Source organism: Mirounga leonina, unplaced genomic scaffold (assembly GCF_011800145.1).
Source record: "Mirounga leonina isolate KUSES-001 unplaced genomic scaffold, KU_Mleo_1.0 Mir_150, whole genome shotgun sequence".
Taxonomy (NCBI): Eukaryota; Metazoa; Chordata; class Mammalia; order Carnivora; family Phocidae; genus Mirounga; species Mirounga leonina.
Genome location: NW_023270374.1, coordinates 27,100,526 through 27,239,010, shown reverse-complemented (window position 1 = coordinate 27,239,010; position 138,485 = coordinate 27,100,526). Strand labels below are relative to the sequence as shown.

Sequence of the window (138,485 nt, the reverse complement as noted above, 5' to 3'; positions counted from 1 at the left end):
GTATTTTACCTGCTGCTCAGCATTCCATTGTTTTAATGTACCATAATTTACTTAGTACCCAATAGATAGACCTTTAAGTGTTCTCAGGTGTTTTACTGGTTTCAGCAATAATGAAATGAACATTCTTCGTTTGTTTCTGTTCTGTGCAAACACTGCCTCAGAGAACATGTGAAGTGAGAAGCATGGAGTCAGATTGTGACTTGGGGAAGTTGTGGTCCCACTCCTTTGGGAGTATGTGTTTTTCTCTGGATCTGTTCGTAGGGAACTTCCAAAGGGGGGATGGTCAGGCAGGTCAGAGTCTACAAGCCACATTCTAGGGGCAACATTGAAAAGAACTGGGGCTCTTTGTCCAGATTTTAGCTGGGGATTTCACTGCTTCCAAGTATCAGATGGGTTCTCAGAGGGAGATGGAATAAGGCTTTCCTTGTGGAAGATTAGACTGGGGAGAAATAGGACAAATGTGTAGAAATGAGAATTCCAACAGACTTGAGTTGGTTTGGGTAGGACTTTATGGAGCAGGACTATATAAATGGATTAGAAGAGTGGTGGATTTTCCATCATTGGATGCTTTCAAGCAGAGACTGAGGTGCTAAGAACAGGCAGTATGTGAAGCAAGCCAAAGTTTAAGAGTCATTCCAATGTTGGTTGATAATAGCACTCCAGATGGAGACCATGAGGCGCCAAGATGGGAGCAGCACTAACTGTGGGCTAGGTTGGGGGAAGGATTGACTGAGGGTCAGTTTAGGGGAGGCTAAGGCTGGAGGCATCCTGGGGTATAGCGCTGGGAAACCTGGAGTGCTGAGTGAAGCTGGGTGAGAGATCTGACGTCGTCTGCACTTTTGGTACAGTCTGCAGGTGTATGGGTCAGCGGGACGCAGGGATAGTAAGGAGTCTGAGGGTAATTGTTATGGGGACTGTAGGAGGAGGGTTTACATGGGAGTTATGGTGATCCATGCAAGAAGATAGTGTTTCAGCCGAGGAGATGAGTAAATTGGAAAAGTTGGTGCTCCTTGATTGCCAGTTTGGAGATGGCTGGGCTGGGAGCTGAGGCTGCAGATGGCCTTTTGGATTTCATTCAGCAAATATTATCTAGGTGCTTGGGATAGAGCAATAAACAAAACAGACAAATATCCCTTCCCTCATGTTTACATTCCTTCAGTTTACATTCTAGTGGGGAAGAGAGGTTATATATTAGACAATCAATGATAAATGCTAAAAAGAAAAAGCAGGAAAACGGGTATGTGATGCTCAGTAGTAGTAAGGTTGAAATGTTAAGTACCTAGAAAAGGAGAGCCTTTTCTTCATAATAAGAAGATGAATTTGAATAAAGACTTAGAAGGAGTGAGGAAACAGCAAGCCATGTGGATAATATGAGGGAAGAAACAAGCTTCTTTGAGGAATGGCAGGCAAGCAGACCTGTGTGTTCAGAATGGAGTGAGCAAGAGAGGTGTTAGGAAATCAGGTTAGAGAGATCTAGATCTTTCAAAACCTTGGAGACCATGGTAGAGTTTGCATTTTTTCTAAGTAATGGGAAATCATTATAGGGTTTGGGCAGATGTGTAGCATACCCTGACCTACGTTTTAACAGGATCACCCTGGTTGCTGTATTGGGAATAGTCTGTTGGTGTGAGGATGGAGGTGGAGGTGGGGATGGCGTAGGATAAGGGAGACCAGTTAAAGAGGCTAATGCGATAAGCCCGGTGGCTTGGACTGGGTAGTGGCAGTGAGACTAGTGAGTTGGCCATGAGTAGCTGATTACCCACTAGGAGAATCAGTTGGGATCCTAACACTACCTCAAGATGCAGGGCCTGAGAGTTAGTGAGAAATCATTGGAGGAAGAAACTTTTTTGGGGAGTTGGATCTGGATCATGGTCATGTTGGGATTAGAATTTTGATTAGGGTCTGATCTGGGGCCAGTAAAGGGTCAGAGTGAGATTCATTGGTCTCAGAAGATCAGGGTTGGATTCTGGGTCTTGGGAACATTATAGGGATTTTTGGGGTGAGGACCAGTTTGGGCTCAAAGTTGTTGATGAAGACCAATATACTTTTTCTGCATCTTATCAGGGTTGATTGTACTCACCATATCCTGTCCCACTGAGCTCACCTGAGGGGATTAGAGGAATATGGAGGCTCTAAGGCCTTCTCTTCCTTCGGTGTCATGGAGCTGGATACAGGCTCAGCCCTGCCTGGGGGAAGCCTGCTGGCCTTCCCAAGCTGGGACATATAGTCAGGGAAGGGTAGAGAAGGGTCCTCAATGCTTGACTCAGGTCCTTTCTTTCCCAGATGGCCCACTGTGTGACCTTGGTTCAGCTATCCATTTCCTGTGACCACCTCATTGACAAGGACATCGGCTCCAAGTCTGACCCACTCTGCGTCCTTTTACAGGATGTGGGAGGGGGCAGCTGGGCTGAGGTGAGAAGGGCCTTGGGGGTTAAAGTTGTGGAGGACGGTTAGACTGTTCTGAGGGTAGAGGGTGGGTGACTGTGATGGTACTGGCCTCTGCCCACAGCTTGGCCGAACTGAGCGAGTACGGAACTGCTCGAGCCCCGAGTTCTCCAAGACCCTGCAGCTTGAGTACCACTTTGAAACAGTCCAGAAGCTCCGATTTGGCATTTATGACATAGACAACAAGACACCTGACCTGGGGGATGATGACTTCCTAGGAGGGGCTGAGTGTTCCCTAGGACAGGTATGTAGGGCTAGGGATTAAAATACTTTAGACATATGTTCAGTAAGAGCCCTAACAGCCCAGACTGTCTGGAATGTGGAGGTGGGGGCCAAGCAAGATCTAACCCTGCCTGAGATTTTGCTCCCCCACCCACCCCTGCTTTGCCCCAGATTGTGTCCAGCCATATAATAACTCTACCTTTGATGCTGAAGCCTGGAAAACCTGCTGGGCGGGGGACCATCACGGTAAGGAAGAACTCTGTGGGGGAGGAGGGTTACATCAATGAGGAATTCATGAGGGGATACAGTCTCCTGCCTCCCCTTCCTAGGTATCTGCTCAAGAGATGAAGGATAATCGTATAGTGACCATGGAGGTGGAGGCCAGAAACCTAGATAAGAAGGTGTGTCTGGAAGGAAGCCCTGGGGGTTTAAGAATTAAGGGGCAGGAATGGTGTTCCTGGGGGTTTAGAACTAAGGGGGGTGGGGCTGGGGACTGGCAAAATGGTTATCTCTCCCTGAGTCTTACACTGGGGTCTCTGTGGCATTGACAGGACTTCCTGGGGAAATCGGACCCGTTCTTGGAGTTCTTCTGTCAGGGTGATGGGAAATGGCACCTGGCATACAGATCTGAGGTGTGAGACCCCTGGGATTGGGTGGAGTGGGGTAGGAGAGACTCTCCTGGGGCTTGTGATTACCAAGGTTTGGAACAGGGAGAAAGAGACTGCATATGGATAGAGAAGGATGACAGCTCCCCATATGCCAGCCCAGAGCTTACTAGAGGCCTTGCTCTCCACCTTCAGGTAATCAAGAACAACTTGAACCCTACATGGAAGCGCTTCTCTGTTCCCCTTCAGCATTTCTGTGGGGGAGACCCCAGCACACCCATCCAGGTGAGGAGTTTGCCTCCTGACTGGACATGGGGAGGGATTTATTCTCACCTGCCCCCTACCCCTGGTCTCTGTATACACATACACACCTTCCCCCACTCCCCCCCCACACACAGGTGCGATGCTCAGACTATGACAGTGATGGTTCACATGATCTCATTGGTACCTTCTACACCAGCTTGGCCCAGCTGCAAGCAGTTCCGGTGAGTGCCAGCCCTGCTCAGGGGTATTAAGGTGGGCCTAAAGGACTGCAGCCCCAGGGGGAGAGGGAGGGCAGGCCAGTTCCAGCTGATGCTCTGGGAGTTTCCTACCCTAATTTTTCTTTCCTCACCAGGCTGAGTTTGAATGTATCCACCCTGAGAAACAGCAGAAAAAGAAAAGCTACAAGAACTCTGGGACTGTTTGTGTCAAGATTTGCCAGGTGAGGCAATAGCCCATGTGACCCAGGCTCTGACCCCTGTGCTCCATGGCCCCAACCCCTTCACCCCAGCCATGATCCTGGTTTCATCTGCAGGTAGAAACACAGTATTCATTCCTGGACTATGTGATGGGAGGCTGTCAAATCAACTTCACTGTAAGTTGCTTTATCAGGGATAAGAGAACAGATCTGGGTCTCAGAGTGGTCTTCAGCTCCCCACCTCCCCTCCTAGGTAGGCATTGACTTCACGGGCTCCAATGGAGATCCTTCCTCCCCGGACTCCCTGCACTACCTGAGCCCAACAGGGGTCAACGAGTACCTGACAGCACTGTGGAGTGTGGGCAGTGTGATTCAGGACTATGACTCGTGAGTAACTTTTCTCTTGCCCATCCCCCTCCCTGCAGATGCTTAAGCCTCTGGGCTCACAGTCCCCTCCTGTCTCTTCTCCAACTCACTGTCTTCCCACAGGGACAAGCTATTCCCAGCATTTGGATTTGGGGCCCAGGTACCCCCCGATTGGCAGGTGAGCACTCTTTTTGCCTCCCCAACTCCTATTTTCAGTGTCAGGGTCCTGATTTGGGGGGATGTGGTCGACTTGCTGTGTGGCACCCAACTTTATGTGGAGATGCAGGGATGCATCCCTACAGGCATGTGTATAATAAATGTTCAGGACTACATAGCTCCTATACAATGCTTGGAATATACCATAGTGTCCTTTTTCTTTGCACATAGATGGTCATGGAGAAAGAACCTCATATTCATTCTTGCCCTCAGGTCTCCCATGAATTTGCCTTGAACTTCAACCCCAGTAACCCCTACTGCCCAGGTAAGTTCCTTCAACCTCCACCGTAAGGCAGATCTGTCCACACCTAGAAGGCCAAGCCTATGCAGACAAGGGAGTGTGGGGGTAATGGGGCAGATACCTGACTCCGTTGTCCAGAGGAGTGGATTTTATTTTATTTTATTTTATTTATTTTATTTTATTATTTTAATTTTATTTTAAAGGTTTTAATTATTTGACAGAGAGAAAGACAGCCAGAGAGGGAACACAGGCAGGGGGAGTGGGAGAGGGAGAAGCAGGCTTCCCATGGAGCAGGACCCTGGGATCATGACCTGAGCCGAAGGCAGACACTTAACGACTGAGCCACCCAGGCGCCCCCAGAGGAGTGGATTTTAGAGCTAGGTCTCTGGACTCAAATCTAGGTCTCAAATCTTTTTCTTGCCTCTTTCTAAAACCATGTGACTTGGGACCAGAGTGCTTTGGCTTCATAAAAACGATAAATACTGTAGGATATTGAATATTTAATATAAACTTTGAAGCAGTAAGCCTGGCACATACTAAGCACTCTCTAAAAAATGGTAGCTGTTATCTTTGCCTGGAAGCTCACTGGTACCGGTCTGGGCATCAGTGGAAGCCTTGGTGCAGCTCTTTTCAGGGTGCTTTTTGCCCAAGCCCTTTTGTTTAGAGATGGCCAAACCTCATGATTCCCCAGGACCCCCACGTGGGCAACAAACTAAAGGGGAAAACTTGACCTGATGTGACCTGGGTTTTTGACCTGAGTTCAGACTTAGAGAAAAGTTGTGATAGTAGTTATAGGGGATTTAGGTCATTGGAGCTCAGGGGTCAGGGCCTGGGTCACAGGGGCTATTGTTTACCTTCTTCTCTGTCACTCAGATTCTCCATCTCCCTTCCTCTTCCTCCCTCCACCAACTTTGCACCCTTCATCCCTTAAATATTTCAGTGTATGTTTCCTAAAATCAAAGACATTCTCTTATGTAACTGCAGTACGGTTCTCAAAATCAGGAGATTAACATCAATACCATTATCCAATCTAGGATTTATTCATTTTGCCAGTTGTCTTTTACAGTAAAAGAAAATCTCAGATCACATAATGCATTTGGTTGTTTTGTCTTCCAGAGTTGTTCTTGTCTTTCATGATATTGACATTTTTTAAGATTACAGGCTAGATAATTTGTAGAATGTCCTGCAGTTTGGGTTTACCTGATATTTCTTTATAATTAGATTCAGATTATGCACTTTTGGTGGGCATATTACAGAAGCGATGCTACGTGTTCTCTCAGTACCCCATGTCAGGAGGCCCTGATGTTGATTTATCCTATTACCAGTCATGTTAACTTCGATCACTTGGTTAAGGTAGAGTCTACCAGGTTTGTCCGCATTTGTAATTAATAAGTATCTTTGGGGAAGATAGCATGAGGCTATATCCATATCTAGTTACTCAGGGGCGCCTGGGTGGCTCAGTCGTTAAGCGTCTGCCTTCGGCTCAGGTCATGATCCCAGGGTCCTGGGATTGAGCCCCGCATCTGGCTCCCTGCTCCGCGGGAAGCCTTCTTCTCTCTCTCCCACTCCCCCTGCTTGTGTTCCCTCTCTCATTGTGTCTCTCTGTGTCAAATAAATCTTTAAAAAAAAAAAATCCAATTACTCATTAACTAGTACCCTATAGTTTTAGCACCTATTGATGATCTTTGCAATCGGTGATTGTCAAAGATTTTGTAATTCCTCCTACATTTATTAAGAGTTTCCTCTTTCCCATTAATTAATTATCTAGAGATTCTTATTAAATGGATTATAATTCATTATTTTATTAAGTGGGTTATAATCTGATGCTTAACTATCTTAGATTTGTTCAGGGGACCCCCTTAATCAAATTTAACTCAAGTTGTGATTTAGGGCAAGTGCCCTTCTCTTTGTTCTTAGTTCTCCCATCTGTAGGATAAAGTTAAGTACCTTGGGTTATAGGGGTGATTGAATGAAATGCACCCAGGTTCCCAAATCTCCTCGGCCAGGGTGGGTTGATGTCAGGATTGGTATTTTACAGTTTTTTTTGCCTTCGTTTGCTAGGCATCCAGGGCATTGTGGATGCTTACCGCCAGGCCCTGCCCCAAGTTCGCCTCTATGGCCCCACCAACTTTGCACCCATCATCAACCATGTGGCCAGGTTGGCAACCCAGGCTGCACATCAGAGGACTGCCTCGGTGAGGATCATGGGAGGTAGTGGTGGTGGTGTGCTGTCTTGGTCAAGGGTTCCCTTCAGGGATATGTAACAAGAGACTTCTTATCAGTATGGGAATGTGTGGCTGGGGTGTTTAGGTCTGCCTCAGTTTGTGAATGGACTTATCCCCAGCAATACTTGGTGCTGTTGCTGCTGACTGACGGCGCTGTGACAGATGTGGAGGCTACACGTGAGGCTGTGGTGCGTGCCTCCCACCTGCCCATGTCAGTGATCATCGTGGGTGTGGGTGGTGCTGACTTCGAGGCCATGGAGCAGCTGGATGCTGATGATGGGCCCCTGCGTGCACGCTCCGGGGAGGCAGCTGCCCGTGACATAGTGCAGTTCGTGCCCTACCGCCGCTTCCAGAATGTGAGTGGGGACAAGCCTGGGGGCAGACCAGAGCTGGGAGTTTATCCCTCCACCTCTCTCAAGTGGGGATACTCACCCTTGCATTGGGGCAGGGTTGGGTGTTGGGGTTTATATCCTTTGTATCCTTTTTTGGGTATGAAATGTAAACTTTGGGAAGCTATTATGGATCACCACTGACCTTGCCCTTTTTCTTCTGGCAGGCCCCTCGGGAGACACTGGCACAGACTGTGCTCGCAGAAATACCCACACAACTGGTCTCCTACTTCAAGGCCCAAGGTTGGGCCCCATTCAAGCCACTTCCACCCCCAGCCAAGAGCCCTGCACAGGCTCCTCAGGCCTAGATTCCCTTAGAGGGTGGGCTATGGCTCGTCCTCAGCCTTGTGTACCCAAGGTCCCTGTGGGCATGGCTCAATCCTGCACACATTGCCCAGTGCTGCACTTTACATTTTATACTTTTATATTTGCTCTTGCTGTTGCTCTTGATCCCTCCTGCTTGCCCCTGGAATCCTTCATTTAATAAAGATCAGTGAAAACCACTGCTTTGCCACCACTCTGTGTTTTTGAGTGGGAGTTTACTATTAGCCATGTTTATTTTCCCTGAGTCTCAGTTTATCCCCCTTAGAGGTTGCTGAGTGAAGGATACCTCTGACATCATAGCCCTAGGCAAAGAAACTGGGTATTCCAGGCCAGAAGCCTAGAGACACTTCTGTAGGATTGAATGTGAGCCAAACACCCAGCCTGCCCTGCCTTAGGACAAGGCTGAGCTGGGAACAGAGACAAGGAGGGAGCAGTGGTGTTTCTGATCCTAAAGATAGGCTGCAAGCCTGAATCTTGTTAACAGCTAATTTTTTTCTTACTAGAAAATTAATATGTATTTTCATATAAAAGAAAAAATACAGAAAAAATAATATCCAAACTCCCATGTGCCAAAAAAATATTCGGTGCATATTTTTTAGTCCATCATGCAAAACTATATACATGTTTTTTTATTTTATAAAAATGGGATATTATACATACTTTTTTTTTTTCAAGATTTTATTTATTTGACAGAGAGAGACACAGTGAGAGAGGGAACACAAGCAAGGGGGAGTGGGAGAGGGAGAAGCAGACTTCCCGCGGAGCAGGGAGCCCGATGTGGGGCTCGATCCCAGGACCCCGGGATCATGACCCGAGCCGAAGGCAGACGCTTAACGACTGAGCCACCCAGGCGCCCCCTATACATATTATTTTAAGATGCTTTAAAATGTATGCTAGTTAGTACAAAATTATTTCAAATATAAATACTGTATAATAGAGCAGGTGAGGGTTCCTTTCTTTCCTAGGTCTGACATTTTTTTTTTCCTAAGGATATTATACATACTCTTTGCACCTTGTTTTTATAATATTTTGGGTGTCTTACCCATTAGAACTTACTGGTGACCTTATTCTTTTTAATGCATATATATTATTCTGTGTATGAGTATCTTATAGCTTATTTAGCCAATCCCTTATTTACTGAGATTTGGGTCCCCTCCAATTTTACAATATTACAAAGTGCTGTAATGAATATCCTTGTACATTTACCACTATTTCTGAAGGATGTTCCTAGAAGTAGAAATGCTAGGAATATGAATATTTAAACTTTTAATAGATACTGTAAATTGCCCTCCATAACAACAGTCTTTTGTCCCTTTATCTGTTAACATGACAGGCAAAAAATACTTTCATTTTTAGCTTGAATTTATTTAATTTTGAAGGTGAGGTACCATTTCATGTGTTTGTGAGTTATATTTCTCCTGAATAGCCTATTTATAGGTATTTTTGTTGTTTAAGCCTTTATTCTTATACATGTTGAAAATATTTCCTCCCAAGTTATTGCCTTTTCATTTATAGTATCTTCTGATCCATAGAACTCTTTTGATATGGAAGTTTATTATATATAACAATCTAGGTTGCTTTTTAAGAAATTATCCATATATCATTAATTTCCATGATATTAAACATTCCCTTAAATGTTACCATTTTTTTTTTTTTAAGATTTTATTTATTTATTTGAGAGAGAGAATGAGACAGAGCATGAGAGAGGGGAGGGCCAGAGGGAGAAGCAGACTCCCCGCTGAGCAGGGAGCCCGATGCGGGACTCGATCCCGGGACTCCAGGATCATGACCTGAGCCGAAGGCAGTCGCTTAACCAACTGAGCCACCCAGGCGCCCTAAATGTTACCATTTCTTTTGGACACATTTTTGTAGCATAAATTATCTTCTTGTATGGGGTGCCTGGGTGGCTCAGTTGGTTAAGCGTCTGCCTTCAGCTCGGGTCATGATCCTGGGGTCCTGGGATTGAGTCCCATTTCAAGCTCCCTGCTCGGTGGGGAGACTGCTTCTCCCTCTTCCTCTACCCCTCCCTCTGCTCGTGTTGTCTCTGTCTCTGTCTCTGTCTCTCTTTCAAATGAAACCTTTTTTAAAAAATTGGTTTATCTTCTTATATACTATTTCCAGTTTTCTCTTTATAAACAACAGTGTGATGAATATCCTTAAAAGTATTATCTTTGATTACATTGATATATCCTTCGGCTCCATTCTTAGAAATGGAATTACTATGATTAAAGAATGTAAAAAATTTTAAGGCTTTTGGTTCCTCTTGTGAAACTGTCCTCCAGAAAAGCTGTATTAGTTCATATTTCTAAACTTAGGCTTTGAGAGCATTCAGTAATTTATTTAGTTAATTTTATTTAATTTTATTTTTTTAATCTTGTATTTATTTATTTGACAGAGAGTACAAGCGGGGGGGGGGGGCAGCAGGCAGAGGGAGAGGGAGAAGCAGGAGGGAGATCCCAGGATGCTGGGATCATAACCTGAGCTGAAGGCAGACGTTCAACCAACTGAACCACCCAGGCACCCCTCAGTAGAGTAAATTACAAAAGTAATATCCTGAAAATTTAAACGAATGGATATGTGCTTCACCCTAACACATACTCATGCATTCCACTTCCTAGAGATGTAACCGCTGTTCATAATCTATATGTATATTCTTCCAATGCATGAACACACTGGGAAGGATCCTAAGAGGCAAGATGGTGCATGTTCCTTTGCTCAAGCTGGTCCCCCTTTTCTATTCTCTGCCCAGGTAGAACTCCTTAATCTTTTGATGCCTGTCTCCTCCATCTTTTATTCTTCCAATTCTACTTTGATCCTTAGAGTAAAGAATTCTTGGATCAATAAAGAAATTGTTTGCTGGAGCATCCTCCCTCCCGTCAGCCTCCCTGATGGCAAGGACTGATGAACACTACACCACTTGTACTGGGCCTTGCAGTAAAGACAGCTGAGATGGGGCTACCAGGCCTGCATCAACTCTGACTCTGATGCTTCCTAGAGGTTCTCAAGACTCCTTAGTTTTTGAGTGTTTACTTCAAGAAAAGGGGTAGTTAGCTTCTCCACCTGCACCTAGCAGGAGGGGGGGGGACTTTCCCAGAGGGTAGGGGTAGGAAGTGAGGTGCACAAATATGGCTTCAGGTTGACTGGCAGCTCTGAGTTACAGAGGGTGGCCTCTGGAAGAAGGTAGATTTGGGTTCCACTGTGGCACTGTTCCCTTGAGTGTTTTGTGACCTGGGCGGTTTCCCCCTCTGGGGTTATGAGGATTAGTTAGAATGTAATAATGTAGAATGTCCAGCGCACCATCTCTTGCACATGGTAAGTACTCCATAAACATGAGCTGCTCTCATATTGATCTGAACTTCTCCAAATTAAGAGGGTGCATTGGAAAGTAGACCCCCCCCACCATATTTATATACCAAAGGCAACCAGAGCCCTCCCCACCCCACCTCAGCATGGATCCAGCTTCTTTGAACACAGACCTGCACTCTACTTCAACAATCAGCATGTTTAATGGGGTTCCCCTGTGGCACTGTCTCCTGCCCCCTCTGAAGTTCGCATGCCATGGGCTCGGACCCGATACAAGCATGTGAAACGGGGGTGGCCCCAGTTGCTTAGAATCTGGATCTTCACCTTGGGAAAGGCAGTTGGGGGGTCGTTCTGGGGAGACAAATGGATCATGCCAAGGACTGCTGTCCCAAGGGCTGCCTTCCTCTCCAGTCTTCCTTTGCTGGCCCGTTCCTTTAGCACCCTAGCCCCCAGAGACACACACCTGTAGGTGGAAAGTCTGAATCTCTGATTTCTCCACATCGAAGGTGAATTTCCCTAAGAAAACTTCAGTCTCATCATCAAGCTGGAGGCCCTGGTGGGTGAAGAGTGAGTAGAGGGAACAGTGAGGCACAGGTGGGAGAGGGAGAAAACAACTTCATGGAGGACCTACTATGGCAGCAGTTGTATGCACGCTCTCATTTCTCTTCTGGTGTTACGGTAGTGTAGTGTGGGATGAGGGCTCCTAGAAACCAGGTTGCAGTTTAGTCTGGCCAATTGTTAGCTATGTGACTTTGGCAAATAAGATCCCCTTTCTGAGCATTACTTTCCTCATCAGTGAAGGGGGAGATGATAGCACTTCTTAGGTTGTTGACTGGATGCAAGGAGATGATCCATGTAAAGCAAAGCACAGAATAAGCGCTCAATAAAGCCATACCTAATGTTTGGATATGGTTGTAATTATAACCTATAGGCCTGAGAGGCGAGTGGTAGTATCTTCGTTTTATAGATAAGCAAGCGAAGACTCAGATAGTGACACCAGTTTTCATGACTGGTACTTTCTAGGCAAAATCCCCCACCTCCTTAGCCTCATCCCCACTCACGTAGACTGCGAAGTCGCGGGGGGCGCTGTTGGCTCCCCCGGTGTGTGCCACACTGGGTGGTGGGTGCTGCAGGGTGATGTCGCTCAGTTGCACACGACCCGGTAGCCGGATCACCACCTGGCCCTGGTCGCCCTCAAAAGCCCAGCAATTCCCAGGGAACACATCTGGCTGCAGGCGAGCAGGTAGACCTTCAGAACCCACCGACAGAGCTACTCGGCCCTTCCCCAGCCTGGGCATTGGTTCAGGTTCCCCCGCCCCCCCTCAGCTCAACCTCTTCGTCGGCCCCGCCCAGTCCTCCACCCGGAGCCCGGGTGTGTGTCCAGCCAGATCCTGTTCGGTGCCCCAGTCCCTAGCACCACCAGGCCCCGCCTCCAGCCGCTCCCATCCTCTGCCAGGCAGGGCCGCGCCTAGCGCCACGCCCTCAGTTCCGCCGGGTCCCACCTCCAGGGAGCTGTGCGGTCCTTTCCCAAGCATCCCGCCCCTGGTCTGGTTCTGGGACCCAGGTTCCAGGCCCACCTCCAGGATAACCGTTGGCGGCCTCGCGTAATTCCAGAAGCTGAAGCGATTCCAGAAGTAGGCAGTGTTCGCATCCTCATAGTCGTGTGATGTCTTTTCTAGGTCGATGGAGGCCCCTGGAGCAGGGAGAAGCCATCATTCAGAGGCTCCCAGGCCTGACAGACAGCTGGGGCAGGGTCTCCGAGGTCGGTCTCTTTGGTCCGGGCATGTGCGCAGGTCTGTGTCAATGTCTCCGCCCCCTTCCGTGTCTCTGAGTCTCAGTCTTGCAGTGTCTCTGGGTCTTACCCACAGAGCTCAGCGCATAGTCGGGTTTCCTCACAAAGTCTTCATTCAACCTCTGGAATACAATCTTGGCCACTCTCTGAAAAGAGGGAGGGCGGGTCCTGGAGGGATGGAACTTGCAGGCAGATTTTTGGGGGGGCAGAGTTCTGGGACTCGGTTCTCTGGGTTGGATTTTGTGGGCCCTGGGAGAAATCCCAAGTCAGGGCTCTGGGGCGGGGTTTACCGCTCGGGACCCATGGAACGGGGCTCCGCAAGGGGCTTCCAAGATGGACCTTGGACTGAGCAGTGTGCGGAGCCACGGGGCGACACTTTGGACAGACAAGAGACTGCAGGCCTCACCTCGCTGTTGGCTGCGCGAACGCTGGACACCTCCTTGTGTAGTTTATCCAGCTCGGCCTGGAGCTGCTGCAGTTGCTGCCCCTGGGAGCGCACGCGCTCGTGGTACTCGCTGCGGGCGGGAGGTTGGCGCGCGCGGTTGGCTCACTGTCTGCCTGGGCACTTCCCGTAAGGCCCCGCACAGAAGCGCCTTTGAGCCCCCTAATTCCCCACCCCAGTAGCCCTCTTTCACCTTAGAGTCAGCATCTCCTTAGGTTCCTATTGGAGGGAGGGAGGGACAAAATACAGCGCTGCTCAGCTCCCACCCACTCTCTTCTCCCACATCAGCCTGGGAGCAGCTGGACTCAAAGGGCCTTCTTTTTGAGGACTTCCCCCCTCCCTTCCCTGACCTGCCAGGACCTCTCAGAGACCCCCAACCATCTCTGGGCACAGTCCTTCAGAGATCTGTTTCTATCCCTTCCTTAGGATTAGAGCCTCCAGCGCTGTCCCCCTCCCACCAGCCAAGGGGACCCCCACAATCTCCAGGGTCATACCCTGCCAACCACCCACCCTGGGATACAGTTGCCCTGACTCACATTCTCCAAAGGAGGGACCAGGTACAGCAGCCCCCACCAGAGTGCTGGAGAAAGAGGAGTGGTCTAAGGGCAAGCCGAGGGAGAGGGTTTCCCTGGCATAAAGGGGTAGTGAGGAGAGAAAAGGCTTGAGGGGGGCTGCTGCGTCTGAGGGGGCTAGTGGGCTCTGAAGGGGACTGTGAGGAGCTGAACTTGTTGAGTGGGCTGAGGGATATAGAAGAAAATGTGCCGGGTTTGGCTGCAAAACAACCAGGGCTGGGGCCCCAGGGGATTCTCCACCCCCTCACCTGCCAGAAAGAGGCTCAGCAGTGACACAGCCGTGAGCAGGAAGCGGATGGAACAGACCTCCCTGAAGAATCAGAGGGAGACTGAGGCCCCGGACCCTAATGCATACCGCAGCCCCATGCCGGGCCCTAGACCCAGCATCCGCGGACACGACTCAGCCAGGTCTGATTGAGTCATGCTCAAGCCTCCGCGGGTCCGGCCCTGCTCCCCGCCCCATTCCCTCCCTCTGACCTGTACACAATGACCAGCACGTCTCCTACCAGGGACAGCAACACGCTCAGCACCTGCAACAGCAGGTCTGGGGAGAGGAGAGGAGGCTTAGAGGGAGGGCAGGGATGAAGAAGGGCTCAGAGAGCGTGGGGTTTGAGGTTCAGGAGGGGCTTGGGAAGAGAGGGGTGGTCTAGGAGAATTAGATGGGGGCAAGGAGAATGAGTTCAGGCTCAGAGAAGGTGGATCGGGCTCAGGGAAAGGGCTGGAGACTGACATGGCATCGGGGCTCAGAACGAGCAGGGTCTCTCAGAAATGAGAACTGGAGTTCAGAGAGGGGAGCCAGAGGGTCAGAGGGGTTCCAGGCTGGCCTGGCCCGTACTCAAGAAGTTCTTGGACACGCGCGGTGGAGGCATCTCCTGCCTCAGATCCAGGGTTGAGAGAAGGTCGAGCTGCTCCTCAGAGACTACGGGAGAGCCAGCCGGTTCTGCGGAAGCCCAAGGGCGCCATTGGGGCCCTGCGCAAGGCAGGTCTACTCTTCCCCCGAGACCGCGCCGCAGGTTCCCCAGCCCAGAAGCGGGGCAGCCTCCACGGGCACTGGTCCCACCGCATCCCCACCCTAGGTCTCTCTCAGCACTCTGAGGTCCCTTGCTAAGTCAAGACGTTGGTCCCCCTGCAGAACGAAGCCTCCGCCCCCAGGCAAGTCTTGGTGCTGCCCTATTTCTCTATAGCTACTTATGCTAACACCGAGGCCGCGCCTCCTCAGTGCTGTCCAATCACAGGATTTCCCTGCCCCTTCCCAGGACCGTCCAACACCCCGAGGTCCCGCCCCTTAGGGAATCGTATTTGGTGCCCCCCCTCTTCGCCCTACAGGCCCCGCCCCTTAGGGGGTATCCAGATAGACTTAATCCCGATTCCATGCCAGGCCCCGCCCCTGGGCCCCGCCCCCTCCCTCAGTTCTCCCGGGTTCGACCCCGCCCGCACCCGAGGCCCCGCCCCTCACGGTTGCCGCGCCACAGGCGGTCGGCCCATTGTGGCTCCGAGGCGCCGGCTTCTGCCGAGAGCTTCCAGCCCATGTGGTTCTTCCGGGCACTCCTGCGCTCAAGGCGGGCTCACCGCAGCTCGAGCCCCGGGCTCTTCTGCCCTCGGGCTCCCCGGGCCCCGGCCCAGCTGACCGGTGCCCGCTGCTGTCCCCCGAGGTGACGCTCACTGAGCTGTTGCTGTTGTCGCTGTAGAAGTTGGGCGTGTGCTTGTGAGGGGACGTGGCTGAGCCCGGGCGAGGGCTCCGCCGCATCCTGACCCCGGGACGCCCTCTCACGGACGCCAAAGTCGCCGCCGCCGCCGCCGCGGCCCTCGGCTCTCCCTCAGCCGATGTGCGCCGCCGGGACGCCACGGACCCTGTGTGCAGCCGGCGGGCCCCCCGGCCGGATTCAACCCTCTCCCCTGTAGCTGAGCCCGGCTGCTGACGTCATAAAGGAGCCGAGGGTCTCTACGGTACTCCCTGAGGGTGCGTCACAGAGCTAGTCGTGACGTCCCCGGGAGCCATGGCAGTCTCTTACTCTTTCCCATGTTAAAGCAAGCGATGACATCACATCACTTCCTAGAACGCCCCATCTTATGCACTTGTCATAAAAGATTATCCCTCTTCCTGCTTAGTTTTTCTCCTCAGCTCATATCACCAGGATGCTGTATATTTTACTTACATACATATCATATCCATTGCCTGTCACACCCACCAGAACATAAACTTTATGAAGGCAGGGATTTTTGTCTTGTTCACTAGTGTATCCTCCAGGACCTAGTGGGGGGCCTCCTTCTCCCTCTCCCTCTGCCTGCTGCTCCCCCTGCTTGTGTGCGCGCTCTCTCTCTCTCTGTCAAATGAATAAATGAAATCTTAAAAAAAAAAAAAAAAGAAGGAAGAAGAAGAGGAGGAGGAGGAGGAAGAAGAAGAAGAAGGAGAAAGAAGAAGGAGAAGGAGAAGAAGAGGCAGGGAGTCACCCAGGGCACTTCTAAATAAACATTTAGTTTTCTTTTGCCTGGCAAACCCTTTGGGCCCCTCCACTCGTCCTAGTCCTCAGGCCAGAGAACTCTGACCTTGGGATCTGTGCTTCCCTCTCCCAAACGCATATTCACCAGAGGTCCGTGGTGTGAGAATTCAGTACCCATCAACCACCATACCCACACTCAGACCATCCATCTTGCATTGTGAAAAATGGAATGAGGAATCCCAGATGGTCACAGCCAAGAGACCAGAGGTTCCCACACTCCTACTGTGCAACAGAATAGAAATTCAGGTTCCCAGGTACATTTTGAGATTCTACTTCAGCATTTCTTGAGTGGGAGCAGGAATGTGCATTTTTAACAACCATATGTGTGATCCTGATTAAGAACCACACTTTGAAAAGCAATGCAGTGCATTCTATGCACATTACACAGCTAGGTAAATAGATCCAGAAAGGGGAAAGAAGTTTCTAGGGTCCACACAGTGTATGATAGAGATTAGAATTCCAAAATCTTGCCCTCGAGCCCAGTACTTTCTGCCACATCCCATCTTCTTTGGAATGTTAGGAAGAGAAAGTGACAGTTCTTAGAGGGGTTGAGAGGGAGCGAGAACTTGCCAGGCTGTGTTCCTGCCCAGAAGAGGAAGTGCCCAGGACGCCTGGGTGGCTCAGTTGGTTGAGCGCATCTGCCTTTGGCTCTGGTGGTGATCCCAGCATCCTGGGATCAAGCCCAGCATGGGGCTCCCTGCTCAGCGGGGAGTCTCCTTCTCCCTCCCCCTGCTCTTGTGCTCTTGCTTGCTCTCTCTCTCCCTCTCAAATAAATAAAATCTTAAAAAAGAAAAGAAGGGGAAATGCCCACATTAGTTTCTAGAGGGGTGGCATCAATACCCTGCTTGATTAGATGCCACAGAGTTCAGGGGTGAAGGGAGGGAAAGGCCAAGACACTGCAAGCTAAGAATTCTGGTCCCCTCTCTGCCTTCCTTTGGATCCCATTGCCCCTATCTGTCAACTGGGGAGGTGAAGCCTTCCCCCAACATCTGGGGCCTTAAGGTCTAACCTGGACCTTACTTAAAAACAGAACAACCCATGCCTGATTGTCTGGTGTTCTGTAGACCTCAAAGCTCATTTGAGCAGCTAACACCTGGAAAACGAGGTAGAACAGGGCTTTCCAACCCCTCTGTTGAGTTGGAGAAGCTGAAGCACAAGGAGGGACTATGTCTGGCTCAAGGCCACACAGCAAGACCCAGCTCCTCTGAAGGTCTAATCTTATCTCTGCTGCTGCCTGATACATTCCTTGTACACAGGCCAAAATGACAAATCTCAGGTTCTGGAACCCACCCTGCATTCCTTCCCCTGGATATCCTTCTCTGCTCAACTCCTGTCCTCGAAGCCCATGTTATTTTACCTATTTATTTTTTTAACTAGGCTCCATGACCAGTGGGGGCCTTGAACTCATGACCTTGAGATCAAGAGTCACATGCTCTACGACTGAGCCAGGCAGGTGTCCCCTCAAAAGCCCATCTTAAACACTGTCTCTTCAGGGAAAGCGCCTCTGGCCTCCCTCCTCTTGAGTTCCTGAGTCCTGACCCTATCGTGGTCTGATGGGAATTGCAGTCTTCCTACACTTTGTTTGGTGTTGGAATCTGTGAAGCTACTGGAAGACAGAGAACATGTCTGATTCACCTCTGTGGCTGCACCCTTCCCCTACATGGTGGCATAGCACAAGTCTTGCATATAGCAGGTGTCGTTAAACAGTGATTAAATGGATGGCCAGGATATGCACTCAACACACAGTTACAATCACACATGGGTAGAGACTCCCATATACATTCATTCCTTCATTCGGTAAATGTACTGCACATCTGTTTAAGGGTTACTAACCTAAGCAAGGAGCTCTATGTCCAGAAAAATGCACAATTGTTCAATATTTAATAGACAATTTCAAGAATTTTCAGACCCCCTGAAGCTTATCTATGGTCCCACTAGTAAGACCCCAAGTCCCCAAGTGAAGGGCCTCTGGCTCCTGATTAAGAAGTGTTCTGAACACCTGCTGTGTGCAAGCTAGGGACATACATTCAACCACTCATTAATTCAAATGTGTTGAGTGCCTACCGAACTAATGCTGGGGGCTAGGGGATTCATTTATTAATCCATCCATTTATTTAGTCAGTTTTTTGAGGGTCTACCACATACCAGACCCTCAGCGGGGCATTGAGGACAGAGAGATGATTAAGGAGCATCATGAGACCAGTGCCCTTGAGGCCTCACTGGCTAGTGGGGACAGACTAGGGTTCTGTCTCTCTCCTTAACTCCATCTCCACCTTATCCCAGCTCCCACTTCATCAGGATGCATGCAGGATGGAGGCTAAAGCTGGTGCAGGCAGGGAGGACTGAGCTAACCACAGGGACCTTACCCCCTTCTCTCAGTCCTTCGGCTCCCTCTCCACCCATGACCTCCAGGCCTGCCTGTGTGTTTGACTAAAGGGCAGGGATTGCTGAACCTGCTGGGTGAGTCCAGTTGAATCAGAGGTGAATGGGGTGAGTGGGCAGGTGGGCAGGAGGGCAGACGGGCAGAGGGAGAGCCAGCGGCCCTGGGGCAATGGCTCTGACTGCATGTGTGTGGCGACTGACAGGGATGCCAGGCACCCATGACCGACAAGTGAGGCTCAGCTTTGTAGGGGTGCTCTAAGGATTTTGGAACTGGGAGGGCTCCCATTTCTCCATTCCCTAGGCCCTCAGTCCAGTGCCTAGGTGTCTCTCTAGCCTGTCTCCTTCCTCCCCCCACCCAGTTCTCTGCCTCTTTCCCTGCCCATCTTCTACCTTTCTTTAAGGGTGAACCCTGGGGGACTGGACCCTGGGCTGGGTGTCTGTGGTGTGTGTGTGTGTGCGTGTGTGTGTGATTTTTTTGTGGGGAGGGACTGATAAATGACTATTTCAATTCTGAGCAGGCTTCACCCAAAAAACAAGGAGAATTCACTGTGGTCAAGAAGCAGATATTGGTGAGGTGAGTGGGGTTGGGTCCTGGATGTGGAGAAGCTGATCTGTGCCCCATCCAAGTCCCTCTTTATGAGTTGGGGGGCATGTTCCTGGGTTTTGGGAGCTGTACTCTCAGGAAGTGGGGTCAGTCTCAGGCTTGAGAAGCCAGACCCAGTCAGAATCAAGACTGGGGGGGATTAGTTCTTGACTGGTAGTTACCCTCAGATCAGCCCTAGTTTGGAGTCAACCTTGTGTTGGGGAAGGGGGAGTTGGTTCCAGGTTTGGGACATTAGTCATAGAATTAGCTCCAAGTTTGGAGGGTTGGATCCTGTTTCAGGGTTAGGATAGGCTCTGGACTGGTGTTCAGGGTCAGCCCAGTGTTGTGTATCACAAGATTCCTCCTATCCCCAGCTGTTCCATTGGCCACACTATGGGGCTCCGCTGGTTGGGGAGTGCCTGTCTGTGCAGGTGGTTAACTGCAGCCATGTGTTCAGCCCCAGGTGAGTAGGCCTGGGGGAGCCAAGGATGCAGGTAGGGCTGGACGTGGCATGGGGCCATCCCCCTGGGTCATTCTTCTGCTCCCTGCCACACCCGCAGGTCTCTCGGAACACTGGTGATTTCCCTGCTACAGAGTACGGGAGGCCCTAGTGGATGAGAATCTGTGAGTGACCCTGGTGAGTCCCACCAGTCCTCAGCCTGCCATCCTCAAGCCTGAGAGTCCCTCTAGACAGAGTTCCATTTTTCAGAGGGGAAAACTGAGATCCAGACAGGAGTGGTAACAAGGCCACCCAGCCAGGACTCCTTTCACTGTGGCCCCTACATGGGCTAGCCCCTACATGGGCTAAGGGCGAGGCTCAGCTCTGAGGACCAGGGGTGTGGCAATGGCGGAAGAGAAGTTCTGTTCTGCTCCCTGGCCTGGGACCAGACTAAGTTCTTTTGGGAGGGAAAGATGAACCTGGCTGGATTTTCCTGGTGTTTCATGGAGGGTCATATAACCTGGTAGGAATGGAACTGGGTTCCAATCTCAGATACACCATTTCCCAGCTGAGAACTTGGACAAGTTATTTAGTTTCACTAAGCTGTTTCCTCATTTACATTATGTGGAGTCATAGGAAATGTTGAACTTTTCAGTCTGTTGTTTGTTGAGCTCTGATTGTAAGCTGTGCCAGGCAACGAGGATTGAGTGGTGAGCACAGCCAGATAAGGATTTGCCCTCTTAGAATTCTATATCTAAAGAGAGAGGCAAACATTAAACAAATATTCACACGAATAAATGCAAAATTGTCACTGATGGGTGTTACAAAAGAGCTGGTAGGGGGTTGGGAAAGTGTATAACAGAGGGATGTAACCTATTTGGGGGTCAGCTAGGGTTCCCTGAGGAAGTAGTGGTTGAACTTTGAATGGAAGGATGATAAGAGTTAACTAACTCCCAGTGCTCTGAGAGAGCATAACTGGGGTGCAGGGCAGGAGCAGACCTCATATGAGACAGGACTGGAAAGGTTGGCAGGGGCCAGACCATGCAGAACAGTGAAGCCCACCGTCATGAATTTCCAAGAGCAACAAGAGAATTCTGTAGTCGTGTTTGGCCCCTTCAGGAGGTAACTAGCACATGCTAAGTTCTTAATAAGTTGTCGATATTATTAATGACCAGAGAGGAACCACAAACTAATCACAGATGCAGGCCAGGAAAAGGCATTGTCTTTGGACTTCTTTTAGCCCCAGGCAGTTTGAGGGGCGCTGGGGCACACTGTGTGTTTGGTTTCAGATACAGGTGGAGCTTGACCTGAAGTATCAGCCCCCAGAGGGTGCAACTGGAGCCTGGGCAGAGGAGGATTTTGGAGTATCCATCCGGGACAGGTACCCTCCCCAACCTCCTGCCATCTAAGCAAGACCAGATTGTCCCAGCCCAGGCAGGTCGTGGAAGGGAGAACTGGGACCTAATTCCTCTCTGGATCTGCTGCATGTGGTGACCCTTGGACCTGTGCTGCCCAGGCTGCAGCTCTGTGGTCACACACAGCCCCTCAACTCCTTTCATTTATCCTCCTTCCAGCTCAGAACTGATCATCCCCAATGTGGGCTTCTAGGAGCTGGAATAAGTATGTGGGGATGATCTCGGATCACCAAGTCAGTCTTGGGATTAGGAGTCAGTGGCACAGGGTCAGTCCCAGGGTCTGTGATCAGTATTTAATCAATTCTAGGGTGAGAAGTCAGTCCTAGAATCAGGAGTCAATTCTGGAATTAGGGGTCCCAGGTTAGGGGTCAGTCTAATGGTCAGAAATCAGTCCTAGGGTCAGGGAAGTCAAGGGGTGCCCAGAGATGTGTGACAGGTTCCAGACATGTCCCTTGAAGGCCTTTCCTATCAGGCCCGGGGAGGCCTGGCTGGAGAGGCGGGCGGTGGCATTGGGCCACAGGCTAGCTCGAGGCGTAGCTCAGCAGGATGATGAAGACAATGAGCTGGAGCTGGAGCTGGAGGACGAGCCTGATGTGGAGCTTTCTGGTGTTGTGTTCAGCCACCTCAAGAGGTAACTTGTTCCCACTGCACACCTGCTCCCACACCCACCAGTGTGTCAACCTCACACGCTTATTATACATGTAGGCCCGTGCTCATCCACACTCAGAATCACATGATCCCAAGGTGTGGGTGAGGAGTGGATATCCTGGGGCCAAGGCTCACTTATCCTAGACATACCCCCTGCCCCATTCACGCACACACAGTTACACTGGCACACCTGGGGCTTCTGGAGCCCACTTAGGGGATGAAAGCTTGATGAGGGTAAGGAATTTTGTCTCTTTTGTTCACTGCAGTGTCCCAGGGCCTAGAATAGGGTTGGCACATAGTAGGTGTTCAACAAATCTCTGTTGAATGAATGAATGGTCTCAGGGCTCCAGGAATGAGTCAAATTCTGGGTATATGGTTGAGATGGATGCCAGACAGACTGAAAGGACTCAGAATCCAGAAGTTCAGAGGGAGAGGAGGTCTTATCTGTAGTGCTGAGCAAGAGTGTGTAGGAGGTCCGGGAGAGGAAGTGAAGTGAGAGCTGACCTTGTCCTTCCCACAGGCAGCCGAGCTCGGGCCCTGGCCAGAGGGGATCCTTCCCAGGTGTCCAGAGCTCGGGACTTCCAGGTACCGTTCTCCCTCTGGGCCTGAACCCTTGGGGAATACCACCCACTCTCCACACACTTGGGTTTCCCCCCTACTTTGGCAGGGATGGCTTCCTTTTCTCTTGCTCCTGCCCCCTTCAGGTGGGGGTCACAGTGCTCCAGGCCCAGAAGCTGGTAGGAGTCAACATTAACCCCTACGTGGCAGTGCGTGTTGGGGAGCAGCGCCGAGTGACCGCCACGCAGCGCGGGACTAACTGCCCCTTCTACAATGAGGTGCGTGCGACTAAGGAAGAGTGGGGCCTGAGAGAACCGGTGGGACCCAGGATTTACCCTGTCTGCGGAGGGGGCGTGGCCTAGGTGGAACTGAGCAAGTGCCTGAGGTTAAGAGGGGCTCCGTGAGGGAAAGGGTGCCAAGGGGCGCCAGGACGGGGAGGGGGGCGTTCTCTTTGCAAGAGGCAGGGGCCAGCTGGCGTAAACCCTTCACATATACTTTCTCTCACCTCTCTTGTTACCCCACTTGAACCTAGTACTTCTTGTTCGAATTTCATGAGACCCGGCTTCACCTCCAAGACTTGCTGCTGGAGATCACGGTGAAGCGGGTAGGAATAAGAGGTATCCGCCAGACAAAGGGGGATGCCGAAGTTCCAGAACTAACCCCACCTTCCCCCAGGCTTTCCATTCGCAGACCCTCCCCTTCATGGCCTCCCAGATAGGCACCTTCAGGATGGACTTGGGCATTATCTTCGACCGGCCAGGTACCGAACCCTCCCCTCCTTTAGACTCATCTGCACCGACAGGGGAAATTGACCCTCTGGGCCCTGATCCCTAGATACTAACTTCGGAGACAGAAGCCTCTTCCTCAGGCTGACCTCCAGGCACTCCCGCTCCTCCTTACCGAGTCGGACATGAACCCGGGTCAGCGCAGCCCCACGACCGCCCCGTGCAGCCCGCGGGTCTCCCCTGACCCGTGGCTCGCCCCTCCGCCCCCAGATGACCACTTCTACCAGAAATGGGCTCCGCGGCACGATCCCCGGGACACCCGTGCCGGGACCAAAGGCTTCGTCAAGGTCACTTTGTCCGTGCGGGCGCGCGGGGGCCTGCCCCCTCCGCTGTCAGCCCCGGGCCCCGGGCACAGTTCGGACATCGAGAAGTGAGCTGGGGCGAGGGCGGGTGGGGAGGGGGAGGGGGAAAGGAGGACCGGGCGTGGCCTCCGGGAGGCAGAGAGGGGGAGGGGCCGAGACGGCGGCACCCCCCGGCCTCAGCGTCCTGCCCGCGTAGAACCTGCTCCTGCCGCGCGGGTGCCGGCCCAGAGGCCGTGGGCGCGGCTGCGCGTGCGCGTGGACCGCGCAGAGGGGCTGCGGGCGCTGCGCCCGGGGCTGCTGCGGAGTCCGGCCCGCGCCCTGCAGGCCCAGCGCGTCCTCATGGACCGCTACGTGCGCGTGTCTTTCCTGGGGCAGCAGGTAAGTCCCTCCCGTCGGGCGCTGGTCCCGCGGCGGCCCTCGGGGCGAGACGTCCGTGCGCGGCGAGGCGGCGGCGCCCCAGTGGAACGAGCCCCTGAGTTTCGTGGGGCTCTTCCCGCCGCCGACGCGCGGACTCCGTCTGCAGCTGAGGGACGACGCGCCCCTGGTCGATGCGGCCGTCGCCACGCGCGTGCTGGACCTGAGGCAGATCTCACACCCGGGCCGCGCGGGTGAGCGCATTTAGCCAGCGCCTGCTGCCTCCGCCTGGCCCGGCCTGCCCTGGGTCCCGCGCCCGACGGCAGACGCCACCCCGGAGACCCCGCTCCGCGTAGAGTTCGGGCCACCCCCGGTAACCTGTGCTCCAGGCCGGCCCCTCCCTTCGGAGCCTCACCTGTTGCCCCCAGACTACAAACCCCGCTCTCGGGTTGCCGCTGGTGACAAAAGCCTTAGTACAGCTGCCTCTCCAGTCACCACGCCAGCTGTGCTCTCCCTACAGAAGTACACGTACAGGAGCAATCCCAGTCACATACATCATCGGTTTACCCAGACCCTCAAGGGATCACCCGCGGCTCCGGCCCAATCGTGACTCCACCCCCACGGCGCTGGCTCCGGCCCCAGAGCCACAGCTCCTTTGTCCCTAGCGTCTTTGGGAGCTGGACTGGTTTAGAAGTGGCTCTCGGGTCTTGGTCCGTAGCTGTCGGTCCGCAGCTGTTCGCAGACTTCCCTCTCGGAGCCGCCAAGGCCCAATCCGACTCCCCGCCTCCTTGGGTTTGCAGGAGATAAGGGTGTGCTGCATAGACTGACCTGGTACCTATCTGCCCCATGCTCCCCTCCAAAACGCTGTTCTTGTCCCCCACAGCGGGGTTTAACCCCACCTTCGCCTGGCATGGGTGCCTCTCTGTGGATCTCCCCCCAGCGGGGGGCTCCAGGATGGTCTTCAAAGTCTCAATGAAGGCCTTGGCCAAGGCATTTGGTTCCGTGGCCTCCTGCTGGTGGCCGTGTCCATGGAAGTGTCCAAAGGGAGAGCTGAACCTGAGCCTCCCCAGGCCCCACAGGGACCCAGATTGTCCCGGCTCATGAAAAAGAAGAAAGCCATGTGGGGGCCAGACCCCAGCGGGGATCCCACAGCACCTGGATGCCAGCTCCAGTGGAGATGGTCCTGAGATTCCTAGTGCCATGGAGGTGGAGGTGGAGGAGTTGCTGCCTCTGCCAGAGGTCTGGGCTGGGGTTTAGCAAAGCCAGAGGGTCACTCTCAGCTCTGGGGTGTGTAACTGGCCCCCAGGCATTTAATGCAGGAAGTGGAGTCTGAATTTTGGGGTCTGGATAAAGTGTGTGTATACATGTGCTCTTGTGAATATACATATGTGGGGAGGGGGCTGACCAGTCAGCGGATACTTGTAGTGACCTATCTAGGCCTTGGTTGCCATATCTTTCGGTGGGCATTGTGGCCAAGCAAAGTCCGGGGCGCAACCTGGGTAGGTGGGGGCTGATTGCAGACTGACCCTCCTTCCTCAGAATGCCCTGGCGCCCTTGCAAGATTTCCTGCTCTTTGGTGTGCTTTTCGAGGCCACCATGATTGACCCTGCCTTGGCCTCCCAGCCCATCAGCTTCGAGATCTCCATTGGCGTGTGGCCTAGCTGGACCCCTGAGGGTCACGGGTTTGAGGATGGTGACTCTTGTTCCGGACTTAGGCCCCTGGAAGGGACAGTTGGCCCTCAGTAAGGGGTGGGTTCTGAATTTTTTTGAGGCAGAGGAGGTGTGAAGGAGGGGTCAGCCCCTCAGCCTGGTGCCCTCTGACCCTTGCTGCTCTGGCAGGCCGCGCAGGCTGCCGGGAGGAGCAACTGGGCCGAGGGTCCAGGGCCGGGGAGGGAGCGGAGGGCGTGGAAGCACGGCCTCTGCTGGAGCCGGATGTGGGAGTCGGGCCAGTGGAGGAGGAGGAGCTAGGGACCCCTGTCCACCGGCCTGAGCCCACGGACGGCAACGGGTGAGTGTTCCTGGTGGCTGGAAGGAGGGCGTTGGGAGGTCCCTAGCGGCCCACGACTGCCCCTCGCCCCCTCTGCTCTCCTCTGCCCCGCGCAGGCCCTACTTGTGCGTGCCCCTGCGTCACCGCAAGCCGTGCGTGCGCGTGTGGAGCCGCTGGGAGGATCACACGGGGCGCCCGCAGAGCACTAACTGCGTGCGGAAAGTGGCCGAGAGGCTGGTGAGGGCGAGGCGGGCGCCCACAGGGAGAGGCCGGCACGTAGGGGTGTCGGGAAGACGGCGGCCTTTGAAGGGAGCTCTGGGGCGAGGCTAATAGGGAGAGCACGGGGGAGCCAGCACCTCGCAGGTGCAAGGCTGGAGAGCCAAAGAGGACAGCTCTGGGCGAACTGAGGCCAGAAATTGTGGGAAGACAGGGCTTCAGGGCTGCTACACCCAGGAAGGGGCCGGGCGAAGGACGTGGGTAAAGCTACTGGGGGTCCAGCCCCCCAGACGTGGAGCCAGCAGAGAGCTAGAAAAAAGGAACCACGAACAGGGTGAGGCTAAAGAAGCAAAGGGCCCAGAGGTGCGGCCGTGAGTGGGCCGGGCTTGCGGGGGGCGGGGGGTGTTCTAAAAGAGGTGGGACTCGTGACTCTGACCCTCGGCCCTGTTGCACGCAGGACCAGGGGCTGCAGGAAGTTGAGATTCTGCAGCGCAGGCCGGGGCCTGGCGCCTACGCACGGCTGAAACAGGCGCTGGAAGAGCTGGTAGCGGGGAGCAGGTGAGCTGGGGGCCTCCGCCTCAGTGTGGCGGGTCACTGCGCCAAATACCAGGGTCAGGGAGGCTCGCGGTGGCTGTTTGGAGCCAAGGGCGACTGGAAGCTGCGTTTGCTCAGCACTTTTACAGAAGAATGAGAAGGAGATGATTATCTATATCAAGGGAACTTGATGGAAATTATTGGGGGTTAGGCCACTGCCCTCCAGTAGGCTCCCTTTCTCCCTCTCCTAGAGACCTAAGCTCCCTTACCTGCCCTCCCCTCAGAATCTCCCTTGCTTCTTTTCTCCACACTTGTTCCAGCTACTGACTTCCCCTCCTTCTTCATGGAGAAAATAGGAGCCTCGTCTTCCTCCATCCAGTCAACCGCCTTGCCAGCTCTGCATCCATCTGCTCACTCTCCCTCCTGCTACAGCAGAGGAAGGGTCCCTGCTCCCATAGCCATGGCTGTGATCTTGATTTCATCTCTCACCTACTGGAGGAATTAGCTCTGCAGTTGTCCACTTTCTCTCCTGCAGCATCAACTGGTCCCTAGTTACCAGGTCATTACTGTAACCACATGTACTTGTTCTAGTGACTTCCATCTTTGACCTTCACTGCCCTGAATTCTATAACCTGCTCCAGGTACTTGAGTGTTTTTCTGATCCTCTTCTCAAAAGATTTATTAATCCATTTATTCAATAAATATTTATGGCACTTACCATGCCAGACACTGTTTTAGGTACAGGAATAACAGTGAAAAAGCATTCTTGCTGACAAAAAATCCTGAAATTTATATTCTGGTGGGGGATAGGGTGGGAGTTGGATGCAAACAGATAAGAAACATGTAAACAGCAAGGAAGACATATAAGAATTATGATAAGGATAGTGTTAGGGAGAAAACAAAGCTAGGAAATATTAGAAGTGTTGCAATTTTAGAAAGGGTGGCGAGGAGAGGCCATTGTGAAGTTGACATGAAGAAACTGAAGGCGCAAGCTGTATCTGTAAGGGTGTTCCAGGCAGAAGGGATAGCATGAGCAAAGGCACTGTGGTGAAACATGCTGGGTGTGTTTGAGGAGAAGGAAGGGAACAATGTGACTGCAGCAGAGTGAGCAGAGTAGATGAGGCTGCAGGGTGTGGGGGTGGGGTGGGGAAGGAAGATGATGGTGGGGAGAGGCATGTGGAAGCCTCATTGGCCATTATAATGACCTTGGCTTCTCTGAGTTAGATCAGGAGCCACTGATGGTTTTGAAAAGAGAAGGGATATGCTCTAACTTATCCTTAAAAAGGGTTGGTGGCAGAGGGATGATATAAGAGAGGAAGCAAAGAGATTACTAAAGAGGGCATTGTGATAATCCAGGTGACCAATAATGATGAATCTAGGGTGGTTGCAGTGGACATAAAGTGACATGAATGGATTCAAGAGCAATTTGAACTTTGGAGGGGACACCTCAGGACTTGTGAATGGAAAGTATAGGGGATGAGGAAAATGTGCAGAGTCATGAATGACTCTCAAAATCTTGGCTTGCACAACTATATAGATGGTGCTATTTACTGAATGATGGAAAACAAGAGGGAGAAAGTCTGATGGGAACAAAGGGAATATCAGAAGCTCATTTGGGGTATGTTAACTTTGAGATGTTTATTAGACTTAGAAGCAGACATGTCTGCTAGGCAGCTAGCTGTATGAGTTGAGTTCTGGGGAGACTTTCAACACATAGATGGAACTGGATAAGATTACCTAGGGAGCAGAGAAAAAAGAAATCTGAGGACCTGGAGAGCTCCAGCATGCAGAGGTAGGGTGAAAGGAGGACTCAGTCAAGGGCCTGGTTGTAGGTGGGTTGTAGGTGGACACTTTTCTGCTCTCAGTGTCAGTGGACGCAGTTGACCCCACCCTCCTCTTGAAAGACTCTGCTGTTGGCTTCCATGCCCCTGGTTTTCCTTCTGCTTCCCTTGCCATTCCTTCTCTTTTGCTGGCTCCCTCTCTCTTCTTGTACTGTACATATTGCAAATGTTTGTGTGATTATGTCCCAGGGCTCCACTGTATCTTTTCTCTGTCTACATTCTCTACATCTCCCAAAGAGTAACCACCCTTAATCCAATTTAATTCCTTGCTTGATTTTCTATACAGTGCAATTACACTGTTTCTATTTTCACTATACTAAAATTATTTTATTATTGAAATTATTCTTTGGCAAGGAAATTTCAATGAAAGATTTGTCTATATCATATTTCACTATTTATAGCTTTGGCCAGTGTGGTTTTCTTTTGTGGCTATTATTTCTATCAGATCCAATTTCCGTGAATCCAGTCTTACGGATCTAAATCTTATCAAGAAGATTTGACTCAGGGCGCCTGGGTGGCTCAGTTGGTTAAGCGACTGCCTTCGGCTCAGGTCATGATCCTGGAGTCCCAGGATCGAGTCCCACATTGGGCTCCCTGCTCAGCGGGGGGTCGGCTTCTCCCTCTGACCCTCTTCCCTCTCGTGCTCTCTGTCTCTCATTCTCTCTCTCTCAAATAAATAAATAAAATCTTTAAAAAAAAAAGATAAGATTTGACTCAAGATTTATTTTGTTGATTATTTCTACCAATGGAAGTCTTGGGAGCAAAGAGCATTAGTAAGCTAAAAGTGTAAGCTCTGGGAGCAGTATTAGGTGAAAAATCCTTGGAGTTATTTATTTTATATATTTTTTAAAATTTCCATAATAAAAACTTAAGAAATCATCATGGGGGCACCTGAGTGGCTCAGTTGGTTAAGCGGCTGCCTTCAGCTCAGGTCATGATCCCAGGGTCCTGGGATCGAGCCCCGCATCGGGCTCCCTGCTCGGCGGAGAGCCTGCTTCTCCCTCTCCCTCTGTTTGCCGCTCTGCCTACTTGTGCTCTCTATCTCTGTTAAATAAATAAATAAAAATCTTCATAAAAAAAAAAAGAAATCATCATGGGTCATAAAGGGCCCAAAATATTATGTCTCAAAAATCATTTGGGGTGCCTGGGTGGCTCAGTCCATTAAGTGTCTGCCTTTGGCTCAGGTCATGATCCCGGGGTCCTGGGATCGAGCCCCATATTGGGTTCCCTGCTCCACAGGGAGTCAGTTTCTCCCTCTCCCTCTGCCCCTCCCCTCTACTTGTGCTCTCTCCCTCTCAAATAAATAAATAAAATCTTTAAAAAAATCATTTTACTTTACCCAGGAAATATTTTTTCAGCATCGATTAGGTGCCAGGGCCTGAGGGTACAGTGGTAATCAGAATGAAGTCCCTGCCCTAGGGACTTTCTATTACCTTTTATTTGGAGAGACAAATAAAGCAGACTATGAGGATAGAGAAAGTGGCCGGGGCTGTTTAGATGGGATGATCAGGAACAGTCTGAGAGGAGGTAACATTTGAGGAGAGGCCTGAATGGAGACAGGAAGTGAGCCATGCAAAGATCCAGGGGCTAAACATTCTAGCAGAGGGAGCAGCTAATACAAAGGCCTGGAGGTGGTGATGGGCTGGTGTATTCCTGGAGGAGCAGAACAGCCTGTGTGACCATTGGGTTGTGCATGAGGGGAGAGTAGTATTTGATGAGGACAGGGAGGTCAAGGGAGCCTGATTATGTCGGGCCTTTTGAAGAATTCCGTTGTTTACTCTGAGATGAGAAACCTCTGGAGAGGAGTGAAATAGTCTGGAAAAGTGTTGACAAGATCACTCTGGATGCTGTATTGAGACTATTCGGGCGTGGCGGGCGGGGGGGAAGAGTGGACAGCAGACATGGGAAGAACAGCTAGGAGGCTGTTGCAGTAGTCCTAGGTGGGAAATGATGGTGGCTTGGACTTGGGTGGTGCTAGGAAAGGAGAAAAGTGGTCAGATGCTGAACATATTTTGAAGGTAGAGCCTAAATAATATGCCAGTGGATTGATGTGGAATGTGAGTGAAAGAAAGCAGTGAAGGGTTTCTCTGAAGTTTTGAAGTAAAACAGGGTTTTTGGGGGGTGGGGGGTAATTGGAAATCGTGCACTTGGTTTGAGCTACCACTGGTCAATTTGGGGACTGTCAGGCACAGCCCATCTGAGCCTTTAGTGTGCGTTGGAATCCGCCAGGGAATAAGCATGCAGGTTCTAGCAGCAGGTCTGGGGCGGGGCTGGTGCTGTGTTTCTAACTAGGTGGTTGTAATGCTGTTGGTCCTGGGCCAGCCTTGAGTAGCCAGGCAGTAGATAGTTACATACTAGTGCATTCTGGGGCTCCAAGGGGAGGCTGGCCTCTGAATTGGGGAGTGGTCCACATACAGAAGCCATGGTTGGCTTAGGAACGTGAGAGAGAGGGGCTGTGAGGAAGTCTGCGGGTGGGAGGCCTGCTCTGAGGGAGGTGGCCCCCAAGGGTCCGCGTTCCCTCCTTTGACTCCCACCTGCCATGCCTACCTCTGCTCACTGCAAACAGTTCTGCCATGGTGCTGAGCGCAGGACAATGACCTGGCCCAATGCCCTGGATCGCTGCCGAGGGAAACTGCTGGTGCATAGCCTGGTATGGTCTGGGGAAGGGGGACCTGGGGCACCTAGCTGGGGCCCTCCACTCATGTTTTCTTCATGCCCTTCCAGAACCTGTTGGCAAAGCAAGGACTGAGGCTTCTACGGGGTCTGAGACAGGGCAATGTGCAAGAGAAGGTGGCACTGGCCAAGCAGCTCTTGGCAAAACTGTGCTTCCTGGCCCAGGAGGTAACACCGGGCCACCATTTCCCTACCCTGAATACCCTGGTGGTGATGGTTGCCCAACAGTGATGGATGCACAACAATTACTACTGAACTGTACACTTAAAAATGGTTGCAGTGGTAAATTTTATGCTACCCATATTTTATCACACACACACACACACACACAAAGAAGTCAGGTTGGTCTTTGAGGTTGCCTGTGGGGCATCCAGGGGAGAGATGTCTAGGAGGCAGATGGCCACATGGATCTGGGGTTTACGGGTCTGTGTCAGGGCTATGTTGGGTATTTTGTCCATCTGTCCAGTGGAAGCTGTGGGAGCAGGTGGTCTCAGCTCTCTCCATGACCCCGTTCTCTGCCCGCAGCCCCAGCCACCCCTCCCAGATGTGCTGGTCTGGATGCTCAGTGGGCGGCGCCTCGTGGCCTAGGCCCAGATCCCTGCCCAGGATGTGCTGTTCTCTGTGGTTGAGGAGGAACGGGGCTGGGACTGTGGGAAGATCCAGAGTCTACTGCTCACAGTGAGGGGGTGTGGGTTGCTGGAGACTGGAGTGGGGTGAGGCTCTGAGGGTGGAAGTGAGGGGCACAGGGTAGAGGCCTGTGGTTCCCAACAAGGGGTCCCCAAAGTCTTTTTTTAGTGAAAAAACTTTATTTAAAATTTTTTTCAATTAAAAGAACTTTTTTTAAAGTTAAAAAATGTTTTATTTTAATTTTTAAAAGTATACCTTTTCAGTTATCCCAAAAGCCAAAAGAGGTTGTACCTTTACCTAGGTCCACTTTGATGTGAGACAAACACCAAGTTGTTTTTTTTTTTTTAAAGATTTTATTTATTTATTTGAGAGAGAGAATAAGAGAGAGAGAGAGCATGAGAGGGGGGAGGGTCAGAGGGAGAAGCAGGCTCCCCGCCGAGCAGGAAGCCTGATGTGGGACTCGATCCCGGGACTCCAGGATCATGACCCGAGCCGAAGGCAGTCGCTTAACCAACTGAGCCACCCAGGCGCCCAACAAACACCAAGTTTTGAGAGCTCTGGGCCTACACTGGCCGTTTGGCTGCCTGGGCTCCGACAGACGGGCAGGTAGTGAAGATGGGAGAGTGACTAGTCAGTTCCTTATAAGTACAGCTGGTTTGGGGCAAAATGTTTCTAACTGAGGTGTCCCTGGAATAGATGCCAACAGGGGTCCCTAGTGCTGAGAAGCTGTGACAACTGTTGGGGTAGGGGACAGGGAATCTAAATGTGTTGGGACGGAGGGGACCGAGGAGGTAAGTGTGGGGTGTGGGAGTGCACAGTTTGGGAGTGTGGGGTTTGGTATAGGAAGTGATGGTGTTGGGGCAGGAAGACTAGGGAATGGGAGTGTTCAGGGTAATGGGGTACTGGATGGAGGGCAGGAAGTGGGATGAAAGGGTAGGGTACAGGGAGTACTCGTTGGATTTGGCATCGGGGAATGATCTATCGGTACAGAGAGTATGGGCATGGCCTGGGGGAGCAGGGGCTGGTCTAGCTGGGGTAATAAGAGGCAGATGCTAACATGCCACCTCCCTGCAATAGGCACCTGGGGCAGCTCCTGGTGAGGTCTGTACCAAGCTAGAGCTCTTTCTGTGGCTGGGGCCGGGTAAGCAAGCCAAGGCTGCACGTCAGAGCTCCCCTGGGGACCTGCTGCCCGAGCCCCCCGAGGGGCTGCCACACCACCTGTACCAGGATGGTGAGTATAGGGCCCAGCTCGATATTCGCCCGAGGTGTGAGGCTAGATGCCCAGCTGGGGGCAGGGGGGAGGGATCTGGGGTCAGGGACTCCAGTGGTCCCCTGAGCAAACATCTTTGTCTTTTCCCCACCCTACTTCAGCTACTTCCAGCTCCGAGCTCACTTGTACCAGGCCCGAGGGGTGTTGGCAGCAGATGACAGTCGGCTTTCAGACCCCTTTGCTCGAGTCCTCATCTCTACCCAGTGCCAGACCACATGGGTGAGGGCTGAACTGGGATGTGGGTTGGGGGGGCTCCGGGAGACAATGTGGGGTAAAGGCTGAGCATTTCCTCAGGCCCTAAGTCTCTCTTCCTGCCCTGGATTTTCAGGACAGGATACTGGTTTGGACTGCCCTGATTTAGGGGGTCGTATAAAACTGGAGGGCCTTCAGGGTGAGGAATTGTTTTCTGGGGTTGACTGTAGGACTAGCCCCAAGGGCGGCAGATTACAGTTAGGGGGACCAGGCTGGGAGGGCAGGCTCTAACCCCAGTCTGAAGGGCACTCTCATCTTTATCACACTCTCCCTCCGTTTGTGATAAACAGCTGCTTAAAGTATTACTTCAGGGCAAGAATGCTCACCTGGGATGTATGTTGGGAGATTCTTTGGATGCCTGCCTTTGACTCCCTCTCTGCATGGCCCCCAAGGTCCTGGAGCAGACGCTGAGCCCCCTGTGGGATGAGCTCTTGGTATTTGATCAGTTGATCATAGACGGGAGGAGGGAGCATCTGCAGGAGGAGCCTCCATTAGTGCTCGTCAATGTCCTTGACCACAGTAAGTTTGTGAGTGTGGCCTGGGCCCCACCTGCGTTTCCACCCCTGAGCGCCCCCACTCCTCATCTTGCTGCCCCCCTCCCCTGGCTCCTGAGTGTCTTCTACTTTTGTCTTCACTGCCCTGCTCTCCACAGGGCCCCGCTGTGTTCCTGGGCAGGTCACTGGCTGCCCCAAGGGTAAAGTTGATGGAAGACCCTTACCAACGCCCTGAGCTGCAGTTCTTCCCCCTAAGGAAGGGGCCCAGGGCAGCCGGAGAGCTCATCGCCACCTTTGAACTCATTGAACTGGACTTCAGCGGCCGGCTCGAGGTCAGAGTACCCTGGCTTAGCCGGCACAGGCTGGGGACTCCTCTTGTTATTCTTTCAGGTGGTCCAGCTCCAGAGATTATGGAACATATCCTGGGGTTACCCCTCCAAGTATTTGCCCCCAGAGAATGCAGGCTGCAAATCTGTCCTGGGGTCACCTCACTGGACCTCCTGACTTCAGGGAACATTAGAAGCAGACACACTGTAGGTTCACCTTGCCAGGTTTCCAGCCCTAGAGACCCGAGACTGCAGGTGGATCCTCGTGCCTCAGATGCCCACCCTCCCTTCCTGTACCTGGCTGTTTCCTGGGATGCGCCCTTCCTGCCCATCCAGCCTTGCCCAGTCCCTCTGGATTGAGATTTCACTGGCAGCTCTCAATGTCCCCTCCCTGAGCCCAGATCTCCCTCCTTTGGCCTGCTTCCTCCTTGATCTCTGATCTCTTGCCCCCTGCAGCCCTCAGTGCTAAGTGATGTAGAGCCCCAGGACCTGACACCACTGGTTGAGCACCTGTCTGGACACCTGTCCCTGCCACCTGATGTGCGTCCAGTGCTCAGGGAGTTCTGTGTTGAGGTATTGCTGGGCACACTCACATTCCCCCCCCCCGCCTGCCACACGCACATCTGGGTGCCCTCTGTCAGATGCAGGCTGCTGAATTTCTCACTTCCTGACCCCAGGTGCTGTTCTGGGGTCTGAGAGGCCTTGGCTGTGTGCATCTCTTTGAGGTGGAGCAGCCCCAGGTTGTGCTGGAGGTGGCTGGGTGACGTGTGGAGTCAGAGGTCCTGGCCAGTTACCATGAGAACCCCAATTTCACTGAACTCGTCAGGCATCTGACCGTGGTGAGGACGTGGGCTGGGAGCAGGAAATGCTGGACTAAGAAGTGAAAGGGCAGTGGGATGGTGAATTCCCAGCCAGTTATCTTAATCAAGGGATCAACAAACTTTCTATAAAAAGCCAGATAGTAAATATTTTAGGCCATACAGTCGCTGTTGCAATTACTCACCTCTGACTTAGTAGCATGAAAACAGACACAGACAGCAAGTAAATGAATAAGTATGACTGTGTTCCAATAAAACTTTATTTACAAAAACAGGCAGTGGGCCAGATTTGGCTTGCAGGCTATAGTTTGCTAATCTCTGGATTAATCCATGAACTGGTGGTGCTCTCTTGGCTCTGTTGAATGAGTGGGTTAGGTAAGTGTCATGAAGTATAAGTCAAAAGGAACCTATCTAGTTTCTGAGACACCAGGGGCTAAGAAGAAAAATTCATGCTTTGTGTATTTTGTAATTCTTGTAGTGTGGACTTTGGACTCAAATTCTGACAATGCCGCCTCGGAGCTTATCAGATCACTTGTCTTAGTTGAGTCTTAGTGTTGTTTGTTTGTTTGTTTGTTTGTTTAAAGGAGTAACAGGTACAAAAGAAAGAAAGATTGAAGGTGATACACCAAATGCCTCCTTACAGGAGTGCTATGAGGAGCCAGTGAGGGAAAGGATCTTGGTGAAAGGGTTTGTAAACTGAAGAGTGCTGTGCCTGGGGGACAGGGACAAAGTGTTGTCCAGACTGCAATGGGGTAAAACCCCACAAGAACAAACAAAGAACAAAAACAACAAAAACCTTAACAGTTTCTTGACTCTGTTTCACATGCAGGAGTTTTCAATTTGAAAACTTGATTGTACTTGTAAGCGGGTGAAGCTGAAAGCAGTTTGCTCACTGAACTTCTAGGGAGTGTTTCATTTCCCATCTCGTCATGCAAAGGGAGGAATATCCCTCTCCGTTTGTGCACTTGAAAAGAATGCCTGAGCATTCTTCGTTGTTGGGTAGAGTGCTCTACGGATGTCAGGTCAAGCTGGGTTGATAACATTATGTAAGCCTTAAAGCCTTCCTGGGGATTTTCTGACTAGTTCCGTCCATTGTTGAGAATATGCTATTGAAATCTGCAACTATTATTGTTAAATTGTTTTCCCTCCCTTTTATTTTGTTGCAGTTTACTTCTTATATTTTGAGGTTCTGTTGTTAGGTGCATATATGCTTACAATTGTTATAACTTCCTATGAATTGATGTTTATCATTATAAAATGTCCCTTTTTGCCTCTAGTAAATTTTGTGTCTTAAAAGTCTATTTTGCCTGATAGTATAGCCACTCCAGCTTGCTGTGGTTACTGTTTGCATCACGTATCTTCCCTCATTCTTTTCCTTTCAACCTATATTATGTGTCTTTTTTTTTTTTAAAGATTTTATTTATTTATTTGAGACAGAGAGAATGAGAGACAGAGAGCATGAGAGGGAGGAGGGTTAGAGGGAGAAGCAGACTCCCTGCCGAGCAGGGAGCCTGATGCGGGACTCGATCCTGGGACTCCAGGATCATGACCTGAGCCGAAGGCAGTCGCCCAACCAACTGAGCCACCCAGGCGCCCTATTATGTGTCTTTCTAAAGAGTGTCTCTTAGACATTAGCTGCATCTTTTTTTTTTTAAGATTTATTTATTTATTTATTTGAGAGAGAGAATGAGATAGAGAGAGCATGAGAGGGGGGAGGGTCAGAGGGCGAAGCAGGCTCCCCGCTGAGCAAGCAGGAAGCCCAATGCGGGACTCGATCCCGGGACTCCAGGATCATGACCTGAGCTGAAGGCAGTGGCTTAACCAACTGAGCCACCCAGGCGCCCAGGTGCATCTTTTTTTTTAAAGATTTATTTATTTGAGAGAGAGAAAGCGTGGCAGGCAGAGGGAGAGAGAGAATCTCAGGCAGACTCAGCACTGAGCATGGAGTCTGATGTTGAGCTTGATCCCACGACCCTGAGATCATGACCTGAGCCGAAATGAAATCAAGAGTCAGACACTTAACTGGCTGAGCTATCCAGGTGTTCCAGTAGTTGCATCTTTTTTTTCTTTTTTTTTTCTTAAAGATTTTATTTATTTATTTGAGAGAGAGAGAGAATGAGAGACAGAGAGCAGGAGAGGGAGGAGGGTCAGAGGGAGAAGCAGACTCCCTGCCGAGCAGGGAGCCCGATGCGGGACTCGATCCCGGGACTCCAGGATCATGACCTGAGCCGAAGGCAGACGCTTAACCATCTGAGCCACCCAGGCGCCCGCATCTTTTTTTTAATAAAGATTTTATTTATTTATTTGACAGAGAGACAGTGAGAGAGGGAATACAAGCAGGGGGAGTGGGAGAGGGAGAAGCAGGCCTTCCGCTGAGCAGGGAGCCCGATGTAGGGCTCGATCCCAGGACCCTGCGATCATGACCCAAGCTGAAGGCAGACGCTTAACAACTGAGCCACCCAGGCGCCCCTAGTTGCATCTATTTAAAAAAATAATCTGGGGCACCTGGATGGTTCAGTCGGCTAAGCGTCTGCCTTCGGGTCAGATCATGATCCCAGGGTCCTGGGATTGAGCAGTGTCTGGCTCACTGCTCAGCAGGGAGTCTGTTTCCTCCCTCTCCCTCTGCCCCTCTCCTGAACTCATACTCTCTCTCTTGCTCTCTCTCTCTTGCTCTCTCAAATAAGTAAAATCTTTTCTAAAAAAATCCAGTTGAGGGGCGCCTGGGTGGCTCAGTTGGTTAAGCGACTGCCTTCGGCTCAGGTCATGATCCTGGAGTCCTGGGATCGAGTCCCGCATCGGGCTCCCTGCTCAGCGGGGAGTCTGCTTCTCCCTCTGACCCTCCCCCCTCTCATGTGCTCTCTCTCATTCTCTCTCTCTCAAATAAATAAATAAAATCTTTAAAAAAAAAATCCAGTTGACAATCTCTGCCTTTAAAAAAAAAAAATTATTTGAGAGAAAAAGAGTGTGCAGGCATGCCCAAGAGGGGTGAGGGGGAAAAGGCAGAGTAGAGGGAGGGAATCTCAGACAAACTTCACACTGAACGAAGAGCCCCTCGCGGATCTCACAACCCTGAGATGATCTGAGCTGAAAACAAGAGTCAGACACCTAACTGAGCGACCCAGGTACCCCAACAATCTCTCCCTTTTGAGTGCAGTGTTTAATAAAGTTGATGTGAAATGTTGGGGTCCTGGAGTGAACAGTCAAGAAAGAATTCTTGAGACGTCATCAGTGTGAAAGGGTGGTTTTATTAAAGCGTGGGGACAGGACCTGTGGGCAGGAAGAGCTGCAATGGGGCATGAGGAGTGGCCCATTATAGACTTTCCTTTTTTAAAAAGATTTTATCTATTTGACAGAGAGAGATAGTGAGAGTGGGAACACAAGCAGGGGGAGTGGGAGAGGGAGAAGCGGGCTTCCCGCGGAGCAGGGAGCCTGATGCGGGGCTGGATCCCAGGACCCTGGGATCATGACCTGAGCCGAAGGCAGACACTTAAGGACTGAGCCACCCAGGCGCCCCCATTATAGACTTTCAAGTTGGGAGGGGGTTAGGGATAGCATAAATCTCGAAGGAATTTGGAAGCAAGGTTTCCAGGATTTGAAGGTCTAGTTGTTGTAGGAAAAGGGCATTTATTACTGTTTAATAACAACCTCAGTCATGGGGCGCCTGAGTGGCTCAGTCGGTTAAGCGTCTGCCTTCGGCTCAGGTCATGGTCCCAGGGTCCTGGGATCCAGCCCCGCATCGGGCTCCCTGCTCAGCGGGAAGCCTGCTTCTCCCTCTCCCACTCTCCCTGCTTTTGTTCCCTCTCTCGCTGTCTCTCTCTGTCAAAAAAAAAAAATCCTAAAAAAAACCCAACAACTTCAGTCATGAGATCCTTCAGGTGTGTATCAGTGGGCTATATGCTTGATGATAGCTAACATATATCTTGCGAGGTAGAGATAAAGGATGTTTCCCAAGGGATTTTTATATGTTAAAGAAGATTTACAGGATCCTGGAGGTCGGGCTAATGTCAGTCTAAGGTTGCCTTTTGCCTCTAGCAAAGGATTAGCAACCAGGCAGTTAGTTGAGTGTGGAGGAAGGTCACTCTGCCTGTCTTAAGTAGTTGTTAATGGGCTGCAAAGGAAACTTCATTTATTTCTACATTTCTTTAGCCTTTGTTTTCACATCAGAGTCACGTTTGGCATTATTATTGACATGGTTGGATTTACATCTGCCATTTTGCTGTTTGTTTTCTATGTGTCTCATGTATATTTTTGTTCCTCCTTTACCACCTTCTTTTGTATTAAATAGATATTTATTAGTGTACTGCTTTAATTCCTTTGTTGATTTTCACTTAGTAGTTGCTCTAGGAATTGCAGTATACAGACTGATTTTTCACAATCTACTTCAGATTAATACTAATTTCGTTCCAGTAAAACTTTTCTCCATCATAGCGCCATTCTTTCCTTCCTCCTTTGTGAGATAATTGTCACACATATATAAAATAAATCTAACAATACAGTATTTTAATTATTGTCCCTCCCACTTAGGATCCACTTATAGATATAGATACACAGGGGCGCCTGGGTGGCTCAGTCGTTAAGCGTCTGCCTTCAGCTCAGGTCATGATCCCAGGGTCCTGGGATTGAGCCCCGCGTCGGGCTCCCTGCTCCGCGGGAAGCCTGCTTCTCCCTCTCCCACTCCCCCTGCTTGTGTTCCCTCTCTTGCTGTGTCTCTCTCTGTCAAATAAATAAATAAAATCTTAAAAAAAAAAAAATAAAGGACATACACAGGATGCCTGGGTGGCTCACTTGGTTAAGTGACTGCCTTTGGTTCAGGTCATGATCCTGGAGTCCCAGCACTGAGTCCCGCATCGGGCTCCCTGCTCAGCGGGGAGTCTGCTTCTCCCTCTGACCCTCCCCCCTCTCGTGCTCTCTCTCTGTCAAATAAACAATAATAAATCTTAAAAAAAAAAATAAAGGGCATACACATTTTTATGGCTCTAAACCTATATTACCAAACTAAACATTGGTCCTTTATATAATAGCAACCGCCACCACCACGTTTTTGATAGCTCTTTGTAGGCTCCAAAGTAGTTTTTTTTTTTTAAAGATTTTATTATTTATTTGACAGAGAGACACAGCAAGAGAGGGAACACAAGCAGGGGGAGTGGGAGAGGGAGAAGCAGGCTTCCCGCGGAGCAGGGAGCCTGATGTGGGGCTCAATCCCAGGACCATCATGACCTGAGCTGAAGGCAGACGCTTAATGACTGAGCGACCCAGGTGCCCCTCTTTTGTAAAATTTTAAAAAAGATTTTATTTTTAATTTTTTTAAAAAAGATTTTATTTATTTATTTGACAGGGAGAGACACAGCGAGAGTGGGAACACAAGCAGGGGGAGTGGGAGAGGGAGAAGCAGGCTTCCCGCAGAGCAGGGAGCCAGATGTGGGACTCGATCCCAGGACCCTGGGATCATGACCTGAGCCGAAGGCAGACGCTTAACGACTGAGCCCCCCAGGCGCCCGGCTCCAAAGTAGTTTTATATCTATTATGTCATTTGATATTTACAACAGTCTTTTGAGTCCAGGATTGTGTCCCTTGTTTGCCAGGAAAACAGTCTCCGTCATTACCAGATATGACACGATGAGGCTGTGGCAGAGCTGAGCTGAGAAGGCAGACCCTGCTGCTGCCTCTCCTCCTCTCAAGCCTTCAGAGACCCAGTTCCTCTCTCCCCACCCCAGGACTTTCCCAAGCAGCCTTACCTGCAGCCCCCGCTCAGCATCCTGGTGATTGAGTGCCGGGCCTTTGGCTGCACCGTGCTTGTCAGTTCCCATATTGTCTCCCACATGCTGCAATTCATACTCCGGGGTCATGAGGATCCCCCCGAGGAGGAAGGAGAAGAGGAGGAGACAGGGGACCTAGTGCTCAAGGGGCCACAAGGTAAGGGGCCACCAGACAGAAGCCCCTCTGGTTCCTGGTTGAGATGGCTCCAGGGAGTCTGACTTCTACTCACGTGACCTCCTCCTGGTATCATTTCCCCTCTCCCAGGACAGAAGTCCCTGGATCCCTTCTTGGCTGAAGTGGGGATGTCCAGACGGCTTCTGAAGGTGATGGGGTATGGGAGATGGGTGGAGAAGGGGCTGGCAGGGCTAAGGGTGGTGCTGGGTTAGGGGCACTGAGTTCTCTCGCCCTTAGGCTCCTCTGAAGAAGCTCCCCTTGGGGAGCCTCCTGAACCAAGGCCCTGAGCTGGAGGAGGACATCCCAGATCCTGAAGAGCTTGACTGGTGGTCCAAGTACTACGCCTCGCTGCAGGAGCTCCAGGGGCAGGTGGGGGCAGGGGTGGGTCCCGGGCTGCAGCTGGAGGTTGAGGAGGATAAATGGCAAGAAGAAGGATCTTGTGAAATGTGGCGTGAGATGCTCCACAGCTTTTCAGAGCTCTTCATTAGATACCTCTTCTCATCTTCGTAACAGTTCTGGAAGCTGAAAATTACTAACTCTATTATCTACAGCTGTGCTGTCAGAAATATGTGAGCCACATATGTCATTTTAACTTCTTAGGTAGACAGATTTTTTAAAAAGTAAAAGGAAAGAGGTAAAATTGATCTTAATAATATATTTTGTTTAACCTAACGTATCTAAAATACCATTTCGGGCGCCTGGGTGGCTCAGTTGGTTAAGCGACTGCCTTCAGCTCAGGTCATGATCCTGGAGTCCCGGGATCGAGTCCCGCATCGGGCTCCCTGCTCGGCAGGGGGTCTGCTTCTCCCTCTGACCCTCTTCCCTCTCGTGCTCTCTGTCTCTCATTCTCTCTCTCTCAAATAAATAAATAAAATCTTTAAAAAAAAAATACCATTTCAACAAGGAACCATTATACAAATTAATAATGAGATATTTGACATACTTATTTTATACTAAGTCTTTAAAATCTGGTGTGTATTTTACACTTACGGCACATCTCAATTCAAGTGCTCACTAGACACACGTAGCTGGGGGTTACTTCTGGGGCAGCGCAGGACTAGACAAACTGAAGCTTTGAAAATGCAAGTGGTTCACACAGCTGGACCTTGAACTGAAGTTTCCCAACTCCCTGTTCTGGAAAAGGGGTAGATTAAGGAGGTGAGGGGAAGGGAAGAATCTCTGACTTGCCCTTTGATTTCAGACCAACTTTGAGGAGGATGAAATGGATGATCCCGGGCAGTCAGGTAGGAGATTTGGCTTTCTTGCTCCTGCTCTCTGTCTCCCTCCTTCCTCTGACACCAGTATTTTTAACTGTGGCATTTCTGCTATTCCCAGATGGGGTCAACCTCATTTCTGTGGATGGGGAGGCCCAAGACCAGGGTCAGGGTGAGGCTGAAGTCAAAGGCTCCATATCCCAGAAGAAAGCAGTAGCCACCCTGAAGGTGAGTGGGTATCTGGGAGAGAGAATTGTGCTAGGATTCTGGCCATCGGCCTGTCACTGAGGCCCTTGCCTTTCAGATCTACGATGGCATCCTGGAGGAAGAGTTTAACCACTTTGAAGACTGGCTGAATGTGTTTCCCCTGTACCGAGGGCAAGGGGGCCAGGATGGAGATGGAGAAGAAGAAGGGTCTGGACATCCTGTAGGCAAGTTCAAGGTATGTTTGGGGAAAGAAGAGAGGCAAGGAGTACAGATGGGGATGTAGGAGGAAGACTCTCTTCCCAGGGATTTTTCTGTCTCCCCCAAATCCAGGGATCCTTCCTTATTTACCTGAATCAGAGGCAGTGTCATTCTCTGAGCCCCAGATCTCCCGGGGAGCCCCACAGAACCGGCCCATCAAGCTCCTGGTCAGAGTACATGTGGTAAAGGTGAGCATCCCATCACCCCAGCCCACCTCCGACTCCAGCTAAGGTAATATACAGAAAACCTACAGACTGAAGGATTTGGAAGGAACCTCAGAGTCTACCTCCTTCATTTTTCAGGTGGGGAATCTTAGGCACAAGTGAAGAGACTCCCCAGGGTTACAGAGCTTGCTCATGGCACAATCCGGATTTAGAGCTTAGGTCTTCTGACTCCTTTTTCATAGTTCTAGACCCTTAGTTCATAGCATGGCGAGTATAACTCCAAGAAGAGTGCAGCTCTGAATCTCAAGTTTCACAATCGCTTGTCGTTCAATATCTTCATACAGGTCCTTGCCTTGCTGTGGTTTGCATACAGCACTCAGCAGGGCCCTGAAGTTTCCTGAAAGGCATCTCAGGGAATTGAGAGGAATGAGTGGGTTGCTCTGTTCCCTTCGATCCCAGCCCCAGAATAGATACTGTGCTTTTATCTGGTTTAAATATAAGGATTCTGAGCAAGACAGAAATTAAAGAAATGTTCTGTGGCATATCCTAGTGCACAATGCGACAGTAGGAGTCGTTTTGATCTTCTGCTTCTAGCAATATCACAGACTAGATGGTCTGAAATAACTTCCCGATGTAATACATCTAGAACTGCTGGATAAACAATCTTAAAGGAATGCTAAGCTTATAAGAATGGGCAATGGAATGGAAAAATAAGAATTCCCAATGGGCATAGGATGAAGAGGCAGCAGGAATCCCAGTCCCTGAAGTACAGGTTGTCTTGAGAGGTTTGTCCACACCTGGACCCGAGCCTTGGTTCCTAATAACCTATTGAAGATGGGAGCCACAACCAAGACCCTTGCGTGAAGCAGCGCCCAGGAAGGGCTCTGCTCTTCGTGAAAGGTGGGCCAGAGGAAGTCTACCCACTGGGAAAGGAACCTTTTAGGGAAATGGTCTGTTTCAGCTTCTGCTTCAACTGGGGGAAATAGAAAACAATGTCTTCCCCAAGAAATGTATTATCTTATAGTTCCGAAGGGCAGAAATCCGAAATAGGTTCTACTGGACTATATCAAGTTGTTGGCAGGGCTGAATTCCTTCTAGAGACTCTTGGGGAGAATCATTCCCTTGCCTTTTCGAGTTCCTGGGGGCTGCCTGTGTATCTTGGCTCACGGCCTCTTCTTCCATCTTCAGAGCCAGCAGGGTAGCAATTTCAAATCTCTCTCGGACTCTCCTGTCTCCCCTCTACTTATAAGGACATTTGTGGTTACGTTGGGTTACCTGGATAAACTAGAATAATCTCATGATTCTTTTTTTTCACATTCAGTATTTCTATTTACTTGTTTAGCAGACAGTTTACATATCTCCCCACCCTTTCCTTTAAGTTAGTATGACAGTTTTCCATAATAAACTACTTAAAGAGAAGCTTTGGTTGAGAATGGAATGCCAATCTCGTGATTCTTAACCACATCTGCAGAGTTCCCATTGACATGTCAGGGGATTCGAAGGTGGACATCCTTGGTGGTGGGGGAGCACTATTCTGCCTGCCACAGAATGTAAATTGCTATAACAGCTTGAGAGAACAATTTGACATATTTAGGAAAATAGAAGATTTTCATTGTCAATACCTAATAATTATACTTCTAGATATGATCCCAGGCAAATTCTTACATATGTATACAAGGAAACATAAGAATTGCTCATCCTAGCATTATTTGTAACAAAAAAAAGTTTTTAAAAGATTTTATTTATTTATTTGAGAGAGAGAGACACACACAGCATGAGCAGGGGGAGGGGCAGAGGGAGAAGCTGACTCTCCGCTGAGCAGGGAGCCCGATGCGGGACTCCATCCCAGGACCCTGGGATCATGACCTGAGCCAAAGGTAGCCTAACCGACTGAGACACCCAGGCGCCCCTCCCAACACAAATTAGGATGAATTCATGGGTGGAGCTAGAGAGTATAATGTTAAGTGAAATATGTCAGTCAGAGAAAGACAAATGCCATGATTTCACTCATATGTGGAATTTAAGAAACAAAACAAATGAGCAAAGGGAAACAGACTCGACTATAGAGAACAAACTGATGGTTACGGGGGGCAAGGGGGGCGGGGAATGGGTGAGACAGGTGAAGGGGATTAAGGAGGGCACTTGTCGTGATGAGCACCGGGTGATGTATGGAAGTGTTGAATCACTATATTGTACACCTGAAACTAACAGAACGTTGTGTATTAACTAACTGGAATTAAAATAAAAACTTAAAAAAATTAAATTTGGGTGAAGTAAGCAAATTGGATGATTTCCAGTTTGTGGAAGTTGGCACCAACAGGGCATTTCCCCTTTCTCTTCCTGAAAATCATCCAAAACCAAAGGGAACAACAAAAATCCAGCTTCTGCTTATGGTGAAATCAGGAAAGAATTACAGCTGCAAACCAGCAGGAAGCCTAGGAGAGCTATCAAGAGCTGCGTGGTTGAAGTTGTGTGTGTGTGTGTGTGTGTGTAAGGGGGTGAGGACATCACTCAGTGGAGCTCAGTGTCAGCAGCGTCTGTGTTTCAAAGGGGAAGGGCACACCTGAAGGGTTAAAGCCTGCATTGCTCACTGAAAGCTAAAAATACTGGAGAAAATGTAAAAACCTCTTTAAATGTAGTGCTGAGCTTCCCAAGAAAATACGTGGTTTTAGAGGGAAAAAATTAAAAGCAGGAACTGTTTTAAAATCATGTACCCAGGATTTTGTTATTATCCATGTATGGCAAGGCCAACAGATCAGATTGCCTTTGAAAGATAGTCTGGGGACACCTGGGTGGCTCAGTCGGTTGGGTGTCTGCCTTGGGCTCGGGTTGTGATCCCAGGGTCCTGGGATGGAGTCCCACATTGGGTTCCCTGCTCAGCGGGGAGTCTGCTTCTCCTCCTCCCTCTGCCTGCCACTCCCCCTGCTTGTGTGCTCACTCACTGTCTCTGACAAATAAATAAAATATTTAAAAAAAGAAGAAGAAAGATAGTCTGTTGTTTGTTTCAGTCCTCAAGAGGAGGGGGTGGGCTGGCGGTACAGGGCCACACAGGGAAGTCCAAAGGAGAATGCAAGGGCCAGAGCCTCTGTTGTGGTTTCTGCAGGAAAAGCAAGGCAAGGCAGGGTAAGCAGACTTAGGATTGGTTAGTGTGAATAATTCCAGCAGGCTCGTGGGTACAGGGGCTGTCTCGCTGTCTCTTGTCTGGTACCTGGCTCTGGAGTGATTAGGACAGAGGAATTTACTTCCTGGAGTAGAAGAGCCAGATGGAGGAGATGGTTCAGAGCATGGGCTCTGGATTGGTTGGTTCCCATATGAAAGGTGCCCTGGGCAGTGAGTTATCATACACAAAGTGAATAAGCACATGCAAAGATGCTCAACATGGTTCGTCATCAGAGAAATGCAAATTAGATCACAGTGAGCTACCACTTTGCATACACTAGAATGGTTAAAATAAGAAAGACTGATAATACCAAGTGTTGCTAAAGATTTGGAGCAACTGGAATGCTCATACCACTGCAGATAGGAGTGTAAACACTAAAAATATATTGCTGTATATAAATTATACTTCAGTAATTTGTTATGTATTTATTAAATGATGTAGTTATCAAACCAGAGAAGTAAGTGTAATACATAAAGTTAAAAAACATGCAAAATGGTGCTATATCTTGCTTAGGGATGTGTGTACATGTAGTAAAACTATTTTCACTTTTTTTGTGTGAGTCCTAAACCTCAAGTAAAGGGTTCTGGCTACTTCAGGGATGAAGAGGGAATTAAATCAGGTAAGGGGATTCCATTTGTTGGTAGTGTTTTCTTTATTAAGCCGGGCACACACATGGTCATTGATTTATTTTTATATTAGTTAAAATATCTTTATCATTGTAAAAAATAAAAGTGAATAATACAGAAAGTTATGGTTTGAATATTAAAGCCCTATACATCTTTCCACATATTTTCTTTCATTATATTTTTCATTATACCTATTTGTATGTCTTAAACATTTCATAATTAATTTAAAAGAAAATAAAAGTCATGTCGAACCTCTCAGTTAATTCCTCATGGTGGGAGATCTCTCCTTGGTAACTTGCTGCTTACACTTAACTCTGAGATTTGGTCTAGCAAGGGTAACCTTGGGTTACAACCATGACAATTCTCTCAGCCCCACCTCCTGTCCCCCTAGGCCACCAACCTGGCTCCTGCAGACCCCAACGGCAAGGTAGACCCTTACGTGGTGGTGAGTGCTGGCCGAGAGCTGCGGGACACCAAGGAATGCTACATCCCCAAGCAGCTGAATCCCATCTTTGGAGAGTGAGGCTGGGCCCTGGGCTTGGGAATGGGAGCACCTTTACCCTCTGACCCGGGGGCCCCAGGGCTCCCACTCAGGCAGCTGGGGTGGTGATGGTGAGGGAATGGACAGAGGCTGCTGAGACCCCTGGAGCCCCTGCCCCCACAAGACCACCTCCTAGGGCATGGGGGTGTCCTCAGCCATTCTCCCTCCTGGCCAGGGTCCTGGAGCTCGGCGTCTCTCTCCCTGCCGAGCCAGAGCTGACTGTGGCTGTGTTTGATCATGACCTCGTGGGTTCTAATGACCTCACCGGGGAGACCCACTTTGACCTGGAAAACCGATTCTATAGCCACCACAGGGCGAACTGTGGGCTGGCCTCCCAGTATGACGTGTGAGTCCTACAGACCCTCAGGAGCCATTCTGAGTCTGACCAACGATATTCAAGTTCACATTCCCATTGGTGTGTCCAGATCCTTTGATTTCATAGAAGGGGAATCCCCATGACCAAGACCATATAGCATAGTGGGTCAAAACCTGGGCTTAGGATTTGGGGTCTTATAATAAGTCACTTGATCTCTCTGAGCCTCTGTTTCCTCAGCTGCAAAATTGGAGGTAACACCAGTATTTCCTCCATTGGAGAATGTGGCATACATCTTCGGTTTTCATGGTTACCATAAGGGAGGACTAATCTGCTTCCTGGATCCCATGTCTTCAGGGGTCCCCATCCCTGCCCCTGTGCCCACTGTGTCCATATGCTGACCCCAACTGAGGCATTTTTCTCTTTCTGCCCACAGGGATGAGTACAATGCCTGGTGGGATGCATTCCGGCCTCCGCAGATCCTGGCGGGGCTGTGCCAACGCTGTGGCCTCTCCGGCCCTGAGTACCGAGCCGGGGCTGTCAAGGTGGGCAGCAAAGTCTTTCCGACACCGCCTGAGACCCTGCCCCCAGGTACCAGCCCCTCTCTGATGGACAACCCCGAGGGAGCAAGATGGTGAAACAAGGTACAGGGGGCCCCTGGGGCCTACTCTAGTGTGTCCCCAGAAAAGCCTATCTCCTTTGGCAAGCAGAGGAAGGGAGTTTGGCTGAGTAAGGACGAGGTTCTTGGATGAAGGGGAGAAAATGGTCTTTGTAGGTGAGCATGATCCTCAGAGTCAAAGCAGACCCCTCAGAGGCATAGCTAATCAAGCTTCCAGAACATAGGGTGGCCCATAGGGGGTCCCATATGACAAGACATGGCTGCAGACTTGAGCTCATGCCTCATAAATGGTTGGTGGTCTGTCCCTAAACAAGAGTCTTCGCAAAGCCGTGGCCCCTCCAATCCCACTGTCCCTCGACTGCTGGCTTTTCACTGGGAAAAGTTGTTAGAGAAGCATCTCCCCACTTTCTGTGCCTTGTGGACTTGCCCTCCCAGCCCATGGGCTTCGTCCCAAACAGCAGCTCCCTCAGCTATGCACTTCGGTTGAGCGGTGGGGGAGGAAGGCAGGAGAGCTGGGAACTGTGTGCAGAAGCCAAGCTTGCGCACCTCTTGTTGCAGGTGGGGGGGCCCCCGGGGGCCAGGGAGGTCCCTGAGGAGGCGCAGGCGCTGCTGGTGCTGCAAGAGAGGCCGGAGCTTGGGATCCAGCTGGTGCCCGAGCACGTGGAAACTCGGCGCCTCTACCCTCCCCGTAGCCCAGGGCTGCTGCAGGCGAGGGAGGGCTCAGCACCCAACCCCAGAACCCCAGGATTCCCACCTGCTCCTGGACCCTGGGCCCTCGGGATGCCCTTTCCCCAAGACCTCTACTGGCCACTTCCGATTCTGGCTCCTGATCCTGGTCCCCAGCATTCCCACTCCAGTCTTAGACCCCCATCCTGGACTCCATACCTCCACCCCGGACTTTGTTCCTGCAGGATCCCCCACCCCGGGGCCCCCAAGGCTCAGACCTGGCACTCCCAATCTGACCTCAACACCAGGTCCCTAGGATCTGGACCTTGGGAACACCAGATCTTACTTTTGACCTCAACCTTCCACTCCAGGGCCTGATCCTTAACCTCAGCACTGGAACCCCCACTTCAGATTCTACCTTCATTTCCCGCCCGCAACCCCCACCTGCCACCCCGGGATCTACCCGACTGTGCCCTCTTGACCCCAGCTCTTGCCTCCGTCAGGACAAGGCACAGCCTCTAGCCACAAGGCTATCAGGGGAGGTGAGGTCCTCAGTGGGACCCTTCAGCCTGGTCCTGTGTTCCCAGGGATCCCTTCCCATGTGGACCGGTATCTTCCCCCGTGATGTGCCTGCCCCACCCCCAGTTGACATCAAGCCTCGACAGCCAATCAGGTGAGCGCTCTGACCCTTCCTCCCCTGGGACAGGCACAGGCTGGTGACCCAGGCTTTTCAGTTAGGTGAGCCATTAATTTCCCTTCCTTGTCATAAGCCATTGTGAGGAGGGGCTCTGTCACTTGTACCCAAAAGAGCTTAAATACCAATAAACCCCCTTCGGACTTGAGCTCGTCAGAGTGGAGTTGTGCGTAGGGGATTCATACTTCAGATGTCCGCAATCTGTCACTTTCTCCCTCTGGGCTCGTTTTCCTTGCTGTCGCTCTCAGGGCGGCTTCTGCGGTCTGGGGGCAGGTGGCTGCTGCTAACAGTGCCAGGCTTACATCTACCAGCTAGACTCCTCGAGCAGAAAACTAAACACGCCTTTACTGGCAAGAGCAAAAGTCTCGAGGCTAACTCTCCTCGGATCAGCCTGCTTCGAATGCTGATCCCTTAACCAATCCTTGTGCTTGGGGGGCTGGGATACGCTGATTGGCCAGTCCTGTGTGATGGCCTAGGGGGTGTCACCACCTCTGGAGCCAGGGGGAGGTGGGTCTTCCCCACTAGAACCACACAGACTGCCAGTGTGGGGGTCGGGGGGGGGGGCTCACCAACAGGAAATCACGGCGCTATCAACAAGTGAGGGGAAATTGCTGGTGGGCAAGAGAAAACGAGATAGCCTGGAAAACCCAGGACAGCCAAGGACAGGGCTACTTGGGGTAGCACAGGAAAGCTGGAGCCCCTCCTTCTGCCCCTCAGGGACTGCTCGCTCTCATCCCCACTTTGCCTCTCTCCCCCTCCCACATGTCGCTGCAGACTGGCTTTCTCTCCCCTGTACCCTAGAACTGCAGCTTGCATGTCACCCTGGCTGGTGGCGGCTCCAGCTCTGTGTCTGATGTTACTCAACCTTTCAGGCTCCGGATTCCAAATTTATGGGAGAAACTAGTTAGCCCAGCTTTGGTCAACAGACCATTCCTGGTGCCATCTGCTGTGGGGGGGTGATCCCCTTCAGTCCCACAGACACCCTGATCACCCAGCTGGGCACATGGAGGTGCTCAGTGAACATGATGGCCATGGCCTAGGTCCTTCCTGCTTCCTGCAGCCCCTGTCAGGACCCCCTCAAGAGTCTGCAAACTCTCTTCCACTATATCCCCCAGCTATGAGCTCAGAGTCATCATCTGGAACACGGAGGACGTGGTTTTGGATGATGTGAACCCACTCGCTGAAGAGCTGTCCAGTGACATCTAAGTGACATCCTCAGTGGGACCCTTCAGCCTGGTCCTGCAGGTCTGGGACTATGACCGTGTCTCCGCCAACAACTTTCTTGGTACGGCTTGGCCTTCCTCCTGCCTCACCCCCGGGGCCCCAATTTCTGCCCCGGTTGCCCCTGCCCCTCTGGCCCATGGATCCCTACTCTAACCCAGCCCTGAATCCTGGGTTTCAGACCCTAGGTCGCTAATCTTGGCTTTCTGGCCTCATTACTGAACTTAGCCCAGAGCACAGTGACCTCCATTCCCACCCAAAGTCCCCGATCCAAGGTCACTTTGGACTCTGACACCGTGGTCCCTGCTTTGGCATTCTGGCCCCATCCTTGGCCGTTTCGCCAGGCTCTGATAAGCTGCTGACCCGTGGGCTGTGCTTCTGATGCCCCGAGGCATAGTCCTGCTGTGCGGCCTCCTCCCCCGGGGCCCAGACAGACCTTGATCTCTCGCCTAACCCAGGGGGCTCTGGACTTGCAGGATCCCTGGAGCTGCAGCTGCCAGACATGGTGCGGGGGGCCTGGGGCCCCCGAACTCTGCTCCGTGCGACTGGCCCACGACGGGGCTGGGCCCAGGTGCAACCTCTTTCGCTCACGCCGCTTGCGGGGCTGGTGGCCTGTGGTGAAGCTGCGGGAGCCAGAGGCTGAGCCCGGGAGCAGCGCGAGGCTCCAGCGGGCAAGAAGAGGCGGAGGAAGAGGAGGAAGGACCGGCCCGAGGACTTGGCGTTCACAGACCCTGGAGGCGACGTCCACATCCTCACAGTGGGTGCGGCGGGGGCGGGGGTGGGGCCGGGCCTGAGCCCCCCTCCGAGCGCCGCCTCTGTTCCCCCTTCTCTAGGGGAAGGTGGAGGCAGAGTTTGAGCTGCTGACCGCGGAGGAGGCGGAGAAGTGGCCGGTGGGGAAGGGGCGGCAGGAACCTGAGCCCTTGGACAAGCCCAAGTGAGGGGGCAGCACGGGAGGCGGGGATCGAGCTGCGGCGGCCCAGGGGCTTCCTTGGCGTTCCAACGCCTCCCTCTCCCCCCTCTCCCCCCACAGCCGCCCGAAGACCTCCTTCAGCTGGTCTGTGAACCCGCTGAAGACCTTCCTCTTCCTCAGGGGGCGCCGCTGCTGCTGCTGGCCCTGCTCACCGTCTTCCTCCTCCTGGTCGGCTACACCATGCCCGGCCAGATCAGCCAGGTCACCTCCCGCCCCCTCCACCGGCCCTGACCCTAACCGACCATGGACCCTCTTCCCGGAACCCCAGCCCCTCAAATCCCTTTCCTGGGGAGTCCGTCTCACCCACACGAGCTGTTTGAGTTCACTGCTTTCCTTGAATAAACTTGACTGTGCCTCCCCTCTGACGCCTGGACATAGCTATACGTGGTAATACAAGGGGCGGAAAACCGAAATGTTCCTGGGTGACAGGTGCTGGGGAGTCACCCAGGGGTGGGAAGCTGCCCCGAGGAAGAACGGGACCTGGCAAGAAGTTCAAGGAAGAGGAGTCCTGGCCACTGAGCTGTCATGCCCTCTGAGCAGCCTACCTGTTGCGCCTGCTCCTGACAATGACTGGGTCCCTTTCACTTAACCTGCTATGGCTTCTGCCACCCATTCCGTGACAGCTAAGCACTCTGCGTACGTCATTAGCTTGTTTATTCTTCCACGCTGAGAGTAAGCACATCAGCACACTTTTGGTTGCAAAGAGAAATCCCAACCCAAGCTGGCTTAAGCAAAAAGGGATTCTGGGGAGCCGGCATAGCTGCAATTCCCAGGGTTTAGCTGGCAGCTTGTCACAGGGTGCAGATGATGTCACTAGGACTGGTTCTCCGCCTCTGGGCTCAGCTCTGCTGCCCTCTGGGGGCTAGCTCATTTGTAGACAGGGTCCGCCCTCAGAACTGCAGGATGGCAGCACCAACCTCACGTCTGCCCACATTCACATCTAGGAGAAAGCTTTCCTAGTCCTGAAGGAGCCTGGCCCGCACTGGGTCACTGGGGGTGGGGGGGGTGGGGGGGTGGGCTATGCTGATTGGGGCCTCCCTGGAGCTTAGGGTGGGAGATCAAACCTCCTCCCTAACACAGAAGCTGAGAAGGTAGACAGGGAGGTTCCTAGAGGAAATTCAGGACACTCTTGACAAGTAGGAGTGGTTTCTGGCTGACCAAAAAAACAAGGCTCACTATAACTGGCAATCTGATCTGCAACTTACAGAGGAGACCTGGCCAAGGTCACACAACTCGTGAGGGATCCCATCAGAGCTCAAGCTCAGGTCTTTCTGCCTCTAGATATTTTGCTCTCATCGTCCTACTTCGCTTCCTGTCCTACTTCCCTCCCTACTACTGTCTTACCCAGACACTCCCTGAGAAACGATCGGATGAACTGACCAGCCGTAACGTCCCTGCTTCCCCGGGCTGCCGCGCGGTGGGGTCCTGGGCCTAGCTCTGTGCACATATTAAGGGCTGTGATGGGAAGCCCTGATGAGCTCCAGAGCTGGGGGTCTGACGCTAGCCCTGCTCCAGAATGGCCACTGCTGCCCTCCTTCCATTTTCCAGTTCTGCCTCCACCTAGGAGATTGCACACGACCTGGTTGGACCCCTCTCAGTAGACTGAGCCCAGGGTGGCAGGGAGAAGCCCCAGAAGAGGTGGCAAGCCCCAGCCTGCACCCAGGGCTAGTACCCCTGGGGTCAGACCATCATGAGCCTGAGGGCCATGGTGGCTCCAGGAAGCTCATACGGGAAAGGTCCATCTCAGCCCTGGCGCTGAACCCAAAAGGCCCGAAGACCACCGCAGAAGAGGGACTGAGGACAGGGCTGTGGGATGGACATCCGTCTGGTTTGAATGCAGCCCTATGAACCAGAGGATGTCCACGTGGGGCTCCCAGAGGGCATCTGGCCCGATCTGTCAGTCCTGACTGCCTTCAGTAAGTAGCTGTGATGAGGGGTTGTTTCTAGGCTCTGGCCAGACGCAAGAAGCACATGGAGACCAGCAAGTACTATCACAATCAACAGATTTATCAACCTGCACTGAGACTGGCGCTGAGTGGGGGTGGGGTGGGGAAGAGGCTGGGAATGACCACAGGGCCAAAGAGAAACACGAGAAGAAGAGAATAACAGAGGGGGAAGGAGACAACTACGTTGTCTTCCCGAGATCAATTTTCTTCTGGATGGCTCGAGCCGAGTGGTAGATGAGTGAATCGATGAGTCCAGCCACTGGGGAGAGACACAAGGGCTGGCACTGGCCCCGCTGGCCCCCAGAGCCTTGTCCCCTAACCGGCTAGGCCAGCATCTGCCCTTGGCCGTTGAGGTGCCCCTCCGTCCCCAACTAAAACTCTGGCAGGGAGCCCGGGCTTCACATGCCCCGCCCCGCCCCAGCCCCAGACAGACGCCCTGGAGCTTCTAACCTGTGAACATGCCCCCGATGATGGCGCACACGCCCGTCAGGAAGTGCGTGAAGGACCTGGCGGAGGGACGGGGCGGGGGTCAGCCGGCACCCCTCCTCCCCGCAATCCCGGGCCCCTCCCTTCCGCCACCCTCACCTGTGCTTCTCTGTCAGCTTCACCATCATGGGCGACAGCTCATACAGCACGAAGACTCCGGGAAGCCCCTGGTCGCCCATCAGCCCATTGGCGACCTTCTCGTGTCTGGTCACAGAGAACTGATTTGTCCTCAGCACCTGGGACAGGAAGGAGTCTGGGCCAGGGCCGAGGCTGTGACCTGACTCCCAACCCCCTCAGCCCTACGCCTGCTCCTGCCCTTGTCCGGAGCGCCCGGACTGTGTGGGAGAGAAAATGAGGCCCCAGGTTGCTAATGAACACCACAAGGCCCGAGGGCCACCCAGACACACTCTCAGCCTCACCGCCCCGGCTTCTGGTCCGGATCCCGGCTACAAGGGGCGGATCCTCTCAGTGCGGGTTCAGGGATGGGAAGCACCTCGCCAAGGCTGCACCATGAGCTCCTGGCAAGGCCAGGCCTGACTTCCTGTCTGCCGAGATGCTGATCCACGGGCCAGAGCAGAAAGGGGAGGGGAGGACCCGGGAAGGGTTAGCCCCCAGCCCAGGGCAGACCGCGGGGACAGTGAGCACCAGACGAACGGATGGAGGCAGTGAGGGCAAGTAGAAAGTGCGAGTGCTTTCAAGTCTGACAGCCTGGGCCCTGCACTCTGGCTGTGAGGGTACATCACCTACCCCCCGCCCGGCTTGTCATCCATCATACGGGGATAAGAGCAGCACCCCACTTCCCAGGTCGGCAGGACTCAAGTGCTTGGCACCAAGAGGGACTCTGATACCTGAGCTCCTGCAGACTCACCTCCCCGTCTACCTTCATGTACACTGTGGGTACCACCTTCACGAAGTACTGGAACATCATGGAGGCTGCAGGGAGAGGAGAGCACCAGGCATGGGTGCCGGGCAGGGCTTTGGCAGCTGGGGGCTACCTCCCAGGCTGGTACCTTGGGGTGCGGTGACGTTGGTGCGGTCCAGGGGGTTCACAATGCCAGGGTAGTCCTCCCCGAATGACAGGTGCCGGATGTGGTGGGTCATGTTGATCTGCAAGCAACACCAGCACCTGAGCCTCAAGCACTCAAGGCCCCACCAGGCCTCACCCTATCAAAGGTCCTCGGGACAGCAGCAGACAGGATGCCCGGGTCTGGGGAGGGCATGTGTGGAGATGGGGGAGAGGGGGAGGGCATGTGTGGAGATGGGGGAGAGGGGAGACCAACCCAGGTCCCCCCATACCCCATCTGGGAACTCCTTTCTCACAGAGTCCACAGCCTCTGGGCCTCTAGTTTGAGGTTCTGGCCGCATCCAAGCACAAAGCAAGTAAAGGCTGGGCACGGACAGGCTGGCAGGTGTCCGCTCTGCCTGGAAGTCTCAAGCAAGGGGAGCCTGGACTGGGTGGGGGGAGGCGGGCAGATGTCCCGGCTCTGACTCCTGTCCTGTTCCAGTCTTTATTTTTATTTTTTTTTAAAGATTTTATTTATTTATTTAAGAGAGAGAGAGCATGAGAGGAGAGAGGGTCAGAGGGAGAAGCAGGCTCCCCGCTGAGCAGGGAGCCCGAGGCAGGGCTCCATCCAGAGACCCCGGGATCATGACCTGAGCCGAAGGCAGTCGCTTAACCAACTGAGCCACCCAGGCGCCCCTTTCCAATCTTTATTAACTTCAGCCATTAGAGGGGTTTTTAAAAACATGCAAATCTGATTACATCATGACCCTGGTTAAAGGGTCAACAGCCTCCACCGCCCACAGGAGGGAGACCCAACCACTGCTCAGCCTGAGGCTCGTGAGGTCTGGTCCGGTCCGAGCCAACCTCTCCAGCCTCCTCCTCCACACCGGCCGCTGTGGGTTCTGAGAAGCGCTCCACTCCCTTCTGACGTTGCCGGAGGATCCCTCTGCCCAGGACACTCCGGTCCAGCCCCGTCCCCCATCTCCGGCCTGTGCAAACCTCACTTCTTAACCCTCAGACTGATCCCCTGGCAGAATATGGTATATTTTGGGGGTGCCTGGGTGGCTCAGTCAGTTAAGCGTCTGCCTTTGGCTCAGGACATGATCCCAGGGTTCTGGGATCAAGCCCCGCATCGGGCTCCCTGCTTCCCGGGGAGCCTGCTTCTCCCTCTCCCTCTGCCTGCCGCTCCCCCTGCTTGTACTCTCCCCCTCTGTCAAAAAAATTAAAAAAAAAAAAGAATAAAAGAATTTTTATCTGCTCCCCCAACCCAGGACATCCCTACAGAGACACGAAGGTAGCAACCATCTCCCACGCCCATCCGCCCTGCATGGCTTCCGGCTGGTACGTACGTTGTCGAGGCCGAAGCTCTGCAAGTCATGGACTAGGAGAGAAGGGAGAAGATGTCACCAGGTGGAGAGGGACTGGCCTCCTGGCTCCCTGAGCGTCCTTGCTCAGGCCTCCTCACCCCTCTTGGAGTGTGACTGCCCAGCTCCTATGACCCTTCATCCCCCCTGTCAGTCCCGCCTTGGGCCTGTGTGTGTCTACGCCCTCCTCGGGCCTTAAGAACACAGACCCCGATTCCCTTCTGACACATATAGGGAGCCCTCCACGGGCGTCTCCCGGGTTTCCACTCCCACCAAGTCCCTGCTTGCACCTCAGGAGACAAACCCCGCTGACTCTGGTCTCTCACTAAATACAGTGAGGGCCAATCGCTGAGCCCCAAGGTGAGGTGGGCCCTGAGAAGGCGGTCTTCCCTGACCCCTGTGCCCTGCACCCTCAGAGCCCCCAAAGGAAATGCCATGGGTACCCTGTACCGTCTATTCCAGAACCAGTGCTTCCTGCCCTCTGGCCCTGATCTCTCCTGCTTCAAGGAACCCTACCTGAAAAGTAAGACCCCAATCCCAGGACCATCCAAACCTCCCCCCCGTCCTGGGGGGGGTAGACTGCCCCAGAAGCGGAGGCTTGGCCTCCCTGGGGGCAGGGCCACTTACTCTCCACAGCATGGACTGCAGCATGGGGGAGGGCAGGAGAGAGAAGGGAGGAAGAAAAAAAAGATTGAGAGCTTCACAACGAGAACTACGGAGTAAGACACACGGTAGAAAGGAAGGCTGGAATATTCCTGCCTCAGCAGCAGGGTCTGGACCCAGCTAACAAGCCTCCTCCCGGTCCCGCCCCTAGGGGAACTCTTCCCTGGCCAGGGAGGAATGCAAGGGTTCTTGGGGGCAGAAGTATGGTGGCCTAGGAAGAATAAAAGATTTAGAGCCCAATAAGCCACTTCCCTAAGCTGTGTGACCTTGGGCAAGTTACTTGCCCTCTCTGGGCCTCAGTGATTTCTACAAAGGGCTGTCCTGAGGACCAGATAGGATCTAAGATGGAAAAGTACGAGGTAAACTTTATAATCCGCGCCCCCCCCCCCCCCCCGCCCCAAGCCACAAAGATGTCAGAAACCAGCTCCCAGACCTTCCATTCAGCCAGATCTCTGGCCTCAGGCAACTGTAGCTTTGTGTTCTGAACATCCTCTCGGGATACAGAGCACCTTTGCTCTGCCTGCCCAGGTGGAGGAACAGAGCAGCTGCGGGGGCCACCAGACCTCCTACTGCACCAGGGCCCGTGCCAACAGCTCGGCACTGACCGTCTCCCACCATCCCCGTGAGACCACCCTTCCCCTGGCCCCTCCAGAAGAGGGGGCTCGGGACCCACCTCCTGCCCCGGCCCAGCAATCAGCCTCAGCCCCGCACGCCGCCTTCCAGACCAGCAGGGCCACCTCTAGCCGGCCGCTGCTCCTGCTCACCTCAGTCCCTGGGCAGCTCAGGACCACCAGCTCATCTCTCCCCCCTGGACTCCGGTCACACTGTGGCTCCGTACATCCCCGAATATGATCCTGACTCCTATCCCTCCCAGACCCTCCCAGGGGCCCCTGTTACTCATCAGTGAAACCCCTACATCTTCCGCCCCTACACATGCCACTCACCGTCTCGTTCCAACCGCGGCCGGGCCCTCCCTCGAAGGTACTTTTCCCCGCAGCCCCCTCAGGGTGACAATTTCTCCCCCACACTTAGCCTCCTCCATGGCCTGAAGTGAGGCCTTGCTCCTTAATGCCACCTTCCAGACCACGGCCCCTAGAGCCGCCCTAAAAGTCCCCAGCTTTGCAGCTCATGGCAGACGACGCCACTCTCCCTACTTGTCTCAGTCACTTCGAGAGCCCAGAGAAGCGCAGGTTGGCCCTTCCGCGCCTGTACTGAACGGCTCTAGCCTCTGGCGCAGCTCTCTCCTCCACAACCCTGTCGCCCTTCCCGATGATCTCCCCATCACCCAGCTGCCATCCTACCTGTCCCGACTCACCTGCCTTTCGCCAAGTTTGGGTTTTCTACACTCCTAGGGCACTCAGTTCTGTCTTCTTCTTCCTTCTCAAGGCCCTCACTCCAGCAACGGTCCCACCCGCCCCGGAGCATGACTGGCCAGCTCTGCAGCGGACTGTCCCCTCCGCATAAAACCAGCTGCTACCTCACACATCTTGCAACCCACCACCTTGAGTCCAAACTTTCCCTCCAGCTCCAGCCCATTCTCCTCCCTTTCGAGCAAACTCCACAGAAGAGCGGTCCTTACTCACTGGCTCCAACTCTTCTCCCTTTCCTTCCTGAGCCCGCAGTGGGTGCTCCCTATCGCTCCACGGAAACGGCTGTCAAGGTCATACACCCGATGGGCAACTCTTACCCCACGCTCAGAAACATCTGGTCTGGGTTTGGAAACGCCTCCCTCCCCGGGCATTCAGGACACCACCTCTCGGCTGGCTTCTCGTCTGACGAGCGCCGCTTTCTCCCGACGCCCATGTCCTCTGACGGTGGGGCTCTCCTCCTCCCTGCCCACCCTCACCTCCAGGGCGACGTCATCCCGTTCCACGGTTTTACATATCCGAGGATGCCCACATATGCATCTCGGGGCCGGACCTCTCCCCTGACCTCCAGATCCAACAGCCAGCTGCTTATTTGCATCTAGGCTGTCTAAAAGGACACCCAGAGCCCACCGGTCAGAACATGTCAGATGCCGAATTCCTGCTTTATTGGTCCAGCCATTAAACCCGTTCATCTGATTCTTCTCCTCTCCCTAAATGGCAACTTCATCCTTCTCACTCCTAAGCCACAAAACGTCCAAGTCGTCCTTGACCTTGCCCATCAGCATTACCCTCAAACATCAGCAATCCCTGCTTGCCCCTCCGCCACCACTCTGGCCCGGCCCCCACCATCCTGTGCCCGGATGGATCACGGCCATGGCCTCCCATTGGCTTCTCTGGTTCTGTCCTGCCCCCACGTCTTGTCCACGGAGCAGAGCACTGTCCACCTCTGCAAAGTCAAGTCACATCATGTAGCACCTCCTCAGAGCCCTACGATGGCTTTGTGTCTCATGGAGAGTAAGAGTCCTTGTCCCTGTGGTGCCCTCCCAAGCCAGTTACCTGGCTCACCTTATCTCTAACCACACCACCTCGCTCGCTGTGCTCCAGCCCCCCGCTTTCTTACCGCACCTCCAACTCGCCAAGCCCATTCTCGGCTCAGAGATTTGCATTTGCTCTTCTCTCTGCTTCAAACCCTTCGCCCGGACGACACCCTTCTGGCCAGCTCCTTCACCTTCTTCAGGTCTTTACTTAAATGCTGCCCCATCAGGCCTTCCCCGCCTGCCCAATACCCAACAGCACACACGTACCATCTCTCCAGAGCCCTTCGCCTCTGTCATCTTTATCCTGCCTTTCTTGGGTTCGTGGTACTTAATAGCATCTGGTAGTCCATATATTTTACATACTTGTTTACGGTCTGCTTCTTTACTAGAACGCTGAGGACAAGGACTCTGTTTTGCTCGGTGCTGTACTGTTAGCATCCAGACTAGAAGAGGGCACGCAGGGACTACTAAATATCTAGCGGATGCGTGAATGAATACATGGATGAAAATAAATCCCATCTATTCATCCCTGGGAACAACTGTGTGAGGGAGGTCCTAGCATCTGCAGCCCCATTTTACAGGAGAAGAAACTGAGTGGGGGTTCAAAGTCCCCAAATCTGACACAACTCAGGAGGGGCCGAACCTGTGTTCCAAACCAGCTCTGCTGACCCCAGAGCCTCCCATGCGGCTCACCTATTAGACAGCCGGGCTCTGTGCTGCGGGCTTCACCTGCACGAGCACCCTGGGACAGAAGGACTAGCCTCTCCATTTCACAAAGGAGGAAACGAGCCCAAAAAGATTAAGAGAGTTCCTCCAAGTTCCACACAGCCAGTAAGGTGTGACACTGAACTCTGAACCCAGGCAGTCTGGCTCCCCAGCCCATGCTCTGAACCCCGGACCGAACTGCTGCCCCGAGATGGGGGGCTCCCCTGGGCAGGTGGAGGGGCGCTCAAACTCGCCAGGGCACCCGGGGTCTAAAACTCCCTGGCGGACGCAGGCCCACTCACCGTGCACGTGGGACTGCTGGAAGCTCTTCCCGGGAGCAAAGTGGAAGTTTCCGGCCACCTGTAGGGGATATTCCGTCTCATTCTCCAGCCGTCTCCCCCCTTCCCCTTCCTCTGGTCTCCTGAGGGCCTGAGTGGGCCCTCGGTTCACCGTAGAGCGGTGCTGCCCCTGCTCGCCTCAGTCCCTCCCGTACCTTGTTGACTTCTAAGAAGCCGTATACTTGGCAGCCTTCGTTCTTCTGCTCCTGCATCTTCTGGCTGAAGCCTTCTCGCCGGCACTGCTCAATAGTGTCTGGGTTCTTGAAGGCCCAGCCCCGGCGGCGGTAGGCCTCCCTCACATCCTCACAGGTGTTACAGCACCTGCGGGAGAGGGGGTGCGGGGCGAGAGCAACACAGCACGGACCCAGAGCTCGCAGCTTAGGGACAGAGCAGTTCTGTCCACTAACGAAGCCTCTGCCGGCCTCATCCCTGGCCACCAACTGTTCCCAAACTCCATTCCCTCAGAGGCAGCAGGACTTAAAAATACGTATTTCCCTTCCGTTTGGGATGACAGAGAGCAGTGACGGCTGCACAACACTGAATGGTACACGAGAAAACGGTTAAAACGGTAAGCTTTAAAAGTTACGCATATTTTACACAGTGCAAAAAATATTAAATAGGTATCCCCAGGCCCTACCCTAGACCCGCCGAATCAGCTTCTCAGGGGCCAGGGCCCGAGGAATATAAGAGCAGTGGCCACATATCACAGGCCTAATTAGCGGGGCTGGGCCTTCAATCTCAGTGCTTTTTATACAGGATACATCTAATCCTGATGTGCCTGTTTACGGGAAACATGTTCCCATCACCCCCTTCACCAGACAGGTTATGTGGCTTTGCCCAAGGACACAGGGGTGGAACCCAGGCAGCTGGACTCCAGAGGCCACTTCTGAACCAGAGCGGGCACCACTCCAGCCTCGCCCCCCGCTGTGGCCCCACGCAGGGCCTGGCCACAGAGCCCCAGTCACTTGCAGCAGGAGCAGTGACTGAGGCACGCACCCCATCCCCACTCAACTCTTGGTCCAACTTCACCCACCTGCTGCGGAGTCCGACACAGGCTGAGGATGGCTGACACAGAGTGCCCGGCGGGAGCCCCCCACCCAGCCCCCTGGCTCGGCTCACCTGATGTCTTCTGTCTCGGCACCGTAACAACTCTCACAGCGATCAGGGTCCAGGGAGTCAGGGTCAAACACCTTTACCTCCACCTTCCCGAGCTCTAAGGCGAGGACAGAGGCAGGGGCATCAGCTAGGAGCAGAGAGAGTGAAATCTGCACCCCTGGCCCCCTCACAGGCCCTTTGGCCTGTGGCCTGGGAATAATAAAAGCTATAATAATAGCTCATACTGGGACGCCTGGGTGGCTCAGTTGGTTAAGCATCTGCCTTTGGCTCAGGTCATGATCCCAGGGTCTTGGGATCGAGCCCCGCATCAGGATCCTTGCTCAGTGGGGAGTCTGCTTGTCCCTCTCTCTCTGTCCCTCCCCCTCACTCGTTCTCTCTCTCTCCAATAAAATCTTAAAAAAAATAGCCAATATTTATGTGGTGCACACTATGTGTCAGGCGCTAAGCACTTCCACACATCTATTATTTCTCTAAATAAAAGTACTAGTAGGGGCGCCTGGGTGGCTCAGTTGGTTAAGCGACTGCCTTCGGCTCAGGTCATGATCCTGGAGTCCCTGGATCGAGTCCCGCATCAGGCTCCCTGCTCGGCAGGGAGTCTGCTTCTCCCTCTGACCCTCCCCCCTCTCATGTGCTTGCTCTCTCTCATTCTCTCTCTCTCAAATAAATAAATAAAATCTTTAAAAAATAAAATAAAATAAAATAAAAGTACTAGTAATGAAACAATAACTGCAAATGCTAAATGTTAGCTGACTATAGGTCACTGTGCACAGAATGTCTCTCACCTGCACGCGGACCCTAGGAAGGCGGGGATTATTATTATCCACATCATACTTGCAAAGACTCGGAGACTCAGAGATGAGAAGTGGCTCTGTCCAATGCGACACAGTAAGCAGCAGATTTCAGCCCCAGTTCCAAAGTGTGTGCCTTTAACCCCCTCACCTTGGAGCTACACCTCAGGCCTCTCTCTCCGCGCCCAATTCCCTGCCTGTAACTACCTCCTCCTAACCGCAGACTTCAATATTTAATACCCCGACCTCCTGTCTTCCCACAGTTGTATTTTATCATCTCATCTCAGCCTCATCCCACTTCATTTCCACACGCACTCCTAGACCTTATTTCCAATGACCACAAACCTTCCACACTTTCGAGTGTCCCAATCTCGAGTACTTATCCTTATTTTCCCAGCTCATCTGGGAAATACCTCTGGTACCCAGAAACCACCAATTCTTTGACAACACTAACACTATCACTCCCTCATGCCCTCGCTTCCCTCCTTATTTAAGTTCCATGGTCCAAATGGGGAAGGGACTGTCGGTCTTCAATAAATGCTGCTGGGAAAACTGGATATTCATATGCAAAAAATGAAAGTGGACCCCTAGCTTACACAACTCACCCAAATTAACTCAAAATGATTAAAGACTTAAATGTAAGACTTAATTCTGTAAAACTCCTAAAAGAAAATAAGGAAAGAGCTCCCTGACATTGGTCTTGGCAACAGTTTTTTGGTTACGACACCAGAAGTATAGGCAACAAAAGCAAAAATAAACAAGTGGGACTACATCACAATAAAAGGCTTCGGCACAGCAAAAGGAACAATTAACAAAATGACAGGGCAACCTATGGAATACAAGAAAATATAAATAATATGTCTGATAAGGGGTTAACAGCCAAAATATGTAAGTAACTCATACAACTCAATAGCAAAACAAACAAACATGCAAACGATCTAATTAAAAATGGACAAAGGACCTAAATAAACATTTTTCAAAAGAACACATACAAATGACCAACAGGTAAATGGAAAAGAGCTCAACATCATTAATCATCAGGGAAATGCAAATCAAAACCCTATCACCTCACACCTGTTAGAATGGCTATTACCATTCAGAAATAAATAAGTACAAACAAGAAATAACTAGTATTGGGGTGCCTGGCTGACTCAGTCAGTAGAGAATGTAACTCTTGATCTCGGGGTTGTGAATTTGATCCTACATTAGGTGTAGGGCCTACTTAAAAAAAAAATGAACAAGAAATAACTAGTACTGGGCGCCTGGGTGGCTCAGTTGGTTAAGCGACTGCCTTCGGCTCAGGTCATGATCCTGGAGTCCCTGGATCGAGTCCCACATCGGGCTCCCTGCTCGGCAGGGAGTCTGCTTCTCCCTCTCCCACTCCCCCTGCTTGTGTTCCCTCTCTCGCTGTGTCTTTCTCTGTCAAATAAATAAATAAAATCTTTAAAAAAAAAAAAAAGAAATAACTAGTATTGACAAAGATGTCGAGAAAAGAGAACCCTTGTGCACTGTTGGTGGGAATGTAAATTGGTGCAGCCACTATGGAACAGTATGGAAGTTCCTTGAAAAATTAAAAAGAGAACTACCATATGTTCTAGCAATCCCACTTCTGGGTATATATCCCCCTCACCAAAAAAAAATCGCATCTCGTATAGGTATCTGCAGTCCCATATTCTTTGCAGCATTACTTACAAGCCAAGACATGGAAACAATCTAAGTGTCCGTCAACACATGAATGGATAAAGAAAATACGGTGTATATATACATAATGGAGTATCATTCAGCCGTAAAAAGAAGGAAATCCTTTATTTGCAACAACATGGATAAACCTTGAGGACATTATGCTAAGTAAAATAAGTCAGAGAAAGACAACTTTATGATCTCACTTATATGTGGAATCTAAAAAAGCCTAACTCATAGAAACAGAGAATAGAATGGTGGTTGCCAAGGGCTGGGAGGTGGGGGAAATGGGGAGATGTTGGTCAAAGCGTACAAACTTCCAGTTATGAGTAAGTTCTGGGATCTAATATATAGGATGGTAACTATAGTTAACAATACTGTATTGTATACTTGAAAGTCGCTAAGAGAGTAGATCTTAAATGTTCTCCCACACACACACAAGGTAAGTATGTGAAGTGATGGATCTGTTAGCTAACCATATTGTGGTAATCATTTCCTAACACATATGTAATCGAATCACATGATACACCTTAAATTTACACAATGTTCTACTTTCTTTTTTTTTAAAGTAGGCTCCACATCCAGCATGGAGCCCAGCGTGGGACCTGAACCCACAACCCTGAGATAAAGGCCTGAGCTAAGACCAAGAGTTGGATGCTTAACCAACTGAACCACCCAGGCGCCCCCATAATGTTATATTTCAATTATATCTTGACAAAGCTGGAAAATAAATTCCACGGTCCACTGCTCTAATTATTCTCTTGCACATAACCAGAACCCATCTATTCCTCGCTCTCTTTGTTGTGCAAGCCTAGCAAAACCCAAACCCTGGTTAAATTCAACTCCCTGTGCCTACTTCTTGCCTATGCCTCCCTTAAGACTGGCAATCCTACTTCATTTCACCAATCAGCTCACTTTCCTATTCTCTGAGATGACTTACTAAAAAAAAAAATTTTTTTTTTAAGATTTTATTTATTTATTACAGAGAGAGAGAGCATGAGAGGGGGGAGGGTCAGAGGGAGAAGCAGACTCCCCGCCGAGCAGAGAGCCCCATGCGGGACTCGATCCCAGGACCCCGGGATCATGACCTGAGCCGAAGGCAGATGCTTGACCAACTGAGCCACCCAGGCCAGGTGCCCCCTGAGATGACTAATTTATAGCTTTTCCTCTCATCTTAGGCTCCCAAAATCCCCTTCCCTTTCTTCACTCTTAGCTAATGACCCTGCTTTCAATTTCCACGAAGAACAGAAAAGCAACCGAGCCCACTTAATCTCCCCACCAAATCCACCACACCACCTGCATTCTCCGCCAGCCCTCACCCCCCTTCTCTGCTCTCTCTTATGGCAAAACACCTGAAAGCATTATTTTCACTCAATGTCTCTCTTTCTTTTTCTGTTCTTTAATCAGATTTTCATCCTCAACAGTATCGAAACTATTTTGTAAAGTCCCCAGTGGCCTCCATGTTGCCAGTTGCAATGGTCAACTCTTACTCATTTTACAGGACCATCAGTGGCTTTTGACAGTTGCTCACTCTCTCTTCTTGAAACTCTTCCTCCACTTGGCTTTTGCATCATCTCTCGTTTCTCTTCTACCTTAATGGTTCTCAATCTTCCTTCCTGGATCCTCATTTCCTGACTTCTAAATATTGGAGGAGCTCAGGGTATAGTTCCTAGACCTCTCCTCTTACATTTACTCCCTAGGTTTTCCCTTTTAGTCCAATGGCTTTAATGCCATCTGCATGCTGATAACTTCTACATTTATATCTCCAGTCCTTCTCTAATGTCTAGACTGGTACATCTAACTGCCTCCTTAACATCATTAGGGTATAAAATGGGCATTCCAAGTTTAACATGCCTCAAACCTGAGATCTATTTCCCAATCCTCATCCTTCCTTATGGGACGAGTCCCCAAGTCCCCAGTGATCACCACCTCCTGGTATTCACATCCTTATGTAGTCCCCACCTCCCATAATGAATAGGGCTGATCTGTGTAACCACTTGTATAATGCAGAAATGATGGTGTCCAACTTCTGAGGCTAGGTCATAAAAGATGCTGTAGTTTCTACCTTGTGTTCTCCCAGATCACATGCACAGGGAGAAGCCAGATGCCATGCTGTGAGGACACTCAAGCAGCTCTACTGAGAGGCCCATGTGGTGAAGGCACTGAGGCATCCTGCCAACAGCCATACGTGTGAGCTATCTTAGAAGCAGATCCTCCAGCTCCAGTCAAGCCTTCAGATGACTGCAGCCTCAGCCAACAGCTTGACTGCAATCTCATGAGAGACCCTAAGCCAGAACCACCCAACCACACCACTCTTGAATTCCTAACTCACAGAAACTGAAAAAAAATTTTTGTTCTATTAAGCCACTAATTTTGAGGATAATCTATTACACAGCAGCAAATATATAATATTCCCCTGTCTCTCACACACAAATCCTCTTTCTCCTCTCTAGTCATGCCTATCGCAAGTCATTTATTTGCTCAGGCCCAAAACCTTGGAATCAACCTTGACTCTGCTCTCTTATACCCTATATCCAATCCTACAGCAAATTCTCTGGTTTTACTGGTGTTCAACATACAGCTGTTGAACAAACAACTGATAAAGCTCAGAAAACAGCAATCTCTAAGGTGTGAGAAATCATAGCTTTGAGGAGGGTTTTGCTATGGTGGGAAACAGTTAATGTAAGCACTGGGAGGCCGCCTAGGGACAGGAAACGGAGTTAGGGTGAACAGCCACTCTGTACCAGGCATCATACACATAAGACTTCATTTGATCCTGTAATTCCATGTGGTGGGTACTACTGTTTATCACCACTCTATAGCTGAGGTCGTAGACTGCAAGAGACACAGTTACATCTGAATTCAGGCAATCTAACTCAAGAATGTAAACTCTTAACCTTAAGCCACCCTGCATTCCAAAGGGGAAGAGCACTAGGGCTGAATTCAGCTAACGGGACGGGGAAGCAAACATCCAGAGAAATGTGGGTCCATCTAGAGGAGTTCTACCAAGGCAACAGCACATAAGTCCCATCCTCAAACTTCTATTACTCATCTGTGAGAAGCAGGGATTGGAGACCTCTGAGAATGATAGCCAACTAGAGTACTCTACTCAATACATAGGCCAGAAGCCTGGATTTCAGGCCACTCTGATTCTTAATAACTGGGGGACCCTAAGCAAGCTACTTGACTTCTCTGGGTCTTAGCTGCTTCATTTGTCATTTGGCCAGCCACATCCCACTTGCCAGAAGGAAGGGCTTGGGCATGTCCAGCTCTGGGATCTGAGATCTGGCCTCCTCCCCACAGTTACCATGACGCTCCGCCTCTGAGCTCACGGGGATGCCATCCTTATCGAGCCGTTGCTTAAACAGGTTGTGTTCCACATCCAGCTGCTGCTCCCCAGCCACATCCATGGCATCGATGCTCAGATCTGGAAGCAGGAAGTCAGGGTAAGGTACTGGGAACCTACGGGCAAGGGGAGAATCTGGGTTTTGGAGGGTGAGGGGATGCTGGGACTGTCTGGGGGCAGCAGTGGACTAGGGGAAAGAGGCTGTCCTGGGGTCCGGCCAGAACCTAAGGCTGGAGGTGTGAATCTGGAAGCCCACCTGAGAACCTGCAACTCCCACCCTTAGTGGGTACTCACAGGCACAAGGCATGTGCGGAAAAAATACGTCGATGTTGATCTTCAGTTTATCTCCCCGTGACTTGTCCACGTAGAGTTCAGGATGCACCTGGAGCAGCACCACCTCAGTAAGACCTGGGCCCTATGCCTCTCGTTCCCCACTCCCATCCCTAGAATGCCGAGCCCCGCCCACATACTAGGCTCCGCCCCTTACCTCAGTGGTGAGGTAATACTGCAGCTCGGACAGAAACAGTAGCAGCATGAGAAGGCCACTGACAATGGTCACTGCGGGGAAGGGAGCGAGGGTCAGAAGGGCCTCTGCTCCACTCTCTCAAGCCCTCCGTAGGCCCGGCAGGGTCAAGGCGCCCCAGCCAAGCTCTCGGACACCCATGTCCCCGCGACCCCGGCCCCGCCGCGGCCTACCCGTGGCGCCCCCGCAGGTCTTGACCCGGAAGTCCTCCAGAGTCTTGGGGTAGGCATCGAACTGCTTGAGCTTCCCCAGCGCCTCCATGGGGACCAGCCGGAAAGGGGACGCCAGCCGGCCCGCCCCTGCAGCCTCCTGCTTCCGGCTCGGAGCTTGAGCCACGCCCTCCCGTCCGCACGCAGGCGCAGCCATGCGCACGCTGGGCCCCTCCCCGCGCTCGCATTCTCACTCCCGCCGCAGCGCGCACGGTTGCTGGGGGCTGCAGAGTCTAAACACCGTGGCGGGAACCGCTCCCTCAGCCCGGGCGGCCTTGTCGTGTGGACAGGGCGCCCGGAGACGACTCTGCGGGGCAGAAACAGTAATAGCTTTCGCTTGCCTTGACCTAGGAACTGCGCCAAGAGTTTCACATCAGAGGCCTGGAACACATGGAACCTCCTAGCACAGTAGCTTTCAAAGTGTCTTCCAACTAGCGACCTCGTCATCACCTGGGCACTTGGTTAAAAATGAGTATTGGGCCCCATCACGGACCTGCTGAATCAGAAACTCTAGGGTTGGTCCCAGGTGATTCCCTGCAGTTAGTTTGAGAATCACTGCTGTAGAAAGTATGTGGGACTTTTATCTCCATTTTCTGAAAGAGAAACTGCCCCGGAGAAGCTAAGTAACTTGCCCTAGATCACAGCCAGTTAATGGCAGGGCAACCCCACCACACCACTCTTGAATTCCTAACTCACAGAAACTGAAAAAACAAACTTTTGTTCTATTAAGCCATTAATTTTGAGGATAATTTGTTAACACAGCAGCAGGTACATAATATTCCTGTCTTTCACACACACAAATCCTCTTTCTCCTCTCTAGTCATGCCTATTGCAAGTCATTCATTTGCTCAGGCCGAAACCTTGGGATCAACCTTGACTCTGCTCTGTTATACCCTGGGTTGTGGTTGGGTTGATTCCAGCCCATTTCTTCTGGACCTCAAAGTACCCTGGGAGCCTCTCAGTGCTTCTGAGCATGGCTCATGAAGGTGCTTGGCTCAAATCATTTCAGGGATGTAAGACCAGAACTTTGATAAAAGGTGGCACAGAGGACTGTTGTAGTCTGTAGGAGAAATTGATGTGCTGGGTTAGGGAAGGCTTCCAGGAAGAGAAGGGACACTGGAGCTGGGTGACCTGTGGCGATGTGACTCTGGAGAAGCTGAGTGATGTCAGAGTCCCCCTTTTGCCCTCAGGCTGCAGTTTGCTAGGGATGTGGGGGAAAGAAAGAACGAGTTCATGTTAACTGGAAACTGACAATATGCCAACTGCTGTAATCCATTCTACCCTGGGAGGTATGTGCTATTTCAAACCCCACTTATAGATGAGGAAGCCAAGAAGTGAATTGACTTTGCCTAAGGTTAATGGGGCAAAGCTGGGGTTCAAGGCCTGGTTTTTCTGGCTCCAGAGCCTGGGTCCTTTCTGCACTTTCGCTACCACCACCAAGTGTGAGTAGCATGTATTCTCGGTGTCGCCCAGGAAAGTTAGCTGAAATTGTCCTCTACTCTCTGGCCTGTGCCCAGTTGGTGCTCTTCCTAACCCTCTCTACTTAGAGGGGCTCCAGGCTTAATGACCCCATTCACTCCTTCAACACATATTTATTGTTTCCCATATCTCCCCTGGGTTATGGGAATACCATGGTGAATAAAACAGACTGGGCTCATGTCTACCCTCAAAAAGCTTTTAGTAGGGGGTAGAAAGAGAAAGAAGTAAACAAGAAATGTATATATATTCCACTTAAAAATGGTTAAGATGTTAAATTTTATGTTATGTGTATTTTACCATATACACAATTGGGAAAAAAATAATAATTAAAAAGCAGGGGCGCCTGGGTGGCTCAGTCAGTTAAGCATCTGATTTTTGTTTTTTAAGATTTTATTTATTTATTTGACGATAGAGACATAGTGAGAGAGGGAACACAAGCAGGGGGAGTGGGAGAGGGAGAAGCAGGCTTCTCCCTCCCGCCAAGCAGGGAGCCCGATGTGGGGCTGGATCCCAGGACCCTGGGACCATGACTTGAGCCGAAGGCAGACGCTTAACAACTGAGCCACCCAGGCGCCCCAAGCATCTGACTCTTGATCTCAGCTCAGGTCTTGATCCCAGGGTCGTGAGTTCAAGCCCTGCATTGGACTCCACACTGGGCATGGAGCTTACTAAAAAAGAAAGAAAGAAAGAAGAAAGAAAAGAAAGAAAGAGAGAGAAAGAAAGAAAGAAAAAAAGAAAAAAGAAAAGGAAAGAAAAGAAAGAAACAACAGAATGTGCCTTGTGCTGTGAAGCAAATAATCAGGGAACTGTAATAGTGACAATAGGGGTGGGGGACTTTCTGTTTTAGGAATTCCAGAATTAGATGGTCCTTCCCTTTCCAGAATTCTTTTAGGTGGCCATGACAGGAGACCAAGACGCTTACTAGTTAGAGACTTCATCCTTCATAATGTCAGGCTTTATACCAATCCTTCAACCTTTGTGCGGGTGGGGCCTGCACAGGACTGGTTCACTCTGCACATGGGGCTGCCAGCAGAGGGGGTCACTGGTCCCTGTAGCTGCAGCTTACAAGCCCAGGCAGAGAAGAGGGTTTCAGTCCCTTTTGTTGGCTCCTTCTGCCCCGTCACAGTCTTCTTTCGCTTTATTTGCACACTGATAAATGAACTTTTCCTAATTGTTAAATAAATAAATGCATTTGCAGATGTTGCATGTTCTCCTTCCCCAGTGCAGATCGACCATTTTTCTCTTGGGAGAAATATGGAGACCTCGGTGTATCTGTTTTGAAAACAATAGTCACAGTGTAGCAATCTCACTGCTTCCCCTGAGAAGGAAGAATCATAACACAGCTGTGTCAGTGTGTCTCAGAGTCCAATTAAGAGAGCTTCTTACAGACTTTGATAATACTAGGGTCAGGGAATGGACCCCAAGGTCCATTTAAATGACATTTAAAATGACACTTGAAGAAAAGGAAGGAACCAGAGAGGTGAAGTACTGAGTGGGAGGGAGTAATGTGTTCTAGGAAGAGGAATTACAAGTGCAAAGGTCCTGGGGCAAGATAGAACTTGGAAAGTTCGAGGAACAAGGAAAAGACAGAATGGCTGGAAAATGTGAGATGAGTGAGGATTTTGGATTTTATTCTGCATGCAATGGGATGCCATTTTAAGGATTTAAGCAGGAAATTAATTTAAGATCATGCCAGTTGCTAGGTGAAGAACGGATAAGGGATGGGTAGAACAGAAGTAGATATACCAGTTAGGATGCTATTGCAGGTTGTGGAAGGAAAACATAAGCTTCTCTTTAGAAAGCAAAAATATAATTAGAATATGAGCTTCCATTTTAATCAAGGAATCATTTTTTTAAAAGATTTATTTATTTATTTGACACACACAGAGAGAGAGCACAAGTAGGCTGAGCAGCAGGCAGAGGGAGAAGCAGACTCCCTGCTGAGCAGGGAGCCCAAAGTGGGGCTCGATCCCAGGACCCCAGGATCATGACCTGAGCCTAAAGCAGGCGCTTAACTGACTGAGCCACCCAGGCGTCCCCTATAAAGGAATCATTTTTTTTTTCTGTAAAATTCTTTTCGTGATAGATCTATTAAGCCAAGACAGTGGTTCTTAAAGTGTGGTCCCCTGGACCAACAGCACTGTCATCACCTGAGAACTTGTTAGAAATGCCAATTCTCAGGCACACGCCAGAAAAACAAAGTCAGAAACTCTGGGGATGAGGCTCAGCATTCTTCTATTAAGCTTTCCAGGTGATTCTGAGGCATACTCTTGTTTGGAAAGCACTGGGCTAAGAGTCTCAAGCAAATACTTTTTATATGCACTGTGGTGCAACCCACATAAGGAAGGATCTTAAAAACAACTCAAAATTTGCCTTTTTTGTTGTTGTTGTTGTGAGAGGGAGAGAGGAGGGAGGGGCAGAAGGAGAGGGAGAGAGAGAATCTTAAGCTGGGCATGGAGCCCGACGTGAAGCTTGATCTCATGGCCCTGAGATCATGCTCTGAGCTGAAATCAAGAGTCGGATGCTCAACCAACTGAGCCACCCAGGATCCCTGTCATTTTGTTTTTTAATATCTTCCGCCAGTGAAGACTGAATTAAGCGGGTGGCAGTGGAGGTGAAGAAGGTGGTTAAGAAGAAGGTGGAGACAGAAACAACTGGATGGAAAATGGCTTTGGAAATCCTAGGAGAAGGAGAACTCCAGGAGAGCACGTGGGTTTCTGGCTTCAGCAACTCGGTGACTGGCGGGACGTTTATTGAGATGGAGGAGTCTTGGGAAGGGATTGGTTTAAAGGGAAAATCATGAGTTTAGCCTCAGGCTTGTTCTGCAGGAGAGGTCTCTGAGACATCTAAGCGGAAGACCACTGGGTTGTTGGGCATGAGGTCTGGAGAACAGAAGAGAGGTCTGAGCCGAAGTCACACCATTGGAGAGGGGGCATCACACTTACACTAACTAGTATTTAAGTTCCCTCTCAACTCTGCTCGTGTATCCCATACATACTTACTAAATAATTCTAAGTCTTAGGGATGCAGAGCTAAAAAAGACAGACAGGTTCATGCCTGTCCTTGTGGGTCTTACATTCAGTGTAGACGCTGGTGTATCGCAGACTGGATAGGGTGGCGGCTATGCCCAGGCAGGCTACAGGATGGAGGTCACAATGCATACTTTGTGATGAGGTCTATGGTATAACTGGCAGAGGAGCTAAGAGCTAAGCCGTCCTCCTGTGGGGAGGATACGGGACCCACCATATGTTATCTCTCTGCCCTAGCACCTTCCATCCCAGGGCCAGCCACAGTCCTCTTTGGAGGTGAGCAAGTGGTTAGGGAGGCAGGAGATGAGGGGCTGGGAGGCGGTGTGGTGTGGAGGGGTGGGGAGCCCTGGGGGCCGATGGGACAGAGAGATGCTGGGGCCTCAGTTCCTCCTCCTTCCCAGTCCCAGGTAGAGAAGTCGGTGTGCTGCCGGCCACGGGACCCATCATGTGGCCGAACATGAAGCACTTGTGGCAGATTTTTGTCCTGTGGGTCTTCTGGGTGCTCCTCTTGTGGCTGATGGCCCCGTGTCTGGATCCTAGACCTGAATCGGCCCCCCAGGAGAAACTGATGGTCTTGGTACCACTGCATTGCAACTGCCCTTGGCTCAAACTCAGGACAAGTGGCTGCCCATCTGAGATGCTAAACTCCTCCCTCCGGCACCACAGAGTTGGAGAGGGGAACGAGTTTGCTGCATGCTATGGGAAGACCGTGGAGTACCTGACTGGGGCGACAGAGTCCCTGACCCCTGTGCTCTGGTGGTTGGTCAGTGGTGAACCCCGAGCCCAGTCCCACCCCTTGTCCTTCCAAGGCCTAGCCCATGTTCCACTTTCCCACCCAAGCCCCTGCCCTTGGCCCTGGCTTAGCGCACCTCTCATCTTCACGGCCTCGACCCCTGACCGCCAGCACGGGGCCTCGCCCGCTACCAGGTGATACCCAGGTCCCAGCCCCCAATCTCCCTTCTGCTGTTTCCAGGGCATGAACTCAGCAAGTGGGCTTGGCCAAATGTGGGAGAAGCTGTCCAAGGTGATTCCCAGGCCCTCAGTGAGCCATTTCCATCTCTACTGTGGGACCTGTGCTTTGGTGGGGTACCCCACGACCCTGCGGGCCTCTGGCCTCAGCCACAACGTCAACCAGTGCACCGCAGCCTTCAGGTGGGTGCTGGGGAGAGGGCAGGGCATGGGAAGGTCAGGGCTGCCCTCAGAGTGCTGGCAGTTCCTGCTCTCCCTCCCAGGATGAGCCAGGGCCATGCCCAGGGCTTTGAGACGGCGGGGAACCAAACCACAAGACGCTTCGTCTATCCCTGGAACGCCAGCATCCGGGGCTCCTGGAGACAGCTGGTGCTGCTGCTGAAGCTTTCTGGTCTGGCATGGACTTCAGATGCCCCGAGTGAGGAGGTGATGGTCTGGGAACCCAGACGTTCTTGGTGCGGGGGTCAGGGGAGGTCACTGCAGGGGAGGACAGAGGGGCTCCAGGAAAACCCTCTGCTGGCTTATTAGGGGCACCTGCAGAACCTTCCCAGGTCTCAGACTGCTGAAACTCCCCCACCTCCCAATTCTCTTAGATTCTGGAAGGTGGTCCTGTTCCCTAGTGGAATGGAAGGCAGCAAAGACCAGGTAAGGGGACAGGAGGGAGTAAGACGGGGTTGTAGGCTGCGGGGCCCAAGTCGGCCCCCTCTCCCTTCTTCCCCACCTCCTGGTGATTAGCCCCACCTTCCTCAGGTATAACCAGGGCAACTGGCTGGCTGATCAGGGTCAGTATGCATTGCTGGGGCTCATGGCTCTGTTCTGTGCCTTGCACACCCGTGACCAGGTTAGGAAAGATTCTGGTCTATTTCTCACACAAGTATAGAGTTTAAAAATTTCAAGACCCTGCATCATCTGACCCCCTCCCCTCCCCTCCTGTCTCCCAGGCTCACACACTGGGCTTCTTGGTGTTCCCCAAACACCAGCTGCCTCCTGCTTCTCACACACTGCTGCCTCAGCCTGGAATGCCCTTCTCTTGTCTCCCTGGGGAGTCCTCTCTTCCTCCAGTATGAGGAGGAGCAGCTAGTTGTGCTCTCTTTGCTGGGCTCCGGGGTCACACTGTGTGTTCAGAGTGTGTCTTCCCTGGAGAAGGTGAGCTCTGCTCTCCCAGCTCTAAGAGGAAGCCTATCACACTAGATGTTAAATGAGTGCTGAAGGGTGACTGCTGGACATGGGGGCAGGACAGGATCCAGCCTGTGACCCTGTGACTCTCTCCTGTCTTATCCTCTTTCCCAGGTGCCTTATTTGGTTTGGGGACAGATCAGCTCATGAGGTGGTCCCATTACTGGTATGATAAATAGTGGTTCGAGAATAACATGCACAGTTTCAAAGAAGAACAGAAGGTCATCCTCAAGCTGCAGTGTGAGGGGAAGGTTGTTATCTACTGCTGGCATGTTTTCCAACCTGTTCAGCCCCCTGGAGGCCCTGGGAGCTGACAGGTAGTCAAGGGGACCATGGAGCGTCAGAAAGGGGACCCCAGATATAGATCTGCTGCTAAATAAAACTATAGCTTATTTCTCTCATTGGATTCCTGGTGGTATTAGAGGGCTACATTCTATTCCAGATTCTTAAGAGCACTATATATATATATATATATCACCAATAAATATATATATATAACCAATAAATATAATCAAATGAAAAGGGGAAACAAGCAAACCCTAAAGTTGAGAACAAATCAAATGGATCTAACCGTATATCAAATTAATAACACAAGCACCAGAGAAAAGAATTATTTCAAGTTCCTTTGGAACTCAGTACACTGTGTATCCTTTGCAGGATATATTCTGTGTATAAAAAGACCTACAGAGAAATTTTAAACGTCATTCAGTAGATTTATTATAATATTGGTATTATTTTTGAAACTGTATGATAACTATCATGGAATAAAGTAAATAAGTAATTATATTATTATGAGCCAAATACAAAGTCAGACAGGTAGAGTAAAAACCCTGTGACATTAAATTCAAACTGGAAATATCATTATAAGCTCAATTTTTAAGTTATTTTTTATTGTGGCAAAATATACATAACATTTGCCATTTTAACCATTTTAAAGCGTGCAGTTCAAGGGCATTAAGTACACACTGTTGTGCAACCAACACCACCATGAACTCACGATTTTCCAAATACATTTTCTGCTCTGGCATCTGAACGGTCTAAAAGCCTGAACATACCAGTAGCAATGATCAATTCTGGAACTCAGATTTTGTTTTCTTTTCTTTTTTTTTTTTTTTAAAGGTTTTATTTATTTGACAGAGAGAGCAGAGCAGGAAGCAAGCAGGGGGAGTAGGAGGGGGAGAAGCAGGCCTCCCGTGGAGCAGGGAGCCCGATGCGGGGCTCGATCCCAGGACCCTGGGATCATGACCTGAGCCGAAGGCAGACGCTTAACGACTGAGCCACCCATGCGCCCCCAGATTTTGTTTTCTAAACACTTCTTTCCCATGGAAAGATTCCAAGTCTGGACAGGAAAAGTAGAAGGAAAACCCAGACCTCAAAGTTGGGAAGATCTGATCATCAAAAATAGCACTTGTCGTGATGGACTCACAGGGAATACATTAAAAATCCCGAGTCCATAATGAGACTCAGAAATAAAAACAATTTGTTGGCGGAGACTATTACATCAACTGGGGAGGGGGAAGCATTTATCCTGCTTTCTTTGTAGAAACGGTGGTTCAAGGCAATTAAATAGCCTCAGTCAATGAGGGTGTGCGGTTGCTGGGTGTGTAAAACAAATATCCACTACATTCGACCTCCCTGTCTGCCCAATAAGCACACAGACACTAACAAAATGCATATACCCTCATATGACCAGGCACACACGTACCCGCCTCCCCAAGGTTGCTGCAGGATACCGGCTGGTCTAGCGTGGAGCCATAGTCCAAAAATCCCCAAAGGTGAGAGCAGTGCCCCAGCCCATCGTCATGTTATTCTAGGTACTGGACCCATCATGACACCATATAAACATATTATTTAGAGGAATAACATTATCCACTACAAAAATAGAGTCTTCAAGCACTGGCTGTCCCCGGAGAGAGGTTGGAAAAGAACTGGATGGGAAACTGCTACCTTCTTTTCTACTTAATTTTGTAACCAGGTGCATGCACTGGTTTCATTTTAAATAAATGAAACCAAAATCTGTGGAGAAAAAAAAAAGTTTGAGTGGACAGAAATGTACTTTTAACCACATCACGAAGTTTTTCTGTAGATTCTTTTCTCACGAGGGGCCAGGAGGCTCTTCCTTTCCCCTGTCTGCCTCCCGCCCAGCAACGCTGCACCAGCAAGAGAGGCCCCCATCTCAGAGAGGTGCCCCACACCGGCCTTGGCACACAGTCTTGCCTGTTTTATTCCCGTCCCCATTACACTTGATTTCCAAGCCCTCCCTTGTCTGCTGGGCCCTGGGCTGAATGCCAAGGGGAAGGCGGTTATCCACAAGGCCTCCATGCAAGAATTCACAATGTGACCTGTGTGGTGCGGTCCCTGATACCGGGCTGGCATGAAGAACCCCATGGGGCATCAGCCCCTTCTCCTCCAGGGAGGCCACAGGATACACCAAATGTTGCCTCTCCCCTCCCTCCCCTCAGCCTCCAGGGGCGAATCCTGTAGAGCTTAGCAGGTGACCGTGAAGGAGGTGGCCAGCGCAGTGGGGTGCTGGTGAAGTCTGTGACCACAGCTTCCTACCTTTCCCAGTGTTTGGTGTCTGAGTCAGCCGGCCACTTGGCCTTGAGCGTGGGACAGTAATGAAGCCTTCATGGTGGATTTTAGGCTCATGGGCTGCCTTGATGTTCACCTGTGGCTGATGCTTCTGCTCTGGTCAGGAAGGTCTGACTTGAGCGGTTTAGCTGGTTAGAGCTCCAAGAGCCTGCCATTGTTCTTGGGACCCACAGGTGCACCCCTGGACCCCATAAACCCAGGGTATCCATCCAATCAGCTTGGAAACACTTTGAAAGGGCTCTCCAGCCCTCTCGTCCACCAAGATGTTCTGTGACACTTTCTCTGGCTTCAACGAGCAGCCAGTGAGTCTCTTCTGGACTTCCAGGTCATTCTGCGAGTGTTTGTATATGTCCAGGCGTGCCTTCCCTGGAGAAGAGCTCCTCTTTTCAGTGCTCATTGTGCAGCTTTGTGACACACAGGTTTAAGGAGTATTTGCCAGGTGAATGAAGAGCTGGATTAGGGGCAGGGGCAGCAAGCAGCCCATTTTCTCCACAAGGTTTCTATATTTGGAGTTGGGCAGACAAGAGGTGGGCCCTTACACAGAGAAGGGAGTTACATCCACTCCAGTACAACTTGTTAAGCCACAGTGCGACAGCAGAAGGCCAGGGAATCAGCCAGCTAGAATGTGAGGCTAGTCTTGGCCTGCCACGAGCCTTAGACTCTTGGAGTGCCGGGTAGGGCTGGAATACTCAGATCTAGGAGAGACTATGACAGGAAACCAAGATAGGAGGTATAAGAGTGATGTATGGATTATCAGGCACCGGATAAAAGCCTTCCCTGATTCCCTCACCTCAACAACTAGCAGTAATTAGGAAGAACCAAATTTGAATACAAGTTCTCATCTCCCTCCCCGCCTCCACACGCAAGGCCATGTGCTGAGATCAGAGAGCAGCCACTCTCAGTGGGACACGATGCACCGCGCTAGCGGGGAAATGCACTCTCCTCGGACCCCTGACTCATTCACCTTTTTACCGCCAAGCCTTCCCACCTGTGTCAAGCTTCGGGCCTCACGAAGGCATATAAGAAGCTGCTAACATTGGTTAACAAAGGACTAAGAAGGAAGATCACCATGTCCACACCGTGACAGGTTACCCATATAAACGAACTGGGTGAGACCCATGGGACCCGGGAGCACAGCTCTACCTTCTCTGGAGGAGCCTCCCTCCTGAGCCTCCCCTCTATCGGGGTCTAGGCAAACCCGGGTTCCAGCAGGGTAGACGGGAGGAAATTCCAGGGCCCCAAATAAGACCCTATGTTCTTCATGTTCTAAGTGTGGTGAGCAGAGCTGAGCTTGCACTCCTTCCCCACTGTGCTGGAGGATCACACAGGGGACGTCGCTGCTTGAGGCACAGACAGCCCGGCTCTTCCGGCCCCCCGCCTCCGCGCGCCACTGCCCCTGCTCTTCCAACCCCTCGCCCCCGCGCACCACTGCCCCTGCTCTTCCCAACCCCTGCCTGTTCTTCCGATCCCCCGCCTCCACGCGCCACTGCCCCTGCTCTTCCGGCCCCCCGCCTCCGTGCGCCCCTGCCTCCTTGTGCCACAAACCCCCGCTCTTCAGGGCTAGCGTTTGCATGGAGCTCAGCTGCTCCCTTCCCCGGGCCTGGGGAGTGAACAGGTGGTCAGTGGTCACGGGGTAGGAGGTGAGGTAGTGTGGGCTGGGGGTGGGGGGACACAACACATGAAGGTGTCCCCTGTCCAAAGACCAATTCAACAACCAGCTGGCTGAAAAGGGACCTATTCATGGGCTGAGAGGAGGCCTGCATGCAAAGTCTTAGCCTGGGAGTTGCCCTGATGCTTTTGTGGGTGAAGTATCCCCACCCCCACAGGTGCTTCTCAGGGGCCCCAGAGCTGGAGAGGCTCTGAGGTTGCTCACCACGGCGCTGCATCTGCATAGCCTGCTTTCACCGGCAGGCTGTGTGCCTCGTTTGACCAGTGCTTCCAGATGGGCCCCGAAGCTCCTCATGAAGCTGGAGACCACCATCTCCAGAGCTCCTGGGCTCTATCTCCTCCCTGACTCCTTTCTCTACTCCGATGAAGTCCAGCCTCCTCTGTGTGAGAACATGGAGGTCAAGCGGCTAGTGGTCTGTGCTCTTCTCCACAGGCACCAACGCTGGGAGACCCAACCCAGGCCAGCAGGCCAAGGAGGAACTATTTCAGCTGATCCCCAGGCCGCAGCAAAACTCCAAGACCTGCCCACGCCAGTCCTGCACTGAACAGTGCGGGACTCGGGGAGTCTGCAGTCTTCGAGCCATGGGACCTCCTCCGATGAGCACCACACTGTGTCCCGGGGTGGGGGGGTGAGGGTGGTGAGCAGGGCTGGCCTGTGAGCCCCAGTGCCCTCCTGACTTCCTGTCTCTGCAGAATGAACCAGGCCCCGTTTTTAGGTTCAGGGAACACGGGCAACAAACAGAGCCTACGGGCACATAAAGGACCCGAGAACGCTCGTGAGCTGGCAAGAATATCCAGGTGCTGCTGAAGCCTCCAGATGTAGTGTGGACTGCAGGGGTCTTGAGCCAAGGCGGACAAGGGCAACTTTCATCAGGTGGTGTGATTGGCGGAGGCCCCAGGCCTGGAGCGGACAGCCCTTGGCTTTTTGGTGTAAATGTTGATCTTGCCTCACTCTACCGCCTGTGATTGTGCGCTCCCCACCACCCTTGCTAACATACAACCAATTTTTCCTTCCCTACCTCATGCTAGGCAGCTTTTCTACCTTTAAGCTGCGGCTAGTCCCAAGTAGGGAAGCAGAGGAGGCAAGGTAATTAGGTTGTGCTCTGGTGATCCTTGTTCTAACACGCCAAGTTCGGAGACTTGTTGAGAGAATGGGGTGCTGCTCCCACCAGACCCAGGCACTCCCCAGGAACAAGAACGTGGCCCAGACTCTGGCTCAGCTCTTGTCCCCTCCTACTCTCAGGACTTTCTGGCCTGTACCAGCCTCTAGCAAAACAGATGAGGAAGAGGTGGGAGGAGAAAATTTTGTGAAAGGAGACCTCTGCGCTCAGCTCTGACCTTTTCCCTCAGGGTTCTAGTGACCAACTTCACCGTCCTCAAGTACATCCACAAGACCTAGTTGGTCAGGGACATTTCCGAACCACCGACTCGCTGTGGCATGTGATGAGGAGAAGGAGAGGAAGCTCTGGCCCGATGCCCTTAGGCAAGGTTGGGTCCTGTCTGGAAGGTCCACACTCTTCTCTAAGCTAAAGAACTGGAGGCAAAGGACCAAAAAGTAAGGAACCAAGAGAAGTCCTGTTTGTCCTTGAGAACTCCGAGCACAGAAAAGGCCAGGTGAGGATTCTCAGTCACAGAGAAACTGACTAGAGGTGGCGCCCAGAGCCCAGCATCTCTGGGGCCCCAGATCTAGTTCTGGGGGAGGGGGTTCTAAACTGCAACTTTTTACTAAGCATCTGTTGCGGAGTCCCATACCATGAGTTTTTGAAACAAAGCTTTGGCTGTGGTGAACAGCCCCCCCATGCGCTCTGTGTGATGCGATGGAATATGAGGGGCCTGAACCCTGAGTAAGTAGGTTTGGGGGAGTGGAGTGCTGCTCTCAGACCCCCCCATTCTTAACTGGGCCTTAGCTCCATCCTCAGGCTTAGGAAATTCCAGATTACAGTTGAAGGGCCAGAGGAAGGCCAAGCCCAGCTTCTTTAAAGAAAACTGTTCTCTTAGGCTTCGAAGAAGTTGCCAACAATGTCTTAAGCCAGTGAACGAGGTTCAGTCCAGGGTGCCTCCACCAGGGTCAGTCCATAAGTGACGAATTCTGCCATTGTCTATCCTCTTTATTGGCTCGACACGTGGCTGGATTACAGGGGACCAGAGTTGGTCCCCGTTGGAATGCCCAGGAAGGGACGCCAAGGGCATTCACCCAGAGCAGAAGGGGGATGAGGCCAGATGGAGTGTCTGAACTCCAGAGACCGACTAGCCAAAGGTCAACTCAGTGTTTTTGAAGCCCTAGGACTTGTTTTAAGTCAAGAACATATGATGGTTCTCATTATCCACGAGTTCAAATCTAGATTCCAAGGCCCTCTATAATCTCCCTGCCCCCCCATCCAACCTCAGCCCCAGCACGCTCTGCCACAGGCCGACCCATCTCACCAACAAGATTAGCAACCCCGCCGGACTCCTCCATCCTTCAACGGTCAGCTCGTGCCTTCCTTCCTCGGTCCCCGGAATTTCTATGCACTTCTTGTCAGCACAGAGAACGGTCTGTGACTCATTGATGAGTGCTCTTGCCAACTGGCCTCAAGCTCCCTGTGGACGGGGGCTTTGTCTTGTTGCCTTCTGTCAGGATGCAGGCAGACAGCAAATTCATGCCACCTGACAGGAATCTTTAGCAAATCCTTCCTTCGCAGATGCCCTGCTGTGCTGTGGTGGCCCGGTGACGAAGTGGAGACAGCAGCAGGGAGCAAAGGCAGAGATGCGGGGTTTATTGTTGGCGGGGAGGAGAAAGATTCAGTGAGGTGCTGCGATAATATATTCGAGACAAGAGGCAGCAGACGCCCCTTGGCCAGAGCGAAACTCCTCTAGGTGACTCTGTGGGCCCCAGGCAGCTGTGACTTGCCTCATTCCCATGTGAGCCGGGGCCTTGCCCCAGCCTTGCAGGTTTCCTTCCCTCCTCCTTGGGCCACGACAACCATTTGTCCGTCCGTGTAGTCCCAGGCTGGCCTGGATCCTGCCCTGACTGTGGCCGCTATCTGGAGATGGCTTGGGTAGTGCTGGGGCTGGGGCACAGCGGGACTGGCCCTGGGGATGTCAGACTTTGAGTCAGGGACTCGTCCAACTTGCGGGTCTCGGCTTCCAGGACGGTGGCCTCAGGGGCCTGGGCCACGGCCAGCAGTGAGTGGGAGAGGCTGTGGTGCAGGCCCGCTAGCTCACGGCTGGTCTGCACCGAGCGAGCAATGTAGTCCTGCCTCTGCTTCCGCTCCAAGGCCAGCTGGGCTCGCAGCAGGGCCACCTGGGGCGGGGGGGGAACCAAGAGTAATTAAGGGCCTTGAACCTGCCCCAAGTCCCCCCCTGCTCCGCTCTTGGGGCTCTTGGGAGAGAGCATTTGAATCAACTACCACACACAAATCTCAGGATCAGGCTCTAGGGTGTTTGGGGCGAGGGCCCTTGGGAGTCACTGGAAATCCAGTGATTCTCCACCCTGGCTGCATAGGAGACTCAAGTAGGGACCTTAAAAACAACAGCAACAACAGAACTACTCATCCACTTTATTGAGGGATCATTTATATGTAATAAAATGCCGGGATTTCAAGTGCACATTGTGATGAGTTTGATCATGTACATACGCACTTATAACCGCTATTCCGATCAAGATACAGAATATTTTAATCACTGCAGGAAGCTCTACTGTGCCCCTCTGGGAGCTTTTGATAAATACGCTGACTTAATTAGACTGCGGTGAGGCCTGGGCATCAGTATTTTTTCAAAGCTCCCCAGGTGGTTCTCATGTGCAGCCAGGGTTGAGCATCAGTGATGAGCCCTTGTTTCTTGGATGAGTACGCTGAGACTACCAGGAGGTGGTTACTGGGCGCTCAGGGCAGGGCCAGGACTAAGGTGAGGCAGAGAGGAGCCTGGGGTGTAAAATTTAAGGAGCGACTCCAGGTCGACAGTGAGCATCTCCTTAAATTCTCACCCTGTGTGCCTCCCTTGCCTCACCCTAGTCCGGGCCCCATCTCAGGGCTGCTTCGTATGAATTCAAATTAATAGCCGAGTCTAGCTGCATAGTCAGGCTCTGCCAGCAGTGACTGTTAGTTTCTGAAACGGGCTCAGAAATAGAAATTCCACAGTTCTTATGACTGCCGGGCCTTGGGAGACAGGGTGAGCCTTCAGGTGAGGCCTATGAGGCAAGTAGGCCCTTGATCCTGGCTTTCTCGGGGGGGCGGCTGGAGCCGAGCTCTGAGGTATGGATCTTGGTGCTGGCTCCAGGCTACCCTGCCTGGTGGGTTGGCAACAGTCCTGCATGCAGGGTGCATGTGAGGGCAGAGGAGGCCGGATGCTTATGTCTGCTTTCCTCTGACCTCCCAGAATCTTCCGTCTGCCCCTCAACCCTCTTCTCCTTTTCCTTCCTAGGTAGGAACCTGGCAGTCTGGGTCTAAAGCATGCTTTCTTCCTCGCTCCTACCCTAAGCAGATGGGAGGTTGAGTTGGGACTGGGCTCTTCTTGCCTCCCACACAGACTGAAGTTCTCTGAGGGAGGAACTATTTCCCGTCTCCCCGCTGGAAGGGCACAAGGGGTCAAGCACACAGCAGACACTCACGCCTTGTTGCCTGACTGCAAGGGAGGGAAAAGGGGCTTAGAAAGCTGATCCTTCTAGAACATACCTCTTTCTGCAGTTCAGCAATGTGCTTGGCATCTGAGGAGCCCTTCTGTCCTCCCCTTCCATCCTATGGAAGACAAATGCCATTCCTATTGGAATAGGCCTTCCCGCCCTGGGGGTTCTATAGGCATCTTCAGCCAGCTCATCCCAATCCTGGAGGCCAAGGTAAGGGCTATGGGCCAGAAGTGCCCGAAACCAGACTGGACTCCATAGGGTACCTTGACCCTTGGGCAAGGAAGCCCAGGAGGGCCCAAGCCAGCCTAGTGGATGACGCCCATGGAGACCTGATGCTGAACATCCAAAAGGCTTGGCTTTTGGCATTGGCTTCTTTGAGTCACCTTTTCATTTACAGAAGTATGCCACACATCTGCCTTGTGCCAGCCCTGGGCTGTGAGCTAGGGATGCAGAAAGGAAGTGAGACAAGGTGCCTGCCCTTGGGAAGCTTTCATAAAGGAAGGGGAACGGAAAGCTGGGAGATGCTCAGCCACCAGAAGCAGTCTCTCCCAGACAGGCTGCAGCACTGTTTATTGATGGGCATAACCCAGCTAAAAGAGTGCTGGTTTGGGGAGTCTTCCCCCAATTCCTTACCCCAAAAAGGGAGTCTAGTCCCAGGAAATACCATGGACTCTAGTCTTGTAAATTCAGTACTACAAGGGAGGAGATCTAAGAGGCCCACAAAGCTGCTATCAGGATCGGAGGCACATTAGGTTCTGGCAAGCACCACCCAACACCCATTCGCCTGGGATTCTGACCAGAAGCCTGATGAGCCCCGCTCCTGGATGAGCCTGAGGCCCTGGTCTGGAAGCAGGGAGGTTACACATCAGGGAAGGCCTTCTGAGCTCCTGAGAAGGTAGGGCTGCAAGCCGTGACTCCATCCCCACTCACTGAGGATGGGCCTCCTTCCTGGGTCAGGGACAGACTGAGCTTCGCAGAAGCCAGCCAGGAGGGGGCTCCCCGGATTGGCTCACATGGCCGTCTCCCCCTGTGAGGTAGCCTGGGACAGGCACTGCAGGGGGCTGTTTCTGGTGGCCGGATGTGGGCTCTCTGGAGGCTACAGTTAAGCCAAAGAGGCAAACCTGCTGTGTGGGGGGTGAAGCTGTGGCTTCCCTGACCTCCGGGACGCTGGGCCTCGATGCGCGCATGGAGTCCCTCTTCAGCTTCCTGCGCTCACGCTCCACCTGCCGGGATGCAGGTGAGAAGTCAGGGTTTGGCTTGGCTCTGGGGCTGGAGCAGAACTGCCTTTTGCGAGAGAAGGCCAGTGTGGGCTCGGCTGCGGGTGTAGGTGTGAGCAGGGGACAGCAACCATGAGAAGCTAAACTGGGAGGAGGAGGGCGCAGGCCAGAGCAGCCCTGAGAGCAGAGACGCTGCTGGGGCGGAAGAGGTAGGGCCCGCCTCTCAGGCCTTCCGAGCAGGCGTAGCAAATGCTTTCTGTAGTATTTTGGGCTTTGCAGGCCACCAAATCTCTGGCACAACTATTCAACTGCACTGTTGCAGTCTCTCACGAACATTGCTTTTCAGCAAAAGGCAGTGCTGGATGTGGCCACTGGGCTACAGGTTAGCACTCTGCTCTGGGGGCTACATGAGAAGTGGAGATGCCTGCGCACCGGACCCCAGACGCGGGAGCTGGGGACAGGAGAGAGGACTCACCTGCTCCAAGGTGACCCGCAGCTGGACGTTGTGGCGCTGGAGCCTGCTCCGGTCAATCTCCAGCTGCGCCACGGCTTCCTGCAGGTGTTCCAGCCTTTGTCCCCAGAGCTGCCTCTCCTCCGTGCCGAGACCAGGCTCAGCCTCTACTCCTGACACCTGCAGGACAGACCTGGGACTCTCACCTGGCCAGCCCCTTAGACGGATGGGGAGCCAATAGAGGACAAAGGGACCACCAATCTGGCAGGTCTGAGCTTCAGGGACCCAATTCCCAAAGGAGGGGAACAAGCCCCTGGAAAGAGGCTTCCTTCTGGCCACGGTTCCCACCAGGCCCCCAGGTCACCTCTTCCAGCTGTGCACCTACCTCTTCTCTGGGCCCCTGTTCCGCTCTGCTGGTTGAGCTAGGGCTGAGGAGCCGCTCCTTCTCTAGAGCCTGCTTGGTGAGCTCCAACTCATCCTGGGATATCAAGGTGTGGAGCAAATCACACCATGGCAACCTCATATCCAGACCCACGCTACCTCCCATCCTCATAAAAATCAGTTAATTTTCTCATCAGGTTATAGTCATTGTTCCTGGATACTCTGAGCTATTCTAGTGCAGAATCCTTATTTTACAGATGGACAAAGCAAAGAAGCAGAGAGGGGTCTATTCAAAAATACATGGTGGGCTAGGACTAAAACCTGACTCGTTTGAGATCTTCCATAAGCTAAGCATCAACCTGGAGCACTGAGGTGTTGTAGAAAGAGCATGGACTCTGGGATCACACAGAGCTGGGCATTCTGTCACTACTTACCGGCTACATGACCTGGGTCAAGATATGAGCTCGCTCCAAAACCTAATTTCCTCATTTGTAGAATGACCACATGCTCCATGAAGCACAGATCAAGCCTCTGGGGTTAAATCCCTCCTGATGAGTGGGGACCCCAGCGCTAGATATTTTCTAGGCACCGTATGTCTCATAAATGATAATGGTCAAGAAAAGAGACAGATAAGAGGAAGGGAGTGTACATGGGTTTAGGTCGTCTGGGAGACAGGGAGCGCCCAGCAGTCAACAGGCTGTGTTCTGGAGTCAGACTCCCTAGATCTAGTTCTGCCACTGACTGGCCGTATGACCTTGGACAAGTTACTTGGCCTCTCTGAACTATAAACTGGAGATACTTCTCAGGGTTGTTGTGGAAGGAAGCAAGAGTAACCGTGCATGGCAGGGAAAATGCTTAAAATAAGAAATGATAGCACTGCGATGAAGGGCTGCATCTGAAAGATGTTCTTGAGTGTTTGGGGGGGAGTGCAGGGGGACCTTGACCCGAGCTATGATACTGCTCGGTAACCCTCCTGCCCAGCAACAGACCTTGCTTGTTCTGTGCCTATAAGAATGAGCCTAGAAATAGGAAAGGAATTCTACTTATCAAATGCTTCCTTCCTATGCACTTCATATGTATTATCTCATTTCATACTCAAATGGCCCTATGGGGCTGGTACTGTCATTCCCTATTTTATGGAAGAGGAAACCAAGAGTCAGAGAAGTGAAGGCACTTATCTAGGGTCACACAGCCCATAGACTGTAGGATGGTATTGTAAACCCAGGAACTTGACTCCAAAGTTCACTCATGGATCCCGTTCTCTGCATATTGCTCCCAGAAGGTAAGTCCCTGCAGCACTGTGTGTCTCAGATGACGGAGGGGGTTTTCTGGGGCTCAACCCTGGTCAAGGCCCCATGATGTGGAGTCAGTTTCCTGGGAAAAATGGGCTGGGTTCCTCCTGGCAAAAGAGACAATGCCTCTCTATGGCCAAAAGTCAACCTTGCTTTCCTGACTGCCTACTCTGTGCAGGCTTTGTGCCCAGTGCTGGAGAAGCAAAGGGGACTAACACATGGCCCCTGACCTTAAGGTTGAATGCTGTACCCTAAGGTCCACTTCTCTTCTCACTCGATATTCCGCCTAGAGGAGTGCACCTGTCCTTAACTGCTGAGGACCCCAAGTCTCTATCCCTAGCATCATCCTTCTCCTTTAGATTACTTTACAGACCTGCCCCCTGGACGTCACCCCCTGCAGGTCCCATAAGCCCCTCACTCCACTGCCATTCCATAGTATTCCCGAAACCTGCCATTGAGCAGAAACCTGGGGGTTTGGTTTCCTTCTGCCCTTTCTTCACTCCCGTCTCTTAGCCAGTCAACTGCCAGGAGTCCTGTGAGCTTCTAGGCCTACCCCCACGTCACCATCCACCCTTACTGTCTTAGGTCACCAACTGTCCCAGGACTTTGATGACTGCATCCTTGTTGGTCTCCCCAGATCTACTGTTGCATCGGATGTGTCACCCTCCCCCACCGCCCCAAACACTTCATCCAGGTCCCACTGGTCACCCAGGTCCTTGACACGACTCAGAAGCCCTGAACGATGGGGCCCCTGCTGCCTTGTCTGTTGCCAATTGCTCCTCTGTGTCCCATTCAGCCCGAAGTCCTTGTACAGATGCCCCGTGCTCTCCTCCCTCTTTCCTCTTCCCCAGAAAGCTCCTCCCAGACTTGGGCTTGGCTAATTCCTTACTGGTCAAATCAGATCTAATCTTAAACCCTGCTTTTACTGGTAAGCCTTCCAGGATTTACTACTAGGAAAGGCCGGCTGGGTGCCCTCTCTGTGCTCAGAGCACATTAAACTTCCCTAATGAGGCTCTAATTAGAACCAGACACTGCACTCTAATTGCTTATCTGCTAGACTATAAGCTTTATGAGGGCAGGAACTGTAGCTGTCTTATTCTCTCCATATCTCCTCAGATCAGCACAATACCCTGGATTCCACCTATCTCCACCCTCTGGCACCCTGAGGTGTCACAAGCCCAGGGTGGCACGAGGCCCCTGAGCTCAGCCAGACAGGCTCTGCCCCCCTTGGCCGGTACTACCCGTGGAGTGACTCACCTGCAGCTTCTGCTGTTCTGAGTCCCGCTCCAGAACAGAGGCCTGTAAGAACATGGCTACCTCCTGCAGGCTGCTGACGCTAGCCTTGCTCTGGGCCAGGGACAGAGCCAAGTCCTGGGCCTTCTCCCTCCACTCGATCTCCCTGGCCTCTGTCTGCCTCAGTGCTGCCTGCAGTCGCTCCAGCTCATGCTGCAGCCGGGGTCCTAAAGTGTCAAAGTTTGTAGAGGGCTCCTCCGCTGGGGAGGCTGTGTGGTTGTGGGGTGAGTCCTCCAGATTCTTCCTTTGCTGGGCCTCCCTCAGCCCCACAATCTCCTCTTCCTTTTGGGCTAGAGTCAGCTGCAACTCCCTCAGGCTTTCACGAAGGTCCCGCATCTCTTCCTCTTCTCTCTCCCGGCCCAGAGCCTGCTTCTCTTGGATGGCATCTTCTCGGGCCCTCTGGGCCAGAGACTGCTCTAGCAGCTGCCCCTGCCTCTTCTGATGGCTCAGCTCTTCGTCCCTCTGGGCCAGTGCCCACTGGAGCTGCTGCACGGCCTCCTGGTGCTGGAGATCCCGGTCCTGGATCTCGCCTTCCCGCCTCCGCAGGGCCTCCTCCAGCTGCCGGGCCTGCGCCTGGCAGGAGTCCAGGGCAGCCTGCAAAGTGGCCGTGCTGGCCTCCAGGCTGCGGCTCAATTCCGCCTGCCCCAGCAGCCGCTGCTCCTTCTCCTGCAGGGCGGCCTGAGCCTTGGTCAGGGCCTCCTGCAGAGCCTCGGCCTGGTCCCGGGCAGTCTCCTCCCGCCGCTGGGAGGAGCGGCCGGCTGCCTGCAGGGCCTCCAGCTCCTGGTCCCGTTCCTTGAGCATGGCCTCCGCCCGCAGCAGGCGGTCCCGCAGGCCCCTGACCTCCGCCTCGTGCTCCTGGGCCCGCTCGGCACACTGTTGCTGGAGGGCCAGCAGATCCTCCCCCTGCTCCCGAGACTCAGCCCTGAGGGCACCCAACACCTCCTCCAGGGCCTGCCCGCGCTGTCCCTCCACGGCCAGCTCATCCTGGAGCCTTTGCACGTGCTCCCTGTGGCCCTCGAGCTCTCCCTGGCGCTCCCGCAGGTCGGCATGGGCCCGCTCCAGGGCGCTCCGCAGCGCGCTTGCCTTCTCCTTCGTCGTCTCCTCTTGCTCCCGAGCCTGCTGCTGCTGGTGCCGCAGGGCCTCGAGCTCCTGGTCCCTCTGAGCCAGGGCCCTCTGCGCCTCTTCCAGGTGACCCTGAAGCGACTGCTCTTTCAGCTCCGCCCGTTCCCTGGCGTCCTGCAGACGCTGCTGCACGACCACCAGCTCCCGCTCTCGCTGGCTCAGGAGGACGCTGGTCTCACCCGCCTTCCTGTGTAGGTCCTGGAGCTCCTGCTCCAGCTGGTCCTTGCGCTCCCTCAGCTCTCCGAGGCGCTCCTGCTGGCACTCCACTTCCTTCTCCTTATCCCGCAGGATCAGCTTCATGTGCTCGAGGCTTCCGCGCTGTGCTTTACCCGGGCCCTTCCCCTCCTCTGCCCGCTCCGGCGTTGGCAGCCTCTGGGAGGCCAGCTCCCGGCCTCGCTCCCTCAACGACAGCTTGATCTGTCCCAGGTCCTCCTCCAGGATCTTGGTCTGCAGCGTCCTCTGGTCTTCCAGGGCCCGGATCCTCTCCGTCTGGAGCAGCATGTCCTGGTCCCTCCTCTCCAGGTCCTGAGCCAGACGCTCCTTCTGCCTCTGCAGCTCCTCGATCTGTTGTCGCTGGCACTTCAGCTCCTGGTCCTTGTCCTGCAGCTCTTGTGCCAGCAGGGTGCCGTGGCTCTCCAGCTCGTCGATCTGACTGCTCTGGGCCTGCAGCTCCTGGCTCCTCTCCTCCAAGTCCAGTGTCAGGTGGGTCAGAGCCACCCTCTGCATTTCCCTCTGGCCCTCCAGCTCCTCGATGGCCTTTTGTTGGCACTCCATTTGGTGATGGTTTTCCTCCAGTTCCAGGGCCAGGCATTCCAGAGTAACCAGCTGCTTCTTCAGATCCTGAATCTGTCCTTTCTGGGACTCTATCACTTGGGCCTTCTTCTCAAGTTCGAGAAGCTGATGCTCCAAGATGCTCCTCTGGGTCTCTCGATCCTTCTCGAGCTCTTTGATTTGCTCTCTCTGCACGACCAGCTTCTGTTCCCGCTCTTGGACGGCCAGGGGCAGGTGCTCTAAGACGGACCTGCACTTCTCCAGCTCCTGGATCTGTTCTTGTTGCACGCCTACCTCCTGGTTCCTCTTCTTCAGGTCCAGAGATAGCACTTCCAAAGCAGCCTTCTGCATCTCCCGTTGCTTCTCTAGTTCCTGGATATTTCCCCGCAGAGCCTCCATCTCCCCTTCCCTTTCGGATAGGGTCTGGGCCAGGATAGCTAAATTCTCCTGCAGAGCCTTCCCATGGGCCACCTTCAGCTCGCCCTGTTCCTGCAGAGCCTGGGCTCGCTCACGCTCAGTTTCCACTTCCTCGCTCTTGAGTTTCAGGGCTGAGCGAGCAGTTCTCAGGTCCTCCTCCAGAGCCCCGGCAGCATTGGCCTGAGCCCTGGCTTCCACCACAGATGCCTGCAGACGTTCCACCTGTGCTGTCAGGTTCTCCTTGGCTGCCTGCAGGAGCCCTCGCTCCTTCTGGAAAAGAAGACGAAAAACCACCTTAGGCTACACTTCCCGGATACTATCACCCCAGTGCAGGCCCTCCGGTAGCCCCAGCCCCGTCAAGGAGGGACAAAGAGAACTGGTTCCTTCCACTTAAGCTGATCCAGTGAAAGATCGTCCCTACCGCGTTCCACGGCTCCACTAGGGCCCAGAGGAGAAAGCCTGAGACAAATGAGAAATCCCAGACTCCGGTCCTTCAGGGCAAGGGACAAACTTTTCTGCCTCCCTTCAGGAAAACTCGCTGGGGCCTTCCTAATGGCCCTCAAGGACAGCGAGACAGCCGGGGAAACAGCCCCTTGCTGAAGGATGTTGGGCACTACCCGTGGATGGGGTATGACCACAGGCCCAGGTGGCTTTGGAGTTACAGCCTGGGCCCTGAGGCCTCCTCCTCCTGCCCCGGAGCAGGGCCACCTCACCTGGGTCTCCAGTCCCTGCAGCTCTGCTTGCCGCAGACGACCCTGCAATGATGCCACAGCTTCGTGCAGCTCCGTCAGCTCGGATTCCAGCGAGTTCTGCTTTCCTTCCCACTTGCATTTCTCTTTGGGAACAGGGGAGGTGGCAGAGCAAGGCCCAGGGTGGAGGGCGGAGGAAAAGAGGGACATGGAGGCAGATGGAGGGTGAGGAACAGAATCAAAGGGGAAGAAGGCCAGGAAGGAGAGAATTATATCCAGTCTCACAGCCACGCCACCCATCTGCCAACTATTCCTGGTTGTCGGGGCTCCTGCGACTCCCACACTCCCGTCCGGAGCCGCCGCCCGGTGCTAGCACTTGCCTAACTGTCCTCCCAACACTGCCCCATCCTGACTACGTGGAGATCTCCAACCCTGGATTCCCGACCGGGGGGAGCCAGATGACACTGGAGGGCCTTTCTAGTCTCTAATTCTATGGCTTACAGAGGTTCCCAGAGACCACTGTTGCTCTGCTGGCTGCCCCCCATTTCTGCAAAATGCACCAGAACCCAGCTCTGTGCGTGTGGCTCTCAGGGAGCCCTCTGGGGTACTTTCAAGACCCAGATCCCCCTCCCCAAGTTGTCCTCTTCTCTTCTACCACAGAGCCTTGGCCTCCAAGACCCGCCCTCTCCTTTCTTTTGCAAGTAGTCACCACCCATGCCCTTAGCTGTGGCGGGGCGGGCATTCTCCCCAGGTCCCCCCACTTTGCTGTCTCCCAGACAAGCCCATGATCCTTCTGCTGTTGAAGGTGAATAATTTTGACAACATAGCTGGAGATGACAAAAATAAGTAACATGGATAAATGACAAAAGACACAGAATTTTATAACATTCTCACAGTCCTGGCCCTAGATTGCCAGTTTTTAAATACACAGACAGAGAAGGGGGAAGCCTAGGCAGGAACTTCTCTCAGTTCACCCACTCTGTCCCCCTGAATTCCTTCTTCTAGGATGGCCCTCAAAGGCCAAGCAAAGCAGAAAAACAGTTCACAGGGGTCATCACCCCTTTGGAGAGGTCTCTAGGTAGCTACCTATAGTTGGGAGTGAGCAGTGAAGAGTGGCTGCCCCTTCTGGGCTTCCGGCCTCTCCTCTCTCTTCCCTCCAATCTCCCTACCTGCCTTGCGCTTCTCACCTTCCTGGTTCTGGGAGAGCTGTCTCTGCAAATCCTGCAATTCTGTGCAGACCTGACTTTTTTCGGCCTCTGCATCAGCGAGACGCTGTTCCAGCTTCAGAGCCTGCTCACTCAGGTCGTCCTGGGAAAGGAAGGGTGAGGCTAAACTCCAACCTCCTCATCTTCCACAAAGCTATCCCGGCCCCAGACCCAAGCGCCACCCCTCCCACTTCCTCTCAGCCTCTGTGGGGTCTGTCCCTGCGGATCTACTCCCAGATCACTCCCCAGAACCATGACACGCTCTGCTCCAACTGACTGGAGCCTAGAATCCCTGTCTGACCCCTGTATGCCTTTTGAAACACGACTTGCTGGAGTCTTAGCCCGGGGTCACCTCTCCTCTGCCCAAACTCCTACTTCAAAGATCAACTCAAAGGTCCCTTCTTCCTCCCCTGTGACCCTCCCCAAGGAGGAATGAATTGTCCCTTCCTTCTATTATCATCAGTTGCATCTGTTACTGATCCAATTAATTCTATCAATTCTGCTTATTTTAGAATGCAGTTTCTTTCCTCAGCCTTCTCGAGGGTGGAGATCTGGTCTTTCTCCCTTCTGTACCATCAGCTCACAGTGGCTGGCATAGAGGTGGTGTTCAATTTTTACTGAATGATAGGTACACCGAGAGGTGGAATTTATGGGATATTTATCTCAGTCTTAGGCCTGGAATGTTCCTATAAATGGCAACCTCACATCTCAGTGGTCCCTGTTTGTCGGGTTGTTCTTGGAGGTATTGGCACCAAGGATAAGTAATTCGCAGCTGAGAGGAAAATGGTACAAAACAATATCCCCCATCTGTGCAGGCTTCTGTAGTTCAGAGCCCACTCGAATCCCTCACCCACTCAATCCTCACAACCCCAAGGCAGGCATGGTTTGCCTCAGTTGACTAGTGAAACACAGGCCTAAGAAACCAAATGCTGTGCTCATGCTTGCCCAGGTAGGAAAGGATGGGGATGGAACTCATCCCAACTTGGGAATAAAACGGCTCAAACTGCTTCATGAGTCCTCTTCTGGGGAGTGAAGAGTTCAAGGAAGGAGAGCGGAGCATTGTACCCGGGCCTGCTGAGTCTTCCACAGGTCTTGGTGAAGCTTCTGGAGGGCAGATGCCACCGCCTCAGCTGACAGGGCTGTCAGGAGGGGCCCTTTCTTAAGGAGGAGCCTAGCTCCATTCTGGTCTGAAAAAATGAGGAAACACCTCCTCACTTGGCTGCACTATGAAAGGAAATAGCCAAACCTCCCCAGATATGGCCTTGGCCTTCCCACGGATCCCTCCTCTCCCCAAAGAACCCCTTCTGAGCAGTTCATTCGTCATGAACTTTCTGCATTCCTATGTGCCAGGAGCTATGGCGGGCATTAGGTAATACTAGCATCATTTGTTAGGCATTTAGTAAATGCCAGGAACTGTGTGACCTATTTTACTTAGGTAATCTCATTAATTCCTTAGAAAAATCCTGAGAGATGAGGCACCTGGGTGGCTCAGTTAGTTAAGTGTCTCACTCTTGATTTCAGCTCAGGGCGTGATCTCAGGGTCATGAGATCGAGCCCCATGTCGGGCTCCGCGCTCAGTGGGGAGTCTGCTTAAGATTCTCTCTCCCTTTCTCTCTGCCCTTCCCCTGCTTGTGCATGCACGCTCTTTCTTTCTAAGAACAAAAAATCAAGCTCAGAGAGGACTGAATTAATTCCAGGGTCTGTGGCCTTAGCCTTGAGGCAATAATCCCTAGTCCCCGCAGGCCCCCGCCTTCTCCCCCCGAGGGAGCCAGGCCTGGCTTCGGCCCAAAGGCCTGAGTTCATGGGTGGCTGCCGTACCTGGCTCAGGGCCCCAGAGGGAAGCAGAGTCTCCCCCGCCGCGCAGCTCAGGCTGGCTGTCCCAAGCGAACCCCAAGGCCTGCTGCAGGACAGAACAGAGGCTGGCCAGCTGGGCCTGGGCCTGGTGCCCAGACCGCCGCTCTGCCACCAGCGCCTCTAGCTGCTTCTCTGTGCTGTGCAGTCGGAGCTGGACTTGGGCTGCCCTGGCTTCCAGGGCCCGCAGGGAAGCTTGCAGCTCCTGCTCTGTTACTCGAGACGCCTCCAGCTCCTCCAGCAGCTGTGCTTCCTGAGCCAGAAAGTCAGTCTCCTTCTCCTTCACCTCCTGCTTCAGGACCTCCACCTGCCGGGAAGGTGGTGTTGTCATTCCGAGCCGGGAGTGGACACCTTCTCATTGGACCCTCCCCGGCCTCACCCCAATCAAGCCCTGGGCCCATCTTGATCAGGGCCGGGAGGCTCAGCTCTCTAGCGGGTAAGGAGGGCTCTGGAAGGGGGCACCTGGGTGGCTTAGTCGTTGGTCGTCTGCCTTCGGCTCAGGTCATGGTCCCAGGGTCCCGGGATCGAGCCCCACATCGGGCTCCCTGCTCAGCGGGAGGCCTGCTTCTCCCTCTCCCACCCCCCCTGCTTGTGTTCCCTCTCTCACTGTGTCTCTGTCAAATAAATAAAATCTTTAAAAAAGAAAGGAGGGCTCTGGAAGGAGTGGTACCCTCAATCTGACCTGCATGCCCACCAACTGACTCCTGTCACGTGGGCCTAGGAGATGCAAATGGGCTGTAGCCCTAGTCCCCCTGGCAGCAATGCCAGCCCCCTGCTTCCATCAGAACTCGAACTCAGAAATCGAAACCCTGACACTGAGCCTGCGTAAGACCCGTCACGATAATGGCTACCATATAGAGAATACCCGCTGTGTTCTGACGCTTTATATGTTCCTATAATGGCTAAGAACTCTCATCCTTGTCTTATGGATGAAGAAACTGATGCTCACGCAACCTGGAAGCGGGATTGCTGGGAGCCAAATCCAGCACTGTCTAATGACTGCACCTGGTCCTTCTCCACGCTAGTCTCCCTTCCAGCTCTGACCGGCTCTCTCTGCCCCTCCCAATTCCGGCTTTCCTCTGTGCCCAAGGTCTGGGGTCCTGCTGTGAGCAGACGGGGTCCTGAAGTTTTCTAGCTGCTGCCTACCTGATCTGTGTAATGACCTGTCCCGCTGCTGTGTCTTGCCAGGCTGACCAAGCACACTTAGACGTGGCCATGCTTGACCCAGGCCCGTGTGAGCTCCGCCCCTCTAGGCACCATGTTCTGGGCTGTCAGGCCCTTCACAGGGGCTGTTCTCAACTCTGGGTCAGGTTCCCAAGCCCCCACCCCACCCAGTTCTGACTTGCGCCTCCTGCCAGGGCTGCGGAAGCCCCAGCACACCCTATAATACGCAGTAAGAGAACGGTCCTCTTTACGGGAGGATCCTGAGCAACTGGCTTCTCCACTCCAGGAGCAGGCTTCCACCGAGGAACGGGGCCCATGAGCGGCGCGGGGAGTACCTGGGCACTGAGCTCCTTCTGCCCTCCCTGGGCCTCCTGCATGTCCCGGCGCAGGGAGCTCAGCTCTTGTTGTCGAACAGAGTCAGCTTCTTGTAAAACAAGGAGCCTCTCTTCCTTTTCCATCAGCGACTGAGTCAGGCTAAAGAGAGGCCAGAGGGCTAAGGTCATTCTCTCAGGGAATGAAGAACTACTTTCTCATGCTAAACACTGCATTAATACTTAAGAGAGAAATAGTAAAATAACATGACAGCGTAACAATGAAAGTGCTCCCAGGTACTTCATGCACGCGATACCTCCTTTCAGCTTCAGCTTCTTCTTCTCTGGCAGATTCCAGAAATACGTATGCAATACCTCAAATTCAACGTGTCCAATGCTTCCCATCCCTTCTGCTCCTCCCTCCCCCCAGCCATCACTACTATGCTCCCTAGCTCAGCGAACGGCACCCTTATCCACCCAGTGCTCCAACTTGGCAGCCTTGACCACATCACAGAGTTCTCCCTTTACCCCACCTATGTCCAATCAGTGATGACATATATAATAGACTCCAACTCTTTCAACGTCCCTTGAGCTCCTTCCCTCCTCCCCCTACCCTGGTGCAGCCTTAGTATTTCTCAGGCAGACAACTGCACCCACCTCCTAACATGTCTTGCTGCCTATGGTTGCATCAACAAGAGGATCTGTCCCTCTTTAAGCTCTTACATCACTGAGAAGACACGCCATGCCTCACCTGGATGGCCGTATCTCACTCCTGAGGTTTCTTGCCCATCACTACCTCTTCTGCTACATCATAAACTGGATCGTGTCAATTTCCCTGCTTAAAACCCTCCAGTGGTTTCCTACTAAACCTAAACTAGGGCGCCTGGGTGGCTCAGTTGGTTAAGCGACTGCCTTCGGCTCAGGTCATGATCCTGGAGTCCCGGGATCGAGTCCCGCATCAGGCTCCCTGCTCGGCGGGGGGTCTGCTTCTCCCTCTGACCCTCCTCCCTCTCATGCTCTCTGTCTCTCATTCCCTCTCTCTCAAATAAATAAATAAAATCTTTAAAAAAAAAAAATAAATAAATAAACCTAAACTAAACTACGTACTCCTGGCCGTGCCCCACAAACCCTGAATGACACAGACTTGCCCAGGTCACACACCCGTCCTCATTCACCAGGCTCTGGTCACACAGTGCTTCCAGTGTCCCCAAATACCCTGAGTTCTGATCCGCCTCTGGCCCACTGAGATTCCTGCTCCTGCCACAGAGCTCTCCCTCACCCCTTTGCCTGGCTGGTTCCAGTTCATCTTCAGTGATCAGTTTAAATGCAACCTCCTTGAGAAAGGCCTTCCCTAAAATCTTACCTAAAGTACAACCCCATGGGATGCCTGGGTGGCTCAGTCAGTTAAGTGTCTGCCTTTGGCTCAGGTCATGATCCCAGAGTCCTGGGATCGAGTCCTGCATCGGGCTCCTTGCTCAGCGGGGAGCCTGCTTCTCCCTCTGCCCCTTCCCCTGCTTGTGCTCTCTCTCTTCCTCTCTCTCTGACAAATGAATAAAATCTTTAAAAAAAATAAACAAAAATAAAGTACAACCCCACTCTGCATTTTGACTTCAGCATCCTGTTTCTTCCCTCCACACCATGTAACATAACCTGCAATGATTTCTCTGGGGGATTACTTAATTAATGTCTTCCCCACAAAACCATAAGTTCTGCCAAGGCGGGGGGGCCATCCCCAACCCCTGGCATACTGCCTGATGCCTAACATGTGTTCTCTAAGTATTTATATACTACATGGATGAAGTGTAAGCTACGGGGACCACATCCTCTCCATACAGCCACCTGTACTGTCCAGGGCTGGAGACATGAGAGGCTTGGTTACCTGAGCAAAGAACTGTCCACCTCACAGTGACCACAGTAGCTAGACAGGCAAAAGCCTACTCCACAGCCTGTCCAGCCTACCTGGCTTTCTCTCTCTCCAGCTCCTTCTGCATTCGGCTATACTCCTGGGCCTCCCTCAGCTTCTCCTGAACCTCCTGCTCCACCAGCCTCCTGGATTCATCCCTGGAAACCAGCTGAGACTTCAAGTCCTCCACCTGGAAAGATAACACACGAGGGTCAAGGACAGGGGGCCCGCGGCGGGGAGGCTTCTCACCCAGGGCTCCAGGGTCCTCTGAGGTCCCAGTCACTGGCCCATTTCCAATGCTCCGGGGGTTTCCGCCAACGCTTACACACTATTCTTAGCACCCCGTCCCCAGTACCATTCAGCCTCACCCTTGTCTCCCAGTCTCACGCCTGCTGGGTAAAGGCAGGCACAAATCAAAATCTTGGCTGAATATAACCACCCAAAGGCAAAGTGATAAGTGATGGGCAAGTGGATAGTAATTGTATTTTTTAAAATAAACAATCAGAGGGGCGCCTGGGGGGCTCAGTTGGTCGAACGTCTGTGTTCAGCTCAGGTCATGATCCTAGGGTCCTAGGATCGAGCCCCGCATTGGGTTCCCTGCTCAGCGGGGAGCCTGCTTTTCCCTTTGCCTGCTGCTCCCCCTGCTTGTGCTCTCTCTTTCTGTCAAATAAATAAATAAAATCTTAAAAAAAAAAACCAATCAGAACACCAGCTGATATGGGATTCTGAGAAGGAAAAGCAATGAGAGTAGGAAAAGCAACCTGGTGTATTAAAATACTGGATCTCTGGGGAGGGTGGGAAGAATGATGGGCACTGGGGCTGCCTAAGAAAAATCTAAGTTCTGTGGTCACACAGGGAGAGATAACTATCCCGGGGCTCCAAGGGCATGTGCTCTACTCTAACCACCCTTCCGTTTTCCTCTCCTTCCCAAGCAGGGCCAGGGCTCCCCTTTCCTACAGAAGGAGCGGGAGAGCCTGGCTATGCTGCGGGGAGGGCTGCAGGGCTGGGAGAGAGAAGGAGGCACCTGCTCCTGCAGGTCCATCTTAGCCTGCTGCAGGGCCCTGCACTCTTCTTGGAGGGCAGCAAGGGCGTCTCTGTTCCGCTGGCCTGCCTGCTCCAGCTCCCGCCGAGCCTCCCGGAGCCGGGTCTGCAGCATCTCGGTGGTCTCCTGCAAAGGGAGAAGACCACAGTGAGCAGAAGAAAGCTCCCACTAGGGCCTGCATCTTAAAGTCTCTGTCATGTAAATACTGGCTTTTCAACTGGGTTGGTGGCAAAAGCTGAGGCAGGACCCAGCAATCCACCCCATTTCCACGATGCCACCTCAACCCTCACCTCCTATTCCATCTCCTCCCTCACAAAGCGTGCTGGCTCACCCCGGCTCTCTCCATCAGGGACCCTGAGTAGCAGTCCCTCACCCAGACCACTACAGCAGGCTCCCATTGCGTATCCCTATTCCCACTCCATGCCACCAGCCCCTGCACGCATGCCCCCCCAACACACACACTTCTCCACTCAGCAGCTAAAGTATTTTTTAAAATACATGTAGTAAATCATGTCCCACTCTGCTTTTTAAATACCATCCAACAGCTTCCCAATGCCCTTAGAACAAATTCCAAGCTCCTCCCATGGCTGACCAAGGGCTCCTGGGCTCCTGCATCCCTCTCCACTCGCCCCTCAGCCTATCACGCTGGAGCCATGTAGCCTCCTTTCTGTCCTGGCACTCCCCGAGACCCTTCTGTCTGTCCCACTGCCCTTATGATGGCTATTTCCCTTGCTGAAACTGTTCTTCAAATAGTTGGCTTCTTTTTTTTTTTTTTTTTAAAGGGCTTTCCTAAGGGGCACCTGGGAGGCTCAGTTGGTTAAACATCTGCCTTTGGCTCAGGTCATGATCCCAGGGTCCTAGGATCCAGCCCCACATCGGGCTCCCCGCTCAGTGAGGAGTCTGCTTCTCTTTCTCCCTCTGCCCCCCACCCCCCGCTCATGCTCTCTCTCTCTCTCAAATACATCTTAAAAAAATAAAAATAAAAGGGCTTTACTGAGATACAGTTCAAGTATCACACAACTCACCCGTTGAAGCATAATGCTGTCAGAGCTCATCTCTACTGCTGCCTGCAGCTGGCTCGTCAACCTTCATGTCTCGGCCCAAATGTCACTTTCTCAGCGAGCCCCACCCCCTACCACCTTGTTCAAAGTGGCCTCCTGTGACTCACTCTCGATTACTTCACCCTACCCATCTCCCTCACAGCACCTCTTACCACCTGCGATTAGCTCATGTATTCTCTATCTGCGTGTTTTCGTCTGCTCTGCCACTAGAACGCAGGCTCTCTGAGGACAGGGACCACGGGTGTCACGTTCCCTGCTGTGCACACCTTGATGTTTGTCCTGGCGTGGCACCTCGCCCAGAACCTGGTGCACAGAAGCACCAGAGGGCTGGTCACGCCACCCTTCCTCCCTGCCCGGGACCGCCCTCCATACCTGCTCCTTTAACTTCTGAACCTTCATGTCCTGCCTCAGCCGCTCCAGCTGTTGGCTGGCATCTGCCAGCTCCTTCTGGGTCTGCAGCAGCGTCTCCAGGAGGGACACCCTCTCCTTCTCTGTTTCGAGCTGCATCTGTGGAGGGGCAGGGAGGCAAGGGTTTGCTGCCTCCGGGGTCACCATGCTCACCCACTAGGCCGCAAACACATTCTAGCTGCTCTGGGCTCCTCCAGCAAATGGGGAGGGTGGTGAGGGCCAAAGAAGGTCTGGACCTGCTTGTTAAGAACCAGGAAGTGCCAAGATTGTCCCTGGTTTGTGAGCTGACAGGATGTGGCGAGCACCGGCCCTCCCTCAGGAAGTGTGACATGCTGTCTGCCCTGCAGCTAATGCGGGGGCCACCCTGTTCACTAGCAGCAAAGGGAGCAGGCACTTCTCTTCTGGAAGCCCCCTGCAGCAGCACCCCTGGGAGTGGAAAAGGAAGTGGTCAGAGGTACAGGGAGTCGCAGCTCCAATCTCCCCAGCTTCCCACCTGGCAGAGGGCGCTCTCCGCCTCCGCCCGTTCTTCCTCCCTCTGCGTCCGGATGGCCTCGGCTTCTGCCCGCTGTTCCCGCAGCCTCATTTCCAGCTCTGTTTTCTCCCTCCTTAGGCTCTCCAGGGCCTTGTCCAGTTCCTGCTGGTGCCAGGAGCGCTCCTTCTCCTGGTCACGTGAAGGAAGCACTGTTAGAACCCGGTGGGTGAGGAGAAGAGGCAGGAGAGGGGCTGGAGGAGAGAAGGTCCACACTCCCCAGCTGAGTCTTTGGTACCTCTCTTGGCCTGTCTCCCCATCGATAAAGTGAGGTTGCTAACTTCTGCCTTACCTATCTCATCAAATGTCATGAGAATCAAATGAGATTTATAAAAAAAAATCAAATGATACATTAAAAAGTCTTTTCTCAAGTGCAATTCTCCCTAATGTAAGTTACAAATATCTGTTATTTTAAATCAATCACACCACAGTTGATGTTATAACTATGAACTGAGGAAGCAGATTGGTTCTCTGCTGCCCATTCTCCCCTACTTTAGGCACATAATTCCCAAACAAGCAAACTTCCGGCTGCCATCTTTCCAGCAAGTCTGCCTTGTAATAAAGAGTCAAATCACAAATACGCACAAGGCACAAGTCAACTTCCATTTCTAGAAACTTGACAAACAAGATCTCTGAACCCTCTGGCTGCAAAATGGCAAAAAATACTGGATAAAATATTAAATATATGTTTTAATGTATAAGTGAGCCAGCAGGAATTTCACAGGAGTTAAAAATCAAAGCAAGACTTGTGACCCAAAGAGGTAAATGAGCACAGAACTGGGTTTCTCCTGGAGGCATCTGCTATACCTAATAACCTTGAAAATTCACCTTAATGCTATGTGGGGAAAAGAAAACAGAAGACAAGGGTGGGGAGTCCAGTAGAAGATTCCTACATAAAGCTGGACCCCCGAAGGGCTAACCATGGGTCAACAAACTATGGCATGTGGGCCAAATCTGGCCAGCCTCCTGTTGCTGCATGGCCTGTGAGCTAATAGTGGTTTTTACATTTTTAATGGTTAAAAAGAAGTGGAAAAAAAAAAAAAAAGACTTTGTGACATGTGAAAATTATATGGAATTCAAGTTTCAGTGTCCACACTTAAAGTTTTATTTGAACACAAACATGCTCATTTGCTTACATATTGTCTATGGCTGCTTTTGTACAACAGCAGAGACCATAAGGTCCACAAAGCCTAGCACGAGGCCCTTTACAAAAAACTTGCCTATCTCTGGGCTATAGTGCTCTCAGTAGAAGGATAAACTTGAGAGAGAGAGAGATGAAAGAGGAGAGAAATGGGGAAGAAAAAAGGAGAGAAAGTAGGAGAGAAAACAAAACAATAAACCCCACAGAAGGAAACAGCAAGAACATTTGTTTGTTTCAACCTTGGCACAGGGTAAAAAAAAAAAATCTCCCTCAAGAAGTCAACCACAGGGCACCTGGGTGGCTCAGACGGTTAAGCGTCTGCCTTCGGCTCAGGTCATGATCTCAGGGTCCTGGGATCGAGTCCCGCATCGGGCTCCCTGCTCCTTGGGAGCCTGCTTCTCCCTCTGCCTCTCTCTCTCTCATGAATAAATAAATAAAATCTTTAAAAAAAAAAAAAAGAAGTCAACCACAACCTGGTCTTCATGTGGGTGCAGGGCCTAAATGTGACCCCAAACACTTTCAACAGAAATTTTACTTCATTTTATTTTAAAATTTTATTTTAAGGTAGTTCTGGGATGCTAGAACCTTTAATCCAACACTACTAGTATAAGTGACCTGAGTTAATTTCTATCATATTTCTATGCCTCAGTTTCCTCATCTATAAAAATGGGGATAACAACAGTGTCCTCCTCTTATTCTAGGAAATTCCTAACAGAAATGCAAGCAAATCTGAAGAAAAACTCCTTCACCTTAGGCCTAAAAGGATTCTGAGGCCTTAGAAAATGAAAAGCTCTTAGGCCTTAGAAAAATTTCTAAGGAACACGAGCTCAGAGTCAAGAATCACAAAACACATGAGTGAGAACCAATGGAAACAACATATGACAGAGTCAGGCCCAAAAAGATTTTAGTTATTGGTATTATTAGACAGCATAAAAATGTTTCATGTGTTGAAAGAATAAAAGAGAGGATGAAGATATAAAATAGGGAAAAGAGATTAAAACATGACCAAGAAGATTTGAAAAAATAACCAAATAGAATGTCTAGAAATAGAAAAAAAATTTAGTAAGTGAAATTTAAAACTTGGCAAAAAGACTACATAGCAGATTAGACATGGCTGAAAGGTGAGTTAGTGAGAACAGATCTGAAAAAATCATCTACAACACAATATAGAAAAAGAAAAATGAACATGAAAAATGTAAGAGTTAAGATACACGGAGGTTACCGTAAGAAGGTCTGACACACAACTAATCAGGGTCTTCTTGATACCAACAAATGAATAATCAATATGTTAAGAGAAAATAACAATAATCCTAAATTTTATACCCAGTGAAACTATCCTGCAAGAATAAAAGTAAAATGGAATGTTTTCAGACAATGAACTACCAACAGACCCTCACCAAAGAAATTCTATTTCAAGGAGGAAAATAAATCTAAATAGAAAGTCTGATATGCAAGGAGGAATGATGAGTGTAAAAAAACGTCATTTTTTCAGTGTATCTAAACAAATATTGACTGTATAAAACAAAAAGTCAAAATAATTTATGGTGTTAACAAACTAGTTAAAACACATTGCATAAAAGAGTATATGGGTCAGGAGGACCGAATGTTAGGTAAAATGTTCTGAGGTCCCTGTGTCATTCAGGAAAATGGTAAACATACCGATTAACTTGAGATTTTATTAAGTACGTATTTTTTTGTAAAGATTTTATTTATTTGACAGAGAAAGAGAGAGCACACAAGCAGGGGGAGTGGCAGGCAGAGAGAGAGGGAGAAGCAGGCTTCCCACAGAGCAAGGAGCCCAACACAGAGCTCGATCCCAGGACCCTGGGAACTGAGCCATCCATGCACCCCTTAAGTACATATTTTTAAATATTAAAAGGAACAACTAAAAAAAATTTAAAATTAGAGAATATACGATCCAAAGTAATAGAAAAAAAGAACTGAGAAAAGACTACAACTTAATCATCCAATTCAACTCTCTAAAAGAAGTTAAGAAAGGTGACTTTCCCATCCCAAAGATATAAAAAGGCAGGAAAAATAGCAAAGGATGGTGGAAATAAATCCAAATATACCTATAGTGACAATCAAAGCAAATGGACTAAATTATATAATTAAAAGACAAAAGAAATACAGTTCTGAATTGGGCAAGAAGGGGTCCGAGGCATTCCTCTGCTCCCTTTACATCCTGGGGCCAGTTTAACAATCCTAAATCCCAGAATCCATGCTTAATTCTCTGTACATAGCAAAACAACAACAATAACAGCTAACACAAATATAGAGCTTGCTCTATGTCAGAAATTGTTCTCAGGGTTCTCCATATATTACTCATTTACAGCTAGAAACTGGATTTTTGCATCTTGGTGACTAGGTTAGTCCTATTCAGATTTCACTCTTAAAAGCAGCAATATCTGGCCCAAGAGTCAGCAGGTGGAGTACTCACGGGAGGGAGGCCATGTCTGCCTCTCCTGTCCCCAGCCACATCCATGACCCACCCATTTCTCCTGGAGCCGGTTCACCTCCTCCTCATGGGCGGACTTCTGCTGCTGCAGGGCAGTCTGCCCCTCTTGCTCAGCCTGGGCCAGCCGACTGGATGCTGTCTCCCGCTCCTGCTCTGCCCGGCTCCGCTCGGTGTCCAGTTCCAGCTTCAGGCACCTCACTTCCCCTGAGATGCCAGACACAGGTGATCTCGCACTAGGCCTCTGCCCTCCTCCTTTCACCCCTCTCCCCAGATCTCAGGAACAACTCCCATTGCGGAGGCCCTGGGCCTGGCTAGGGAAGGACCTCAGATAACTTCCCACTGCCTTCCTGGCTTTCCACATCCCCATGGAATGAAGTGTCCCCACCCCAGTTGGGGTCTCACCTTGAATGACTTCCTTGGCGCGAGTGACCGTTTGAATCTGGACCTCCAGCTGCCCCTTGGTGACCTCTATCAGAGAATTTTGTTGTTGGGCCTCAAACAGACTGCTCTCCAGTTGCTCCTTGGCTGAACTGTCAGGTTTAGGAATCAGGAAGAGTTCTTACCCATCAAGCCCCTTAACTTTCCTTAAGAGGAGTTGGGTTCTAAGTACTGACTACTCAGAGAAATTAGGGGGCAATTATACACTCATAACTCATTTAGGACCCATATACTTTGGGCAGGGAACTCAGTTTGGCTACCCCTTGCCTCACAATGCTCCCTCTGCCCTTGGCCGAACTGGGTCTGGGCCCTACCTGAGCCCCAGTAGTTGTTCAGAGAGGTCCTGCCGGTCTCGCTCCACAGCCTGCAGCCGCACCTCAAGGGCTGCTCTCTCCCGTACTAGGGCCTCCTTCTCCTGGACTTCCCGGGCAAGCACTTCTTCCTGTCGCTTTGTCTCCTGATGCAGCTGCTCCAGCTGAGCTAAGGCTGCCTCCTGCTGATGACGTGCCTGAGAGGAAGAAATCGGCAAGATACAGAGCGGAGGCAGGATCTCCCCCGGGTTGCGATCACCAGGTTAGGGCCACTGGCCCTTCAGAGGTTCTGGACCCAGCTCTGTGAGTCCTGATGATTGCTTGCTCATACAAATACTACTTCCTGCATCAACCTATAGAACTTCCAGCCCAGGAAGCATGCTCTCCTTTGTGCAAGACCCTGTGTGTTAGGGCTGCAAGAGAACTACCTCTAAGGAGCTTTTAGTCCTAAGTAGTAAGACACACAAAACATCAGGAAGAAACTGATCAGTCTCTGAGAAAGGGACTCTGGGAAGGAAGATTATCATTTTTAGGGCAGGGAGAAGTTTGGTAGAGGAGAAAGATGACCTTTGAGCTGAGTCACTGGTTCAGAAAAAAATTTACTGAGTTGTTGCTATGTGTTAGACATTTTGGTAAAAGATGGAGGAATAGGGGCGCCTGGGTGGCTCAGTCGGTTAAGTGTCTGACTCTTGGTTTCGCCTCAGGTCATGATCTCAGGGTTGTGAGACTGAGCCCCACATTGGCTCCGGGCTCAGTATGGAGTCTGCTTAAGTGTCTCTCTCCCTCTCTCTCTGACCCTTCTTTTTTTTTTATTTTTTATTTTTTTAAAGATTTTATTTATTTATTTGACAGAGAAAGACACAGTGAGAGCAGGAACACAAGCAGGGGAAGTGGGAGAGGGAGAAGCAGGCTTCCTGTGGAGCAGGGAGCCCAATGCGGGGCTTGATCCCAGGACCATGGGACCATGACCTGAGCCGAAGGCACACGCTTAATGACTGAGTCACCCAGGCGCCCCTAGAGTTCTCATTTTTTATGATGAGTACGTTCGATACCTTAGTGTGATGGAATCAGTTTTGTCTTCTCACCTCACTTAGTTTCTCTTGAATTTCTTCCTTCTCTTCTTGGATGCCCCTGAGATCGGCCTGCAGCTCAGCCCCGCTCTCCTCCGCCTTCTGCAGCTGAGCCTCCAGGTGAATGTTCCGTTCCTGAAGGGCTTCCCTGCTCCTCTCGGCCTCTGCCAGGCCCAGCTGCAAAGTGTTTCCCGCTTGCTCTGCTGCTTCCATTCTGCTGCACACACACTGGTTCTCCTGTTCTAACTACTGGTCAAAATGGGAAAGGCATCAAGGACAAATGGTTACAGTTTATGGATCAAGTGCTAAGACAGAAATCCAAGTGAGATGTGACTCTATTCTCCAAAGAGGAACACAGGAGGGCCTTATACGAGAGGGGGACCATGTGTTCATTTGCTCTGGTGCCTGTTGTATTCTAGGTACTGGATGGGTTGATGCTGGGCATGGTGATTAAAAAGGCAAAAACCCTACTCTCAGAATTCAGAATAAAGGGAATCTGAAACATTTCTAGGGCTCAAGGTAACAGGAGTAGTGAAGAGACATGTTAATTTGCAACCTCTAGAGAAGATTCTTTGAGATGTAGGCTCTTCAGCAGATCCTTTTCTGGTGATTGCTGTTATCTCATGCAATGGGATTAAACACCTAGTCTTCCTTCCAGAGGACACGGGCCCTGGTGATTTTACTCTACAGCCCAAAGGTGGTTCTGCCGGAGGTGTGAAACAGGACTATTTTTTTTTTTTTTAAGATTTTATTTATTTATTTGAGAGAGAGAGAATGAGAGACAGAGAGCATGAGAGGGAGGAGGGTCAGAGGGAGAAGCAGACTCCCTGCCGAGCAGGGAGCCCGATGCGGGACTCGATCCTGGGACTCCAGGATCATGACCTGAGCCGAAGGCAGTCGCTTAACGAACTGAGCCACCCAGGCGCCCAAAACGGAACTATTTTTAATGGCTAAGCTCAGGCCTTATAGTCTTGGCTGTCCTCTGCACCACCAATGTTCCTTTTGCTCATTTCAGGACCATATGTGGGAGCTGATCTGTCTTGGGCTAATCTATTACGGACTCTCCCCTGTCATAGGCATCAGCTTTATCAGTCACTGGCTTGCCTTCTGTCAGGGCGCAGACCTACCCTGTGGATCGGAGAAGTCTTTGCTCACCTGGAGAAGCTGCTCGTTCAATCCAACTTTATCTAAGGCCAAAGCCTCATTTAAGGCACTGAGCTTGACAGCGGCAGCCCGAAGATCGGCGACCTCGGCCTTCAGGCTGTTCTCAGAACTCGACAGCTCTGCAACGGACTGTTCTGCCTAAAAACAAAGAGAGTTAAAGGACTGTCTTGTGCCAGCTCCCTCGCCACGGTGAGCAGCTCACGTCCCCAGCACCTGCTGCTGTCCTGGTACAGAGATCAGACCATGCCTTCCCTTACATTCGAAACAAGTTTTCCCTCATTCATTCACTCATTCAATCATCGAGAAGTAGGAGCGGAGCTCACAGTACAGAAGCACAGACACCAGGATGTACAAACAACTAGAACTGCAATGACTTCGTAGACAATGTAAGCACCCAGTGCTCTGGAAACTCAAAGAAAGCGTTTATTCAGTTTGGGGGAATCAAAAGTGCTTGGTAGAAGAGCTGGCAATGAAGGTGGGTATTGAGAGAGGAGGAAGAATTTGTGCTTAGAGGGAGAGGAAAGACGCAGTCCAGGCAAAGGGAGGAGGACTCCAGAAGCAGCAGAGTCATGAAAGAGCAGGGCGAAGCTGAGGATGTAATCAGTGCTGAGTGGCAGGAGCTGAGGTGGAATAGGGAGTTAGCACAGGATATGGAGAGAGGAGGAGGCTGGAAGCAGTTTGGGGCAGATGCAAAGGGCTTTGAACGTGTCCCCAAGCAGCTCGGAAGCCACTGAATGGTTACAGGAAGGAGGCCAATGTTACCGGATTTACACTTTTGAAAACCATTCTAACCCCAACGTAGAGAGTACATTAGGAGGGACAGGAGCCAAAAGCAGAGGCAAGTAAGTGATGCAGGGAATACGAAGGGTCGTGGCTGGGAAGGTGAAGAATGAAGCAGGCTGCATGCCCTTTGCCTAGAAACACAACTTTCTAAGCCCCCTCCCCACCCCCAGCAAGCGAGGGGTGGAGGCCCACGCACCCTGGCCAGCGCCGCAGTCACTTCTGTTTGCTCCTGCCTCAGCAGCTCTCCTTCCAGGCGACTTGCCTCCAGGGCCTCCCGAAGAGTGATCAGCTCACTGAGCGATTCTGACTGTTTGGCTTCCAGGCCCGCCAGTGACTCCTGACTAGGATAGGAAGGAGAGGAGGCTGGGGGCAATCTCAGGGAGTGGCCACACTCCAAAAGGTAACAGGAGTGTGATGACCTTTGCCATGCAAAAGAATGAAGAAGGTCTCTAAAAACCAACCAACCCTCCACGACATACTAAGTGAAAAAAGCCAGACATTGGGAGAAATAAGAATATGCATAGGGGTGCCTGGCTGGCTCTGTCGGTAGAGCATGAAACTCTGAATCTCAGGGTCATGAGTTCAAGCCCCATGTTGAGGTGGAGCTCACTTAAAATAAAAAAAATAAAATTTAGTTATAAAAAAGAATATATGCATGTATTTGCATGAAGCAGCTGGAAAGATAAACAAGAAAGCAATTTAAGGGGCGGCTGGGTGGCTCAGTCGGTTAAGCGGCTGCCTTCGGCTCAGGTCGTGGTCCCAGGGTCCTGGGATTGAGCCCCGCGTCGGGCTCCCTGCTCAGCGGAGAGCCTGCTTCTCCCTCTCCCTCTGCCTGCCTCTCTGCCCACTTGTACTCTCTCTCGATCTCTCTGTCAAATAAATAAATAAAATCTTAAAAAAAAAAAAGAAAGCAATTTAAGTGGTTGCCTACAGAAGGAAGGGAAATGGGATGGATGAAACAGAGAGGAGGATCTCTGTGTTTGTCTATTATTTATTTATTTAGTTTTTAGAGGAAGGAAGGGGAGGAGCAGAAGGTGAGGGACAGAGAGACTCTTAAGCAGGCTCCAATGCCCAGCGCGGAGCCCGACGCAAGGCCCGATCTCACAACCCTGAAATCATGACCTGAGCCGAAAAGGTGCTTTAACCGAATGAGCCACCCAGGCACCCCTGTGTTCGTCTTTTTAAATAGTTTAAATAGTTAATAGTTTAATAGTTTTTTAAATAGTTTTGACTTTCAGATCATAATAAATATTGATAAATGTGTGCTCAATTCACACTAATTAAATTTAAAAACATATAATTATCTTTGTGGGTTGTCTATTCTTCTCCTTGGTACAGGGGAGACCATTCCTTGCATGAGTCATGATCCTTATAGCAGTTCTCCAAGATTCCATTATTCGTGCCTACCGACTGCAAGGAGCAAGAGCGCAGGAGAGGATGGGGATCTACCAGAGGTGAAGAACACAGTCCCTGCTACCAGTTACTGAAGACCTACCACATGCCAGGCTCTATGCCAGCATTTTGCAAAACAGCACTCTAACCTTCCCAGTGATCCTTCAAGGTAAATACTAACATCCCCTTTTCACAACTAAAATAATCTGCCCAAGTGGCGGAGCCATAATTTTAACCAAGCTTTCGCCAGCTCGAAAGTCCTTGCTTTTTCTATGACATTATATAGAGGAATTCATAGATTCGCTAGGTCTCTTGATTCTGAAATTCCCTTTCTTGACCAACTCATTTCCCATTACCACCTGGGATAAATCCTACCCTTCAGCCAGCCTAGCCTACTACTCTGACCATGCCGTGAACCTCCTTTTCTTTGCTAATCTGCCCCTTTCGCCCCTCTTCCACTCTCTACCAATCAAAATACGTCAAGGCCCAGCTCAAAGGCCACCCTCTCTCCTCCATGAGACTTTCAATTATTAACTGTCACTCCCATGCTCCCAAAGGCCGTAGCTGGAAGCTCTGTTTCACTCATACTTCACTTGGCCTCATGCCACAGTTTGCTGTTTGTCTGTTTCCCCCATTAGACTGCAAACTGCTTGAGATCAGGGCCTGTGTCTTATTTGTTTCTGTACCCCCGCGGTGTCTCAGCCCTTAGCAGTGCTCAGAAAAGCCAGGCTGAACCTCCTGTATTCATCTTTCTGCGAAAGAAGGGGCAGGAAGCTAATGCGAACCCACTGCACGCCAGGCTTCAATTTACTCCACTTTCTTCAAGTTGGGAATGGGTGGAGGAGGGTGTGGGATTGAAGGGAAAACCAAGCCCCAGGGAGGAGGGGGCTGGGCCCACTTACAGGCGCTCCCTTTCACGGATGGCCAGGTGTAGCTCTTCCTGCCGCTCCTCCTTCTCACCCTGAGCAGAGTCCCCCTGCAGCTGAAGCTCCACGTTTGTCCTCCGCAGCCGCCACGCCTCCTGCTCCAGCACCTCCAGCTGCTGCCGCAGCTCCTCCCTGGCCTTCTGCAGGAGCTCTCGCTCCCTGGAACAAGGAGACCACAGATGAGCAGAAACCTTGGAGCCTCAAATCCTTCCTGGAAGCAGACATCACAGGATCAAAGGAGAGAGGTGTCTGTTTCCTTTAAAAATCTCATCTTCCCTTTAGAGCAGGAAACTGCTTTGTTATTGTTGTTGTTGTTGTTGTTGCTGTTGTTGTTTCTTAATCATCAAAAAGACCCCAAAGTGAGTGAGCAGGAATAAGCAGAACACAAAGCAAGATAGCCCTGGGTGTCAGGGACAGCAGGGTTAGGCAACCAGAAACGTGCAGGGAGTGGGTAAATGGCTGGATGAGGACTGAGCCGGGGAGGAGGTGGGGGGGATGAACAGCCCGCTGCTCACTTGCTGAGAGACTCCACCTCTCCCTGGAGGTCCACGGTCTGCCCTGCCAGAGTGTCACGCTCCCCGGTGAGCTTCTGCAGCCGCTGTCTCAAGGCCTCGCCCTCCTCCTCCCACTGATTATGCTGCTGCCGCAAGGAGCTCACAGCTTCCTGACAGCCCAAAAGCTGCTGCCTCAGGTCCTGTGGAGGGAGAGTGACAGAAGTGAGATGGTGAGCAAGAGGGCAGAGTGAAGGAGGGGTGTCAGAAGCCTGACAGTGGGGCTGGGCGACGGGGCTGAGGGCTGGTACAAGGGTGAGCGAAGAACAGAGATGTGGCCAGTCGAGAAGACAGAGGATCAGAGATTACTGGACTTCTGTGGTGCCTGGAGTCTCAGGGTCCCTCATCTTCAGATGTGCGGTAAGGGGCCGTCACGGAGATGGTTAAGTGTGGCTGGGACCCTCAGAGTCGGGGACACTTACCTATGGTCTCCCAGGGCTCTGGTTGCCTATCTTTGTGTAGTGCTATAGGAAGATGGCATGCAAAGTGAAGCGTACCACTGGGCACACAGAGTGTGCCCATTAGCCACAAGCACAACTGGGCAGACATGGAGATTCTAATGAGCACTTCGGGAGTGTTGACCAAACACCTCATAACTGGTCAACATAGTGAAAGGGGCAGTCCAGGAGAGGAGGGTACCTGGGGCACAGATCAGTTCAGACACCCACACCCGTGGCTGAGGAGGAATGGTGGGGTCCTCACCTGCACAGCCTGGCGTCTTCGAGTCACCACTGAACGCACCAGAGTAAGGGCCTTGTCTGGGTCCTGGGAATCAAACTGCGAGGAGAAGCCACGAGCGTCCAACTCCAAGGAGCAATCTTGACCACAGCCTTGGGCCATATTGTCCCGTTCTTCCACCATGACCTGAAACCCAATACAGCAGAGTCGCTACCCTACTCACCAAGGCCTAGAGTCCACATGGAAGACTAACACTACATCCTGGACAAACGTGACGTTTTCCTTCTCACATCCTCTCCCTTGCGGGTGGGAGGAGGGTATCTGAGAGCAAAAAGGATTGCGTCCTCCAACTCCTCACCTTTGGTCACCCAAACCTAGGACTAGCAACAAGGCTAGAGCACTCTCTGAGAAATAATAAATGAAGAAATGAAGAAAGGAGAGGATACTGACGTAACAGAGACCAGAATCCAGCCACTGGCCTGAGACTTGCAGGTGGCAATAAGGAAGAGGGCCTGTTCCAGCAGGCGGGGCCAGCATGTGAATGCTTAGCTATCCCTTAGGGTGCCAGTCTTCAGACACACTCAGAGAACTCATTCCTCAAAGACCCTAAGCCCAAACGTCTCAGAGTGTGGAAATCTAGGCACAACTAAGAGGACATTGAGGCCTGCAGAGGCGTAAGCCATGACCCGGTTTCCACAAACAGAAGGCTTACCAGTACCTGGGTTATATCCATGATCACCTGCTGTAAAGACAGCTTCTCCTCTTGGGCATTCCTGCTGAGAGATGACTCGCGTTCCATTAATTCTGCATGATTTGCCTCCTGAACAGGGAACAAGATAGAGCTGTGAGCCAAACTCGCGGAAGTATCTACCGTTCCAGGCCCCAAATCAACCGGAATCTCATTCTGTCTCTTTGGTCAACCCTACTTTTTCCCTGACCACACGTGAATGCTACTGTTGTCCCAGGGAGGGACTCTGAGGACAGTGTGATGTGGTGAGTAAGAGCTCGGAGTAAGTGAATCAGAGCTCGAAACTGGATTGCCTAGAATGGAGTTCTTACTCTATCACGTCCTAGCTTAGCAACCTTAGGCAACTGCTTCTTTGAGCTTCTTTTCTCTTAAATAAAGGAGTAATTAACAGCAACTACTTCACAGGTTTGTGTTGAGGCTTAAATGAAAAAGATGCTTGTAAATTACTGAACACAGTGCCTGGCACAAAGAAACTAATCAATGTCAGGGATCATAGGAGAGAGGATGGCAGTTGTCTCCGAACAGCAAATTAATGCTGGAGACCTAAGGCTAGACCAGAGAAACCCCTAGCCCTGGAGCTGGCAATGAACCTGAAGAGTCAAGATGTCCTCAGTTCCTTTTGATCATATTGTTAGTGAAGGCCTGAAGACACAGAACTGCGGCAATGTTTTCTTTGGCCTGCACAAAACTTGAACATTTATAAATTGAGAGATTTCAAGAGATTTTATGAATTGAGAAATGCTGACTTTCTGGCTTTCCTCAAAAAGTTAACAGATGGGCCACACCAGCCCCCATTCCTACACAGCAATAATTTCCTGAGGTTGAACAGTGGGTGCCTCCCTCAGAGGAGACATGTATTTTTGGGGGTCCCGTGGTCCCTACGACGCCTCCTCGTTTCCTTAATATTGAGATCAAGTGTCCTCTATTGTACTCAAAACTATGACAGTGCTGGACAACCGGAATCCTTACAACTGAACCCACTGCACTCTTTGGCATTATCTGGGCACCGTGGACATTTGAATTTGCAAATTTCTGACCAGAAGGAACCAAAAAGGTATCGATAACTCTGAGTCCCCGCTGATCCCGGCTTGGATAAGAAGACTAGAGGTTTCTGAAACAAATAATGCAATATATGTTAAGAAAAAAAAAAAGAAGAAGAAGAAGAAGGTAGCGGAGGGGAAGAATGAAGCGGGGGAAATCGGAGGGGTGGACGAACCATGAGAGACGATGGACTCTGAAAAACAAACTGAGGGTTCTAGAGGGGAGGGGGGTGGGAGGATGGGTTAGCCTGGTGGTGGGTATTGAGGAGGGCACATTCTGCATGGAGCACTGGGTGTTGTGCACAAACAATGAATCATGGAACACTTCATCTAAAACTGATGATGTAATGTATGGGGATTAACAGAAGAATAAAAAAAAAAAAAAAAAAGAAGACTAGAGGTTTGCATGTAGATGGTCATTCAGGATCTGCCTAAAGAGAGAGATCTGAAAATTCTTAGAAACGAAAGGAAATGTGGAATCAAGTCAGAGGTTTTAACTAGCCCAACCTTACAGAGTCCCTTTGGTAACATCTCTGGCAGATGAGAAGCCAGGGACACAAACCTCACTCTTCCACAGGACAGACTGCTCAGCTACTGAGCCGCTCTCGTTGCTAGACAAACTCTACCAGCCCGCAGCTTCTGGTCACCAACACTGCCTGTGCTGGCTGGACAACGTTAACTAAGCCAACTCTTTCCCCTGCTGTCAGTCCTGCAGATCTGTGACGGCAGCCATTATGTCCTCCTCAAGCCCTTTTCTCTCCAGGCTGACCGTCGCCATACTCCTCAGTTGTTTCCCATATGACTAGGTTTTGAATCTCTCACACATCCCCATCCTTTGCCAGTGTGCCTCATAACGCGTGGCCCACTCTCTCTGATGAGGACACACTGCACGCGCACGCCATGGTAGTTTCCCCAGGAATACAGTAGGGACGGTACACAGTATTTACTGATGAATGAATAAATGAATGAGTTAATTAATTTTTAGATTCAGCCAACATTTATTTTTTTTTTTGCTTTTATTCAAGGAATATTTAACTGGTATCCTGCATCATCTGTCCATAAAGGACAAGGAACCCATAGGCCCACTCCCAACTACTTTCCAGAACAAAGGGTCATGTACCAGGATCTCCACGGTCTCTCTCAGAGCCTCTAACATCTTCTCATAATCTTTATTTTGCTTCTGAGCCTGGGTCAGCAGGGCAGAGAGCTCGGTCACCCTGAAGAGAAGAGCACAACACTGTCATGTGGGCGGCCCACTGAGATGGACAGAGCTACTATGCAGCATACCCCAGCCCCAACAGACACTCCCACTGCAGCCCCCCAGAGACCCCTGGGCACCCCCAGCCCCTGCACTCCCTGAATACCACATGATGCTATAGCCTTGAACTGGGGGCAAGGGGAGGAGTCAAAAGCCACTCAGACACATGCAGGGATTTACCACATCTCAAGGCTGGAACTCGTGTTTGGGGGCCCGAGAGCTGAAGGAAAGCCCTGGACCAGGCCCTTCCAGGCCCCGCTTGATCTTGAAGTCAAGCACCCTGAAGCCAATAAGAATACCAGAGTTGCCAAATGGGACAGTCCCAACGTCCCTCCAGCCCAAGGGTCTCTGATGAGGAAAATGGAGGGGCAATTTGGGGGAGATTATGGTCAACCTCTGTGATATTGACTTCAAAGTTCAGGGAAATCGGGGCGCCTGGGTGGCTCAGTCGTTAAGTGTCTGCCTTCGGCTCAGGTCATGATCCCGGGGTCCTGGGATCGAGCCCCGCATCGGGCTCCCTGCTCAGCAGGAAGCCTGCTTCTCCCTCTCCCCCTGCTTGTGTTCCCTCTCTCGCTGTGTATCTCTGTCAAATAAATAAATAAAAATCTTAAAAAAAAAAAAAAAAGTTCAGGGAAATCATCATACAACTGTCACCTAATGCTATATCCTGGAGCTCAGTGCCTGGTATTATATGGGTAGCTAAATAAATATTTCTTCTTTAAGATTTTCTTTTTAAAGATTTTATTTATTTATTTGACAGAGAGAGACACAGCAAGAGAGGGAACACAAGTGGGGAAGAGGGAGAAGCAGGCTTTCCACTGAGCAGGGAGCCCGATGCGGGGCTCGGTCCCAGGACCCCGGGATCATGACCTGAGCCGAAGGCAGACACTTAACGACTGAGCCACCCAGGCGCCCCTAAGATTTTTTTTTTAAGTAATCTCTACACCCAGCGTGGGGCTCAAACACATGACCCCAAGATCCAGAGGTGCATGCTCTCCCGAGCCAGCCAGGGCCCCTAAACAAATATTTCTTGAACGAATGTTATTCAGGAGTTAAAATTCTTTTTTTTTTTCAAAGTCTTAATAATTTTATTCTGTACCATCTCTAAGAGCCTTCATCACTGTATGGCCACTCATTTAATCATTGTATCTTTCAACAAACATTCATTGAATGTTACTATATGGCAGATGAAGCGCAAAGCACTTACTAAGTGCTTACTAAGCCATGGTCTCTGACCTTATGTTCCCAGTGCCTTCCCAACCCAAACCAAAACAAACTGCTATTTACATACACCACCAATAGGTGGTGACACAACCCTAGCCCAAGCCCGTCCAGAAATTCAAGTGGGGCTCTTTGCTTAGGTCCCTGCCCTTCTTACTATTATTATTAAAAAATCTATTTTGTCATAATCCAAAAAAAAAAAAGAACCTAATCAAAAATAAGAAGCTAAATAATCAGAGAAAAACAGTGAGATTAATGCTGTAGCAAGCAGGTCAAAAGACTACACCAGGGCACAGAAATTTAACAGGCTACTGAGGTCAGAGAAGGCTTCTCAGAACCATGCCTTAAAGGATAAGGTGGAGGCAGAAGGGAGGGAAGCGTTCCAGCCTAAGGTCAGCATGTACCAGGGCAGGGAAGCATGGAAGAGCTTGGCTGTTCTGCGAATGGGAGTAGTTTGGTGTTGACAGACGAAAGTCACAGCTAGCTGCATAAATCAACAGGAGAGAAACTGAGCTGCAAGATAGTCTGAGGGCAGAGGGCAGTGACATGGCCCCATGTAGCACTGGGTTCCAAGCCAGACTCCCGTCTGGCATCTCTCCTTCCCCTCTGATGGGAGGAACGCTCTTCACAACCCCCGACCCGCACCAGCTCTATCTCCCTATGAGAGTCAACACCCTCAGCAACCCCTTCCCAGGACCCCAGTCCATCTCACCGATCCTGCAGCTCAGCCTTCTCCAGATCGCCCTGACTCTTCAGCTGTATTAACTCCTGGCTCCTTTCATGGGCTTCCTTCTCCAGCTCCTGGGTCTTGGTTAGTAGAAGCAGCAGCTGGGTTGGCTCACTCCCATCCAGTCTCCCAGATCCATCAGATTCGCGAGACTGGGCGCCCACAGTCAAGCGCAGACAACAGGTCAACAGGGACCCTGAAAGCCTCACATGCTCAGCCTTGAGCTCCGTCAGGTCTCTGAGTACAAGCAAGGAAAGAGCGGACTCCAGTGGGATGGGGGAAGAGAGCATGGAGATCAGGCCCAGTGAAGCCTGAGAAGCAGGTCTGCGGAAAATCATCTGAATCCAACAACATCATCCCTCCCCACCCACTCCTCCACCCCCCCTACCCCTGTCCCCTGCTTCCACAGCAGCCCCCTGTCCTAAGTCTAGAATCGGTGGGGGCAAACCTCCCTTCTTATCCCCACACTAACCTGTCAGTAGCTGACTTCATTTCCAGGAAGTGACGTCGGAAGGTCACCACCTCCCGCCACAGACCAAGAAGGCGACCGTGCTCCCCTTTCAGGTAGCCCTTGAAGAACTGTGTATTCAGAAACCCAGGTCATATCGAAGGGCAGAGGGCTGTCTTTTGCCAGCACAGGAGTCCTGGATTCTTCCTGCCTACTCGGGGGAGGGCAGGAGGGACTTACGGGAGATAGCTTATGAACAGGTGTCTGTATTCAGGTCACACTGAAGCATTTAATAAAGCTAGCAGTGGTAGTCAAGAGGTCAAAGGGTTTGAGATGGCATATGACCCTCCTCCGAGCTGATTAGAAAAAGATAAACAGCAGCTGCTACTGCCATGATTACCACAGACTTACAGTGAGGACTAGCATAGTACCTGGCACCCAGCAAAGGCTCAGGAAACATTCGTTTCCTTGCACTGGGATCTGAAAATTCCCCAGGGTCTGTATCCGGCCTTTCTTCCCCATTCGGTTTTAACAGCTACCTCCTTAGCATCTAGACATGTAGACCTCCAGAAGAGGGGAGTCAGTAAGCTTTCAGATCCTTCTAGAACTGAAGCTAGTCCCTCAGGCAGGAACAGAGCTGCTCTGAGTGTCATGCCACCTGCCAGCAAAACCTCGACAAGGCAGGTAAGGACAGAAGTCAGCTGAGAGCCGAAGCAGGGCAAAGCCACCAGCAGGAGCGGGGAGGAGGGCCGGGGACCCTAGCAACAGATCAGCTTCCATCCAGGTCCTGAAGGTACCCTTTTCCAGCGCGGACCAGGCCCCAGAGTGCAAGCCCTCCTGTTCCTCCTACCTCCTGCTCCATCTGCCACTGGCTCTCCTTCCTCATTAGCTCGTCCCGGGCTCGGCTCCAGTCCACTGTCAGTTTTTCCACATCTTCCCGAAGTGCTTTATTCACCACATCAGCTTTTTGCATGTGCAGTCGAAGCTGGGTGTTCACCTCTGCTAGACTCTCACACCTGCACTGGGGAGGGGCAGGAGCAAGTGCAAAATAAAGGCTTAATCCAACCCTTGGACCTCTCGGAGTAAGATGACAAACACTGGAATTTTCCATTGCCAGGAATTGGAGGGCTAAGGCTGAGGTCTGTGGTTTGAGCCCTGTTAGCGCTCAGGGCGTAGGTGCTCCCTCTGCCTTCTCGACCCACGGGCCACCAGAATCGCCCCCGCCAGAGAACTTGGGGTTGATCACCTCTGTTGCTCCTCCTCTAATCGGACCAGCAGCTGCTCCAGGTTCGGCTCCTCCACGCTTTCCCACCTCTGAGGGGTTGGTCCCTTAGCCAGACAGAAACAAGCCATATTTACCTCCGAGGAGAATACCATTCAGAGCAATTCCCTGATGCCCCCTTCTGCAGCCACCCGCTATCTTTTTATTCCTCCTCTGCTGTGTTAGCAATATGCCTCTTTTCTCAATCACTCCATCCTGAAGGTAAATCCACTGCATCCCCTTCTCCAAAAGTGGACCAGTGACGTCTCCTGAAAGATGGCGTTGGGTAGTGAAAAGAGCTTTCAACCCAAGAAGCGTAAGGTAGAGTTTTCACTAACGGCCTTGAGTTCTACTATCCCACATTTTGGACCTCAGGAAGTTATTCAACTTCTCTGAGCCACACAGTCTTCACTACAAAATGAAGGCGACACCGTTCCTTTCAGAAAGTTGCCTCATAGATCGAGTGATGTCATTATATACGACTGCCTAACGGTGCCTGGCCTACACAGAATGGTGCTCAGTAAATTTTGGTTCTTCCCTTCCTCTGAGAGAACTTTTCTGAGGGTAACGTGAGAAGGTGCAGAGAGGGAGCTGGAACAAAGGCAATGGGTTTTTCAAAGCCAGTTCTACCCAGCCAACGGCACAAATAAATCCTCTGCCACAGACATGTTTAGGCCTGCTAAGGCCCACATCTAAGACAGATAAACAGTGACACCTTCTGGAGGAAAAATGCATTTCTTCCCTCTGATTCCACACCCTTTCCAGTCTGGTTAAATCTCCTGAAGCTGCATTTTGTCCTCAGAGAGCCAAGGGCTGGCACCTTGACAGGCCTGGAATAGCCAATCCAATGAAAGTATCTGTGTGATAAAGCTCCCAGGGGCTGAAGAGAGAGAGAGGCTTCCACCAAACGCGGCCTTATCATACCCCAACCTCCCTCAGTCAGCAAACAAGGCCTTCCTTACAGGTATAGTCCCTGAGGACTCCGGGGAACACAAAACAGCCTCCCTCACCCCGGTGGCTTCCAGCTGCTTCTCCAGCTCTTGGCACCAGGTCCGGTACTGCAACACCTGAAGCCAACAGAGCAGGGTGTGGGTGACGGTCATGGCTGGAACACACAGCCCAAACCAAACGCCCGGGAGGATCGGGGGCGGACCTGCTGTGAACAGAGTCTGGGTGATAACAGTGGGGTAAGGCCATAACATCTTGTCGTTTCGATTTGGTCGGTTAATAATACTCTCTCTATGCCTGTGGTATTGGAGAGGTAAGATTGGAGGCTTTGGAACCAGAAAACACAGGGCCAGGTCCTAGCTGTAGCCGAGGAGAGCAAACACAGACAGCTCATTTAGCCCTCGTGACTGCCATCTTTAAAAGCAAAAGGACAGATCTCTCATGGAGCAGTTGTGAGCATCACAGGAGGGGCTGTTTAGGGGCATTCCCACCACAGGGCTCTGTCTCCTGGAACCCTTATCCCCCTCAGCACCTAGTGCTCGGCCGTGTTCTCTTTGCCTCCCTGCAAAGGCCGCTGCCTCACCTTGGCCTGCAGCTTCCTCACGAGGCTTGCTTGCCTCTGCTGGGCCTCCTGGGAGCTCTTCAGCTTCCGCCAGGAGGCTGCTTGGTTCTCCGCCATCTGTTGCTGCAGCGCTAGTACCTGCTCCTCCAGCACCAGCTGCAGCGCGTGGGGCTTCATACTGTTCACCCCAGGGCCTCCCGTCTCCATGGGAGCACCAGACAGCTAAGCCCACGGGCCCCTATGCAGCCAGAGGCTGCTCACTCCCAGTAAGGTCTCTGATCATTGCTGTGCCACTTGGACCTCCTCTTGAGCTGGGGACCAAAGCACACAGAAGAGTTGAAAGGAATGTGTAAGTGATTCAAATTTACTCATCAAATACTCACTAGGTCTCACAAAGCTGGGTTGGGCAAAGTAAGTGGGTTCCTCTACGACAGGACCCATCAGAGCCTTTAAAATACTAACATGGACCCTAATCTCTAAGGCGGGGGGGGTGCTAAGGGACCAGTGTTTTCTGGCACGCCTTCTGGAACTCTGCACTAGACCAAGAGCGCCTGGTTTACCACCCATCCCTGGTGCCTGGCACAGTGCCTAATAACCATCTGTGGAAGGAATCGCTGAAGGCGTTCTAGTCTAGTAGGGGAGAAAGACACAATCACAACACAATGAAGTCTGTGTAATCATAACAGAGACGTTACAGGACGGTAAGGGAAAACAGTGGAAGGGCATTTAACCCAATCCGGTGGTCTGTGAACTGTGTGAATCATCATCACCACAGTTAATCCTTGTCAAGTATGTCTACGGGTCAGTCAGTTAAGTGCTTTACCCGTACGAGGTCATTTTGTCATCACAAGAACCTTGGAACCTTCCAATGCCTTCCTATCCCATTTCAGCGTAGGTAATATTATAACTCTTTGTACCTGGATGAAGAAATTGAAGCTTACAAAGGTTAAGCCTCAGTTAAGAAATTAAAAAGGTTAAACAAGTTGTCCAAGTTCGTATAGTTGGCATTCGGTTGATTAGGGATTTGAATACAAGCAAATAAGAGAGTCTGACTCTCTGACAAAGGAACAGAGTAGCAGGCATTTCAGGCCGGGAATCCATTAAGAGAGTGGGGGTGGGGGGGGGGCATGGGGGAAGGAATCAGCTTCAGTAGGATAGCAAACCTCCTCACGCAGCAGGAGCTGGGCCAAAACAGGGCAACGGACCACCCACAGGGGCAGAGGGGAGATGGGGAGGGAGGGACACCAGCCTAAGCAGAGAGCTTGGGAGAGGCATGGTGGTCAGGAAGGGTTTGGGGTGCCAATTCAAGCTCTGCCTCTAATGGGCTCTGGGATCTCAGACATACCATTTCCCTTTCAGGCCCTCATCCAAAGATGAGGGCTCCCAGCCACGTGACCTCTGAGTTTCTGAGGCCTCTAAAATACACGATAACCTGGGAGGAGGTGGGTAGGTTAGAGTTCTTATTTTATTAACCCTGAAACATGAGACACCCACCAGAAGGGTTAAAGAATATTTGTCTTCCCAATTACCTATCAAGAAAATAGAATATTAGAGCTGCCCTCTTGGTCCAGCCAGCATTCCATCAGTGTGAACATCCGAAGAAAGTAGTATATACAGCAAATGCAAATCTAACATTTGCATATACAGTGGGAGTTTCAGGGGCCCCAAATTCCTTTCATGCACCAAACTGTTGATTTCCTACATCCTGGCTCAAATGCCACCTCCTATCATGTCATCCCAGATGTACCCAGGAAGAATTGATCACTTTTATAGCTACATGTATGACACTACATATATATATATATATAACATTTGTATGCATAACTATATATATAATAGAGAGAGCGAGCCTAATGACTATATTACATTTTATCATTATTGTCTATCTTTTCTACTAATCTGTGAATTCCTCAAAAGCAGAAGCTGTCTAATTAATTTCCATCATTAGTACGTTGAAGAAATGCATGTGGGCCTCACTCCAGGCAGATCTAAACCCTTAGCAGAGGTTACAAATGTGGCCTGCTGGTTCTTTTCAACCATTATGTGGCCTATGTCAAGCTTTTAAGAATTCAAATTAGGGGGGGCGCCCAGGTGGCTCAATTAGAGTTAGGGTTAGGGTTAGGTTAAGCGTCTGCCTTCGGCTCGGGTCATGGTCCCAGGGTCCTGGGATAGAGCCTCACATCAGGTTCCCTGCTCAGCGGGAAGCCTGCTTCTCCCTCTCTCACTCCCCCTGCTTGTGTTCCCTCTCTCGCTGTCTCCTCTCTCTGTCAAATAAATAAATAAATAAAATCTTAAAAAAAAAAAAAGAATTCAAATAAGGTACAAATATTTACCACTGGGAGAATGCATACAAAATTCTTATTTCTGGGGGTGCCTGGGTGGCACAGACAGTTGAGGGGCTGACTCTTGGTTTCAGCTCAGGTCAAGATCTCAGGGTCGTGGCATTGAGCCCCGAGTCCGGCTCTGCGCGCAGCGCGGAGTCCACTTTGGATTCTCTCTCCCTTTCCCTGCCCCTCCCACTTGTGCACGTGCACTCTCTCTCTCTCTCAAATAAATAAATAAATCTTTAAAAAAAAAATTCTCACTTCTGACTCCTTTGGAAAATCACAATACCTAGTGACTTGTGACCTGCATTCCTACAAAGCAACAACCAGCTGCAGTTAAGAGTGTTTGCCCCCTTAGAGAGGGCATATGCTCTCTGGTTCACTGGTCTCCACCCCCCCCACCTCCCCACCCGCCCCAGCCTATTCTCTCCCTCACACTGATAGCAGATTTTAGTTGTCATTTATCATTGCACTTGTGCTGTTGCTTTTCTTGTAAGAGTTATGGAGGAAAACTCTGTTTACTAACCTACGTTACCTCCCGGACAACAGAAGAGCCTGTAGGAGCCCATAAGGAAAGTGCAGAAAGCAACAAGAGTCGAGGGGCACCAATACCCCGGGCTGCCTCTTCCTAGCCTCTGACCCGGGTGAATGCAGTCTTCCTCCGCACTCCGAAGATCCTCTTTTTCTGCCCTTCTTTCCGCCACGGCTGTGTCAACCAGCTCACCGTGGCTCTGAGAAATGCTGGCTCAGTCTCTCCCTATGTAGGGAGAGACTGAGCATTTGCTGTAGCACAACCCTGCTGGGAAACCACTCTTGCTGCCAACGCTGCCAGCAGCAAAAGTAGCTCTGAGCTGCTTCAGGGGACCTGATGGGCCCGTTCTCTCTGGATACTGTGAGGGCTGGTGCTGGGCTTTTGCACGCACTGGGAGTCTCAGAGGTCCCAAGGGCTCCCTCTCCCTCCTTGGAGTTCCTACCCCCCGATGTCTGATTGAACCATACAAAATTGCCAATATTTGCCCATTTTTTAACCTACAAAAATGATAATGTCATATAGTTCAACCTACTATCTCCACAGGCAGCTCTGCCACAGTCCCCAGAATTCTCATACTAAACCATCTCTTAGGATGAGGCTAGGGCCGCTGTTAACATGGAGGGGCGACTGCGTGGCTCAGTCAGTTAAGTGTCCGACTCTTGGTTTCGGCTCAGGTCATGATCTCATGGGTTGTGAAATCGAGCCCCGCGTTGGGCTCTGCACTCAGCACAGAGTCGGCTTCCTCTCTCCCTCTCCCTGTGCTCTTCCCCCTGCTTGTACATGTGTGCTCTCTCTCTCTCAAATAAATAATCTTTTTTTAAAAAAGGCTGGTATTAACATGTGTACATTATTTGGGAAGGTGATAGTAATACTCCAGTAAAGAAGTGGAATTATATTAGAATTATATGATTATTGGGCGCCTGGGTGGCTCAGTTGGTTAAGCGACTGCCTTCGGCTCAGGTCATGATCCCAGAGTCCTGGGATCGAGCCCCGCATCGGGCTCCCTGCTCGGCAGGGAGTCTGCTTCTCCCTCTGACCCTCCCCCCTCTCATGCTCTCTCTATCTCATTCTCTCTCTCAAATAAATAAATAAAATCTTAAAAAAAAAAGAAAAAAAGAATTATATGATTATTTTACTTCAGATAACTTAAAAATTTTAGAGCTATTTAAAAATTTAGTCCAATCCTCCCGTTTTATAGATAAGGAAACTGAGGCCTCCAGAAATGCAGTAACTTCATTTTGTTCATGTTTTATTTATATGCTCCATTTACCTCAAAAAATGATTTGGAATTGTAGCAAATGTACCATACAAATGTAAGATTTTTTTTTTTAAAGATTTTATTTATTTATTTGACAGAGAGAGAGATAGCGAGAGCAGAAACACAAGCAGGGGGAGTGGGAGAGCGAGTGGGAGAGTGCCGAGCAGGGAGCCCGATGTGGGACTCGATCCCAGGACCCTGGGATCATGACCTGAGCCGAAGGCAGATGCTTAACAACTGAGCCACCCAGGCGCCCACAAATGTAAGATATTACTAATAGGGGAAATGGGGTGTAGGGCATATGGGAACTCTCTGTATTATGCAATTTTTCTATAAATCTAAAATTGTCCTAAAAATAGTTTATCTTAAAAATGATTTGAAGTGTTTTACGATCAAAACAGAACAAAACAAAATCCCCATAAAACTTAAGTTCATTAAAACTAGAATAAAAAGAGGGAACGCACAGAGAAAAATTACATCAAAATCTTTCTGAAATTGAGATTTAGTTTTGAGTTTCCTCAAGATGCACTTCAGCACTGTTTTATTAACACTCTGTCAGATCTCCCAGAGAACAAACTAGCAGAGCGCCAAAAGAAAGGTCGGTTTCAGTATCCCCCCCAGCAAAGGAAAAGGTCAGTAGTTGGCAAATGGTAACAGCCTGGATCGCATTCACGTGAGATCATGGATGTCAGCAGTTCTGTAAACTGTAAAGCACTGAATAGACAGGAAAAGGAAAAAGATTCACTTCTTTTATGTATTAACTTATCCCATAAATGCTTATGAATTGGAGCTCAGTTCCTGGCAGTCTGCCACCATGATACAGAGAGGAGCGAGATTGACCTCCTTTTGCTAAGAACCAGACGGGAAGGAGCAGTAACCTCTGAACCTAGGGTGGAACGTAACAGAAGAGTGATATACATTATGTTTAGTTCCCCTCACTAAATTAGTTTAGTATTTGGAAATACTCCAAAAGGGGTATTTAAATAAAGTTTAAAATAGAAGCAACACCACCTAGACTTGGAGGTGTATATACTGCAAGGACTAGGATGGGACTAGTATCATTAAATACAGCAAAAAAGGAAAAATGCTTGAGGGCACAACACTTTTTACTTCCTGAGCAAAGAAACTATATATGTTTGTCCGCAGAGACAATTTCTGTTTCTCATTCCACACACAAAAAATTAGTATGTTTTCTGCCCCTACTACGCCATGGCACCCATGAAAAAGCTCGTGGTGAAGGGGGGGGGGGAAAAAAAAAAAAAAAAAAAAAGCGAGTTCTGAGGTTTACCCTCGACCGGACTCAACTTGTAGAAGATGAAATCATGGATGCTGCCAATTTTGAGCAATTTCTTCAAGAGAGAATCAAAGTGAATGGAAAAGCTGGGAATCTCAGTGGAGGGTAACCAAGAGCAAGATTACTGTAACTTCTGAGGTGCCTTTTTCCAAAAGGTATTTGAAATATCCCACCACAAAATATTTGAAGGGGAATAATCTATGTGATTGATTGTATTACATCCTAGATTAACTAGGATGAGGGAGAGGAGGAAGATGAGGATTAAAACTGATTTATCTGGAATATTTTATATGAATTCTTTTTTTTTTTTTTTAAAGATTTTATTTATTTATTCATGAGAGACAGAGAGAGAGAGAAGCAGAGGGAGAAGCAGGCTCCCAAGGAGCAGGGAGCCCGATGCGGGACTCGATCCCAGGACCCTGGGATCATGACCTGAGCCGAAGGCAGACGCTTAACCGTCTGAGCCACCCAGGCGCCCCTATATGAATTCTTGAATAACACTTGGGAACTAGAAAAAAAAAAAATAGCTTGCGGCCCCTTCCATAAATCTCCCATGTGGGGCCTCTCCCTTTTCTCCTCCCACCTCTCTGGCCTCTCCCTTTAGTCTCCTTTGCTGGTTTCTCATCTCCCCAACAAGGTTAGAGGCCCCGGGGCTCAGGCTTCTGGCCTCTCCTCCATCTACATTCATTTCCGGGGCAACCTCATCCAGTTTCATGACTTAAAATAGCACCTAAACACCCATGACTCCCCATGTTAGGTCTCCAGGCCACACTTCCCTCTGGAACTTCACACTCCTAGACTAAGTCCAGACACCTATTTAACTTCTTCACGTGGGTGTCTAACAAGCACCTCAAAGTTAACCTGTCCAAAAATGAACTTCTGCTCCTCCAATCTTCCCCATTTCAGTATATGGCAATTCCATCCTTCTGGCTGCTCAAGCCCAAAGCCTATGGTCATATTTACTCCATTCTCTCACAACCTGTAACCAATCTATCAGCAAATCCTGTTGGCTCTACCAGATCCTATTATTTTTTCAAACCCCCACCACCACCATCCTGAGCCAAGCCACTCTCTCTTGCCTGGTGTGGTGGCTTTTAGGAATGCCCACAGATTCTTTGATATTCCTTCCTTCAAGAGGCACAGCCTATTCTCTGTCCTTGAGTGGGAACTGGAATAAAGTTAATGAAGCTGAATAAAGTAGAAATGACTTCCAAGAAAAGTTCATAAAAGGCACTATGGCCTCTCTCTCTTCACTCTCTCCACCATGTCCTGAGGACACTCAGACAGCTCCATGAAAAGGTCCAGCAGTAAGGAAACATCCTGGGAGCAGAACAGCCATCAACCTGACTACCATCTCCTGACAGATCCTAAGCCATAAACACCCAGCTAAATTGCTCCTAGATTCCTTTTTTTTTTTTTTTTTTAAAGATTTACTTATTTTGAGAGAGAGAGAGAGCACGAGCGGGAGGGGCAGGGGGAGTGGGAGAGAGAATCCCAAGTAAGGAGCCCCGATGCAGGGCTGGATCCCACAACCCCGAGATCACAACCTGAGCCAAAACCAAGAGTCGGAGCCTTAACCCGACTGTGCCCCATTCCTAGATTTCTAATCCACAACTGTATGAGATAACAATTGCTATTTCAAGCTGCTAAATTTGGGGGTGATTTCTTGCCCGGCGATAGAGAATTAATACTCTGCACTACTGCAAAAGCTTCCTGTACTGTTGGAATGCTTCTACTCTTGATTCTAGAATTTGTTCCTTCTCAACAGAGTGATCAGGGAGTGATCCTTTTAAAACAGTGACAGATTATGCAACTCAGAACCCTCCAATGGCTACTCAGAGGAAAACCCAAACCCATCCTCATGGCCTACTGGCTCCTAATTATTTGATCCCAGCCTCCAATCGTTTTAATTCCATTTCCTACTCCTCTCCCGCCACACAGCCCTCCTTGCTGCGTGTGCTTGGAACACACCAAGCCACCCACTCATCTCTGAGCCTCTTCCTCCAGTTATCTTCTGGATTCGCTCGCTCCCTTACCATGTTCAGATCTCTGCTCAAGTGTCACCTTCTCCAAAGTTGTTCCCCAACCACCAAATATAAAATACCACCGCCCCTCCACACACACTGGTATTTCTATTTACCTTACCATGTGTTATCTGTCCCTATCTGATTATGTGTAATATACTTATAAGAATGTAAATTTCCCAAGTACAAGAATAGTTTTATTGACTGCTATATTCCCAGCTCCTAAAACAGTGCCTGGTATATAGCAGGTACTCATTAAATATTTGACTGACTGAATGAAAGAATATAAGGGCATTAGGTAACATGATCCACATCACCAATGGTCCTACAAAACGCTCACAGCTCTATAACCCTCTAAAACGTAAAAAACAGATCATGTACCTTACATAGCACTTTACTCTCTCAAAACAATTATTTGCAATTTTCACAAAAAAACCTCTGAGATACGGTCACTGTCTTCATTTTGCAGACAAGAAAAATGAAGCTCAAAAAATGGAAGGGATATAAATGATTGGTAGCCGAGCAAACATGAAACCCCAATCTGCTTCCAAACTCTAGACTTAATCCATTACGTTAAGCTGCCTCCTAAATCATGAAATATGAAATCACAGCTCTGTGAGGGGTACTTTCTAAAGGCTGCGAAATGATGAGGTCTAGGTCTGCAGCTCTCTGATGGAAAAGGAGCAAAGATGTGCCTGAAGGAACAGAGTGCTGGCAGTAAGTTCTAGCCCGGATTTTGTCACAAACTCACTCTAAATATTTGGGAACATTAATTCTCCTTTCCAAGCTCTCTCAGTCCAATGCACATCATAACCGCGGCCACCGTAACACATGGGGTTAAAATCAAAACCAGTTCAATAGACATTTATCGAACCCAAAGGCAATCCAGTGAAATTATCACAAGCTCTGGGGACACACAGCCTAGAATGCATTTCCCAGCTCCACTCACTAATTAGTTGTGGAACTCTAGGCAAAATGATCCACGAATGCCTCAGTTTCTTCATGCATAAAATGTGAAGACATAGAACCCACTTTATGAAATTGCTGCGAGGACTATATGGGCCTTCGCATGTAATGCATTTAGTAGCACTTGACGCTTCGTGACTATTTAGGAAATATTATTAATATCATCATGTGCCAGACTCCGTAATATAGAGATGAAAAAGGCAAGGCATAACGCCCCAAGTGCACGGGTGTACAAGAGGGGCAGGAAAAATAACTCGGTGCAACGAGTTCAAAAAACCCAAGCAGCGGGATTAACATCGCCTGCAGAAAGCGGTTGGAACTGTTTCCAAGGACGCGATATGGGCGGCGGATGCGACTGGGCTTTAGGACAGATCACGTGCAAAGCCCCAAGGGCAGAGGGAGCCGCAAAATTCTGGGAGGCGGGAGCGAGACGCGCGCAGCAGAGCACAGCGCCTTTTCCTGACACCCCCGGACTCGCAGCTGTTGGATACGAGGGTTGGGAAGATCCCTTTCTGCTGGAATTGGAGCCCAGAGTGGTGGCCGCAGCTGGACGCGGAGGCAGGGGGCCGGAATCCCTAGGACGGGTCCGAGACCCTCTCTGGGCCTCGGATCCCTCCCCGGGAACGGGAAGCCGCGGCTCGAACGGGATTCCACAAGGCGCCCTTCGCGGGCGCGTCTCTGGGCCTCGGACCGTTAACCCAGGCACCTCCCGCCTGCCCTTGAGGCCCCACCTCACCACGCTCGGCTCCCGCGATTTCCAGCGTGATCCTCACCGCCCGAGCGGGAGATGCAGCCACTAAGGTCCGGCCGGGGGCGGGAGCCCAGCTCCCGGCCGCGGCCCAGAACCCGCCCCCCAGGCTCCCGCCCCGGCGGAGAGCCCCGCCCCCCGAGTAGGCGGCCCATAGGCGGATTGCGCCGCTTCGGGGCCTGCCGCCATGTTGAGTACTGGCAGCCGACTTACTGGAGTGGCCCAGAACGAACGGTGAGATTACATTAAGAGATGTAAGATTCCCTGGCCAGAAATGAGGACAGCCAGGGTTGCTGGATTTGAGTAAGGGAAGTCTTGGTAAGAGAAAAATCTTGCCCTCAATCATCCCCGTTTTGGCTTCGAGGTTACACACTGCGCATGTGTATGGGTCCCGGTTCTACGTGCGCCAGCTCACTGCTCCACCCACAAATCCGAGTGCAATTAGCAACTGCGTGAGGAAGGAGGGAACCCGCTCCTGGGTTGGGATGAAACCTGCCAGGCAACCCGTTCTAGGGTTTTCTCGCATTCAGACCTCCAAGCTCCAAGCAGCCTCAGGCAACACACTTATAGCATACTTAGTGTCGTTTCGACACACGGCACTGTTTTTCGCCCACGTCTTACACAGGGTGGCCTCTGCCTGAATGTCTTAGGCCGAAGAACTGTAGTTTGTTTAATTTTCTGTGTACGCCTGACTTCCTCTAGAGGACTCTTTCTTACCTATATGACCCAAGTGTTATTTTATAGCGTTTTGTGCTTAAATTATCAATGCATTATCAATCAAAACATTTTCTTGGAGTTGTAAATTTCATTTACCTGCCTCTTTTCCACTAAGTGGTTCTAAATTTTTAGTTGGGATTAAAAAACAAAAACAAAAAATGGGGGAGCTTCTTAAAATGCAGAGTCTTGGATTCCACCCCTAGAGAGTGAGTAAACCGAGGGTGAAGCCCCAGAATCTGCATTTTGGCAGATACCTTAGGCGATACATCGGGAACACATTTGAGAAGCACTGCATAGGGCTGTGTATCTCTAGTACTCAGCACAATCCCTGGTACAAAATAGGTGCTCAGTAAGTGCTGAGTGAGTAGATGAATGGATGAATGGACAGTAGGAGTGGAACACAATCTGCAGACAAAAGAACCTGAGAAGGGAACACTTTGAAAGAGCTATACTGTATCTTTTCTCCTATAAGAACAAAAAAAGTTCTTAACAGTTACTTTGAGAAAAAGAGAATGTAAGTGGGGGGAAAGGGAAGGAGGGGGAGGACCCGGATTCTGAAAGGCAAACTATCTAGGGAGAAAAGAAGAAACATCACAGACACTGGACAGAGAAAAAGATGCAAAGAATCAGTGGTGTGGGAATCCACCCCAGGCAAATACTCCTGCAACAGGAACTCAGCAAGAGTGTTCACTACAACAATATTTGCAATGGAAAGAAAAGAAATAACCTCTTTGCCTCAGGGCCTTTGCATATACTACGCCTTCTACCTAGACCGCTTTTCCCCCAGCTCTAGGTTTAACTGATACCTTTCCCTCCCTCAGGCCTCAGCTTGAATGATACTTCCTTAGCTAGGTCTTCCCTGACCATGCTATTTAAAATAATATCCTATCATTTTCTATCACAGTACTCTGTTTCTTTCATAGCATTTTCCACTTACTATCATTTTTTTGTTTACTTATTATCTTTCTCCCCCTCAAAAGTTTAAGCTTCATGAGGAGAGGAGACTATATCTGACTTATTCCCAGCATTTATCAGAGAGCCTGATACGTGGTGGGTGTTAAATAAGCATCCATTGAATGAATGAATCAAGTCAGCCCCAATGTTACAAAGGGTGAAGCCCCAGAATTGGCATTTTGGCCGATACCTTAGGCCATATATCGGGAACACATTTGAGAAGCACTGCATAGGGCTGTGTATGTCTAGTACTCAGCACAATCCCTGGTACAAAATAGGTGCTCAGTAATAAAATCCATCAACAAACTACACAATATGTTTTAAGACCAGGAGGAGTGAACATAGGTTTCAGACTACCAATAAAGGGTAAATGGAGTAGAAGGGGATTAAAACCAAACTAATCTTTGATCTTTGCAAAGGGGGGATTTGTTTATTCATTCCCTTGTTTGTTTATTCATTCACCCAGCAAACATTTACTGAGCACCTATTATGTACTAGTATTAGATAATAATACAATGTGTTAACAGAAAGTTGGAAATCGTATTAAAACATAAAGTAGTACAACTGGGTATTTTGTCTGGGCCAGAACAGAAAGTGGAGTTCAGTGATGTGTGAGGGTGGGTAATATTCCCCCCCCAAATGTTCTCCAGACTTTGAGAATACATCAGCCTTCAAATGTTCTTCAAAGTGCCAGGAACTTTTGGGACAAGCAAACGAGTAATCATACACATCACTTGAATTGCTTGAGGCCCTAGTGCCTTCTGAGAAAAGACTTAATCCACCTGGCCATGTTGAATCTGTCTGATGAACCAGAGTGGGGAGAGGTCCTCAAAGGAGGCTGTATCGGAGGGAGAGATGATGGATCCGTGGAAAGAAAATCAACATTGGCCCCCTCCAGGTGAACTGGGCTTCCTTCTTTATGCTCCAAATTCCATCTCTGGAACATGCTTTATATCCTAAGCCTCTCCCAGGGCTAAAATATGGATTCTGCGCCCCAGCCTTGTTCATTATTTATAGACATTCTCCCTACCCCATGCCAAGAGGCTGCCTGGACTGACCGAATTTCTTTCTTTTTAAAATTATATATGTGAAATTTCAAAGTGAGGTGCTAAAAAACATATGTATTTTTTTCTAACGGCCTAAAATGTATTTTAAAGTTCTTAAATCCCTTATCTATGGGGTCAAGGGAGTGGAGGATAGAGAATTTGTGTGGAGCTATTTCTGGCTGTGAGTCCCCACCCTTCTTGGAGAAGATTTAACTGTTCAAGCCAGGTGATTGGAAGAGGGAACTTCCAGAAGGGTTTGAGGTGCCAAATCAGTCCCCATTGCAGTTGGAGAACACAGGGACTGGATCTACCTCCTGCCTGGGAAATCTAGCAACAAGAGACAAGCCTGATAACTGCTTTGGTGGCAGACCCAGGAGAGTGCTGCTATGTTGGAGTTGGCCTGCTCTCCCAGAATTTGTCAGAGAATGTTTTGTTTTTTGGGTGTGGGGGCAGAAAGAGAGAAAGAGAGAATCTTAAAGCAGGCTCCACTCCCAGCATGGAGCCAACTTGGGGCTCAATCTTACAACCCTGAGATCATGACCTGAGCCAAAATAAAGAGTTGGCTGCTTAACCAACTGAGCCACCCAGGCACCCCAGGAAATGTTTTCTGTAGGCCAGATGGGGGCTAAGTGAGAGAAAGCTTGCATAGGCCCATCCTGGGTCCTGTTCAGGAAGGCCTCCTAGAGGGGAAAAGAGATCCCAGAAGTAAGAAGACAAATGACCACTGGCAACAGAGATGCACCTACTATGTGCCAAATCCTGAGCCAGATACTGGAAGAGACCCAAAGATCAGTAACACATGGACCCTGCCTAGAGCTTCAGTTCACAGACTCACATGGGAGGCAGGAAAATACACACATGTTTCGTATACACAGTGTGATAAATTTTATAAAGAGGGAGTCGCTGGCTTCAGAGAGGTAGGGATGCTGTAACCTGATTGTGAAGGGTAAATCTGCTGAGCAGAGAAAGGCAGGAAGGGCGTTCCAAGCAATGTGCACGGCACAGTGGTGTACAGAAGACTAGGATGTTTGCCGAATGCCGGGGATTTCCTCCTGGCACTCCTCTTGCTGATTCTGCCACTCAGTTGGATTGTATGAATTTTCTTGGATTGGGGAATTGGACAATAATACAGACCCTTTCATCTGCTGGCTATTTTCCCCCTGCTCCTGTCCCTGCCTCAGGGGGCAGGTCTCATTCTAGTCCCGGCCCCTTCTTACAAAGTCAAACTCTAAGTAATTAACTCATCCACGCTTGACATCTCTTGAAGTGGGTGGCATCTTTTCATCACCGTTCCGGACTTGGGCAGTAAAGGATGCTTGGTGACAGCTCCCACAGGACCAGGTCCTCTCCTTCTTAAAAAAAAATGAGCCCTTAATTATATTTTAACCTGAGATTTTACCTGCTACCTCATGTGTCACAGCAGCTAAGCTCTAAGATTCCAGACAGGAATCAGGGGGAGGAACATGGTGGAAAGAGCATTGGGCTTGGAGGCAGACACACTCCCCTGGGGCTGAACGAGTGGCTCTGCCTTGTGTCCTTGAGCAACCAACCCCTGAGACGCCTCTCCGAGCCTCAGATCCCTCAGCTGCAAAATGGGGATAATAATACTTACCTATTAGAATTTTATGTGCAGGGCACCTGGGTGGCTCAGATGGTTAAGCGTCTGCCTTCGGCTCAGGTTGTGATCCCAGGGTCCTGGGATTGAGTCCCACATCAGGGAGCCCGCTTCTCCCTCTGCCTCTCTCTCTTGTCTCTTACGAATGAATAAATAAAATCTTAAAAAAAAAAAAGAATTTTATGTGCAATGTGGGAGGTAAAATGAGATGAAGTAGAAGAAGTCTAGCAAGAATCTGAGCTTTCTGAGTTCAAGAATGACAATAAGGTTTCCAGGTCCCAAATATTAACAGTGGTTACCTCTAGGGAAGGAGACTGGGGAGCAGTGCAAGGGGACTGTTTCTTTTAATTAAAAAGCTTTGGTATTGTTTGAACTTTTTTTTTTTTTTTTACAATGAGCATGAGTTAATTTGTAATTAGAATATACTCAGTATGGGTATCATACTTCAATAAAAAGTTTTTAAGGGGTATCTGGGTGGCTCAGTCAGTTAAGTGTCTGCCTTCAGCTCAGGTCATGATCCCAAGGTCCTGGGATGGAGTCCCGCTTTGGGCTCCCTGCTCTGTGGGGAGCCTGCTTCTCCCTCTGCCTGCTGCCCCCCCGCTTGTGTTCTCTCTCTCTGTGCCAAATAAATAAATAAAATAAAATACCTCATATTGCATAGAAAGTTATCCAGGAGACTGATAAGAGCGGTTGCTTCCGCAAAAGACTGGAAGAACTGGATCTTTCTGTGTATTCTTTTGTACTGTTTAAATTTTTTGTCATCACAAATTTGTATTATTTCTTTGATACGTGTAATTTTTTTTTTAAGATTTTATTTATTTATTTGACAGAGAGAGTGAGAGAGCACAAGCAGGGGGAGCAGTAGAAGGAGAGAGAGAAACAGGCTCCCGGTGGAGCAGGGAGACCGATGCGGGGCTCGAAACCAGGACCCTGGGATCATGACCTAAGCTGAAGGCAGACGCTTAATCATCTGAGCCACCCAGGCGCCCCTGATATGTGTAATTTTTTAAAGGGTTTTTTAATTACTTTTAAAACAAAAATATTTGAAATAAAGAGTAAGTGAAAAATATATGGTTACTTTGTTCCTGCGCTACACCTGCAACAGACAGAAACACATATACACCCACACACAATTTCCAGATTATATGGTGTGGGATGGATGGACCTAGGACAGAAGGCCCTGGCTCTGACAAGGTGCAGTTCCCGAGGAGCTCAGCTGGGGGAGCCATTGAGAGCTCACTAGGGGAGAGTCCCGAGGAGTGGCAGCCCCTGGGAAGTTTAAACAACACAAACCAGAAAGATGTTTGGGGGAAGGCTTATGTGGCTCTGCTCTTGTGGGGCTCTCTGGGCTCCCTTGATGGGAACGGGCCAGGCTCCACAGATCAGAAGAAACACAGAGGGAGCGTCATGGACTCTGGGCCCTCTTCCCAGCCAAACCCTAACATGTAGGGTGATACCAGGAAAGATCAGCCTTCTTTTTTGTGGGAAGAGCACTTGATTCAGAGTCCTGTGTCTGTGTTGAGTCCTGCCTCTATCATTTCTAACTATGTGATCTTGTGGCAGTCACTTCGCTTCTCTGAGACTCAATTTCCTCATTTGTGAACAAGGATAGCATATTAACAATTGTATCCTTTTTTTTTAAAAACTGTAATTTATGGAGCACCTTACTGTATGCTGGTCACTGAAAGAAAGGTGCTTTACATATGTAAATACAATTTAGTTCTTAGAAGAAGATATTTTGGGGGCATCTGGGTGGCTTTGTTGGTTAAGCGGCTGCCTTTGGCTCAGGTCATGATCCCAGGGTCCTGAGATCGAGCCCCACATCGGCCTTCCTGCTCATCGGAGTCTGCTTCTCCCTCTCCCTCTGCTCCTCCCCCCTCTGTGCTCTCTCTCACTATCTCTTTCTCTCTCAAATATATAAATTAAATCTTTAAAAATAAATATATAAATGAAGATATTTTTATCCTAATTTTATAGGTAAAGAAACAGGTTCAGAGAAGTGACTTTTTATTAAGTAATCTCTATGCCCAATGTGGGACTCAAACTCACAACCCCAAGATCAAGAGTTGTATGCTCTACTGACTGAGCCAGCCAGGTGCCCTTGGAAGTGAATTTAAAAAAATATATAGATAAGGGGCGCCTGGGTGGCTCAGTCAGTTAAGTGTCTGCCTTTGGCTTGGGTGATGATCCCGGGGTCCTGGGATTGAGCCCCCACATCAGGCTCTCTGCTCAGCGGGGAGTCTGCTTCTCCTTCTCTCTCATCTCCTCGCCCTTGCTTGTGCTCTCTCTCTCTCTCAAATAAGTAAATAAATAAATAAATAAATAAATAATCTTTTAAAAATTTTTAAAAAATATAGATGATAGGTATCATTGGTGTACTGCTTACTATGCATGAGACACTGTTCTAAGAATTTACAACAACAATTGATAACAATTCCATGAGGTAGGTATATTATTATTATTCTCATTTTATATAGGAGGAAACTGAGGCCCAGAGAGATTAAATTAACCTAAGGTTACACAGGTGGTGAATTGGGGAGCCAGGAATTAAAAGTAGGTAGCCTGGCTCTTAATCATGTTACAAATCAGACTTTCCTTCTCAAAACTCTCCACTGGGTTTCCCACCACACTAAAGATAAAACCCAACGTCCTTTCTCTGGCTTGCAAGGCCATACTTGAAGTGGTCCTGGCATGATCTGACCTCATCTCCTATCACTCTCCCCCTTGCTCACTCTGCTTCAGCCATACCAACTTCTCTTGGTTCGTAGCTATGTGGAGCACATTCCTGCCTCAGGGCATTTGCATTTGCCCTTCCTTCCACCTGGAATGATCATCCTCCAGACCTTTGCATGGCTCATTCCTTCGCTACATCCAGATCTCTGCTCAAATTTCACTCCCTCAAAAAGACATTCCTATCTAAAACAGACATTCCTTTGACCCTACTTAACTTTTCTTCACAGCATCTAGAATTCTCTGAAATTGTGCATTTGTTTGCTGGTTTGTCTGTCTCTTCCACCAGGATGCGAGGACAGACTTGGTTGTCTGCTAGATACCCAGTGGTTAGGTGTGCGACCCATCACAATGATAGGCACCCAATATACAGTTGCTGAATAATGAAGTACATAAATGAATGAATATCCATGGGCACCCAGTTGGTTAGAGGCCCAGGCAGGACGTAAGCTGAGGCTGGAGGCTCTGCTGTTAGCCACTGTGCTGTGCCAGACCGGCTCTGAGAGATCCCAGGAGGTTCCGATAGCATCCTGGATGTGAAACCACTGTGAGAACTGCTAAGTGCCTGAAAAAAGCAAAGGATTATTACGATGATTACGCAGTTCACTGTTTGCCCATCTGCGAAATGGGGATAATAATACTCTGGCCCACCAACTTTAAGAGGATGTTTTGTGGCCTGCCAATGAGATAGGAAACATATAGAAGTTAAAGGCTCTGCATGGCAGAAGGGACTGGAAGATTATTTCCGTGCCGGTGGCTTCCCAAGGCTCCCATCCTCTACCTCGAGTTTGACATTAATATTGCTGACAGGAGTGGGGGAGGTAGGGGGACATGGGGGGCCAAGGGACTCTGCGTCCCAGTAATTAAACATGTTGGGACTGAAGCATTGCCAGCGGCAGCATCTGGTTGCAATTACCAGAGGGGACTGAAGTGATTAGTCACCTTTATAGTGAGAGCCAGGTCGGTCCCCTGGGCTCCTCCCTGGAGAGGACCTTCTCAGCAAGCTCAGAGTCCCCTTTCCCTGCTCTCATCCCATTTCTGGAGTTCCCTGATCCCCAAACAATAGTCCTTGCTCTGAGACTCCTTCCTGTCCCCCTGAAGTCCCAGGACATTGGGTGAGACCTTGACTGAAAGCCAAGAATACCAGAATCACCCCCACCACCCTTTTACTTCTTCTTGTGTTTCTACAGGCCAGGTTAGGATTCTTTGGCACAAAATGTGTCAAAGCAGGAATTCAGCTTAAAAAGTAATTTAACCTTTCTGAACTTCTATTTCTTCATCTGCAAAATGCAGATATCAGGAGCACCGTCTTCATGGGATTATTGTGAAGATAAATAAGGTAAAAAGTACAGTGGACTACAAGGGCTAGAGTCTAGTTTATTTGACTACCTGCAGAATAAATAGTATCTATTATGAATATTTGTCAGGTGCTAGGCTAACACCTTTTATGATTCATTTAACTGAATCCCCACAAACACCCTATGAGGTAAGTACTGTCATGATCCTTGTTCAGAGTCCCAGAGAGGGTTGGAGGCTTCTAAAAATCACGCAATGCACTAAATCATCTAGCAGAACCAGGATGCCAAACCAGTTTGCCTCCAGGGGCCCTCACTCCTTATCAAACCATGTGCTGGGACATCTTCGTTGTTTGACTCATTCATCCCTTCATTTATTCACCCAGTCAAGCTTACAAAATGCCTGAAAAGTGGCAAGACAGAATCCCTTCTTTTAAGGAACTCAAGAGTCCAGCAGGGAAGTCATGATAGGTCCATAAGTAATTACACCTTGAAGAAGAAAATTATGGCTTTTGTATATAAGGGCCAGTTAGAGATTTATTCATCCATATCACACACACTGAGAATCTGCTATGTGCTGGACCCCGTGCCCAGCACTGGGAATAAGTGAGAGGTAAATATGGTACAGTCTAATCATCATCTAATGGGGGAGACAGAAATTTAAATAAATTATTGCAGTTGTTAGGGATTAAGTTATGATTTTAAAAACATGAAAAAAAGTACATACACAGAGTAGAAGAGATGAACTGTGTTCAAAACAGGGGGCAGAGGCAGAACTGGGTAAGCTCTGAGCTGCCAAAGCGGGAAGGAGCACAGAAGATGTGTGATGGCAATTCAGGAGTGCATATTTTCTGGTGAATGGGGGAAGGCTTCATGGAAGAGGGGGCACATGAGCTGGCACTTTTCAATAGGTAGGTTTTAGAGAGGGGAGCATTGGAATAGAGAGATCCTGGACGCCTAGAAGCCAGTTACCAGGTAATTATAGTAGGACAGGTGGTGAGGACCTAGATAGTGAGGCAGTGGGGGATGGAGAAGAGGGAGGAATATCAGAGATGACTGCTTCAGTGTGGACAAGTCAAAGGGAAGCCAAGTATTGTGAATCTGGGGAACTGGGGGGGATAGTAATGAATTCAGCTCTTTCTTAAAGCTCCCCCAAAGAGTGCCTGATGGTGCCTTGGTCATTTGAGAGGGGGAGGTGGGGCCCCACGGGGTATTCTGGCCCAGGAGCACCACAGGAAGCTTGAAATGGCCAA

At 50.8% G+C, this 138,485-nt stretch overlaps 5 protein-coding genes across 22 annotated transcripts in view; 2 read left to right on the top strand and 3 right to left on the bottom strand.

The window, feature by feature from the left end:
* LOC118011424 (RNA-binding protein 12) overlaps window positions 1–7,891 on the top strand; it is a 35,288-nt gene extending 27,397 nt beyond the window's left edge. For 8 of the 12 annotated variants that reach the window (XM_035006207.1, XM_035006205.1, XM_035006210.1 and 5 more), the window contains 15 exons: window positions 2,284–2,412; window positions 2,510–2,689; window positions 2,839–2,913; window positions 2,997–3,068; window positions 3,219–3,299; window positions 3,468–3,557; window positions 3,671–3,757; window positions 3,889–3,975; window positions 4,069–4,128; window positions 4,205–4,338; window positions 4,441–4,495; window positions 4,705–4,798; window positions 6,836–6,969; window positions 7,119–7,355; window positions 7,556–7,891. In XM_035006207.1, the coding sequence (XP_034862098.1) occupies window positions 2,284–2,412; window positions 2,510–2,689; window positions 2,839–2,913; window positions 2,997–3,068; window positions 3,219–3,299; window positions 3,468–3,557; window positions 3,671–3,757; window positions 3,889–3,975; window positions 4,069–4,128; window positions 4,205–4,338; window positions 4,441–4,495; window positions 4,705–4,798; window positions 6,836–6,969; window positions 7,119–7,355; window positions 7,556–7,696 (1,656 nt within the window). In that variant the 3' untranslated portion in view covers window positions 7,697–7,891. Of the gene's footprint in view, window positions 1–2,283; window positions 2,413–2,509; window positions 2,690–2,838; window positions 2,914–2,996; window positions 3,069–3,218; window positions 3,300–3,467; window positions 3,558–3,670; window positions 3,758–3,888; window positions 3,976–4,068; window positions 4,129–4,204; window positions 4,339–4,440; window positions 4,496–4,704; window positions 4,799–6,835; window positions 6,970–7,118; window positions 7,356–7,555 lie in introns of those variants that run through there. The other 4 variants (XM_035006213.1, XM_035006211.1, XM_035006212.1 and 1 more) reach the window with 3 other exon arrangements.
* Window positions 7,892–11,174: 3,283 nt separating this feature from the next.
* SPAG4 (sperm associated antigen 4) lies at window positions 11,175–15,624 on the bottom strand. 2 transcript variants are annotated; one of them, XM_035005692.1, is made up of 12 exons: window positions 15,259–15,624; window positions 14,657–14,761; window positions 14,299–14,365; window positions 14,070–14,131; window positions 13,786–13,829; window positions 13,443–13,468; window positions 13,214–13,322; window positions 12,878–12,953; window positions 12,593–12,708; window positions 12,077–12,244; window positions 11,479–11,568; window positions 11,175–11,366 (listed from the first exon to the last, which is right to left on the bottom strand). In XM_035005692.1, the coding sequence occupies exons 1-12, from the start codon at window positions 15,566–15,568 to the stop codon at window positions 11,217–11,219; spliced, it is 1,323 nt and encodes a 440-aa protein (XP_034861583.1). In that variant the 5' UTR covers window positions 15,569–15,624; the 3' UTR covers window positions 11,175–11,216. The 2 variants fall into 2 exon arrangements, with proteins under 2 accessions (XP_034861583.1, XP_034861584.1); XM_035005693.1 differs by having other exon boundaries at window positions 15,278–15,624.
* A 3,228-nt stretch (window positions 15,625–18,852) lies between these two features.
* LOC118011053 (fer-1-like protein 4) lies at window positions 18,853–51,910 on the top strand. The gene is given in 54 exon segments (XM_035005626.1): window positions 18,853–18,948; window positions 19,038–19,146; window positions 19,223–19,278; window positions 19,662–19,750; window positions 19,848–19,889; window positions 19,891–19,924; window positions 21,016–21,107; window positions 21,301–21,346; window positions 21,600–21,772; window positions 22,314–22,374; window positions 22,494–22,625; window positions 22,880–22,942; window positions 23,023–23,107; window positions 23,343–23,506; window positions 23,631–23,649; window positions 23,652–23,811; window positions 23,855–24,042; window positions 24,672–24,692; window positions 24,695–24,908; window positions 24,910–25,027; window positions 25,328–25,436; window positions 25,628–25,796; window positions 25,892–26,012; window positions 26,449–26,553; window positions 30,933–31,016; window positions 31,091–31,207; window positions 31,565–31,717; window positions 32,744–32,897; window positions 33,031–33,155; window positions 33,581–33,715; window positions 33,841–34,014; window positions 34,465–34,581; window positions 34,686–34,847; window positions 40,541–40,739; window positions 40,848–40,906; window positions 40,995–41,126; window positions 41,959–42,001; window positions 42,093–42,199; window positions 42,276–42,413; window positions 42,509–42,521; window positions 42,524–42,624; window positions 46,778–46,905; window positions 47,103–47,273; window positions 47,677–47,831; window positions 48,389–48,567; window positions 49,113–49,198; window positions 50,335–50,421; window positions 50,452–50,504; window positions 50,917–50,957; window positions 50,959–51,079; window positions 51,082–51,197; window positions 51,274–51,374; window positions 51,471–51,538; window positions 51,541–51,910. Coding segments are annotated over 54 exon segments (5,865 nt in total). The 5' UTR covers window positions 18,853–18,873; the 3' UTR covers window positions 51,642–51,910.
* Window positions 51,911–53,396: 1,486 nt separating this feature from the next.
* Window positions 53,397–68,093, bottom strand: ERGIC3 (ERGIC and golgi 3). The gene is made up of 13 exons (XM_035006198.1): window positions 67,946–68,093; window positions 67,737–67,807; window positions 67,544–67,631; window positions 67,211–67,330; window positions 61,439–61,532; window positions 60,475–60,640; window positions 60,284–60,341; window positions 56,195–56,226; window positions 54,853–54,949; window positions 54,711–54,775; window positions 53,942–54,078; window positions 53,807–53,862; window positions 53,397–53,615 (listed from the first exon to the last, which is right to left on the bottom strand). Exons 1-13 carry the CDS (start codon window positions 68,031–68,033, stop codon window positions 53,536–53,538), a joined length of 1,152 nt encoding a protein of 383 aa, XP_034862089.1. The 5' UTR covers window positions 68,034–68,093; the 3' UTR covers window positions 53,397–53,535.
* A 7,783-nt stretch (window positions 68,094–75,876) lies between these two features.
* CEP250 (centrosomal protein 250) lies at window positions 75,877–128,945 on the bottom strand. 6 transcript variants are annotated; one of them, XM_035006191.1, is made up of 33 exons: window positions 128,859–128,945; window positions 119,751–120,040; window positions 119,182–119,286; window positions 118,205–118,287; window positions 117,809–117,974; window positions 116,983–117,089; window positions 116,496–116,747; window positions 114,425–114,521; window positions 112,235–112,336; window positions 111,541–111,702; window positions 110,803–110,981; window positions 110,264–110,446; window positions 108,166–108,310; window positions 107,178–107,324; window positions 106,038–106,268; window positions 104,956–105,149; window positions 104,606–104,733; window positions 104,238–104,407; window positions 100,569–100,736; window positions 100,040–100,174; window positions 98,589–98,732; window positions 97,621–97,754; window positions 95,686–95,824; window positions 94,154–94,493; window positions 93,401–93,522; window positions 92,318–92,438; window positions 91,155–91,276; window positions 88,096–90,711; window positions 85,551–85,643; window positions 85,190–85,345; window positions 84,619–84,720; window positions 83,547–83,609; window positions 75,877–82,177 (listed from the first exon to the last, which is right to left on the bottom strand). In XM_035006191.1, the coding sequence occupies exons 2-33, from the start codon at window positions 119,934–119,936 to the stop codon at window positions 81,914–81,916; spliced, it is 7,356 nt and encodes a 2,451-aa protein (XP_034862082.1). In that variant the 5' UTR covers window positions 119,937–120,040; window positions 128,859–128,945; the 3' UTR covers window positions 75,877–81,913. The 6 variants fall into 6 exon arrangements, with proteins under 6 accessions (XP_034862082.1, XP_034862084.1, XP_034862085.1 ...); XM_035006193.1 differs by having other exon boundaries at window positions 84,655–84,720; XM_035006194.1 differs by having other exon boundaries at window positions 119,230–119,286.
* Window positions 128,946–138,485: the final 9,540 nt, after the last annotated feature.

Coding starts and splice junctions, on each gene's coding strand:
- CEP250 (XM_035006191.1), bottom strand. CDS start 119,936: ATGGAGACGGGAGGCCCTGGGGTGAACAGTATGAAGCCCCACGCGCTG. Junction 119,287..119,750: donor TGAGGAAGCTGCAGGCCAAG/GTGAGGCAGCGG, acceptor TGTTGGCTTCAG/GTGTTGCAGTACCGGACCTG. Junction 83,610..84,618: donor CTTCACCCCCCACACAGCAG/GTTTGCCTCTTT, acceptor TGTCTTCCATAG/GATGGAAGGGGAGGACAGAA.
- SPAG4 (XM_035005692.1), bottom strand. CDS start 15,568: ATGCGGCGGAGCCCTCGCCCGGGCTCAGCCACGTCCCCTCACAAGCAC. Junction 14,366..14,656: donor CGTGTCCAAGAACTTCTTGA/GTACGGGCCAGG, acceptor TCCTCTCCCCAG/ACCTGCTGTTGCAGGTGCTG. Junction 12,954..13,213: donor TTCGCGCAGCCAACAGCGAG/GTGAGGCCTGCA, acceptor CCCTCTTTTCAG/AGAGTGGCCAAGATTGTATT.
- ERGIC3 (XM_035006198.1), bottom strand. CDS start 68,033: ATGGAGGCGCTGGGGAAGCTCAAGCAGTTCGATGCCTACCCCAAGACT. Junction 54,950..56,194: donor AGAGCTTCGGCCTCGACAAC/GTACGTACCAGC, acceptor TGTTGCTTGCAG/ATCAACATGACCCACCACAT. Junction 54,776..54,852: donor CAACGTCACCGCACCCCAAG/GTACCAGCCTGG, acceptor CTCTCCCTGCAG/CCTCCATGATGTTCCAGTAC.